This window comes from Parasteatoda tepidariorum, chromosome 8, assembly GCF_982258835.1.
Source record: "Parasteatoda tepidariorum strain Cologne lab strain chromosome 8, Ptep-v5.0, whole genome shotgun sequence".
Taxonomy (NCBI): domain Eukaryota; kingdom Metazoa; phylum Arthropoda; class Arachnida; order Araneae; family Theridiidae; genus Parasteatoda; species Parasteatoda tepidariorum.
Window position 1 is genome coordinate 12394290 of NC_141762.1, and position 144179 is coordinate 12538468.

At 29.9% G+C, this 144179-nt stretch overlaps 2 protein-coding genes and 1 long non-coding RNA gene across 3 annotated transcripts; 2 read left to right on the top strand and 1 right to left on the bottom strand.

Moving 5' to 3' along the window:
- The first annotated feature begins 32072 nt into the window (after positions 1-32072).
- On the top strand, positions 32073-39324 carry LOC107439199 (uncharacterized). Its single transcript, XM_016051706.4, has 2 exons — positions 32073-32267; positions 35408-39324. The coding sequence occupies exons 1-2, from the start codon at positions 32189-32191 to the stop codon at positions 35893-35895; spliced, it is 567 nt and encodes a 188-aa protein (XP_015907192.1). The 5' UTR covers positions 32073-32188; the 3' UTR covers positions 35896-39324.
- A 15478-nt stretch (positions 39325-54802) lies between these two features.
- Positions 54803-71047, bottom strand: LOC107451223 (uncharacterized). Its single transcript, XM_016067249.3, has 2 exons — positions 70456-71047; positions 54803-61841 (listed from the first exon to the last, which is right to left on the bottom strand). Exons 1-2 carry the CDS (start codon positions 70664-70666, stop codon positions 60757-60759), a joined length of 1296 nt encoding a protein of 431 aa, XP_015922735.1. The 5' UTR covers positions 70667-71047; the 3' UTR covers positions 54803-60756.
- Positions 71048-72463: 1416 nt separating this feature from the next.
- LOC107451222 (uncharacterized) lies at positions 72464-112043 on the top strand. Its single transcript, XR_001585044.4, has 3 exons — positions 72464-72881; positions 78191-78380; positions 111642-112043. It is a non-coding gene; the product is annotated as an uncharacterized LOC107451222 (long non-coding RNA).
- Positions 112044-144179: the final 32136 nt, after the last annotated feature.

Here is a 144179-nt window from a genome sequence, read left to right on the forward strand (position 1 = left end):
GTCGACGCCAAATGATCTGGTGTGAGATTGGTACTGCGTATAGTAACAAGCATACATGAAAGGGACCAATATCTTACATGCAGCATTTTGATTAACGACCGTGACTCTATGAGCTTCAAACTGGGACTATGACTGACCAACGCTGCATTAAATATATTCTGTTGTCTCATGTTTGCTTGTCCCGTGGTGATGTCGGCGATGAATTTCTTTTTATGGACGACAAACCAACATATCATAGAACACTCGCTGTTGAGGAGTTAGCACAGAGCTAGGATATTCTGCTTCTCGTATGGTCAACACGTTCTCCAGATATGAATTCCATTGAAAATATGTGGTATGCTTTAGAGAGGAGTTTGTCTGATCTAGAATGCCTTGCAATAAGCAAGGACACCCTTATCCGTGCACTGACAGAGGATCGTGACAAATTGCCCCAACAGCTGCTGAATATTGTTGTGCCATGATGTCTGGAAATGTGCATCGCCCTCCCTAGTGCTCATATCCCCTATTGGCATCTTACTCCATGGTGCCTACAAATTGTATTCTAGCGTTCTTTTCTTTCACTTGGCATTTAATCACGCTTAATTAATTATGCTCTATGCAGCCATTTGTGGTCCGTCCTTTAGCAATTGTAAAGCAGTTTATATGGTGTATAATATGAAAATCTACACGTGGTTCTGACGTCACATAGCTATGTTTTTAAACTTTATTGGTAGCTAACTGAATAAAATTCCCACTTAATTAGAACCCAAATCTGCAATTTTTTTTTTTTTTTTGTCTTGAAAATTTTTCTCCTATTTCTGAAAAAAATGCTTTTTCGGGCAGGTAAAAAGTTAGTCTTCAAAAATCAACTTATATGTGCAATGCTCATTGTTTTTTTTTTAGAATGATGTGCTCGATAATATTCAACCCACACGAGAAAATGCAACAGTTTTGGATATCAAAAATAATAATAGTTGCATTATTCTAGTATATAAATTTTTAATCTTTTCTCCTATGAAAAAATAAGTGTTTCCTTACAAAACAATGTGTGTTTTCAGAAGCTTAATTGTCCTTGAATATAGTCTGGAAGTAGAATATACTCTAGGAACAGAATATAGTCTAGACTGGTTAGTTTTAACTCAAGGACAGCTGATGAAATAGATTTTACACCGTTTGGTAGTCTTCATTTGCATATTAAGTAGCTTTTCTTTTCACCGCACATTTTTCTTAATTAGAAATTTTCCTAATAATCTAATATTAAATAAAGAGTTATAGATAAAGATTTTTACTGAAATATTCTTTAAGCGTTTAGTGTTATATCACGCTTTCAGATATATCGCGGTTTTCTCTTGCGCTCTGCTAAGCGCTATATAGAAAAGGGTACTGTGGTATTATAAATTATTTAATGTTTGTCTTCGTTGCAAGCTTTGCAAAGTGTTTAAATAATGGTTTGTGTTGCTTGTGTGTATTATAACATCTTTTCATTTGGTTAGTGCTGCAAAATTTTTGATTTATGATTTGTGTTTCTAGTGTATTAAAAAGTCTTTATCCCCTTCAGCACTGTGATAACATACACGTGATCGTGCAATTCTACCTTCACGACCAACGACATCATTTATAAAACGGGCCTTTCTGACTCTAGCTGCTAAAGGTCACACTGACGTGATTTCAATACTGTGCTCTCGTATTATTACATATACGTATAAACACGGAGCTTGCCGGCTTGAAGAAGCACTTCTTTCTTCTTCTTCTATTGGTCCTTAAGTGATTAATGTCTGATTTCTATTGCAAGTACGAAATTTCAATTTTAAACAGCTGACCGAATTCTGAGTTTACTACTATCAACGTTCAACTCGGTAGCCTTGTAATTCTGAACCCAATCCAGAGGACAAGGAATCTCCTGAATCTAGTATTGGGAGGAAGTAGCATTCGCGAAGAACTTTCTGGTGGAACTAATCCGCATTTGCGTTACATGGAAGGAAAAAAACCACGAAAACCTCCCACGGTTAGCCCGACAGCAAGCCCCATGATCCGTCTCCCACTGGGAATATTAAACGTCAGCCGTGTGGCCGGTGCGAGTCGGGTTCAGAATTCATATCGACTAGCCGTCTCTGGGATTCGAACCTGGGCCAACTCATTGGAATGCGAGTACAACCAGGGCTCTGTTGCTAGTATTGCAGTATCTTTAATTTATGATCTATGTTGCGAGTATTGTGAAATATTTGTTTTAATGCTAAAAAAATAAGCAAACAATATATTTTTGAAAATATCGAGAGCGTGATTAAAGAACAGTTTGTGTTTGATAATCATACACCGTTGCTTTTGGTTTCATTTGTGTTTCGTATTTTTTTTTCCTTTTTTTTAATAAGACAGTTCCATTATTATTATTGTGGTGAAGAAAAAGAACAAAATGAAAGACATCGACAAATTCGTACGCAACCGGCGATTTGCGTCCTAATTTATGGCTACTGATTCTGTCACTTTTTTTCCGCCTTCATATTGCATTGTGAACCTAGTTAATAAACGAGGCATATCTTATACTTTCTCTTTGCTTGTCTTTTAATAAACATTAATAATGGTGAACGCCGATGTACAAGAACATCGATAGTATTTATACTTATGCAACGCAAAATATTTGGCATCTTTACTGCTCCAGACCCCAACCTAATAAAATTATTTGCTTCCCTTAATTATTACTACTGAAATCATTTTATTTACTAAATTTTGAAATTATTTAGTGGTACTGAAATTATTTTGTAATTACTCCCTACGGAGTAAATTTTATTCCGTAGGGAGCGTTTCGTGTTGACGCTCCATCTCATACTGCAGGTGCCATCCTGAAAGTGATCAATTTCTGGGTGAAAAAGCACACTGGGTGAAAAAGTACAGCGGAAAAGCTTCTAAGGAAGGTCCAGCCCTACAAAGGACTGTCGTGCCAATGCTGATGACGATGAAAATGTAACGTAAAGCAGAAATTAAAATCGAAAGTTAGTAATCATTACGTGAGAACATTAAAAATGAAATATGCGACCATAGTTCATATTTTCCTCTGTAAAGTATTCTCTTGTAGTAGTTTTCATTTTATTTCAAATGTTATCAATAATCTGTTTATATCAACATCTTCCTTAAACATTTCTCACTACACAAAAAAATCGTAAGTTGTCGTAATCGTAAGCTCTATATTCAGTATTCAACTTCCCATTACATTTTGTTCTGATGTTCAAATGTTATAAGATTTAACTTGAAATTACGAGAGTGAGTAGAAAAATTTGCAGGGAGTATAATGAAATAAACAAAAATTTAACTTTCGAGAGTTAGTTTCAAGTAAAAAATGCTCTTCGGGCCGCTGTACAGTGTGCTGGAAAGCAACTGGAGTTGAAATTTGACGTGTTGAAATGGTGTGTTGACATGTTTTTATTTATAAACTTGACATAAATTTGTTTCTTTCTTTCTTTTTTATCTGTTTATTTACTTTTATTCATTTATTATTTTATTTTATTTTATTTTATTATTGAAATTCCAATTTGTTTGAAAGTTATTGAAATTTTACGTACTTTTTTTGCTTTATATAATGACTATATTCAGTGCTGTAGAAAATTTTATTCATCGTTTTCGAGTTCCTTAATTTCCATGCTCGGGCTTGAGTTGATACCTAAAGTAAGAATAAAACAAAATAATAAACCGGTCAAAATTAATAATATCCAGTTCTTTTGGTCAAAGTGAGAAATATCATAAATTATTCACTTTAATCGGTATTTATTATTAATACCGATAATAACCAATGAAGTTTGGTTGGTAATAACTAGAGCCCGGATTTTGATGACCTAAAAAATCTCAACTAATGCCCTTAAAAAGTGCAAAAAATGCCCAAAAAGGCAAAAAATGCCCTTAAAAATGCAAAAATTGCGCAAAAAATGCCTTAAATAAAGTAAAAATATTGAATTAAAAAATTTTTTTGCTCTTTAAAATTATTATGAGTCATTTAAAAAATATATAGCAATGCAATACCTGTTCTACGTTCATTAAAGTTTGAAAAATATGTTTTATATCCTAAAATAACAAAAAAAGGAAAATATATTGACACCAAAATATTTTTATTTTGTATAGAAACTTTAATGGATATAACAACTTCCATCTCATAATATTACTAAATATCAGAATTACATTGGATTATTAAATGTTTTTTGATAATTTGAAATGTAAACGAGCTTCTCTTGTCTGAAAGTAAATTTTCATTCCTGAAGAAGCTTCTTTCAACGTCTACTGATGTTATAGGTGCGTACTTGAAAAAGACGGTCTCACTTACTGACAATTCTTCTTCAATTTGAAAAGATTTTGCTTCACCTGTTAATATCCTACAGATTTTCTTCATTGTTTGGAAGCCAGTGTAATAATGAAAATTGATAAAAAAAATAATAATAATCGGAAAAAATTAACAAAAAACTTTAAAAAATGCATTAAAATACAAAATACGCCCCAAAATTTAAAGAAAAATGTCCTATAAATCTAATAAAATGCTCTAAAAGACAAACAATGTCCAAAAATGCAAGAAATGCAAAAAAATACAAATGTCATCAAAATCCGGACCTTACAGTAATAACCATCGAAGTTGATTAAGCGGTTTATATAGCGTTAGGACATGACCGTGCCTCTTTCTATATGTGTTACGGTTAAAGTGATAAAATCCGGTTATTATTAAAACTAACCGGTTTAAATTAATAATTACATCTTCTTTTGGTTAAGTGAGAAATAAAAAGGGGAGATTTCCGTATCGTGATATGTGGCATTCCGTATCGTGATTCCAGGCAGCGGCCAGCGAGAAATTTTTTAGGGACCAACTCGGGTATAACTCGTGACCATTTTTGGGCAACAACTACTAAATTTTTTTTATTTTTTATTTTAAATTTTTTTTTATTTTTTAGGTTGGCGTGAAAGATTACGATACGGAAATATCCCCAATAAAAACACGAAAGAATGACATTGACCAAACTTGATTGGTTATTATTAATAATAACCGGTCAATGCGAAAATTCGTTTACATTATTCATTTTAACCGGCTTATTTGGTTATTATTAATATTGATTAGTTAGTATTAATAATAACTGACTATTCATATCAACCGTAACGTATACAAATTTTTAAATAAAATTAAAAGTTGTATATTAGAACAACCAGTTTGAGTGTGGAGTCCACGAAGCATGAATGAAATTATTTGCGGCTTCGGTATTGTAGCCGAACAATTATTGAACAGACAAGAAAGAGCAAAGAATGGCTTAAATAGCGTCGATTAAGTAGGAAACATATTGGTATGTGTTCCCGCCATGCGTGGCAATTGAAAGGTCAATAACACCCGAAGACATGATAGAAACAACCGAAATTCAGCAACTTCTCTTAACAGCTGTTTCTGAAATGTAATTTTCAAAGTCACATAAATTATTATTGGTATTATTGTTCGTGAAGGAATCGAATAAAACAAATTCTGTTGTCGAAATTAGAACTTCCGATTAATTTCGACTCAGAAATCGTTTTGCAATATAAATATTCTAAGGCTGTTTTTCGAAAGCTCTTTCGGAAATAATAGGCTATTTTTATAACTGCTTTGAGTTTGCAACTGTTACTCATTATTGTTAGGGTCAAGTTTAGCCTATCTTTAGCCTGCGCTCTGTATGCTCATTGTGAAAATGGCGCAAAACGTCAATATGGAGAAAAGCCACAGTTTTGATAAAATGAAAAGTTTCGTGGTCTAATTTTTTAATATTCCAACTAAATCCAATGTTGCATTATTTGGGATCATAAAAACTTGCAAAAAATGAGAATAAGGCATTGTATTTTGATAATTTTAATCCAGTGGGGTATTGTCGCTAAATTGGCGATTTTTAAAACATTTAATAACTTCTAAAATTAATAATAATTTTTAATACCTTTTAAGTTATTTATCTGTTGTAAAGCCCAGATGCTTCTTCACAGCAAGATGTCATATATAGTTTAAAATTATAGTTTTGCTTTAAGTGTACGGCACTTAAACTGTGGCATTTTTATTTTCCTTTATGCAAGAACTTTGGAAAAGCCATGCTAAGGCTGCTTTTCGAAGGCTGTGTGATCGCATAAAATATTGTTTTTACCTGAGTAATATGCAGTTTTCATAACTGCTGAGAGTTTGCAACAGAGTTATTCATAACTGTGAGGTCGAATTCGGCGTATCTTCAGACAGCGCCCTCTATTCTAATTCTTAAAATAACGCCAAATGTCAAGATAAAGAAAAGCTAGTTTTGAGAAATTGAAAAGCACATAAAAAATAATAATAATTAAAAAATAAGCACATATTTTTTAATAGATAAAAATATTTTTAATAGATATTTTTATCTATTAAAAAATATGTGCTTATTTTTTAATAGATAAAAAAATAGCTTCAACGCTGCATTATCTGGGATTTAAAAAAACTGCAAAAGCTGATCTTTGCATCTAGGTGGAAAAATCTCACCAAATTGGCAAGATTTTTCCACCTTAATGAAAAAATTTTCTACCATTTTTCCATTATGAAGTCTAGATAATTCTTTAAAAATGAGATGGTTCATATTAGTTTAAAAATACAGCTTTTGCTCAGCTGCTAGCTATTTAGCCAGCTACTTTTTATTTTCCTTGGCAAAAAAGCAACGAAAAATATTGGTAACAGCTATTTGGCATGAACGTATTGTTGGTCGACTGTGAAATTTTAAAGTTTGAGTATTTATGCTACATATTGATCGAAGCTCTGTCTCCAAGGAAAATAAAAGAGCCACAGTTTAATAGCCTTCCACTTGAAGCTAAGCAATAATTTTAAACTATGTGTATAATCTTGCAGCGAAGAATTATCTAGGCTTTAGAACGGATAAAAAACTTATTAAATATTTTAAAATTTATTAAACTTTTTTTTTAAAAAAAAATCGTCTTTTTGTCGATTTTTTTCCACCCAGAAAAAAAAGTTACTAAAATCATTGCATTCTTCTTAGTTTTTGAAAAAATGTTTTAGCCCAGCTAATGCAGCATCGGAGTAAGTTTTGAAATATTAAAAAATTAGACCACAAACCCTTTTCATTTTCACAAAACTATGGCTTCTCTCCATATTAACGTTTTGCGCCAGTGTCAGAATAAGCATCGGCACTGGAGTAAGATAGGCTAAACTTGACCTAATAGTAGTCATGAGTAACTGCAACAAACTCATAGCAGTTATGAAAATAGCATATTATTTACAAAAAGAAAAGTAGAAGAATTGATGTGACGAGGGAGAATTCGAAAAACAGCCTTAAATTAAGGAGGAATCATAATCGATCCCGAATTCTTTTCCTCACTTTTAAATGAAACTAGTTTACCAAAGTGCGAAAAGGCATCAAGGGGTGAAAAAGCTTCAACAAAAGAATCCGTCAAAAAAAAAAAAATTCATCAACCGGTCGAAAACCTTTGTTGGCTATCCTTGGATCCCCCTCTTCAATGAAGTAAACAAAAAAAGAAATTCGACCATTGACTCGAAGCAGCAGTAGTTGTTCACCTAACTTATAAACATCATTTTCAAGAGAGATTGTGTGTGCACTCGATCTAATATCCGCCCAAGTTAAAATGTTTCCAAGTTTTCATGAAAATAAAAATGGCGCTTCTTCCATCCGGGGTCAGGAAAGGTATCGCTTAAACGCAACAGTTAATCAGTGGAGCGTGTGGGAAGTCAGTGTCGTTGTCTGTGAGCTGCTCTGAATAATGTCTGAATAAAAGGGAACTTCAGATCCCTTTTGCTCAGAAGGTTGACAGTGTTTTTCGAAATGAAAAAGCCACGGTTTAAATGTCTAACACTTGAGACAAACCTGTAATTTGAAACTAAATACACCGTCTTGCCATACAGAGTTAATTATTTGAGCATTAGAACGGACAAATGTCTTAACTATTTTAAAAGCTATTCGATTTTAAAAATGGCTAATTGAACGAGATTTTACATCCTAGATTAGAATTATTAAAACCAATGAATGATTCTCCAGTTTTTGCATATTTTTATAAGCTCACGTAATCACAATCGCTTTTCATTTACTATTAGCTATGATTTTCCTTCCTATTGACGTTTTGCGCCATTTTCAAAATTAGCATAGAGAGCACTTCCTGAAGACTGACTTAAGTTGGCCTTAACAGTCTTGAATAACTGTTACAAACGTAAAGCAGTTGTGAAAATAACATATTATTACCAAAAAAGTGTTATTTCATACGACGGCAAAGCCTTTAAAAAACAGGCGTGGATTAATTGCGTGGATTTTTTTTTTTGATGATATGCCAATTCTGTTTTTAATGATACTTTCGAGTATGTGATTGCTGTTATGGAACAATTTGTAACAGTACTTTTAATTGGCTTAGGAGTGATTCAGTGTCGCAGTTTTCCTGGTAGTCGCGCAGCTTAAAACAGGTATTACTATTGGCTTTGCGCAATTTTGATCAAAGTCATTAGTTATGGAGCAGTTCTTGGAGACTATTTTTATTGACCTTTAAGAAATTCAGATTAAAATGTTTTATTAGTTTTGGAACAGTTCAGATGAAAAGGAATCAATTCATATCAAGTTTTGTAGCAGTTCAGTAAAACATGGGGCATTTCAAATCATAATGTTTTATATGTTTTGGAGCATCTCAGTGGAAATATTATTGTTGATTTTGGAGCATTTCGAAGCCGCAATTTTCCTGGTTTTTGGAACAGTTCTGAGAAACAATTTTTTTAACTTGGGAGAAATTTGAACAATCTTCATTGGATTTGGTGCAATTCAGAGAAGTTACGCTTTATTGGCTTTTTACTATTTTGATAAACTAATTCCGTTGGCGATGGTGCTGTCCAGATTTGTTATTGGTTTTCACGAAGCTATTTTCATTGGATTTGTGGAAACTTGAGACATTTTTCTTCGGTTCGTGAAATATTTGGATAAACTAATATTCTCATAGGCATTGTTTAATTCAAAGCATCAATTTTCAAAGGTACTGGATTAGTTTAGAACAGTGGTTCCCAACCTGGGGGCGATAGAGTTTCTCAAGGGGGCGATAATCCTTAGGGGGGCGATTAGGGGGCGACGAGTATTCAGAAGATAAAAATTGCTAATAATATTAATAAAAAAAGCTATTTGAGATTGAAATTGAAAATATGTATGAAACTTATGGTTCTGGCGTAGACAAAGAATTATGATAGTTAAAAGTTTCAAAAAAAAAATCAAGTGCAGGATCGTTTTCGTCATACGTTTTGGTATCGCAGGCGGAAATTTGATAAGCCACCCTGTTCCTCTGAGCAATAATACTGTTTCCAGGCGTATTGACGAGATGGCCGCCGACATTGAATCAAAACTCATCAAATTTCGAAAGAAGGTAAATTTGCGTTGCAGATTCATGAATCAACTGTGATAGATAACAAAAATGTTTTAGTTTACGTGAGATTCATAAATGAGAGTAAGGAGATTAACGAGGAAATGTTGTTTACAAGAACTTTGAACACAGATATAAAAGGATCGTCGATTTTTGAATTGGTCAAAGATTATTTTGAGGAAAACGAAATTCCCCTCACAAATGTAAGTGCCTGTGCAACCAGATGGTGCTCCAACCATGTCTGGTTGTCATACTGGGTTTCTGGGTCACCTTAAAAAAGAAGTACCGGAAGTTATCTCACCATTCATTATGTCATTCATCGTCAACTTTTGGCTGCGAAAAATTGGTTATTTCTGGCATCAATAAAATAAAAGCTAATTCTCCTAATAACCGTTTGTTCTAAGAACTTTGCCATGAAAATGATGAAGATTTCGAATTCCTGCTCCTACATACAGCTGTGAGATGGCTTTCAAAAGGAAACTGAGCCGTTTCTTCGAATTGCTGGATTCGGTTACTGAGTTTCTCGACACCACTGATCCTGTTTTAAGTGAGAGTTTGAAGCAACGCAAGTTGGAAACTGCGTACCTCACTGATAGTTTTGAAAAAATGAAGGAAATCAACGTAAAACTTCAAGGAAATAAAATGAACATTATCAAGGTTAAGGGAATCATATCTTCATTCATCGCCAAGTTTGATATCTACAAGTCAAATACTGATCGCAAAGAGCTAATGCAATTTCCAACTCTTAAAAAGTGTTCAATGGCAGATATCGAGATTCTCGAAAATAAAATCTTAATTTTTACTGATTACCTTGATCAGTGATGGAATCAGATTTAAAGATTTTATGAAATTAGAAATTCCGGATTGAATTTTCGATCCTTTCTCTTTTGAAGTTGTGGATAAGCTCAGTTCCTCTTTGTAGACTGAGTTTTTAGTTTTGAAGTATGACTGTGAGGCTAAAGTCGTCTTTAAAAAATACGGTTACGAGTTAGTTTGGATAAAGCTTATGGACACTTATCCACAATTGTGGAAACAAACTGAGCCACTTCTCATCTCGTTCCCATCAACATATTTAGTGGAGAGAGGATTTAGTTCTGTCTTCCAGCTGCTCACAAAGCAAAGAGATAGGTTGAACATTTGCTTCAAAGGAGACCCTCGTTTAAATCTGACGAGCATAAAACCTGACGTTCAAGCTTTAACTTGAAATACATCAAGCACAGGGCAGTCATTGAAGTGATGAAAATGTACTTTCTCACTCTTCATTTTTTTTTCTCAAATTTTAGTTGTTAACGTTTTAACTTTCTCTTGACTACATTAAAATATGAATTTAAAAAAAATGTACTTTTGTTTTGATTATTCCCTTTTAAATATCATTTCTTTTTGATAAAAGAAGACGCACATTTTTTTTTTAATTAATAAAAATGACAGTATAAGTGTGCCTCCTTATTTGCATCACTATTTAAATTAAAATCAAATAACTTAGCATATTTTCAGTGTTTGGTTGCTCACAAACAACAATGAATGGTTTTTAGAGCAAAAAGAGAAAGGGGCGATATGTGTCAGCCAACCCCAAGAGGGGGGCGATGGTCCACAAAAGGTTGGGAACCACTGGTTTAGAACATCAAAATTCATTAGTTTTGAACGATTTAGAATATCAGTTTCTCTTGGTTTGTAACAATTAAAAAAGTAATTTTTATTGGCTTTCGGACAATTTGGAGTTTCTATTTTCATTTACTTTGGAGGAATGAAGAGTTCCAATTTTCATTGAGCGTGGAGGAATTAAGAACACCAGGGTTCAAAAGTTTTATCATTTAGGTTTTTGACAATTTTTTATATATACCCTAAATAGCCAATATATCATCCGTAAGGGATTATTCTAATTTTGAATTTCTTGATTAAATTTGAATTTCTTGATTAAATTTGAATTTCTTGATTTCTATTTGAGTTTCTTTACCTTGGCAGTTTCTGACAAGGTGTAAGGAGTGGGTAACAAGAAGTCAAGAAGTGTGCAAATCAAGAACTTTTCTTCAATATTTCTAGACCCTCTTTTTAATATTTCACCCGGTCGTGACTACCCTCTGTAATAGAATGCGATAAATCCAAGTGCTGTCACTTATCAAATATAATTTTGAAAGAAACATCTAAACTCAACATCTAGAAGCTGAACAACAGAAGGTTCAAGCAATGAACAACTCAACTCACGCTTCTGGCCTATTCCATTTTCTCCCTCACTGTCGTCTACCTGGCTGAATCCGTACCATTTTGGGTCGATAACAAATAAAACACACTTCATTCGCTTACTGTACCAGAGAATATACAACACAGAATCTGACAAAATGTGAGAGAGGGAGAGAAAAATAATCATTTTAAGTCCACCTTTTTTTCTTCTTTTTTTTTAACACCGGATCATTTATCAAAACAGGGAGAACTCTGCTGTTTCAAGTCATGAAAGCAGTCGATCGGAGGTGAAACGACGTTTCACATGAGACGGGGAAAGTTCGTAAATAATAAAAAAAAAATGAGTTAACGTATAATAATAATAATAACGATATAAAAAAAATGTTAAGAAAGAAGTGAAAGAATTTGTAACTGCTTCTTAACCTCGATTCAGTTATTTTGGTCGATATGGTTCCCGTTCGCGGAAATAAAACATGGCTGGAATGAATATCGAGGTCGAGTTGTGAGGGAATTTCCTTCTATCGTTAAGGTTTTCTTTCTCTATTGCTATGCTCTTTCCACGTGAAAAATATTCTTAACATTTAACTTCGTTTTAATTAATTATTTATATCAATAAATAGAGGTGCCTTCATTAGGAGGAAATAGGTTTCTGGATGGAAAATTACTTTTGGGAATCAAGCACTGATTGCGTAATAAAGTCCATTTTTAACTTTGGTGGGTGCTGTTTGGATGTTACAAGAAAATAATATGGAGTCAAAACAATATTGGTAGATGGCGCTCATTTTATTAAATGTAAAATCTTTGATATCAAAATCACGCTTCGTACGAAAGTTAAAAATTTATTTATTTATTTATTTTCTTTATTTTTCATTTATTTATTTTCCTTATTTTATTTAATTATTTATTTGTATTTGTATTTATGGTGTATTTTTTTCTTCACCTTGACAGAGAGAAATTTCGTCAAAATAATATTCATTCATGTAGTATGAAAAATAAAATATTTAAAAGTAAATCATGTTGAGGAGATAGTAAAAGTTTATTTTTATTTGTGTAGTGCATTTTTACATTAATTTAAAAAAGATAACTTGCGTCAAAATAACGTTGGTAGGTGTATTAAGGAGATTAAAATCTATGAAATTTAAACTCATGATGCGAAAGAAAGTGAAAGTTTATTTTTAATCTTGTGTGGTGCATGTTTTTCTTTAATTAAAAAAAGAAAAATTAAGTTATAATAACATTGATTGGTGTATTATTAAGAGTAATATCTATGGAATTTATACTTATGGTGCATAAGAAAGTCAAATTTACTTTTATTCCTGTGTGATGGGTGCGCTTTTCCTTCACCTTGAAAAAGAAATATTACTTCAAAATAATATTGATTCGGGTAACATAAAAAATAAATTACTTAGAAATATAACCTATGTTGCGGAGAGAGTATAAGTTTATTTTTAATCTTGTGTGGTGCACTTTTTCTTCACCTTGAATAATATTGATTTGGTAATCGCCCTTATAAAGAGTGAGACCGATGTTAAAATTTCAATGCATGGCATTGAAAAGGCACACTTTGTGCTATATTCAGCTTCTTTAACTCTCATTTTGAGCTATATTCATTTTTACACAAGCGTGTTTCAGGCTATATCCATTTCATTAAATACACATTTTGAACTTTATCCATTTTCCTAAATACGCGTTTTGAGTTATGCCCATTTTCTTAAGTATGCATTTTAGGCTTATGTCCATTTACTTTAATGCGCATTTTGAACTATGTCCATTTTCTTATCCGATTGAGCGGAGAGCTACCTACCAGTAAATTAGACAGAAAGCGTTATGAATGTACGTCATCCGATTACTTTTAGCAGAATTTCAGAATGAGTGTGCAACGCTGAATCGGTTAAATGCACGTTTTGAGCTATGCCCACTTTTTGAAATCCGCGTTTTGAGCAATGGCCATTTTCTTAAATATTTATTTCGAGCTATAAGTCAATTTTCTGAAGCATGTGTTTCGAGTTATGACCATTTTCGAACTAGTAAATAAAACAATGTTCATTTTCTTAAGTATGCCTTTTGAGCCGAATTCATTGTTTCTAACAGCGCTTTTAAAGCACTGTTGGAAACAACTATTTTCCTCAAAGAACACTAGGTTTACGGACGTTTCTTATACACCTATCTCTACGGTCACACGTCAATTTGACGTATGAAAGAATTGTGATTCTTAATTTAATAAATTCAATTTAGTAGATTTTTATCCACCACTATTTCTAAATAATTCGTAGGCCTATATAATTCACCACTTCATATTTCAACATTTACTTTTGTTATTTACCATTTTTTTAAAATTATTTTCGCGTGTCCGGAGCAGTTGGCATCTCTGCACTTAGAAACCAATGTACATGTATACTATAAGAAAAAAAAATGAAGATATGAGATATATATTTATGAAATATTTTAGTATTTTATGTTTCAATTCTCGAACTAAGCAACTGAAACCTTCAAAATTTGACATCAATTGACATTCTGCGTTTGTTCTTTCTATTATTGCTTATCGGCAACAGTTGTTTATCACTTGTTTTATTTGAGATTACGAATCGAAGTTGTGTCGGTACATTCCTATTTATTATTGATGTGATAATTGCTTGTTTACTTAAACTTTTGTCTAAATTATGATCGCGTCAAATTGACGCATATCCGTAGAAATAGGTATACCACATAGAGAATTTCAATATTTCAACGCTTTTGAGGTAAATAGCATTTAATATATATTTACTTCGATCAATGGTTAAAAGTCATTACAAGAGATAAAATAAAAATCCAAACGGGTTTTATAATTTTCCTTACAAAAGTCGAAATCCGTCAAAATGACGTGTCCCGTAAACCTAGTGTTAAACTTGATCAACAATTAGGATTCGAATTCGTTCAGGAAAATATCCTAGAACAGTTGGGGGGTCTGCCAAAATCTTATTTAGTATTTAAAATGAAAATTTTCAAAGATCCTTTCCATTCTCCGTTTTAAAATAAATTTTCCTGGTAATTAAATCGATTTATTAGATTTCTTCCTTTTACAACTCATTTAAATTCTTAGTTACACTCTTTAGAAATAAAATGATTTCCTGGAGGTTTAATTGGGTTCTTCACTACAAAAGAAAATAAATCCTCCGCCCATTTGCAAGTCCTTTTGTCATTGCTGATTGCAGGAAGGTTTTGTGGAACAAAATGATCTCTCTAACCTTGGCTTCCCGAAGGACAAAAAACAAATCATTAATTAAGCCTTCTCTGTTTGTTTTAATGAAGAGTGACTTTTTTTTTCATTCTTAAATTGAGAGCAGAAAGTAATTCCTTAAAATACGAAATTGTGTTCGATAATATTACTCATAGGCTGGTTGGCAACTGGAGCATGACGACTGGAAAAAATACGATAAAGAAAAGTTTTATTTCGAAAGAAAGAATTTTTTTATTGAATGTTTATGGGTTTTTTCGTGCATTGAATAAACTTTAAATTCAGAAGACATATGGCACATTTTCCTTTAAGAAAAAATTAAACGGAAGAACAATTGAAACAAATCCTATAACAATCAATAGAAATCGAAAAAAAAAACTTTTTTGTTCAAAGCTTAGGGGGCTTGTTTACACGTAAAATAAATTTTTAGCTGAAAGAGAGCGTGTGGTACATTTTTCCTATTTTTTATTTTTAATTATTTATTTGATTGCAAACTCAGAAATGATTTATAGAACAGTTACATAAAATAGAAGTAAAAACAAAAACAAAGCTCTTTTTGAATATTTATTCTTTTCTTTGTACATAAAATAAGCATATAATAATTATGAAGACGTGTAGTACATTTTTCCTATAAATTCATTTTCCAAATAAAAATAGACATAGTGTATACAATAAAACATTAAACAATAAAAGAAAAAAAAACAATAAAAGAAGCAATACTTTCAGATAATAATGCTGAAAAAGTATTTGTACTATCAATGTACCAATACTTTTCATTCATACTATCTTTTCTTTAGTTCAATAGTTCTAAAAAACACTTTTCATACAGACCAATATAATAGTATTATAATGTACCAATGAGTTATACATCATTTTTGGAGAGGTCTGGCAATGAGGATGACGGCATGGAGAAATATTCTACAAAACCCCCACCCTTGGCGATCTTGCTCGATGATGATGTTAAAATTCATTTACATTTACTACTTCTGTTCTTTTTACGATTCATCGGGCATATCAAACACCAGATTGCATTGTAGCTTAAAAACTTGAATAAATTTTTAAAAAAAAAATTAGAACGACGGGTTCAAACCAATTCAACATTAAAACTATTAAAATGTTCTTATTTACAATCTACTGCATTGCCAAGTAAATTATGAATGGGGGGAATTTTTTTTTTCTCTGCACGAATGCTAGTTTATCCGAATAACAATAATCGAAATTCAACTTCTTTAGAAAATGCTATATATATATATAGAAATATATATATATAAACTGCTGTTTGTAGAAAATGCAACACCATGAAGGAATCATCAGAATCAAATGAAATTCGCAGCAAATGTCAATTATAGGATATTATGCAAATTAATAAAGTTTCAGAGCCATCGCGCGTGCGTGGCGCGCGCAGCGCCCTCTGAATTGATGCTGAAAGCGTATAAATAAAGTGCTGTAGCGGGACGTTGAAAATAGTCTATGATTATTTGTTAGTGGCAAACGTTTAGTGAGACCTGAGTATGCCTCCACGACGGAAGAATAAGAAATTCAAGCAACTTACGGAGTTTGAACGAGGGAGGATAATCGGCCTTCGAGAAGGAGGATTTTCCTATCGCGCAATAGCAGCTCGTATGCAGCGGAACAGTTCCACAGTGATGCGAGTTTGGAAGCAGTGGACCGACGAGCACCGAACAACTCGAAAAACAGGCACTGGACGACAGAAGGTGACGTCAGAGCGCGATGATCGACACCTGCTCCGCATGGCGGTGAATGATCGCACAGCTTCCTCCAGGCAGCTGGCAGCACATTGGTCTACTGCTACAGGTGTACAATTGTCGGCTTCGTCAATTCGTCGTCGTCTGCTGCGCCGTGGATTGCGTGCAAGGGTGCCATTATACAGGATTCCCCTCACGGCGGATCATCGACGGCTGCGTCGGCAGTGGGCTCTTGAGCACAGAGACTGGCGAGCTGATTGGCACCAAGTTGTCTTTTCAGATGAATCACGCTTCAATTTGTGGACCCATGATGGCCGTGTTCGTGTTAGACGTTATGCCGGTCAACGCTGCCTTCCTGAGTGTATTATTGAACGACATAGTGGTCGAACACCCGGAGTTATGGTCTGGGGTGCGATTTCGTATCATGGACGATCCAATTTGATACGAATTGAGGGTAATCTCAATAGCAACAGATACGTCCGTGAAGTGCTACAGCCCGAAGTCGTTCCTTTCCTTCAAGGCATCCCTGGAGCTATCTTTCAGCAGGATAAACCACGCCCACATGTTGCGCGGACTGTTAGAGACTTCTGTTCAGCACAACGCATGCAACTTCTTCCTTGGCCTGCTTATTCGCCGGATATGTCGCCTATTGAGCACGTGTGGGATATGGTTGGTCGGCGTCTCACTCGTGATCCGCGTCCTGCAGTTTCCAAAGACGAACTTTGGTTGCGCATACAAGCGATATGGAATTCTCTTCCTCAAGCAGATATTCAACATCTGTTTGACTCCATGCCACGTCGTATAGCAGCACTTATTGCAGCGCGTGGTGGCTGCACCAAATACTGATTTCGGACGCTTAATTTGTTTCTTTTGTTTTGAAAATTTCATCATTTATTTGTATCAGTACAAGTCGTTTCTGCATTAAATTTCATTTGATTCTGATGATTCTTTCATGGTGTTGCATTTTCTACAAACAGCAGTTTATATATATATATATATATATATATATATATATATATATATATATATATATATATATATATATATATATATATATATATATATATATATATATATATATATATATATATATATATATATATATATATATATATATATATATATATATATATATATATATAACTTGCAGCTTATATATATAACTTGCTAATGCAGCTTACTAAAGTACAAATCAATATCGATAATAACATATACTATCGATAATAATAAGCTAAAACAGTCGAAATCATGCTATGAAGTTGAAGGGCCAAGTATAGTGTGAAACAATTTTAAATAATCTAAGAGTTAAGGTACAATTTTCTCCGAATGAATTCAATAATAAATATGATGAGCGGAAAAAATTAGAATTTCGATTCGCTAATTTTTAACCGTCAAATCTTTATTTTCATAATGGAAGGCATTCGAGTGCAAACGATTTTCTTTCAACAACCGAACAGCAACAAAGGATGAAAAATGTCCGCGAAAAAGGTTGTCTGACAAGAACTGAACCGGGAAGTTTACAGACACAATTGCTTGCTACGATCGGAAAAAGTAAATAAATAAAATTTAAAAAAAATGACAGGCTGATTTGAAGCAGGGTGCCAAAGAAACTGGTAGTTTATTGAGGGCAAAAACCGACTTGCGACTTATAGAGAGTATTTTTATTTTACAACAATTTGTTGTTTTTTAATGCTTTAGAAAGTTCAACTCGCGTGTTGTGAAGGTCTACTGCTTTCTCATTTTTTTTTCTCTCTTTTTTTCAGACGATTAAAATGACCTCCTTTACAATATTATTGAAAACATTGTTTACACTCTAATTCTGTTTGAACATAGCATTTTTATTTTAATAGTTGCTACAGACATGGAAGCTGTAACATTGACTAATGGCTTCCAATTAAATGCTGATTTTTAAAAAAATGCAAAAAGTACGAAAAGGTAGGTTTATTTATTAAACCTAACTTTTTCGTATTTTTTAATAAATGCTATAATTCCAACAAAAATAAATGCGCCATTTTATCGTAGTTCCATAACTTCCAGTTTTAAATGGAATTTTTATATTAATTCTCAATAAACCATGAAAATATTACTATCGTCTTACCATTTCTGGCTTTCTCATTGAAGAGAAAACTCACATGATTTGGTCATTATTAAACAAAGAAGATATCTGAGGAAAAATTGCGCACGTGTACCCTTTTTATTCTCACACGTGATCTATCTTTTTAAACCACAACTGAAGTGAAGAGATCAGTTGCACTAATGGAACAACCACAAATATATAAAAAATTTCCACTCTAATGCTAAAACATTTAAAAAGACGACACTTTTTTTTCAAAATCAAAATAGCAACAGTCTGACCTAAACAGTTTTATGGCCGTGCTACGGCAAAAAACTTAACTATCAAATCGATGATGAGTTTATCGTTTTCTTTTATTATTTTTAATTGAATTTATAAATTTCTTTAAAATCGTTTGGACATTTGTTTTATATTAATTGGGTACTTGCATCTCGAGATGAAGTGAAGTCATTATGCCTAATTCTATGATTTGAATCAGGCTTAATTTACGGCTCCTAAAGTATGGAAAAAGTTCGAAGAGAAATACTGGATGCAGTTTTCAATAAATTATTCTTTTTTTAATGGCATTTTGCTATAATTTCATAAAAATAACCAAACTATCAAATGAATTATGATTTATTGATTTGATGTACAGATAATTGCAAGTTTCAAAAATTATAACTGATTTAAACAATATAAACTCTTGTCACTCCTTTGGCCCTTCCTCTTAGCCCCTGGGCTCCGTGGAACACCATTTGGTAAGCACTGCAGTAGAGTGTTAATTATATACATCTGCTGAATTTCCGTTAAATGTTACTAGATGGCGCTATATGCAGTTGGGCCAGGAGAACACAACGCGATAACGTCAGAATAGATTTATTTACAAGTACGAATTTTTCTCTCTTTTATAAAATTTATACCCAGTTCAGGTATGATTTTAATCTAATTTATTGCCTACAAGAAAGAATGAAAAAGAATCATTCAGCATTTCATGATAAGTCTAAACCTGGTTTTTTCTTTCTCGAACTTATAAAAATAGTTTACTCGAGTGACCAAGAAAATAAATAGGTACTGGTGTAAAATATTTATTACTAGCTATAGTTCGATCAGGCATTGCACCCGTAGGAAAATACATTTTTTAAATACATAATTATTTCAATAATATGAATAAAAGTTAGTAATATATTTTTAAATGAACGGTTTAAAACTAGAAGTTGTGTTATTATAAAGTAATTTCTTAATATTACCTTATTTAGTGACATTTTATGATGCACAAACTTGGTTACCGTCATAACTTTTAATCATTTTTCCGTTTCACAATTATTAAACGTAATATTTGATTTTATAATAAGTTTTTATCAAATATATATCAAATTAAATAATGTATATTATCAAATATACATCAAATCTAATGTGTCAAATAATATCAAACACATAAATAATCAAATAATAGTTTGTAACAAATTAAATGTAATTTTATAAATTTTATATTTGATTTTAAAATAAGTTTTATGAATACAAAATAGCTATTTAGTTTTTGTAGTTTTATATTTATTTTTATAGCGAGTTTTTAAAGCCACCAAAAAATTTAATACGAATTTTTTTAAAAAAAACTACTTTGTGGATGGTGTTACAATAGTAATAATAAGAAAAATAATTTGGTTTAAATTCTATGAGTGAATTCAAAGTGTTAACAAAATTAAAATAAAAAAATTATCTTTTAATTGAATAAATATCATAAAAATCAGGAATTTCTCACACAAAGCAGCTTACGAACGACGCTATACAGTTACAAACAGAATTTCAATCAGTTGAAACTAGTTCTTCTGCTTTAGTTAAGGTTAAAAATAACAAAAACGAACTGAACGAAATGGAATTCATTGAACCAGATATTCCAGATTAATATCCACTTTCATTTTGATCTACTTATTTCGCGTAAACCATTGTCCATCAGTCATAATTTACCTTGTCTTCGTATCGTCTATTTATCAAATCTAAATATTTTGCTTTTGTCTGCAAATAAAATTAATTACTAAGATTAGTTCTGCTTATAATTAGAATGTATATATTTTTAATTCATCAAAGTTAAAATATCAATCTTTAGATATTAAAAAATTGGCCAATCACATTACGTAACAAACTAAAATACGTAATACATTTTGAATTTTCTTCTCAAATGCACATTTTACATATATACGTCATTTTTACTTTTAACGAATATATGTTATATCGATGTCTTACACACATTTCATATATTACAATCATTCTATAACATTCCGAACATTTTGTAACATGCTCTCAGAAATATATGGTCCTAGCAATTTTCATAAGAATTAATACACTTATGCATAGAGCATGCACTAAATACATTTCCCTGTTGTAACACTGATAGACAAATATAATAATTTCATAATATTTATAATAATTTTACATGCGTAATATTTTTAGGTTTTTCTCACATAATGTGAATTATGTGAGCCGTTTTTGACATTTTTACACACACACATATTATGTACATAAGATACTTAAAAGTGTTTTCGCACAAGAATTACAGATATAAAATTTATAATATTTTCACAGCCGTAACATTTTTTAGCACATGTAGAACATTTGCAAAAGCTTGGCGAATGTACATTACGAATATAATATTTATAATAATCATACATAAAAGTTTTTATATATTAACACATCTTACTTAGAATCTTTAAAAATTTTTACACTCGAACACAAGTAACGCTGTGTAAAATTTTACAAGCATACACTACAGACATAACATTAATAATAATTTATACGCATAACATTTTAATGTTTTATGAGCATAATATTTTTTGACATTTTTATTACTCACTTTACATACATAAAATTTTGCAAAATTTTCGACATATACGGAAGATATATCATCAATATTATTTTACATGTATAACATTTTAAAGTTTTGCACACATATATTGTGTAACATATTATTGCAAGCACAATGTTTACAAAATATTTTTGCCATTTTACACTCATGCATTACTGTTGTAATATTTTTACATTTCACACCTTTCAAAACTTCACAAGTTTTAATGAATTAATTAGATTTTTGACGTTGGAGGACAATACTTCTTTATGAATTGTGTTCGAGCCATTATCATAATGCATAGACTTAAATGTCCCCGAATGAAGGAATAACCTGTAATTATATTTATTTCCAGCGAAAATTAATAATGTAAAAATTGGGGGAAAAGGACAAAATGTAATAAATAATTATGCGTTTCCGTAATAATTTTTTTCACAGTTTTAAAATTTACATTGCCATTTGAAGAGTGGAAGAAGCAGGTAAGTGACATTTTAGTGAATTTGCGTAAATGAGCTTCAATAAAGTTTATAAATTCCTCGTATTTGCTTAATCTTTATGTTTTTAGTATATTTATGAAGGCATATCTCATAAAAGTTTTGGGGTTATATTTATTTCACCCAAACTCTTTTAATGATTTTCGCGCGTAGCATTTGCTTATTTTCATGAAGGATTTTTTATGTTTTTCAAAGAATAGAATTTTGTTTGAAAAGTTAAAATAAATATACGTATATTTAGGTTTAATATTCACGAAAAGAAACTTTAGCAATCTCAATTTGAAACTAACTGGCATCGAGTTTTATCTAGCCTTGTTTGGCTGATAATTGACAAAAAACGATTCAGAGGTCAATTTTTAATTTCTGCATTTATCTCTTTATTTGGGGAGAATTCAACAGTTATTGATTTCAAAAAGCGCCGATTGTAGTCAAAATATTGCACCATTTCGGGGAATGCTTGCCTTCTCCAGGTTGGAATCCCAGCGGTGGCTGTTTTATACGAATTCTGCTCCCGGCTCGCACCGACCACAGAGCTAGCGTAATATGGAGGATAACGTTACGGAGTAGATGGATCATGGGTTAGAATTCCCTTGCCGTCCGGCTAGCCGAGGGAGGTTTTTGTGGTTTTCCTCTCTGTGTAACGCAAATGCAGGATTAGTTCAATCAAAAAGTCCTCCACGAAGGCTAGTTTGTTCTTATGCTTGATCCAGGAGTTCCTTTGTATTCGTGGTTGAGTTCAAGTTATAAGAATACGGAGTTGAACTTTAAAAGTCGTAAACTCTGAATTGGGTTGACTGTTCAACACCAGTTATAAAATAAAATAAAGATGTGTCTAAGAGAGAATAAAAATACTTTCAATTTTGATACAAAAAATATTTATAACTCTTGCAATGCATAAATTATTTTAATTTCTTTCATTAAATATTAGCAGTTTCATTTTTGATATATTTTTAATTCATAAAAATTTTGATAAAATTATTTTTGATATTTTTTTTATCGTGGTAATGAAGGCGATAATAATTAGTTACATTAGTTCAGTTAATAATTAGTCATTTTTCCTCATAATTTATATTACCACGTCACATACTTCTGGCGTTGAACAGTCAATCCACTCAGTGAATAGGCAGATTTTTTTTAATTTAAACTTCTTAGCCTTGAATCTATAAGACAAGAGAATCAAGTCACATTCACCTTCGATAAGAATATTTTTAAGAGAAACTAGTCATCATTTGAGCGAAATGCTGATGAAAACCTCGAAAACTTCTCATGGTTTGCCCGAAGCTAATGGAGTTCTCACCTGTCTTTACCAAAGTACAATTCACATCAGCACGGGCAAGTAGCAAAATAAAATTTTACCATCTATCTCTGTGATTCGTTCATACATAAACTTTATCTGTCACAGCTTAAAAAGCTACCATTTGTTTTGTCATATATATATGTTACATTGAATGACCTAAATTAGTGGTTTTCGACTTCCACCGGTTAATGTAGACAATCACATAGTCGTTTCTGAAAATGATAGAAATTGCCCGGTATGCCCTACATCACTGTCTTTTTAAGGTCAAGTGTAACTGTCCAGTAAGCGTTTAAACGATACTCCGAACATTGAAGTTTCTCTTAATCAGCAGACATTTAAATATCGAATAAGTATAATAATATCATCGAATAAATTCATATCAAATCGGATATAACGAATATTTCGGACATTCACCAAAGCGACTACAGTTTGTCTATGGTCAGAACTCCCCCAAGTCACAAAGTCAGAGGCTGTCTTCTGCTATGGAAACAAGAATAGCGCTTTTCAGGGAGGGTAACTTCTCTAAGGCTAACACAATAAATCGAAGAAAAAGATTCCCTTTCTTCTGCCGACCAGATCGAGTCAAAACCTGTCCTAAACAATGACTCTACTCCCCTACTTGAAATAGTTTTATCTCGTTACCATAGTCACCGCCATGGGTTCAGACGAATGACTAGGGGAGTTCTAACTTTAGACAAACTATGTGTGATTGTCGGCATTCTCTTGATTTCGGTATTTCACTGTAACCTATATAACACTTAATATTTTAAAAGCATGCATGCATCTGAAAGATTGCTGATTGCCTTGTTATTTTCATTCTTAAAATAATTGCTGATATATATTATGTTAATTAGTGCTGCTTTAATCTGTGCTATATACACTAATATAGGCACCACGATACCTATCATGGGTTTTTAAAGGTCCACCAAATGGGATGAGTATCGGAGAAAATTATTTATTATGGTCATTTTTGACTATCAGATGTGGGCCTCAATATTTATTTTGATGGATGAACTTTTAAACGCTTGTTATGATTAATCTAATAACATAAAGGCATGAGAAAAACACAACAAATATCAATTAAAAAAAATATGAAATTGTTTTAACTTAATTGATATCTTTTTCAATTTTGCACACGATTTTGATCGTTACCGATTAATTTATTATTTAGTTACCCCCCCCCCCCAATCCGTATGAATGAAATATTCAACTGGTAGCAATGATATACTGAAAAAGTTGGATAGGCACAAAATAATATTTATTTTCAATGCGGCATTGCTCAGAAAGAAAAAAAAATTAATTGATTAACAGGGCAGTGTGTCTGAAACATAAGCTATTGTGAACCAGAAACTATAAAGTTATTTGCTGAAATTATTGAAAGGCATTTTTTTAATTTATTTTTAATTTTTGATTCTTAAAAGAATCTGCATTCCGCCTTAATCTATGAAAGTTGCTGTTTCAAGTTTTCATTTTCTTCCCGTGTCTTAGTGTTCAATCCTAAAAGAGTGATTATCTAGGGCTTTTTTTTTTTTAAGAATTATTTGTTGCCAATCGCACTTACCTTATTCTTCCACTTGAAAAATACTCAAATAATGTCACTTACCTCCTTCTTCCACTGCGTATATTCGGAATCAATAGATTTATTTAGCTACATAAAAGAAATTTATGTATTTAAATAAGAACTTTCTCAACGAAATCTTAATTGTTTTTTTTTAAATGTCATTTACCTACTTCTTCCACTTAGATATTTAAAAGTAAACAATAATGTATCGGATAAATTTTTTCTGTAATTCATTGAAGTGGTTTGTATATTGGAATAAATCACACTTTTTCCATACGTGACATTTTTACCCCTATCTGTTCCTTAGTATTTTTCCAGATAAGTGCGTTAACAATTAATTTGTCCACTAAATAACACCACATTATTCATAAATATGTTATAGTAATACTCGATAATTATGGTGTTTTTCACTAAAAAATCTCCTTTAAACAAATTGGAAACGTGCCAAATTATATTGCCTCAGGCCTTCAAATTATTCTACACGAACAGTGTGTTAATTTTAAGTGAAAAGTTTGACTTATTTTGTATCCTAAAAAAAGCAATAAACTATATATTCTCCAAGATCAAAATTTATATAGAAAACAATGTAAAATTTTATTTATTTTCTGAAACTTATTTACAAAATTTTTCTGGATTCACTTATACACTAGTCGAGAAAAAAAAAAATTAGATTTTGAATCAGACAACACATGTCGCGAGGAACGAAGACAGAAAAATCCAACCAGAAAACACATAACCGTACATCACGTGATGGTTTTACCAAGCCAATGTGGCATTCATGCAAATTACAAAAAAACAAACTCAAATTTTCAAACAAAAAAATTGTTAACTCTAGACTTTCACTGGAAAAAAAAATCACTGAGATTCGAAAATTGAGCAAAAAAAAAAGGAATGCTGCTAAAACGAGATACATCCCAACCATTCGCAATCATGACGAAGAAGCAATCCCCCCTTTCCCCCCTGATAAGATCCCCCCCCCTACCGCTATCTCCTTATACACTTTTATTTAGATCATTTTTCTCTGGAGCCTATCTCTTTCCCTTGACATCTTCTCTTCCCATTTTGTTTTATTCTTTTTATTTAATTCTTTCTTAGGTTTAGGAGTCTTTCCTGTTTTTTTTCCCCTCCTATGTGAGCAGATATTTTTTTCCGTTTTTTTTCTTTTTTTCTATCCATGCAGGGCTTTTTTTATATCACCAGATGCACAATCGGTCAAAGATGTTAGTTGAGGCCCTAGCGTTAACGTTTTATAGTCTAATACAGAGATGGGATTTTCACGTTCTGCTCAAATAGCTGGTATCGTTCCAAAATTATTTTGATTATCTTTTTTTTTTATTTCATTGTTAGAAAAGGCTACAAATCACTAAGAATGTAAAATACGCTTACCATAATAATCATTTTGAATAAGTCCCGCACTGGACTGACCGTAAAGACGTGGTTCCCAGTAGAACACCGAGTATCACTGGCTGCGGTTATTTAAGTGAGTCGGTGAACCCTTTGATCAGTTTGCGTAGGGAACGAGGATATGCGGTATCGGTCGTCGTTAAACTGTTCTACCGTACAGGGGAAAGAGCGTTCGCCTTCCAATGAGGTGAACCGGGTTCAAATCCCAGCGATGGCTGGTCGATACAAATTTCGCATCCGGCTTACACAGACAACAGTGCTGACGTAAAATATCCTCAGTGATAGACGGATAATGGGTTAAAGTCTTAAAGTCCCCTTGCTGCCAGGCTGACCGTGGGAGGTTTTCGTGGTTTCCCTCTCCATATAATGCAAATGTGGGTTAGTTCCACCAAAAAGCCCTCCATGAAGGCAAATTTCTCCCAATACACGATCTAGTAGTTGTCTTGTCTTTTGGATTGGGTTCAAAATTACAAGGCTACGGAGTTGAACATTAGTAGTCGTAAATTCAAAAAATTAGGTCGGTTGTTCAACGGCGGTTATAAAATAAAATTATTCCGTTGATCGCGAAAATGTGGTTCCTTAAATTCCATGACACGCTCCGCTGTGGCAATGCTTTACATTGAGCCGCGATGGCTCAGGCAATAGAGCGTTCGCCTTCCAATGAGGCGAACCGGGTTCGAATCCAAGTCGATACGAATTCCGCATCCGACTTTCACCGATCACAGTGCTGACGTGAAATATCCTCAGTGGTAGACGGATCATCGGTTAGAGTCCCCTTGCCGTTAAGCTAACCGTGGGAGGTTCTCGTGATCTCCCGCTCCAAGTAACGCAAATGTGGGTTAGCTCCATCAAAAAGTCCTCCACGAAGGCAAAGTTCTCCCAATGCTCGATCCAGAAGGTTCCTTGTCTTCTGGATTAGGTTCCAAATTACAAGGCTCGGAGTTGAACATTAGTAGTCATAAGCCGTTGTTTCCCAAAGTTGGTACGCGTACCACCAGGGGTACAGGAGCATTTTAGGGGGGGTAGGCGTTCTTATGCGAAATATCTTGCAACAAACGAAAATTTCGAGAAATTTTGTTTGAAAACAAAGCAAACCATGAAAATTTACGATTACGTATTTTTCTATTGGCTATTTTTGCATAGTTAACAGTTAATAAACTGCTGTTTGTAGAAAATGCAACACCATGAAAGAATCATCAGAATCAAATGAAATTTAATGCAGAAACGACTTGTACTGATACAAATAAATGATGAAATTTTCAAAACAAAAGAAACAAATTAAGCGTCCGAAATCAGTATTTGGTGCAGCCACCACGCGCTGCAATAAGTGCTGCTATACGACGTGGCATGGAGTCAAACAGATGTTGAATATCTGCTTGAGGAAGAGAATTCCATATCGCTTGTATGCGCAACCAAAGTTCGTCTTTGGAAACTGCAGGACGCGGATCACGAGTGAGACGCCGACCAACCATATCCCACACGTGCTCAATAGGCGACATATCCGGCGAATAAGCAGGCCAAGGAAGAAGTTGCATGCGTTGTGCTGAACAGAAGTCTCTAACAGTCCGCGCAACATGTGGGCGTGCATTATCCTGCTGAAAGATAGCTCCAGGGATGCCTTGAAGGAAAGGAACGACTTCGGGCTGTAGCACTTCACGGACGTATCTGTTGCTATTGAGATTACCCTCAATTCGTATCAAATTGGATCGTCCATGATACGAAATCGCACCCCAGACCATAACTCCGGGTGTTCGACCACTATGTCGTTCAATAATACACTCAGGAAGGCAGCGTTGACCGGCATAACGTCTAACACGAACACGGCCATCATGGGTCCACAAATTGAAGCGTGATTCATCTGAAAAGACAACTTGGTGCCAATCAGCTCGCCAGTCTCTGTGCTCAAGAGCCCACTGCCGACGCAGCCGTCGATGATCCGCCGTGAGGGGAATCCTGTATAATGGCACCCTTTGCACGCAATCCACGGCGCAGCAGACAACGACGAATTGACGAAGCCGACAATTGTACACCTGTAGCAGTAGACCAATGTGCTGCCAGCTGCCTGGAGGAAGCTGTGCGATCATTCACCGCCATGCGGAGCAGGTGTCGATCATCGCGCTCTGACGTCACCTTCTGTCGTCCAGTGCCTGTTTTTCGAGTTGTTCGGTGCTCGTCGGTCCACTGCTTCCAAACTCGCATCACTGTGGAACTGTTCCGCTGCATACGAGCTGCTATTGCGCGATAGGAAAATCCTCCTTCTCGAAGGCCGATTATCCTCCCTCGTTCAAACTCCGTAAGTTGCTTGAATTTCTTATTCTTCCGTCGTGGAGGCATACTCAGGTCTCACTAAACGTTTGCCACTAACAAATAATCATAGACTATTTTCAACGTCCCGCTACAGCACTTTATTTATACGCTTTCAGCATCAATTCAGAGGGCGCTGCGCGCGCCACGCACGCGCGATGGCTCTGAAACTTTATTAATTTGCATAATATCCTATAATTGACATTTGCTGCGAATTTCATTTGATTCTGATGATTCCTTCATGGTGTTGCATTTTCTACAAACAGCAGTTTAATTAGTGGTGTCAAAAGCCAGTTGTGATTTTTAACTTTAGCGCAATTTTTTTATCACAGCAACCAAAAAAGAAAATTTTAATTGAACTTTGTACCCAAAAAGAAAAATGTATATATTTTTAAGAAAACACAATTTTTTAATTAGTGGTACACAGCGTTACGAAAAATTTAGAAAGGGTACACAGAAGTCATAAGTTTGGGAAACACTGCCGTAAACCAATAAAATTGGGTCGGCTGTTCAACGACGGTTATAAAATAAAATAAAATGCTTTACCTTTCCTTTATTTTTATTAACTTTTTTAACAGTTGTCTCAACTTTTTAATTTCTTCCGGGCTACGGCTACCCTGTAATATTTAATGAATATTAACTAACTAGTACTTCTAAAATAAATCTTAGGAGTCACGTTTCATCAGATATCACGTTTATTTTTAAAATTTCAAAGTGATAAATTGCATGGGATTTAAGTTTGTCTGTGCCTCAAGTCATACTTAAAAATATGACGTGAAGAATTTTTTTTTTCGTCTTAAATTGTGTCTTGTTAGGCAAGAGTGGGGGAAAAATCTGATTTAAAAGTGTTTATTTTGGTCTGAAATACATGCAATAAATTCTACAAGAATCATAAATTTTTCTGCATTACCGTGTCCCTCTGTTTCTTATGTTATTTCAACACATTCATCTTCTCATCTCTTAACGCGGCCACAATTTGTCAAGATTATTGCGACACCTTATCTGCCAGCTTCTACAGTCGTTTGGAAATATTTTACGAAATGGTAGTTAAATAATATTCAGAACAAAAAGTTTAAGAAAGTGGCAGTAAAATAGAAAATTTTACAAACTGTCAGTAAAATAATAGTTAAATCAGAAAGTTTCACAAAATGGTAGTAAAAAAATTAGAACAGAAAGTATTTCAAAGTGGTTGTAAAAAAATAATTAAAACAGAAAGTTTTACAAATGGCAGTCAAATAATAATTAAAACCGAAAGTTTTATTGAGTGGCAGTAAAATAATAATTAAAGCAGAAGGTTTTACAAAGTGGCAGTTAAATAATAATTAAAACAGAAAGTATTACTAAGTGGTAAAATAATAATTAAAACAGAAAGTTTGACAAATGGCAGTTAAATAATAATTAAAACAGAAAGTTTGACAAATGGCAGTTAAATAATAATTAAAACAGAAAGTTTTATTGAGTGACAGTAAAATAATAATTAAAACAGAAGGTTTTACGAAGTGGCAGTTAAATAATAATTGAAACAGAAAGTATTACTAAGTGGTAAAATAATAATTAAAACAGAAAGTTTGACAAATGGCAGTTAAATAATAATTAAAACAGAAAGTTTTATTGAGTGGCAGTAAAATAATAATTAAAGCAGAAAGTTTTATTGAGTGGCAGTAAAATAATAATTAAAGCAGAAGGTTTTACAAAGTGGTAGTTAAATAATAATTGAAACAGAAAGTATTACAAAGCAGCAATAAAAATTATGCACCTTGGCCTAAATAATAAAGTTACTGTGAACACTTAAAATAATATCTTCCTAACTAATCAATCTGAAAGAAACTTCTTCGAATTATTCATTCGCTTCAATAGGAATGTAAAAATATTGTTTGCTTATTTATATGAAATTTAAATAATCAAGATTTATTCGATAAAACGGAAATATAGTTACCATTATCACTAAAAAAAATTATTATTTGAAGATTGTACAAGTTAGTAATTATGCAACACTTTCAAAAACTAACAAAAACTATTCTTATTTTGCAATTTTAATAAAAATAACTATTAACATGTTCTTTTAGTTGGGTTAAGTTTTTTAGGTTAGGTAAGAATACTTTCTTAGAATTTTTTCTCTCTTTCCTAATTCTAGAATTATTTTTCTTTTTTCTGGATAATTATAATTATTTTATTACTATTTTAATCTATATTTCGTCCAAAAAAAGTTGTATAAATAGTTTTTTTAAATATTTTTTTTAAAAAACCCTTAGATTTTTGTTATTTTAGCTGCATTATCGAATTTTTTCAATATGAATGCATCTTGTATTTTTTATTTAAATTTCTTTAATGACCTATTATAGTCCAAGCAATAAAGGATTTTACCTGAAAAAATTGCCGGAAGTGTTTTACATTTTTTTTCCTGGAAAAATGCTTTTTTTTTCAAGAAAAAACTGTAAAAATCCAATTATTATACAACTTTTAATACTATATAACGCTTATAACTTTTTTAAAGACAGAAAATTGCTGATGACATATTTGAAAACTTTCTATAAATTCTGTCTCTACTATGTATCTCTAAGATAATAAATCAATCGAAATGTTATAAGTATTAAAATAGTTACTAAGCCATTAGAATGTTGTCTCGCTTAATACTTTAACGAAGAAAAATAGAAGAAATTAATCAATAGAAGTTTAAATTTTATAAAAAAAATTTGGGGGTATGCATAGTAATAAATAAAAAAAATGTTTCCGTCCCCTTACGGGATAATTCCCACACTTCTCTCTCCCAAATAACTATAAATTTTTCTAAACTCTCCCTAAAATCATAGTCTGTAGGATCTTTTCAATTTTAATTTCTTTTCAATTTTCTTGAATTTTTACTCATTTCCAACTTCTAACAATACTCAGAGGAGTTTTCGAATCCCGTTCCCTTCCCTGCTCCTGAGAAAAGGATTTTCCCTATACACCGAATAACCATAATTTTCCTAAAACCACGATTTTCGGTCTCTCCTTTTTTAAATTTTGATTCAAATAAAGATTGGACAGAGAGTTTTTCCCCTATTTTGTTTTATAACCATAACTTCCAAATTACCATCATTTTCTTAAAAACATTCCTAAAACCATGATTGTCGGTCTCTCTTTTTTTAATTCTCATGCATATGAAAATTGAACTGTGAGTTTTTCCCCAATTTTACATTTGTTTTGTAACCATAGCTTCTAAATTTCATTAGTTAGTTGTCATAATACTTTATACATATTATGTGAATTTTAGTTACATAATTAGTGTCTTTATCAGCACCGTTTCATTGCTGAATTTTTAAAATCAAGAAATCTATTGCATGGATTAAATTTTGAAGTCATTTTAATTATTTAGTGTAGCCATTTGAATTTATTTATCATTTAAATATTTATAAATTTTCAAAGAAAAAAAAATTGAGAAAAAGGAAATTCCAATAATTTTTTTTTTTAATTCCTTAGTTTTCTCTTCAAGAATTCTTTTACCCTTTTTTTCATAATAAATAATATTACATCTCTTTGTTCCTTTGGTTTATATTTAGGTCGTGCGGGGGTGTTTATCAACTTCCCCAAATAGATAATAATAAAGAAAATATATTTTATGGGTAGTGTCCTTAAAGCAGAAATTTATCAGTGAGTGAGAACGTTAAAAGTAAATTTCCTTTTTCAGATTAGTCTTATCTTTCATAATAGCTCATTTTTCAGAAAAGAATGAGAACAGTTAAATGCATTGCCCAGTCGTAGGTGTGGTAAACAGAATCAGACAATAATAGCTGCACAAATTTCATATTCTATAGTTTTAAAGGAAATGTTCACAAGATTCTTTTGGGGTGTCCTTCTGTTTTCGACAATCACATGCGGTGTCAGTTTTGAAGAGACTGTACCAGGTAATTATAGTTTTATCATTCCATTTCTATACGACAAGGCTTTACTCCTAATTTCGTTAGTATCTCAATAGTTGTAATACAGTTATTTTTAGTACTCAATAGTACTTTAGTATTTTTAGTACTCAGATTCTCAATTTTTTTAGAATTGTAATCTCTTATGGTAATGTAGATTCTTAATTTTGTTCGCATAGCAATCACTTTTGGTAATGTAGATTCTCAATTTTGTTAGTATTGTAATCTCTTGAGGAAATGCAGATTCTCAATTTGTTAATATTGTAATCATTTTGGGTAATGTAGATTCTCAATTTTTTTTCTCTGTATTGTAATATTTTTTGGTAAATTAGATTCTCAATTTTGTGAGCATTGTGATCTTTTTTGGTAATGTAGATTCTCAATTCTTTTTAGTATTGTAATCTCCTTTGGTAATGTAGATTTTCAATTTTTTTAGTATTGTAATTTCTTTTGGTAATGTAGATTCTCAATTTTTTTAGTATTGTAATCTCTTTTGGTAATGTAATTTCTCAATTTTTTTTAGTATTGTAATCACTCTTCGTAATATAGATTCACAATTTTATTAGTATTGTAATCTCTTTTGGTAATGGATGGTAATGTAATTTCTCAATTTTCTTAGTATTGTAATCACTCTTCGTAATATAGATTCTCAATTTTATTAGTATTGCAATCTCTTTTGGTAATGGAGATTCTTAATTTTGTTAGTATTGTAATCACTTTTGATAATGTAGAGTCTCAATTTTATTAGTCTTGTATTCTCTTTTGGTAATGTAGTTTTTTTTAATTTTTTTAGTATTGTAATCACTTTTTGTAATATAGATTCTCAATTTTGTTAGTATTGTAATCTCTTTTGGTAGTGTAGATTCTCAATTTTATTAGTATTCTTATATCTCTTGGTAATGTAGATTCTCAATTTTATTAGTGTTAAATGCGTTAAGTAGTGAATATGGTCATTTTTGTTTGTACTGGTATTGTTGTACAATTTTGATACAAATTTCTTGGCATTGTAATTGTTTTTAGTACTGTAGACCAGCGGATTTTCCGAGGAACCCCAGAGTACCTGGTGTAATTTAAAAAATTTTTAATCAGTTGAAAATTTTCAAACTTATAATTATATTTACATCAAAACAATAAACCATAATTTCTTCGACACCGAACATAATCAATCAAACCCTGCATAATCAATATATTGTTCCTTTGATAATATACCATATAAAAAATGTTATATCCCTTTGTAATACAAAATAGATAATGGCCTAAAATTAGTTTTATTATAAAATCATTCAAATAGATAATGGTCTAAAGAAACTCTCCTCCATATTCTTGAGGAAGCGTTCAATATCATCAATCATCGACTGGTATCGATACTTTTGCTTGATTATATCGAATATATTGTTCCTTTGATAATATACCATATAAAAAATTTTATATCCCTTTGTTATATAAAATAGATAATGGTTTAAAACCGTTTTTCACTGTTGTCAGCCCCTTTTTGGCAACCAATTAATTATATGACAGGATCCTTAATTAACAAAGAACATCCGATAATCTTTGGCTGTCATCAAAAAAGTTATAAAACTATTTGCTCCTAAATTATTTACTTATCCTTTATTTAATAATATATACTTGTAAATTATTTTCTCACTGGGGGGGGGGGCTAAGATCCCTGTTCGCTGCCGCTTTCCAACCCCGATGATTGCTTCGCAATAATTGTTGTTTCTTGGCAGAAAACTGTTTTTACAAAAGTTAAAATCATTCACTTAACATACAAGTATTAAAAGGAATTCTGTTTGCTTACGCTTCTTCCTCCACTTCTCACGTCCATCCCCCCATGGGCCACTTTACAAATCAATACCTCTGGGGGTACCGATCCAGGAGTTTCCTTGTCTTCTGGATTGGTTCAAAATTACAAGGCTACGGCGTTGAACATTTGTAGTCGTAAACCCAAAAATTGGGTCGACTGTTCAACGGCGGTCATAAAATAAAATAAAAACTTCTCACGTCCAAAGATTTTTATCTATCAGTATTATAAATATTTGGATCTATTGTTGGCAGAAGAAATTTTTCTAAGCAATAATTTTTTTTAAAAATATTTACTTTGTTATTGCATTATATTGTTCAAACAAATTTGATGAATTCACAACCACAATTTAATATTTCCGCTTACCAAACGTGCAAATATGTTAAAGACTGTTTTTGCTTGCATCTCATTGTGGATGAAGCTGATCGTTAAGTTCTGAAGCATTCCACAGATCACTTTAACTGTAATATATAACAGTATATTTATATTATTTGCACAAAAATAATAATTTTAAAATAGTTAATAACATTAGACCACCTTTTTAAATATTGTTGACTTTAAAATCTAGAGCAGAATTACCTTATTTTAATAGGCATACCTTATTTTAATAATTACCTTATTATATTACATAATAGGCAGGGGGGAAACAATTATCTTAGTTTTAAACCTTTGAATTACAAGAGTAACAATTGCAGAACAGGAAAATAACTTTGAAATACTGGATCCCACCACGTGATTTTTTGGCCAATAAAAATGCACGAACAACAATACTTGTTTTGAAAAAAATAATCTATCAAACTTAATTTACCTTTTTTAGTTATTCTTAACTATTGCATAAAAGTGATAAATTTTAACTTTTGGTATTTTATCGCATATTGTAGAATATATTTATTGTATATTTCTTCATTGGACATGAAAACGAAATCCACTAATTTCAAATAATAATAATATATTTATATGCTGTAAAACTGTCCAAGAGGAATCAAGGGAACAACAAGATCCTTAAATCGAATTTCTAACTTATCCTAAAATTTTTCATTGTAATTAAAATCTATGAAGAAACAGGATAAATCTAGTTATATTTTCACATAAACAATCGCCTTGCAACGACTTACAAACATAAAAATAAATAAATAAAACACTCAGAATGTTATTTTTTAAGTATCTTTGATGCTTAAAAATATGATCGTTAATTCAAATAATTAATTTAAATGATTCATAATTAATTTAAATAATTAATAATTAAATTTAGTAATTCAAGTGTGATAAGAGTGCAAAATAATTACGAGTAAAAACATTAATTTACGAAATTTATGTATCTTTACAGATGACGATTACGATGAAGGAATCATCCTTCAAGTATTCCACTCAGATATGTCAGACGATAACTGGACATCGTCACCGGACATTTGGGACAAAAAATCTCCACCATTGTCCATGGTGATATGGATTTCTGTAGTGCTCGGAATCTTCGTTTTCATGGTCATCGCCGTTTGTTTCGCCCTCTTCTGCAAATACTCAGGCATGCTCTCTTCGAATCGTGAAGTTGAAATAAGATGTCCTATACCAATCATCATCACCCCACCCTCCAGAAGACAAACTTTGGCATCTGGGGAACAGAACCCTGAACTCGGTTTCTCCAATCATGGATACTACGGAGTATTCGAAAATTCGACTCCAGAAAGCCCGACGCGTGAACTGCCTCCTCAGTACGTGGACGTGCACGTGAACAACACAACATATTCACACGTTAGTGTGAACGGAAAATCTGAGACACCTCCACCTGAGTACATGACAGTGGCTCCATTCAAATAAGTGTTACCATATTCAACAAAAGAAAGAGTAATATTTTGTGCTATGCAAGCTAAACGACGCGAATAAAGCACAAAGAATTGACATACTATAGTTTCAGTTCAATAAACAACAAGCTTAGTAGTGGAAAGCGAGATCTAAGGGACGGAAGTGACGTCATCATGGAAAGTCAAATGGAGCTTTTTTCTGCCCGAGTGAAATACCTAAATATGTCGTAAACCGTAAGCCAGCTTATTTCTGCCCGCCTGAGTTATATGTTCGTTTTCCGAATGGGCAGAAATAAGCAACCTTAGATTTTTCCATGATGACGTCATTTCCGTCCCTTAGATCTCGCTTTCTTCTACTTATCTTCCTCAGTGTCTAAACGTCAACATCGATTTTGACGTTCAGACACTAAAGAAGGTCCCTGCTTATAGAACTGAAACTATAGTATACCAATTTAGTTATTTTAATTTGTGCTTTATTCGCATTGTTTTTTTGCTTATGCGTTGCCATGTCTGGGATTCCCGACCAAACGAAAAACAACAACACTTAGGAATCCAGGAGTGTTCCGTAATAACTACCCTTAATTTATGCATTTGTAAACCTTTTCAACATTGAGAACTCATCTCGTAATACCCAGACAGTACTTGGTAGTTAGCAACGACTTGTGAAAGTGTTTTGTAACACTTTGAAAGAAGGTGAATTGATAGCTTATCGTTTGCAACAAAATTCTGAAAGTGTTTTGCAACACCTTGAAGTGAAACGAACTGATGACTTATGGTTTACATCGAAATTGAGTAAGTGTTTTGCAGCACTTAGAAATGAAAAGAACTGATGACTTATAGTAGGTTGGGAGAAAACTGAAGTCTATAGGCAGATCTTACGGATCGTTTTATACAAGTTCTGTAATGACTGCCTTTAATATACAGGAGTGTTCTTTAATAATCACCCTTAATGTATGCGTTTCGATTCATTGTCAAAAAAAATTATGCACTTAGGAATTACAGAGTGAAAAGGGGTCGTACAAATATTGCGTATACATGTTTTTGGCTATTTGGGACAGTCCCTTCCCCTTGGCAGTAAAAACCACAAACTTCCTCCCATGCTAATATCTTCTTGTTTCGGGGCTTGACTTTTATTGGAATAATCTAATTTTAAGATTAGATTTAAATAAACGATATAACTTCGCAAAAAAAAAAAAATCGTGTTTCAGTTCAATTCATTTTCATAAAATTTCAAGTAAAATATATTTTTTAGGAATTTCTTTCTCTTAATAATATATTTCAATAAATATTTTTAGGAAATTGCTTTCAGTTTAAGAATTTCTCACAGTTGATGCAATTCCTAGAAGAAATATTCGTCCAAATTGTTTTTTCTCTCAAATTTAACTTTTAATTCCAGTTAATTTAATAAATGTAATTTTTAACAAAATTTTTTATTACGATTTTTTTTTCTTTTTAAGAAGCTTAAATGTACTTCTTACGTAAGCATTGCTCTTATCCTTTCTTCCTCCTTGTCAGCAAAAACAAACAAATCAAAGACCCTTTTTCCCGTTAAGTGCTTACGTAATATTCGAGCGGACCCTAATATTTAAGCAAGGAAAAAACACAACGCCGCTATCAAAATCTAAACGATTACTTCTGATAAAATAGAATTCGAAACAACTGAACTTGTTTGATTTCTGAAGAAAACAGAAGTTGGAAGATGAGCTAATCTCTTCTAAAACTTAATCAGTATGGGATTAGTTGTGGTGTGCCGCTAGAAATGAGTTAAGTAGAGGTAGTGGTTAGATATTGAATCGATCCCAAATTTCAGCATGATTTCATTCCAGAAGAAAGTGATAAGTGACCAGTGTGGAGATGAAAGGTTATCGTTCAAAGTCTTTGGATTGGCTCTTGCTGTTTTTTAACTGTCCATAACTTGGCTCGTGTCACTATAACTCTTTTGGTGACTGTTCAGGGCCAAGAAATCAAACTGGTTTTGATTTTCCGTCTTGCCTTCCTCACTGACGATTCAACTGATTTCGATAGCTTTTTTTCTCTTCTTCGCTTACATACTAATTTATGACCCCTAATGTGCACAATGTTTTAATTCATTTTGGACAAGAATTCTTCAAGCATATTGACTGCGTGAAAAAATGTATGGTTACTTGTACAATTTTTGATAAATTATGCAATTTTTGTAACATGATTTAAAGATTCCAAGTGCAAAAACAACTCACTATTGCAAGTGCAACAAGTGCTTACGAAACAACCTGATTATTTCAGATTGCTAAAAAAATTAAATTTTGTAACTCTTAGCAATGTGGATCGCAAATTTTTTTTTATATAAATAGAAACATAAATGTTCCAGATTGCAAAGCAACATTATTGAAGTCAGGAAGAACAAAGAAAGATATTAAGACCATCTGAATTGAGTTTTACTAGTTTAATGAGCCTGTATTGCGCTATTCTTTCTCTAAGAGCCTTCGCTAAGCTTAATTCTTAAACAAACTGATTTTAGATTATTTTAGTCATTCCTTTGCACATAGTTATCTCTATGTTACTGCTTATGCTTGATATCCGTTCATCTGCACTTTACCTAGCTGATTTTAAGAATCCGAACTGTTTCTCCTAATCTATCCTAAGCAGATATTAAAATATCGAATAAATATAATAATATCAACGAATAAATTAATATCAAATCTGATATAACAAATATTTCGAACACTTCCTAAAGCGACTATGTGATTATAAGCGACATTCACCGGTGAAAGTCGACATTCTCTTGATTTCGGTTCTTCATGGTAACAAATATACTATTTCGAAACGAAGTTTTGTTTATCATGTGCATTTATTTTTTTTTTCATTCATTTTTTCTTAATTTAATATTATTTTAATATTATTTTAAACGAAATATTTATGGATGTATGTTTGACTTTTTTAAGTCATTTGTTGGCCATTTATGTTCCTGTATTTCAAAAAGGAAAAAAAAAGAAAAAAGAACAAACAAATGATTTTAACAAATTTAGAAAAGAAAAAAAACATTTTTCACGCTTTTTAAAAGAAAAAAACAAATGAAACCGTAAAAATGTATATCCCATGGTCAACTTTTAAACTTTTTACTAAAGATTTTTTTTCCTTCCAAGGTATAACTGTACATATAATTTTTGTATATAAATATTAAAGTTATGTATATGTAAGTTTGTCGAAATATTTTTAAATCATAATCGAGTATTAACGAGTATATTTTACATTGACATAAAAAAGAAATCCTTTAGAAAAAATTAGAAAGAGTGTGTTATGTAATTTATTTTTTTTTTTATTTGTGCGATATTGAAAAAACTGATTTTTGAAATGAAAGATTTATCAGATTGTTGTTATTTTATTTTTCGATAAATCTATTCTATATTCTATGTATACATTTCTTCCAGCATTTTAAAAAACATTAATGTCACTGTTCTAAAAATTAAAATTGTTTTCTGTATACAAAATAGAATTACAGCATTTTTTTGCTTTTGTTTTTTCTGTTTAACAAAATCTTTTCACAGTTACGTAATCAGACATGAAAACATACTTTTTTTTGAATAAACATACCTTTTTTCCGATGGATTTTTGATCCCCAAAATAAAAGGTTAGTCGCAATTTTAAATAATAGTCAAAACACTTTTAAATAGTAAGGAATACAATTTTTTACATCAATTTAAAGATTCTAATTAACATGACACGACAAAATACAAAATTTGAGCTAAATCGGTCTAATAGTTCCTGAGAAATTGAATTTTCAAAAGAGTCAGATGCTTATATAATTCGATTTCCCAGGAACTCTCCAACCGATTGTTGGTCACATTTTGTGTTTTGTCATTTAAAATTGCATTCTTTAAAATGATGTCGAAAATTTTATACCTTACAATTGAAACATTTTTCAACTATTATTAAATAAAATAATAAAAATTAATAAATGTATACTGAAATTTTTTTTTACATGGAATTAATTTTGAATAAATGAATTTTGTAATGGTGTGCAAAAAATTTTCAATTCGCTTAAGTTCTCAATAATACGGCGAAATACGCAAAAAGTAAAATTAACGTTAAGGGGTTCAAACTTTGGAGCGCTCTCCTGGCCAAACCATAGGGATCCCCAAATTGTTACTACCCCCTATTTTATGGGGATCCGAATCCGTCGACAAAAAGGTATGTTCATTAAGAGAAAGTTCGTTCATGTGTCTCATTTCGTAACTTAAAATATTGTCTGTACCTATTAATTAAGCATATTTGAGGTCATCCCCTCGAGCCATTAAGATTGAGTCCTAGAACGTGAAGATCCGATCTTTAGATAAAAAGTTATTCAGGGTGGTTCGTTTTTTTACTTTGCGCACTCTACACTACAAATGTTGCATACATTTGTCATGCAACTAACAATTTAAATATTTCTTACATGCTCAGTTATCAATACACACTTACAGAACATGGAAACACAACTAGAAATTTTAACCATCCACCAAAGAAAAATTATATATATATTTTTATATATATATATATATATATATATATATATATATATATATATATATAAAAATAACAATGGAATAGTTAGCAACTGCTCTTTCGATTCTATTTTTTCGATTATTCTACTAACCCGAAAATCTGAAGTCTATATGCGATCTTCAAAATCGATTATCGTATCGATCGATAATCTCGAAACTAAAGAATTTTCGTAAATTAATTATAAAGGTACTTTGTATTTCGCAAAACAAAAGATATGAGCTATTATTTTTTCCTTTATTAATGAAAATATCCGACATAAAAAATCCTTATAGTTGTGATGTTAACACGCCATTTTGTTTCTGAAGAACCAGCTGGCGCAGAAGTTACAGGTCGGGTGGTTATGCATCAGCGGTCTTCTTCTTCTCGAGTTGAGAGTATTGCATTATAAAAAAGCACATGTTTGCTAAAAAAGAATTAACATGACTGAAGCTAGATTTCACCATACATAAGGTTGGAAATGTAATTAAAAAGGCAAATGCCGCACTACAAAGTTTTTAATATTTTGGCGTAATGTTAATATTCGTCGAAAATTTACTGACAGTTAAATTAATTAAAGGCAAATTTACTTCAAGGTCAACTAATAATTCAATAACCTTATCTTGGATTGTCAATGATTTTAATTTGGGCAAAAAGTGGTGGTATAATCCATTCAGGAATATCCTTTATCGAATTACGGAACTCCAGGTCATAATCGATATCAGTATCTCCAAAGCGTCATTTAAAATCAATACTTAAATTTTAAAATATTTACGATTGAACAGCATCGGTGTTTATTCACTGACCCCCTAAATCGAATTGACCATTAATTATACAATATCGACCCACAGGGGTCGATATTGATCACCATAGCTACCCTTGGGTTAGACTTTGTTCCTTTTTTCTTCCGGTTAATCGTGGGAGGTTTTTGTGGTTTACCTCTCCGTATAACGCCAATGTTTGTTAGTATCTTCAAAAAGTCCTCCACGAAGGCAAAATTTCCCCCACTATTTGGTTCAGGAGTTTCCATGTCTCCTGGACTGGGTTCAAAATTACAAGCCCACTGAGTTAAATATTGGTAGCCATAAATTCAAAATTGGGTCGCCTGTTCAACGGCGGTTATGAAATAAAATAGTTTCCTTTAACTAAACCGCCAAAAAAAGAAAGAGACACTATTCAGCAGACGGTGGAGAAAACAGACCTTTGCTTCGCGAGCAGAATAAGTTCTATTTATAGAATACTAAGGCACATAATAAAAATAGCACACTTGATTAAATAAAACGTTAATCATTCGTCGAGTTAATGCCATCACGATAATAGGTATAAAGATGAAGTGTAATTGATGCCTATGAGAGGTAATGATTGCTTAGCTTTCAATTTAGGATCTCGGTTTTTATGACTTAGGATGATGGGAGAAAAAAAGAGCAATAATGTATATTTATGATATACAGAGATGTCCAGGAGGGATATGGCATCTTGTTATTATAAAAGTATTAAATCTAACTATTACTATATGTAAATAGGTGGGATATTTGAAAATTATAAGCGAAAAGCATTCATAAAGAAGTTTTGAAAAAAAAATTGGTATAAAGGTTGTTTAATTAATTTATCCCTAGAATGGATCAATTTTGACATATGGAACATTCTCTTGGATCAATTTTAACTTATGTTACATTTTCTGGATCAATTTTAACCTATGGAACATTTCCTGGATCAATTTTAACCCATGTAACTTTTCCTGAATTAATTTTAACTTATGGAGCATTTCCTGGATCAATTTTAACCTATGGAACATTAGCTCTTGCAAATTTGTAAAGCTTAATCAAATATATATGTATATATATAGAGAGAGAGAAAGAAAAAAAAATTCCTATTATCCTAACAGCTGACAACATAGTTATATTATAGAAAAAATATGCATCCGTTACGAAAATACTTGCCATTCTGAGCTATCTTTCAAATAAAAAAAAATTTTAAAATGTTTTCTTAAGACCTGTTATTTTGGACCAGGTACTATTTTGTATTATAACCTCTAATCTGGAAATGCCTGTTATTACACATCACCAATATGAGCTAAACACTAAGCTTTTTCCTACATTCCAATTAGTTCAAAAGTTATTGCAATTTTGGAAGCTTATTTTAGAATTTTGCTTCTATTATTTTTATTTTTTTTTAAATTCTTTATTATTATAATTTTTTATTTATTTATTTATTTTTCTTTTTGCTTTAAGCTACTGTTTATTTTACTGCTCGAAATCTATAAGACGTAGAAACTTGAAATTACGAAAGCGCGTAAAAAAAAATGGAATAAAAAAAAACTTACGATTCGATTATTAACTGTTAAACTTGTAGTAAATAAAACCATGTTGATAGATCTACTATCCTCTAAAATGTAATTACGGAGTTAACATTTAACGTGCTGATATTTGCACCTTGTGCTATAAATTTAACAATAATTTTTTTTTTTTTCATAACTTCTATTTGCTCGAAAATTATCACACATTTAAGCAGAGCTCGAAAAAACTCCGAAATTTTACCCGTCCCCGAGGACGGCTTGTCCAACAATGTACCCGTCCTCCTTGGAAACTAACCCGTCGCTTCTAAATAAATAAAAAAAATTTATATACTTATTACTAACAATTATATAAATTGCACAATGAATTAGTAGTTACTAGGATTACAAATACTAGGATAACATTATACGGTAATAAAAGAAATACTAGGTTACTAATAATAAAATCTAGTATTTCGTTAATGGAATAATTTATTTCTTTAATGAAATAATTTAAATAACAAAGGTCAAGTTATCTGTCAATTATGTCAATTTATCCGATGGTACTGCGTTTTTTTAAATGAATCAAATACGACGTTTGCCAGTTCCACAATCAAGCCAATGATTTACAGAGGTTTCTGCACAGAAATCTGAAAGAGGTTTTTCATTTAGGTAGATGTTCATAATTGCGGTTGATGCTTCTTGTTTAAGACCAGTACGTAATGTTTTTTTTTTTTTTTTTTTTTTTTTTTGTAAGTTTATTGCTGAAAAGCTCCTTTCAACTGCTGCAGTACTCCCAGAGAGAGAAAACATCAATTCCACCATGCGCAGTATGTTGCTGTATTTCGAGATTAGAGGGTCATTTTAAAAGTGAGGCGCTAGACTCTTGTAAGATAACAAAAATTGAAAATATATCACGAACATTAACGGGAAAATGGCCGTCCTCGCGGACGTTTGATTCGAGAAATTTGTTGTCCGCGGGGGGAATTTTTGACCGCCGAGGACGGGCGGTTTTTCGAGCCCTGCATTTAAGTGCTTTATTGCGATTCCCCCCCCCCCAGCTTTTTGCTTTAAATATCGACAATTCATTCCCTGTTGTAGGAAGCTTATTTTTCCCACAAGAGATCTTTACTTCGTTATTTTATTAGCTTGTTTTTCAGTAGTTGTTTAACTAATAAAATAATTAATTTAACTGATTTATCAATACAAAACCATTTTTAATTATTTTGTATTGAAATAAAACATTTCAAATTTTCACTTCAGCCCTAAAGCATAATCATGGTGACAAGATTGAGTAATTTTCGAAAATCCATAATACAAATTCACAATTTTCCAAAACAATAATCTAGTGCCAATTAAACTTCTTCCTTTTCATCTTCCTCATCTGAATCAGACAAGATTCGTGAGTTCGTTCGCCTTCATCAACCCACAAAACGTTGTCTGGTCGTTTAAATAGATCGCATTGCGTCAAGGCAACTACAACTGAGTAGAGGATTAATTTAAGTCAATTAATTTTTCACAAAAGTACAATTTATTAGCTAAAAAAATCCATTTCATTGTTATTATGTAAGATATTTAAATGTGTTATGTCCAACAAAATAATAATAGTTAAACAAATAAGCGCACTCTATAGAAGAATGTCTGCAAATTTGTTGAATCATCAAAAATTCCTCAAGCAAATTCACAACTTGTCCAATAGAATAATCTTAATTTTACAGATAAGAACCCACATTAAAGGATAGTCTGCAAATTTATTGAATCAGCAAAAATTCCTAAAGCAAATTCACACAGCTTGCCTAATAGTATAATCATAGCTCTACAAATAAGAGCACCCTTTAGAAGAATCTGAGCAAAGTATATATATATATATATATATATATATATATATATATATATATATATGAAAGGGTAGCAGTCATGGTGAGTGATGTTAGGCCACGCAGATAGCAGTTGGAAGGCAAAAAATATTTTATTAGCTTCACATAGTATATTTAAGACATTTTCTAGCAAAGGCGGAGCTCCAAATCGCACTCAAAAACTGTGTGCTTAAGTTTTTATCCTAGGGAAAGTAGCAAAGGAATTTCCCTCTATTTTGTTATATTTGAGGGGAAAAGGGAAGTGATAAGGATTACTATTGGTTTATGAAAGAAAACTAGCTTTTCCCACACAGAGTATAGGGAGATATGTCCTGCTCTTAATTAAATGCATAGTTGAGCCAAAAATAGATTTAAGAACAGGATGTGGCTTTTAAAAGTGTGAGAAAGTATTTCGTTTAGAATAATTAATTAGGATGAAGTTTTATAGCAAAGAAACTAACGTAAAAAGATTAATAGAAGCTTTTTATGTTACATCCCCCCTCTCCGAAAAATTTTAACTAACATCAAAAAAAATTTTAAAATTATCCCTTTGCAAAACTTTCCTTATGATGACACAATTAAAATAATAATAATAATATTTGTAAAATCAACAAGATATAAAGTAACATGAATTATAAAAAAAACACACTTGCACACTATGTAAAAAAAAGTTTCATACTGAGTTAGAGGAAGAAAAAAAATTTTGAAGTGGCGCTACTATTGAAATGAAGTGTTAGATCCATTTTCAAACATTTTTTGTGATTAAGTTTTTTCAGTCCTTCTTTATAATCACAGTAAATAAAGTTATTCCTCATACTAACACAATTAAAATAAACTTTTCACTTAAGACAAGAAAATCTATAAAAATTTCCTAAAAGATGTAAATATTCATATTCAATAACAAGAAAGATACAAAAATATGAAAATGCAAGTGATATGAGATATAAAAATACAAATTGACACTTTTTATCAAAAAAATTTTCAATATAAAATGAAAAAAAACATTTGACACAATGGTCTTTAATCTGAAGTTTAAGACTTCAATATTTTTATTTCAATGAGATAATAAAAAGTTTGACACTTGGTCTTTAATCTGAAGTTTAAGACTTCAGTGATATTAGGGGAAATTGTTTTGTTGGATTAGGGGCTGTATTCCCCAAAAGGAGGAAAACAATCCCTATTCTCAACAATAATGTGCTGGAAGATCCTAGATTCAACAAGGTGCATAAATATTTATTTTTTTGGTTTTCACCAGAGACAAAACTACCATCGCCCCATATCCTACTAGATTTGGGTAAACGTTGAACTTGAAGAAACTTTGAAAGGTCGGATCTTCCAGAAAAAGGGGACCGCATGTTATATTGAACTATGCGTATTGTCGTCATATTCGGTGTTCTTTAATTTTATTTCAACAATGAAAAATCATTAAATTCAATATAAAATATAATCAATTCCATTTAAATAATTACATGTTTTTTATTCGTGACATAATTTCAGTTTGTCAGGTGGGTGGTACCTTCGCAATTTTGATGTATGAACTATTTCTGAATTTTCTTTATTATGAATATTCTTTTTATTTATTTTGTAATTAACATCAGAAATTTTTTCAAGAATTATATATGGACCGGAAAAAGTTGGGGTAAGTTTCCTAGTATTGGGATATTTAAAATCTTCATACATTACAGTATCATTAGGGGAAAATTCAATATGAGTAAATCTTGCATCATAATAAATTTTATTTTTCTCATGATATTGTTTAGTTCTTTCAACTGCAATTTTTCTTGCTTCTTCTACTGGTGGATAAATTTCTTCGGATAAAGGATGATTAAATGGGACTGTGCCAAACATTAAAAAAGCTGGTGGGAATTTAGTTACTGAATGTGGAGTTAAATTGTATTCTTCGGTTACTTCTTTTAATAATTTAGGCCAAGGAACTTTTTTAGAAGAATCATTAATTTTGCATTTTAATCGTGTTACAATGGTTTGTCCTAAACGTTCAACTTTTCCATTAGTTTCGGGTCTATGGGCTGTAGTTAACAATTGTTTGATTTTGCTATGTTTAAGAAATTTTTTAAAGTGGGAAGAAGTAAACGCGGCATTTCTATCACTCAAAATACTTTTAGGGGTTTGAATTTGAAAAATTTGGTGCAAAAAATTAACATAAGTTTCCGTAGTTATTGATTTAGATGCAAAAGACCACATATATCGAGTGTGATGATCAATTACTAAAGTTAAATATTTTTTTGTAGAATTGTAATAATTAAAACCACCTACACTATCGATTGCAATTATTTCAAAAGGTTTGTCAACTGGGGGCATTTCCTGAAGTAACCCAAATCTTTTCTGTCTAGGTTTTTTATTAATTTGACAAGTATGACAATGTTTGTTAAAATTTGTAATGTCCAAAGTAATATTTTCCCAATAGTAAACAGGAGTAAGCAAATTAATAGTTTTTTGAATTCCCGGATGGCCAAATTTTTTATGAGTAATTTCAAGTAATTTATGCCTTAAAGAAAATGGAACAACAATTTTGGTAAAACCCTTTTTACGTATACACAAAACATTATCTATTTTAATAAAATTTCCAGTTAAATTATCATTTTGTTGGGCTTCGCGAATTTCGTCTAATTGCAAAAGATGTGAAAAATGGCTTACATTATTTAAATCAACATTACTATTGTGTTCACTATTGTCAGGAATATCTCGGGATAACATGTCAGCTTCAAAGTTTAAGGTGCCTTTTGTGTATTTTATATCATAATCATACATACTCAATAGTAAAGACCAGCGGAACAATCTACCTTTCAGATTTTTAACATTTTTTAACCAAACTAAAGCCGCATGATCTGTATGTATGGTAAATTTATTTCCAAATAAATAGTGATAAAATTTGTTTAATGCATCAACAATAGCAAGACATTCCAGTTCTGTGATTGCATAATTTTTCTCATAGTCTCTAAGAGAACGAGAATGGAATGCTATTGGATGTAAGACACCTGAAACATCTGGCTGTTTCAAAATTGCTCCAACACCACTTTGACTTGCATCAACAAAAATATGACATGGTAATTTAGGGTTAAATATTTTCAAAATTGGTTTACAAACTAAAGCATTCTTTAAAATTTCGAATGCCTCTTGACATTTGGGAGTCCAACACCAGGTTGTATTTTTCTTTAAGAGATTATTTAAAGGTGCTCTAATTTTAGCATAATTGTTTATAAATTTGTTATACACATTTATTGAACCTAAAAATCGTTGAAGAGACTTAACATTAGTTGGAGGTTTCAAGTTTTTAATTGCTTCAATGTTGTTGTTATCAGGAGTTACTACACCATGACATATTTCATAACCCAAAAATTGAATTTTAGTTTGCAAAAAAGAACATTTAGAAGGTTTTAATTTTAAATTTTCAAATCTACATATTTCAAAAATTTCCTTTACATGATTTAAATGTTCTTCAAAACTATTAGAATAAATTATGATATCATCAAAATAATTAGCTGCAAATGAAACTTTATGTTTAGTGAGTATTCTACGTATTGTTCTTTGAAAAATACTAGGGGCGTTCTTCCACCCAAATGGCAATCTTAACCATTCATATAACCCACTATTGGTGACAAAAGCAAGTTTTTCAGTGTCTTCAGGGTTGATTGGAATTTGCCAATAACCACTTACCATATCAAGTCTACTAAAATAAACATTGTTCCCTAATTTATCTATAAGAGTTTCTATAAGAGGTAATGGTTCTGCATCCGATTTAGTGATTTGATTTAATTTTCTAAAGTCTATACACAATCTACTTTTTTTATTTTCATCTTTTTTATAAACTAAAGTTACTGGAGCAGAATAGGGAGAAGAGCTTTCTTTAATAATATTATGCTTTAACAATTCCTCAATTTGTTTATCTATTTCCTCTTGTTGTTTTGGGGAAGTTTTGTATGCTCGTAAGGATACTGGTAAGTCTGATGTTAATCTTACCCTTTGAGGTTCAATTCTTATTGTCCCTACATCATATTTATCTTTAGCAAAAATATCTGAAAAATCTTCTAAAATTTCCTGAAGTTGGAAACTTTTTTCATCATCTTGAATTTGCATAATTCCGTCAACATGATTTTGACAATGTTGCGCACCATTATCACATTTAGTCTCAAGAACATTTGAAAACTCAAGATTATTTTCAGTTTTGCTATTTAAATCTTTATTTTTAAGTCTATTTTTTATTTTATTCTTCTTTAAATTCTCTTTGTTTACATTTTTATTTTTGTTTACTTTTATATCCAAAATTTTATTTTCCATAATCATTTCATTTTGTTTACTTTTAATTGATTTAACATTCATTCTTTTGTTTTTACATTCCTTATTTTTATACTTAGCTTTATTTTCTTTATTGGTATTTTTGTTGCAATCATTAACCTGGATTTCAGGAGAAATGTGTAAAGACAAGTTGCTTTTATAATCCGAAAAAACTATCAGCTTCCTCTGATTTTGCATTACAACTCGTTCAACACAATCTATCACTAATTTAAACCCATTACATTCCTTTAAACCCAGTATGGCATAAGGTAGATCAGTATTTAAAATATAAAATTCCACTGACCTAGCTATATCTCCAATTTTTAAATTTAAAGTACAAGAGTGGTTAAGTTGCAAAATACCTTTTGTTTGTTTTACATTAACAAAGTCTTTTCTTTCTTTTAGGACATTAAGTTTTTCAAAAAGCTTAGCCGGAATTATATTTAAAGTACTTCCTGTATCAATGTTTAACAGGATAGTTTTATTTGTCAAAATTGGGTTTTTGTCACTTATATTGTTTTCATTTTTATTTTGTAAATATCCAGTTACTATTAATTGACAATTTTGTTGTTGGTCACTTTCCTGTTTAGGCTGAGTTTGATTCTCAGCCGTAAAATTATTAGGTTTGTTTATACAATTTTGGCCCCAATGATAAGCATTGGTTATACCAAGCTTATCACAGTATTTACATGGCTTAGGAGGCAACTCCTGGGAAGCCTGGGCGAAATGACTTGTTTGTTGTTCATTTCTTTGAAACTTTTCATTTTGAATTTTAGGTCTAAATTGGGATTGTTGGTTATAACTTTGACTAGGCCGGGAAAAATTTTGATTTTGTTGAGGATTATAATTTGGATTACCCGAGTTGTTAAAGAATGGCCGCCTTGGTACCCAGCCTTGATATTGTGGTCCATACCCATTAAATTTGGATTCTGGTAATTTTTGTTTAGTTTCAGTTTGGGGTAAGACCGTAGGTACATCATGAATTATTTTCGAAACAATTGTGAGCCATTCAATCGGGGTTTTGGGTTCCTTTAAAACCAAAAGTGTCCTAATTTGGGGAGGCAAATCTATAGATAGACCCTCAATTATATGTTCATTACTTAAACCTATCTTTCTACCTAACTCTACCTTTTCAGTAAAATATGAGTTAAGGTCTTTAGCTTGGCCAGAAAATTTTAAATTTTGAAAATCGTTTAAGCCAAAGAGAGGTGAAAAATAATGCTCTCTAAAAATTTCAACTATTTCTTGATATGAATTACAATTAAGACAGTTATTAATATATAATTTCAAAGCTGAACCTTTAATGAATTTTTGAAAATTTCTAACTTTCCATTCGTCATTACATTTAGCATCTAGAGTTTGTTTTTCGAAATGTTTGAGCCAGGATGTGAATTGAACACCAATGTCAGGCTCAAAGACTAGTATGTCTGGTTTATCCTCTAGATTTTGATGCATATTTGTAATTTTTGCCACTCCGTAAGGGCATTAAAATAACCAAAATAAATTTCAATAATTAAATATAGCATTTAGAAGTAAATTAAATCTCATAGTTGCTTATTTATCGTTACCTTACGATAAACACTAAAGCAAAATTTAAAAAAAAATATTCAATTGATCATATATTACAACACATAATATAATTAAAACGAAACTAAATATCCTTTAACATTTTTATGCTAATAATATTAAATCAATTTAATAATATAATATTCCTCGAAGAATAAGTAAATTTCAATAATTATAAGTTTTTGAAAATGCATAAATAAACAATCAAAATAAGAACAATGAATAAAAATTAATAATCATGAAAAATTCATAATCATAAAAATTAATGATCATCACAATGAAATATCAAGAATGAGAAAAAAAATTTCCGAATATAACCAAAATCTATTATTATTTTCGCTGTTCAAACACCACTTATTTTGATAATCAAAAAATATTTGTAAATTATTATAAGCACGGATCGAAGTAAAAGCACGGATCGAAGTAAATTTTCATTATATGAATACCATTGAAGAATTTTCCATCGAGGATTATCACTAAACACTGGGAATCACTGTATTATCACTAAACTGTACACGCGAACAGAATCGTAGCCATTAAGATGAACTTCTGGAAATGTAGAATCGCTGTCACTTTGAAATAAGCAGGAACTCACAAATATGGAACAGATGGTCTTTAGAGGCATGGAGTTCTCGAAAAGGGTAAACGAAACATTTTTTTTTTTTTTTTTTCTTTCTTAATGTTTTCTCCATAGTCGCACCATTCCAAGAGTAAACACGAGAAGAGTTAGTTGAAAAGGGGAATAACCAATCTTCTTCGTTAAGATGAGTCACTGACTAACGCCGAAATTGATAAATTTGCAGACTATGCTTTCAAGGTTCATCCAAATCCAATTAATTTCGCAGCATTGGCAATGAACTGCTAAGCATTCTCTGTGAAGTCTTCGATCCGTTCGTTAATAGGCTCAAATCTTCTAACATAGTAGAAGTGTGTTCTTTTAGTTATTTTTTTTTTTTTTTTTTTTTTTTTTATGTTTTGAAGAAGCATTTAATATTATCCTGCGCCCGCTTCATCAGTTCTTAAAATCCTGCTCGGCTTGAAAGGGTAGCAGTCATGGTGAGTGATGTTAGGCCACGCAGATAGCAGTTGGAAGGCAAAAAATATTTTATTAGCTTCACATAGTATATTTAAGACATTTTCTAGCAAAGGCGGAGCTCCAAATCGCACTCAAAAACTGTGTGCTTAAGTTTTTATCCTAGGGAAAGTAGCAAAGGAATTTCCCTCTATTTTGTTATATTTGAGGGGAAAAGGGAAGTGATAAGGATTACTATTGGTTTATGAAAGAAAACTAGCTTTTCCCACACAGAGTATAGGGAGATATGTCCTGCTCTTAATTAAATGCATAGTTGAGCCAAAAATAGATTTAAGAACAGGATGTGGCTTTTAAAAGTGTGAGAAAGTATTTCGTTTAGAATAATTAATTAGGATGAAGTTTTATAGCAAAGAAACTAACGTAAAAAGATTAATAGAAGCTTTTTATGTTACATATATATATATATATATATATATATATATATATATATATATATATATATATACGTGTGTGGAGATCGTATATAATGAAAGGATCAATAAGTATAATCGGAATATTGACATCCTCCCTACCACTCCTCCGAGATGTTCTTCCATGAAATGGAATCAGTCAGGTGAATCGCGGAATGCGATCGGCCAAAATGCGGAAGGGGATTTCGGTCCACATTCATAATTTATTTACCCAGCATCATCTCTTCATTAAATATGTTCCTTCTTTTTTCTTTTTTTTTTCCTGTCAGCTGAACAAGTTGTGAAATCATCAAGGGAAAAAATTTTTACCACTTCCGCTTAATTTCCTTTTTATTTCCCCTTTTAATGCGAACTCAATCTCACGTGAATTTAATATTTGATATTTAGAAAAATGTTTTTTACCTATTTCGCGTTTAAGGCAGAAATCGCATCTAAAATAAATTATTTATTTTCAATTAATTTATTTATTTAATTTTCGTGGCATAAAATCATTTTAATATATTTTCGATCAAGAGCAAACGCAACAGCTCAAGTATTATAGCCGTAACTGTACAGGGCGGCCATAATTTTATGCCGAAAGCAAGAAAACTGCGGGACAAAACTTAACGTAATTTGCAGTATAGATACTAGTAAGACCGCGGGAAAAATAGTTCGATTTTGGCCACCTGAAACCAAAATGGCGTGGTTAGGCAGTTTTATTTATTTATTTTTTTTTCTAAAATCGATCTAGTATTAGTAGTACTTTATTTACGACGTATTAGAGCTACAAAATGGTCTATTGGCGACGATCTAGGAGACATCTTTGAGGATGATCTAAAGATTTGCCATCACAATTTTGATCCTCTGAAGAGAGGGGATGGCTCCCCTGCTTTGATAGCATGCGAAGTCGAGCAGTTTAACGAGGATCCTCAGTCCCTACACAGGCTGATCAAGTGGTCCCCCACTCGCTTACTGACCGCAACCAGCGATGCTTGACTTCGGTGTTCTAATGGCAACCGTGTCTTTGTGATCAGTCCACTGCGTGACTTGTTTAGGTTCATCAGGATTTATTAAGAATCATTTTCAGTCAGTCTTAACTAAAGTGATAGTTTAAGCGTGATGAATAGTTAGTTATACGTTAATTATTTACTTAGAATGATTATGTACTTTTATAGAAATAAAAACTTAATTAAAAAGTTATTACTTAGACTTGTTTTTTTAATCATTCTGAAATGATTGCAAATTTTTCAAGAATAAACGGTGCTATGGTGCCGCATACTGCCATACTAATTATTGAGGATGGAGCTTACCTTTTTCAGGCAATAGCATAAATATATCATACGACACTCAACTTACGAATCGAGAGGTGTGTGAGGAGGTAGGTACTTTATTTACATCGCACAAGAAATCCACAATGGGTTATAGGCGACGGTCTGGGAAACATCCCTGAGGATGATCCGAAGACATGCCATCGCAATTTCGATCCTCTGCATGCGGATGGCTCCCATAGTTTAGTAGCCCGACGACCTGCGCTCGAAGTCGAGCACTTTACGGTAGAACAGTTTAATGAGGTCCAATACCGTGCACCTTCGGTTCCTACGCAGGCTGATCAAAGTGGTCACACATCCGCTTACTGACCGCAGCTAGTGATGCTTGACTTCGGTGTTCTACTGGGAACTGTGTCCTTATGACCAGTTCACTGTGAGACCAGGTGTGTGAGGAAGTAGTACAGAACGCATTGGAGCATTGGGATGAATTTTCAATTTATCTCACGTCAGAGATGGAAATAATTTTAATATTTCTGCAACCAACTATATTGAAATATTCCAACTGTGGTTTGTGTGATTTTAATGGCTGTTGAACAGATTCTAAATTATTACCTAAATTTAATACTTAGAGAACTTAGACAATATTGCAGTATTTCTTGGGTCCTGCACTTCTCATATGGGTGCATTATATTATTTTCAAACGACTTTTTACAAAAAAATAAAGAAGTGTATATTATATTATAAAGATTTATTTTGTAGAAACAAGGCAGTTCTGCCTGTCATAATGCATCGATAATATAGAAGTTTACATGCGGATTTGGAGTCATGATATACTACATCTTCAAAGAGCTTAACTGACCAAGAAGGAACGGAGCGCGATTTTCCGATCCAGCAGCCTTTAACGATCCGCTCTTCTGTAAAGCAATTTATTGAACGAAAAATAAAACTTGATTCATGACTTTTCAGTTCGGGTAACAAACTTTAAAAGAAATAAAAGCTTGCATTGTTATTAGGACCAACTACAGCTAAGAGAAAAATTTTCAAAAAAGATAGTGAGTCGTTATAGGCCGCTGGATTGTAAATTAGCCCAGTCAAAATTCTCCAAAATTACGTTTAGAAGACTCCGTCGTAATACGAAATGCTTTTTTGCAAGCAGTATGCTATTTTTATAACTGTTGTGAGTTTAAAACTATTACCCATGACTATTAGATCAAGTTTAGCCTATCTAAAGTCAGTGTTGTCTACTCTTACTTTGCAAATGGCCCAAAACGTCAATAAGGTGAAAAGCCACAGTTTTGTGAAAATTAAAAGCATTTGTGGTCAATTTTTTTTTTTAATTTTAAAACTTACCTTAAAGAATTACTTGGGCTCATAAAAATTTGCAAAAACTGTGATTAAAGTAGTGATCTTGATAGTTTTCAACTGGGTGGAAAAAATTCACCGAATTGGCGATTTTTAAAATAGTTTATAACTTTTAAAATATTTAAGTTATTTGTCTGTTCAGAAGCTCAAATAATTCTTCACGGCAAGATAACATATATAGTTTAAAATCATCGCATTGCTTTAAGCGTAAAGCACTTAAAAGTATGGCATTATTTTCCTTGGCGACAGAGCTTCGGAAAACAGCGTTAAGTAAACGAGCATTTGTGTAAACATAAAGACATGTAAGACAACAAAAACATAAGACAATTGTTTGTTTTTATAATATGCATTTATTATATAGTATTGCAGCTCAATGTACAGCTTTTATCATAAACTGACTGCGAGTGATTCGCATATTTGGCATCAAGTACAAAATTTCAAATCATGAGCGTTTTTGTAAACCATTTTTTTTCCCCAAACACTTGCAGTCATCGTTGTAATATGCGATAAGAAAACACCAAAGGAAATTAAAAAAACCTCAATCCATTACACAGTACGAGACTTCAAAGATTTCTATTCAATAAGAATTACTTTTAAAAAATACAAAATCCGTAAATAAGATTTTCATAACTCAAATTCAGTAAATTTGGATTGTTTGAATCAATAAATTCGATTTGAACTAATATGGCAGTACTAATAATACAATTTTACAAGTAGATTGATACTTTTTGGAAATAATTGAAACATTAGAAATAAATATAAATTCGAATTAAAATCCATACACTTAATCAATTCAACTGAAATGAGATTTGAATCAACGATTTGATTCGAATTTGTAGATTGGAATCTAATTAATAATTATTATTGATATAATATATTGACTCAAATATTTTTATCAGTTATCGAATTACCGTTTTGATTTTTGAATCGATTAAAAAGAACTGGTATAATCTCAAACTGACAATTCGTATCAACGTATAACCCAGCTCGGGACAATACGTTGATATGAACATGTCAAGTCCGTTTGAGATAACGTATTATCTATGTATTATTTTCATTTAAGTATCATTCTCAATTAAGTATCAGTATTAATAAGCATTAAGTATCAATTCAGCTTTTTAAATTCCAGGTATCATTCTCACTGTTTTTATTTTAAGCAGATTACATAGCTTTTTAATAACTGAAGTCAGTTGTAAAGATTAGGGTTGGGAAAAAAAATTATCTGTCATTTTCTTCATTAAAGAACATACGAATTTATCATAAAAGAACTTCCATTTTTGAATAGAAATCTTTAAAAGAGTCTCGCACATTTAAGTAAAAGGGAACTAAATAAACACAACAAAGGATTGATACGTACAATATAAACATAATTAACGACCACTGGTCTCAAGCAAAGAATGTTTCTCCGTTTCTCTCATGGCAAAGAGTATCACAGTGTTTCTTTTCAGCAATTGATACAATGTAATGAATTATACAACCAGTAAATGTGACTTGCAACATTATAACTGCTTAACCAGCATAACACAAGTTTCAGAATTGACAAAAAATGATACTAAACATTGGAGGTGGGGGGGGGCGGGATTTAAGAAATTAGCTTATTCTAAATAATTAGTAGTTATTCTAAATATTTATGATTTTTTTTAAAAATTATATTCTCTTCAATTTAAATATCTATAAATTATATCATCGTAAATTTAAATGTCTATAAACAATTGCAAAATTTCTAATGTCATTATGAACCTAAATTATTATTTTGTTTCAGTAATTAGTGTTTAAGGTTGATGTTTCCTAATGATGAAGTATGAACAAATTGCTATTAACGACATATTTTAAAATCAGGGATTCTAAATTTAACTTAACTTATCGTTATAAAAGAATATGTAGATAAAAAAAGTGTCGATATATGCCTTCATTTTTCTTAATAGTTAAAGTTAAAACTGAACTTTTTAAAATAAAATATTTATCGTGTCATTTTCACCAACTAGCAAAACATTTTTATAAGTTTAAAATGGTATTTTTTTAATATAATAACCAAGAAAGTTTTTTTTGAACTATGTTTATGAACGGAAATAATGTGTTAATTACGTAAAGGTTGAAGGCTAATAACCAGAAAAAGTCTAACTTATTTTTACAAAGAGAAAGATGCAAAGTTATCATATCTTTGCTTGCGATCTCCGAGATCTGTGGACACAGTGACGTCATGAGGAGGGAAATCGTAGCATCAGCTCTAAGAGCGGAGTGAACTAGCCCTTGTATTCTCTTTAGCCCTGATATAAACAAGAACCTTCCACACAAAATAAATTTTTTGTTTATCGAAGTGTTTTATTCGCGCCTTTTTGCTTTATTCATGTATCAGTATCATTTGAATTTTATTTAAAATCTCTAGAGAAAGTCTTGCAGTTTGAAATGCGTCAAATCACATTTACTTCACAACACATCTGAACAATCAATTTCATCAATCAACATTTTTCTCCAACATTCTGAATGACTAATTTTTGATAAAGTTAGGACCCTTATACCAATTTACCGACAGAATATTTTATATAAATGTAGTAGCCAATTCTGTTTGCATAGGGGATAGGGTATTTTGCATAGATAATAATATTAAGAAACATTTAACTCTAAACATTTTGTTCGTTACATAACAGCATTTAAACTGAGATAATGCACACCAGAGGGCGTTATCTAACTTGTGCAATTCTGATTGTCCATGAGTTTCAAATCATGTTCGTGTAAAAGCAATTATCCAACAATAAAATGATTCAATATAAACTAAATGGGCTTCTTTTTTAAAACAAAACAAAAAAATTTATGAATGAATCAAAAATATTTTATGAAATAAAATAATGCAAAATATCGTAACAATTTGTTCAAGGCATCTTTGGAAGAAATTTTGCAGCAATTTAAAAACGTTTTAGAATTTTTGATCTAATTTTGTTAATTGAAACCTATTGTTTACAAAGTTAATGGTTACTAAGTCTCTGATAAATTAAAATGTAAAATTTAATTTACATTTACTTTTTGATCCATTGTTGTATTAGATTCAAAAATCTAAGTATACCTCCTTCGCCCTTTATTTAAACGTTTCCACATGCACAAATTTTAATTCATTCATAATTTATATCCGTTGAATTCATAAAATAATTTTCGCAAGTTGAATTGATTTAATTTATAGTCAGAATTTTTATTAAACATTTAAAAAGCACGCAATTTTAAAAAAAATAACAATAATAAGTTATATTAATTTATTATATTAAATAACTATAAATATTGATCAGACTAGATAGATATCTATTTTAAATAAGAATTTAAAAAAAATTATAATCTTGCTTTCAAATTAGAAAATTGCACTGAAGTACAATGCATCGCAATTAAAATATGCAACTATAAATAAAATTTCTCTTAAATAAAAAATACTTCTTATAATTTAGACTATCTTAAAATGGCATTCATAAATAAAATATATTTGATATAAATCAAGACACTTTACATATATTAAATTATAATTTTAAAATTGCTACATTTTTAAACGAAGAATTGAGCAAAGAAATGGAGCATTTTTTGTTTTGATTGCTATAATTATCTCAATCTGTCAAATAAACAACATTCAACTCTTTAATCTGATTTTAAAGAATGCACTCTGGTCGTTGTTAGCTTTCAAACAATTTAATACCTTTTGATAACTTTGTATGCATTTTATGACACAAATTGGCGTATCTGATTTCTGAAAACCAGAGTAAATTTTAAAATATATATTAGCCAAATATATTACAGATATATTACAAAAAAATGAAGTTTCATGGCTTCAAACCTCATTTATTTATCAGTATAAAACTCTTAAAAACGAAGACCTATATGTCAGTTGGTCCGATATATTATTTATAAATGTACATATTTAAAACATTGCTAGATTCTTAATTTTAATATATAGCTCAGATAATTAACTAGCACTCTAGACAAATGATAAATTTATGCAATTAAAATGTACACCATAATTGAGATCAGTCTTAGCCTATATTCTTAAAAGTATTTAAGAACAATAAAATAAAAATATTAGTAAATAAAAATTGTATTACTCTGTTGCATAATATGAAATAGCAATTATAAATAGAAATGATGCCACATTTTGGCAATGTAAGTAATAGTAACATGCATAATTATACTATTTTTTTTATCCATGAAACAGTATTCTTTGCATTCTAAAATGTTCAGTGTTTTATTTTTAAAGAATAAAACCTGTTAACGATGTTTGATTCGAGAATATGCTTGCAATTTAAATATAAAATCAAAATAACTTATTAGTTTAAATAGCTTTGCAACGAGAATAAAAATTACTATCGTACGATAGCGATACAATTTTGATTAATAAGCCTATTTATGATATTTCTTTAGGCATTTTAGAGAAATTCTGAACAAATAATTAGCAAAATTATGAAGCTATTTAATCTTTATATCATGAGCTCTTATGGAAAAATATATATTGCATCGGGTAAAGTCTACAGTTATATGATTGAGATTTGTTATAGAGTACATTTTCATACACACTGTATTTTCATACACACTGTAACTCATTTTTCTTCCTATAGCTTATAGTGGCAAGTCTGAACAAATAAGTGGCAACTTATAACAGCTTAATATTTATATCATGCAAACATATTAAAGTAAGTGACTTTAATTAAGTGATTTACTGTTTAATTTTTACTCATTTTTATATTTGTTTTCTCTGCCATTTTTAGTAGCGATTCTGAACAAATAAGTGGCAACTAATGGCAAAGATTAATGCTTGCATGTTTTTTAAAATATAGTCAAATAAATAGCAACTATGAAGTTGTTTAATTTTCACATCACCTTGGGGAAAATAAGTTTTTTTTTGAAAAAATTTATTCTTATTTAATAAACTTGCAACAGAGTATACAAAATAATTAAGATTATCTGTCCTGAAAAAAAAAAATTATTACATGATTAACTATATTACTTCACATTTTTTTTCTATTTAAAAATAATTTAATTCAATTTAAAATGCAATAAAAATCAGGATAAAAACTAAACAATGTTGTTTCATTCTTAAACTCCATAGAAAATACTATTCATTTGCATCAAACCAGGGAAGTAAAGAGAATAAAAAAATGACTAATAAGTTCATAAAGCACATAACAATTGAAGCAATACTCTATATACATGTTTTACAATTAACAGTCATAATCCATAATTCGAACCTTTTGTCATCTTTCTCCATTATGAGCACACAAACACATTAACCAATTAAATTGTCCAATTTTAACAAAATGTTTTGACATAGCTCGCACTTGGTCCCCGACATATCTGTCACCTGTTTTTGTTTATCATTTTATAAAACTTTAGACACTTTAATGCTCTCTCAAATAATGCATAATCTACTGAAGAAAAAAAATACTGAATATAGGTTTAATACCCAATTATTTTTTTTCAGAATTTGCTAAATTAAGAATTGAATTATAAATCAAATTCATTAAGTATGAAAGTCTTAATCACTGAATAGAGCTGGACGATATCAGAATTTGACTATCAATATTTCACAATTGTTTACGATATTTTATTTAATTAATATAATATATATGTTCAGGAATATTAATAATTTCACTTGTATTGATGTACAAAATGTGCCCAAGTTTAAAGTTAGCTAACTTTTACATACAGAATTACGAAAGAGAAACAGGCGATGAAATATTAACAGAACAGAATTACGATAATAGATATGATTTTCCATCAATGAGAAATTATAATTTTATAAACATTTATACTAGGGCTTTACTTTTCATAAGAAATGAATTATAAACTGAAGTTATTTGAATCCAGTCTATAATTTTTCATATTTGCTGACAGTTCATACTTAATGATTTACTATAAACTTGGTAAAGATATTACCCAAATAATTACAAAAAATAATTAATAATTATTTTGGTAAATAAAAATTAATTAATAATTTTCAAAACATATTTAAATAATAATGAACTTAATTCTCAAGGAAATACAAATGGCGAAAATATTAATATAATAATTATAAATTATACGATAATAATATTTATAAATTACATATTGCAATTTTTCTCTCTTCAATAATCAATTGCAAATTTTTAAAAAAAGGTACTCAATAAATAATAAATAAATAAATAACAATGTAAAAGCAATGCTTTATATTGATTAAAGGTCCAAAACATTCTTTTTTTAGTGTGTATTGTGTGCCTTAAAGCAGAAGAGGAGAAAGAGGGGAAGGGCAGTTGCAGTTAAGGAATGATTGATGTTCAGGAAGATTCTAAGGACGCCAAAAGGCTGTGATAAACAACTGAGTCTAGGATGGGAACTCTTGGAGGAAAAGAAACCTCCCCGACCCCCAAATCTCGATTAGTTCTATATTGCATTGCACACTGGCTGCCACTGCTGGAGAGGGGCGCTCGTCTGTTGCTGTGGGGCGGCGACGTCACTGTTGTTGCCTGGGGGTAGGAAGGAGGCGTCGTCGCGGTGCCAACTGTTTGAGAATTGTTTTGCGTTGATTGGAAAGAGCCACGATTTGTATCACAGCAAGAGTTTGTTGAATCACTAGCCGATGAGGAGTCTCTAGGTTCGGTCCTGCGGTTCTCAGAGCTAGTTGGAATCGGGCTGGACACACGTCTGTCAGGAATGGGCACACGTAAAAAGTCATCGTTGATACCAAACATCTCATCACACGAGCTATCATCATGGAAATCGGCACTGTTTGAGTTGCTTGGCGCTGAGTTTTGTTTGGCGTTACTGTTATACGTATTAGTGTTACTGCCATTGCTGAAGTCGATTGTGAAGCAATCAGAAATGGCGTTATTGTCTTCGTTTTGAGTACTAGCAAATGGAGAGTATCGTTCAGAGAAAAAGTCTATTCTTTGTTGTCTTTGCCGCAACTTGGCTTGCCTTTCATTCCTGATGTCCAGGTGCAATTTCTTGATGGTGTTGTTGATGAGAACCGATCTGAGGAGACAAAGCTCAGGATCTTCAATGTCTGCCAGTTTGTTGATGGACATTTTGAGTACTTTCTTCCGCTCGTCCTTCCATCTTTGCCGTGAGTTCCACATTTGAGGACCCCGTCGACGTGGCAGGTAGTCCTCGTCGTCCACAGACATTTCATCGTCTTGACCACCTTCTGACGATGATGAAGATGATGAGCTGCTACTGGACTGCAAGGAAGAAGGTTCGAACTGGGAAGATGGAACCGGAGAGACATCATTGGAACTAGATGAAGATGACACTATTTCAGACTGAATGGGTGATACCTCGTCGGTAACAGTCACTCGGAGCTTTTTAGAAGGTTGTTGCTCGGTTTCAACATCTGAAGACTTCCTTTTTAAATCATTGGAACCTACAAAAAAAATACGACCATTAGAGCTTTGTTTAATTTGAAAATACATTTTATAACTTCTGAAAAAGGTTTAACAGGAGAGTTAGAATATGAAAGTTCGCACAAACGAGGTTTGGGGAGATTCTAGCATTCAGTTTTGTGAATTCAGTTTTGTGTTACTTAACATTTTACTACGTTAAGAACTGAAATTTAAAAAGGATATATCTCGTCATGTTTCGAAAGAATCGAGCCATTCAGTAAACATGGATAATGTGTGAGCAAACTTCGTCCTAATGACAATAAAATGCTAAAAGTAATGAAATTGTTTGTTCTTTTATGCAAAGTTATATTAATATTCGATGAGACACATTACTGTAACTATGGCTTGCTAATCAATAAAACAATGCATCACACTCTTTTAAATATTCCTGACAAAAACAACTGTAAATATACACTAACTTCATAAAAAATGTATAAGTCTATAACCAAAATATTCAACGAAGATTTTTAAAAACTAACACTTTAAAAAAATTTTTTGATGATAGTTCAAATACAGAACATTTTAAAAGTAGATAATATTCTTTATTGAAAAATAACTTAAGAAAATATAAATTTACAAGATTTAACTGAGTTTTATGAAAATTTAGCACACCAGTTACAATAACATTTTAACGATGAAGGCTTTTTAAAATTAATTTAGAATCTTTATATGTATAGAATTGATTAATAAAAACTAAAAGACTATAAAAATGTTAGCGAAAAAAATGACCGTTTATGGAATATTACTTAACAATAAAATTTTTGTAAGTAAGATAATTTTTCCAACACTTTTAAATCATTTCATGATGTTAAGAACTGGAATTAATGCTATTTGAAAAAATTGTTAAAGTACGATTATTATATTTTTCAAAACTTATTTAACAATTTAAGAAAACGAGGTAATTGTCTCTAAAAATTTGATAGCGAGACCACAGATTTGTAATGCAAATCTGCAGCTGGAATTTAACATTTTAAAAACAATGCAATGACCATTCAAAAATTTCTCTGAAATTTTTCTGTTAGAATTTAACATTTTAAAAATATGATATTTCAACATTTTGTAGCAAGAACAAAAATATTTTTGCAAATCAACTGGAATAAAATCTGCATTAATAAATAATACGACACTTAATATGGATTGGATTCTTTGGTGCAGATTCAAATTAGGCTTAACGCTTAAAACATACTTTTGATAAAAACACGAACACGTTCTTTACACTTTGGAATGAAGCTAATCATTTGCTTTTCAAAAACTTGACACTATCCTAGATGGAACGATTTTTAATGTTCGACACTAACAAACTATCGTTTTCACTAGTATGGTTTTAATCACTAATTTGATGACAGCAGCAAGAGCATGACACCTAAAGGGCAAGTGAGAAGAAACGGGGACAATGTCAACTTCAGCAAAGTGGGTTTCGTTCGGAATCAGGGCATTGTGTCAAACGACTTTTTGAATGGGGTCGACTAGGAAGGTGAAGCTAGGCAACCTCACGTTCCTCCTCTTCTACCTTTGGTGATAGCGGATTTACGGTGAAAACGAAAGCAGGAAAATTCTTGTGTAAGTAAAATAAACACAGTTGCGGTTAACGCCTCCCTTAAATAACAGCTAATTGCACCTTCACTCAAGTGGAAAGCAATGCATTTCGGAGATTTATTAGAGCCACATAAAAACGTCTCGTTCGGAAAATGACATTATCTCACTTGTTCTAGTTTAATCTTCAAACTTAAATATTTTAGCCCAAACTGCAGAAATAAATCATAATGCACCTGTAAATAGAACACGAATGAGTAATGTAAGGATGGATGAGTTATTAAAGATTAATCTTTAATTATGTTCTAGAATTTAGGGTTATATTTTTGTCTGACATACCTTCAGAGTTTTATTATTATTATTATCCCAACCCACCCCCTTTTTAAAATGCTGATAACGTTGAACGTATTTTTGAAGTGAAACCGTTGTTTCATGAAGAATATTTACGGTAAAATTGTGGAAGAACTCCAACATAACTAGAGCAAGTTCAGTTATGGTTATTGTTTTCAACCGAAAAGAACGAAGATAAACATGAGTTAGGTTTAAGCCCAAAATCACTCTATATACTTACAACAGTATGCTTTTTTAAAAATAAAAAAAATTTTAAAAAAATCCACCGCATGTACAAGGAGTTATCAAAGAAGAAATTGCCCCATTTTATAGAAGAAAATAGCCTATCAGTACCACTGCCTTCTTCTGAAAATAACAATTACTTCCGTTCTATCGAGAAAAATGATACATAATAATATCATTGCCGTGATATAAAAAGGAAAAAAAATTTCTAATCCAATTAAAGGAGGAAAATAACACTTAAAAATATCAGTGGTTTTTGTCTTAAAACTAGAAATACAATCACAATTATAATTATTAACATTACCAAAAGACGACAAACTAAAGACTTAACTTATCACTCTCAGTGAATAAAGAAATAAAAAAAAAATCCAATTACAATTCAAAATCGTGTAAAAGAACTAACTACAAACACGTCATTAAAATAAAATTTTTAAAAAGACAACTTTTATGTTATTAATGCTGAACAAAAGCAGAAAGCGTAAATAAAACAGATTTACGCTTATATCAATAAATCTTTTGTTTGAGAAAATAAACAAAACAAAAAAATAGCTTTTTTTTTCCCCTTTTTGTTTTTGGCCCTTCTCCCTTATTATTTTTTAAACTTTCCATTGTTTTTGTTTTTCTTCCACTCAAATTGCAACAATCTACAAATTAAACTAAATTTGTGTGTTGGGTCAACACTGAAAAATTCACACTTTGCTTAAAGTAATCACAGGCAATCAATAAAAAAAAGTCTTTTATAATTTTATGTTTCATTTTTTTGCACTACCTATTTTTTCGTTTTATCCCACTTTCCACTTATTTTTATTTACATTTGCCATTTGCATCGTTAACCTAAAAAAAAAATTAATAATAATAAATAAATCAGTCCACAACTATACGTGTGAGCTTTACTTCTAAAACCACAGAAAAATTCACGTTTTTGGTTTACATAAAATAAAGCAGTAATATAGGGCAATCAATGAAAAAAGAAAAAAACTATGTCCTATACTTTTTTTAACTTATACTTTCACTTTCCAATGTTTCCGTTCTTTTCTTTAAAAAAAATTTCACTTACAAATCAAACTAAATCTGTGAAAAGCTCATCTGTATTTCAATTAAACAGGTATCATACTTTTCATAACAGGTATCATAATACTTTTCGTTACAAAACACAGCAATAATAATTTCTAAATTATATTGTTACTATAATGAATTACTAACAAATATCAAAGCGATTATAATCATATGTATCTCTCGCACGTGGCACCATAGACTCGAGTATTTATTTTTCAATTGGCAACACTCTAGTTATTATTCATTTTGTTTCACGTAATAAATTTTGATTCACGATGTTCGAAGGTGGCTAATATCATTTATTCCCCTATACGCATTCAAAAGAAAAAAAGATTCAAATAAAAATAATTTAAATAATTCTCAGGCGGCGATAAGCAATAAATTGGTTTACGTTCAACACGTGCAGACCTTTATTGCATAACAACACAAAAAAAAAATGTCAAAGCGTGGGAGATAAGCTTTAAATCCTCTACAGTCAGCTGAGAACTTACAGTCGTCCTTTACGCAGCTCCAGTGACGTCAAACTATCAAGGCAGGATCCCGGTGTGACGTCGATATCATAAACATGTCGTCACATCTCTCAACTGTGTCGGAGTTAAAATGGAGGACAGTTAAACGTGCGAATGTGCATACATACGTGCGATTATTTTGACAATTGAGCCGAGACTTAGAATAAACAAAACACAATAGCATTGAATAGAATATTCAAATGGCTCAAATGAAAATTACTGTAAAAACATATCTGGATTTATTTCACACGATATGTAAATTATTACAGTTATGCTGCACTACACAAATAGTGTAAAATGGTGCAAAAAAAAAAACTATCATTTGAACTTTTAAAAAAAGAGCCAGAAAAATAGGGATGCGAGACATTAATTTTAACACCATCTTGCAGATAATTCCACACTGCCCGAAAAACACGCAAAACAAAACATGCAATTAAATCATGCAAATAAAAGGGTACCTAATTCAAGAAAATTCACAATTAGTTAACGTCATTTAAATTTAATGCAACTATTCACCTGTGAGTGAAAGGGTTATACGCGGATCTTCAAAATGCAAGTTATGTTTTTGCTTTTTAATTGTATTAATTATGTCATTAACTATAAGGAACATCTAATAAATTTACGATACCCAAGTAATATATACATTAAATTCGACACTAACAAATAGCTACAAATTTACTTAAGAAATCAAAATACTTATACATACTAAGTTTGTATACCTAATGTAAAACTATAACAGTTATAGATATTGAAACAACTCCTAATTCTTAGTTCAATTTGAGTACGAGCCCTTCCCTTTAAAAAATCGATTAAGTTTTTTTTTATTTCCCCTTTCAGAGCAAGTACAATTACTATTGCGTGAACAAGGTTCTCTTTATTTTATCTATTTACAAGATGATTATATTGTGTATCCAGTTAAATTGTGAACACTTTTGTGCACGCATTTAATTTAATGCTTACAATTCAAAGTTTCACGTTTAAATTAATATAAAATTATTATTAACAATCAATAAAATATTTTAACACCTCGTACAACGTGTCATTTTTATTAAATACTTCTGATAGAATATAATATATGTTCACAAATTATTTCAACCCTTTAAGCATGTTAAGAAAGAAATGTTTTATCAATATAATATGTCTTTATATAGTACTTATATTCTAACACTTCATTAAAACAAATTAGCATTTATCCTTAGCATTTAAGGATAAAATTTCACCCGATTTACAAAATGATTTCAAATTATATTATTACTTAAAAATATTACTAATTTATATAAAATAATTGAAATTATAAAGCTAAAAATGAGAAAAAGTGTGTACAGTGTTTTTAAAACTGCTTTATATATTTTAATTTCGGCGAAAAAAATTTATCATACGAAAAATACGAACAGAAATTATTAAATCAAAAATATAATAATATAAGAAACGCAGACATTTAGTTACTTTCTTCGCAATTTAGACAACTCGTTCTGCAAATTTTAGCATTTTTATTTTATTAAATGTCCAATACATTAAAAAGAAAGAGAAATGAAGAAAAAAAAGACAGAGATTCAAATTCTATAAATAAATTAAAAACAAAAAAGCATAAAATAGTCACACAAAAAATACAAACACAACGAAAACATATAACTAGTTCAGTATTCACTTTATAAATATGAGTGCCAAACCAAGTAAAGTACCAATCAAATTAATAAATACTGACTTTTTCCTACCAGTTACATAATTAAAAGAAAGAAATACTGAAACTAAATGTAATAAAAAAGAATAAAATTAAAAATATTTCGAATAATGAAAAAAAAGAAGAAAGAAAATGGAAACTAGGAAAGGGGAAATGCAGGAAGCAAACGATTGTGAAAGGGAGTTGCATTGTAAATTCCCAACAAATTACAGATCAGCGACCTTGAAATGACCTAGATTCAGGTAGAAAAAATACATGGATTACACGGAACGACCTTATTCTTTGTCTTGAAGATGTATTCAAGCGGTTCGGAACGCTGGCTACTTGATAAATAAGTCATGAACGGTATTGAACCAGAGAAAGCAACTTACTTAATCTCATTTTCTTTATTATTTATTGAATGGTATTACTTTTTACTTCATTATAAACTATGTACCTACTTTTCTAGGTATCCATGACCTCTAATTCATAATATAACGCACTTCAAATATGACTTAAAATGTATAGCCGGACCATTAACAAACAGGAACTATAAAATTGAATCCTACCTAAATACTCTGAAGGGATTCTAGATGCGCGTTGCGAAAGTATATATATTTCATGAAAATATATGAATGTTAATATATATATTTGACAAAAAAATATAAAATTGTACTCTAATTAAATATTCCACATTCAGGCACAATTTTATAGGAAATGTAAAATTGCATCCTAATTCAACTAAGTTTGCCAATTTGTTGTAAGCATAAATTTATTCTGAAAATAGAACAAATTAAAATAAGTCAACATTTCACTGTCATTTCTTTTCTAAATTAGGGACTAAATCAGCGAACTCATTAGTATCAAATTGCCGCAATATTTTGAACACTATTTGCAAGCCTTACACAATGTATACAAATGTATAAGAACAAAGTAAATTCTTACAGATTATCGATAACGCAATTAAATCTTAAAATATCATCAACGAGAAACCTGCTTCTAACACTTCTGCGCAAAAAAGCATTTAAAACTGATGTTTATAGCGTATAACCTACACAAACATGAATATAATACATATTTAAATGGTTACACCAATAAGATTCTCTCTAGCGTTACTAAAAGCAGACAATCAAAATATTAAAACTCTGAAGCAAAAATTTTGGTCAAATGTGTCGTATTATCAATTTTTAATAAAATTAACTTCAATTTTATATAGCGATGAAAAATAAACGCAAATAAGACATATCATATGTAAATCTATCAACGTTAACTTTTCCGTCTGCTGTCAAAGCATCTTCAAGCGCTTCCTACCTCTCTCGGAAGTAGTGACACCTAGGGGCCAATAACTGTAATTTTTTTAAACTGCCCAACAAATTGCTCGAGCAAGATATGATCTGACTCCGGTTTTTACAGGAAAGGATTCTTATCTTTTAATGTTATATTTCATAACAATAATCATTATTTCTGAAATGTTTTACAGATGAAGAAAAAGAATAAAAAATTAATGATGTAAAATTTTCTCTACCAAGTGTTACAATGGCAATTTAAAGGTTTTCATTAAACACAATTTTGACAACAAACAACTTTATTCAACAACAATCGATTTAAACAATTTTAAAAAAGAAATAGAACCACAATATGATTGCTTAAGTTTGAAGCAAACACAAACTGTAAAAATAGCTGAAAAATATTAAATGCGTGTTAAAACTATTCAATATGGAAAACCAAATACCCTTAATATAAAATGTGAATAAATATAACATTAACAAATTACACGTTATTAGTATTAATGCACCAAAATTGAAACAAAACCATTAACTAAAAATTTCCAATCATCAAAAAATAAATTGATGATTAATTAAGCAAAAAAAGAAATTATCGACCTAAGTTATACATATAAAATAAAAATAATTAAAACAAAAAAATCCTGACCTTCATTTTATTCATGAATTACTAAAATTATGTTAAAACTTCTAGCACCCTGTTATGCATGGAAAAAGGAATTAAAAAAAGAGAACGAAAATCAATACGGGAGTTAAATATGGACGCGCTCCCCCAACTTATGACATGACAGAAGGTAGGAAGGGAGAATGGATCTGATTTGACAAGCTCAAGAAACGTGATGAATCGCGAGTAACTCAGTGACTCTGAAAGGAAAACAAATAACGGAAATAAGTGAATTGAAAAAACTTTTCTGAGTGTGTCGCGCAAGAAGGATCCCCGCCCCCTATAAGACACGTACAAAACAAAAAGGTTAACATTATAGAAAGCTTCATTACACGAGCAAATTATAAGATAGTTAAATGTATTAAATTACTAATAGAATCAGGGTTGACATTTCCGCATACGACTTTTAAATAAGTGACAATTTGAAATACTTTAACTTCCATTACAATTGATATGATCAACTACTAATATTTATTATTTTGACAACTCTTTCTAACTCGATGTTTTATTTTTAAAAAAAAATCTGGATGTTTGCATTTCAGAGCACAATAACTGAAATTCACAAAAAATATAACATTTTACGTTAATGTAATTAACTCAACAATTGAAATCAGAAATTTTTTAATTACTATTACAGTTAAAATTACTAACTGAAAAAAAATATACTTCAGTAATAATTTGCAATTAATTATAACAACGATTGTGAACAATTATAAAATAAATTTTACTAATGCACGAAACTAAAATGTTTCATTAAAACTACAGTATGTATTTTATATACAACTTTTAACATATTACCAAACGCATTACGAAATTTTTAGATAACTATTACATTATAATATGTATTGAATAGTTAAAGTAGTTATAATAATTACATAAAATAATCAATTGAACTATTATTTGCTCATTTGATTATATTATTGAAAATTTTTATTAAAAAATATTTATAATCAAAGCTACACAAAATAGTTACATAAGTTTATACAATAAACAGCAATGTCTACATTTAAAATAATTAATAAAGGTACAATCGAGATTTAAACATATATTAAAACAAAACTTTTACTAAAAAAAACAATAGAAATATTTCTCAAAAAAATGCATGAATAAATTCTCAATTAAATATTAAAAATGTGTAAAATAATTACTAACACCCTTATTAATAAAGCGCAGCAATAAAGAAATACATTATAAAACAATTAAAACATTATTAGCTTTGATTGATTTGTTAAAAATCAATTAAGAAAAGAGCTACTCCATTAAATAAAAGGTAAATAATCAACTCAATGGAAAAGAAATAATGTTTTAGAAACTCACCAGATGGCGTTTTGATAGGTGAATCTGCCGATGGCATATCATAATCAGTAATATCCGATGTCCAATCTGTCATCAAAGCAGATTCCAAGTCCCGATCAAATGCTTCGCTATCGAACACACAGGGCATGTTGGAATTTGGATTACTGTTTGACCCCGAAAATAAAGAATTGTTAGATATTTGATCACAGCCAAATGGCAACACCAAAGTCATCTTCGTATAATCTCATCGGGAAAAAATAACCAAAAAAATTTCTTCGCACCACACAGACGATAAATAAAAAAGTCAAACAATAAAAAAAAAATTGGTTAATCCACAAAAGCACTAGTTGCACCACTATTCTTGAAGTTAATCCAGTATGCACAATAAACACTTAAAATAAATAATAAGAAATAATAGCGCAAATATTTTTTTCGGTTTCCCAACTTCTCAAGTAGGGGGTGAAAAAAATCACACGAATAATCCAAGAGCGAAACGAATAACGATCCTCACACGAGTACGTCACAAACTAAACTGACGACGGCCTTCCTGCAGTCGCACGAGCAGAGCAGCTGGTCGAGTACAATTACTTGCGTAGGAGCTCCTGCGCAAGTAACTGTAAAGGAGCGCCATCTAGTAGACACTTTAATCTAAACTACAGGTTGCTGGGTGTTTAGTTGGCTAATGGTCGGTGATTTATTTGTTTTTTCTACTCGGACGGCTGCATGCAACACAGATGAAGTATTTCGTCCAATAAACGAACAACTGATTAAGCAACAAACGTTTTTTTTCTCTTCTCGAACTTTTTGCGCAAGTAAAGTTAGACGCACTTTTAGTGCCTCTCTCCCTTTGTTAAAATTTACATTTAGAACGGGCGGAAAGGCTGCAAACGATTTCTTTATTCTAAACATAAATAAAAATTATACTTATAAAATTCTTGTAAAACATTTATTTGAAACAAATGGCAATAACTAAAGGAAACCTGCAGTTTCGAACTTTATACGAATTAAATTATTGCGTGTCCCAATACCTCTTGGTCTTTGTAGTAATTTATTACCTTTTTTTACGTTCTATAATTTGTAAAACTATTTCATCATTGTTTGAGTTTTTTGCTTAATTTAATTTAAATTTTGGATAAATATTCCATTATTGTTCAATTTTCTTATTGTATTAATATATTGTTTTAATTGCCCATGAAAGTTTATTCTTTGTATTAACTTCCTGAAAAATAGATTTTTCTATGATGACTGTATTTATTTAAGGATCAAGCGACTATTTCTATTTTAAGTAATACGAATTATCTGTGCGAGTCATAACTCAGATTTGTTCCGACAAGTGTGCAGATTTAAAGAAAAATTCTAAAGACGTTAACTATATGACTACGTACAATTTTATAAATTAGTGAATTATTTTAAGTCGAAAAACTATATTAATTTGAAACACTCTCTTAAAGCCACTGAAATTAAATCACTTATCATTCATTTTTCCTCATTTGACTATAATATTGTTCAAGATTCAATCGACAATGCTATCTTACAAAATTTACTCTACGCAACGTGATGAAAGTATTTTAAAAATTATTTTCACAAAATATATTCACATACCATGTCTTAAGATAAATAGTGAATCTATGATTATTAACGGCAACGTTAATGTCGCTATCATTATCGACATAGATAATTATAGAATACGATAATATCTGAAGCATTATCGATTACGACATAATCATGAGTTATGATGAATTTCATTCGAATTTCTGGTTCTAACAGTTGTAAAAATAAAGTTAAATTAGAAAAATATAGTGAACTATTGTTATTCCTTTTAAATTCTGATATCACTATAAGAACTTCATAAAAAAACTGTTATTCTGCCTATATTTTCTTTTAATTAAACACGTGTTTTCTTGATTTAGAGCAACCCTAACCCTGTGACCTTGTACATTAGTAGACAAGACTTGTAGTTGTATCCATTTTATCTTTACTTGTCCGAACACAATGGAATTTCAGTCCCTTCTTGCTCAAAATGGAACAAGTTGTCAGGAATTTGAAGCTTTCCCCGGGTGAGTGAAGGCCATTCAGGTATCTTCCCACGAAAAATAGGAGGAAGTAATGGAATGCAGCACACCTGCATGAATATACAAGAACGAGACCGTTTTGGTTTTACTTTCGCTGGTGTGAAGAAGTTCCCTGGCTTTCTTCCTTTTATCTGTCTTTTCCCTTCTGTCGCCAAATACACCAGAAAAGCAATCATCCGTCACGATTTCAACCTAAAATAGAGCAATGCGATGCAATAAAATGTCTGTGGAATTATTAAAGAACATACGAATGAAAAATACATAATAATTGCATATTTGTTTAAAAAATGTATAGTGCGAAACGGACCACCCTGAATAACTTTCGATATAATGACCGGATCTTCACTTTCTAGGACTCCATCTCAGTGATTCAAGGTAATGACCTCAAATATTTTAATTAGTGCAGACGATATTTTAAGTTAAGAAATCAAGCGCAAAAACTTACATTCTCTGAATAAACATATATTTTTACAGACGTCTTCGTATTTTTAACCCCAAAATAACCGCAATCTGGGAAATAGGGTACCAATAGTTTGATCAGGAGAGCAGTCCAAAGTTTGGATCCCTTAATCTTCATTTTATTTTTTACGTATCTTTAGAACTTTTTAAATCTTTAATAATCTTTAGAACTTTAAAAATCTTTAGAACTTTTTAAGCGAATTGAAAAATTTTTGATGACAATTATAAATATATATATATTTTTTTTTTTTATCTTATGATAATTCCATGGAAAAAGTAACTTTTAGTAAATATTTATTGTTATTTTATTTAATGATAGTGGAAAAAAAATTTTTACATTATTTTTAAAGAATGTAGTTTTACAAAAAGAATACATTATTTTAGCGGAATAGGTAAAATAGTCCCTGAGACATTGAATTTTAAAAATACTTTTGCACTCTTTAAAATGTTGTAAAAAAGTATATCTTACAATTCAAATTTTTTTTTGACTATTATTAAATGAGTCCTAGAACGTGAAGATCCGGTTATCATTAGATTATTAAAAGTTATTCAGGGTAGTCCATTTTTTTAAAATTTTTTTATTTATTTATTTTGTGCTCTGTACATACGAAAAAAGTGCATGAAAAATACATTTAGGAGTATCGAATAGGAAATATATATAAGTTTGACGATAACTTGAAATTTCGTTTTAAAGCCGTTTGCTATTTATGGCCACGATAACCTTTTAAATGAGCACCCGATTTACTTAAAAGTATAACAGAATATGCATAAAGTTATTGCTGCTAGTAGAATTTTTATGTTGAAATTATATTGACGGAATAAACTAATCGAACGACAAACGGAATGTAAATCATGTTGATGATATTTAAATCATATTAATGACATGTTAGAATGGAAGAAATTGTATCTCTATCTTATATGTTCTTGCAGCTTATACGCAGTAAATAAAACTTATTATTTTTCTTAATTTCCTTCGTTTTTCTCTCTTTAGGCAAGTTTTAGGGCAGAAAAAGAAATAAAATTAAAACCTATTTCCCCGTTGCAGTTGACTTCCGTTTTCAAAAACCATTTCAAAAGGCCTCCTAAATTTGATCAAATATCGAAGAAAACGGACAACATCAAGAAGAAAATCAGATCCAAATATTATTTTTAACTTCGAAGCAATTAATACAAATGCAATAAAAAAAGAAAAACTGTGAGTTTAATTTAGATGCGAATATTATGTTCCGCCATTTTCTCTCACCTGCTCGAAAAGCATCACTTAATCTCGAGTTCACCAAATAACCCATTCATCCCACATTTTCTAAGCAAACCCAGAAAGCGGAATGATTAAATGAGGTCACCTTTGCCTAAAGGAAGAGGCTAAAAGATTTCGAAAGAAGAAAAAGAAAACCGAATCAAGAGGAAGGGGTGAAAAATATATAATTGTACATACTACAGTTTAAAAAGTTGCCCTTGGTATATTGAAATATGCACACCTTTAATACTTTACACTTAGATGCATAATAATCTGATTGATTACAATGAATTTGATGTAAATGTAATCGATGTTCAGTAATAATGCTAAAATGAAAGCTCAACTTTTAAGGTTGTTTTTCGAAGCCTCTGTTGTAATATGAAATAATGCTTTTCTGCGACTAATGTGCTATTTTTATAATTGATGCGAGTTTACAACTGTTACTGTTGAGTTTGCAACTGTTACTGTTAGGTCAAGTTTAGCCTATTTAAAGTCAGAGCTGTCTACGATTATTTTAAAAATGGCACAAAACGTCAATATGGAGAAAAGCCACAGTTTTGTGAAAATGGAAAGTGTTTGTCGTTCAATTTTTCAATATTTAAAAACCTTCTCCAATACTGCATTACCTGGGCTCATAAAAGTTTGCAAACATTGAAAATACGGCAGTGATTTTAATAATTTTCATCTAGATGGACAAATTTAATAAATCTATAATAATTTTCTAATAAATCTATTAAATTTAAACTTGGTAATTAGTTCAAGTACAGCATGTTGCTTAAATTCATTCTAGCTCTAAAATATTGGTTTATTTTATATATTTTTTCGATCAGAAAAAATCTTTTTTCTATATTAAAAGGTTATTATAATTTTTTTTAGTTAAAAATTTTTTTTATTTTTCAATTTTTTTGAGCTAGTATGGTTTGAAAACGAGCATGTTTGACCATATTTGAGTGACTATTAAAAGTTATTTCAAGTTATCAGCCTTATTTTTATACTTTTTATCATGCGCACAAGATATTTTTTTTTCTTCAAATTTTAGCTCGGAAGAAAATTAAATTATAAAAGTTCATAGCCTTATCACAAAAGTGTTTGCATTTAAATAATGCATGTGCTTTTATCAAACTATTGAAAAAGTTAGAGTCCCAAGTTCAACTTTAGATAAATTTTAGAAAGTTTTAAAAAAAAAATTTCTTTTAAAAACCAGCCTAGACTCCTTCCTTCAAGCGGAAAAATATATATTTCAAAATGAGAAAATATCTATTTTGTTGTGGGAAATTATGAAAAACATTCGTTTCAGAATGGAAAAACAGACATTCTTAATTTGAACTATAATTTGCAAATTATAAATTATTGCTTTACGTCACTTATGCTATTGCACGCAAATGTGGTAAATTGATTTTGAATTCATTCTCAATGTAAAAATATCGGTTTCTTTGAAGAAAAAAAAAATTATTTTATAGTGGAAAAATATTTATTTTTTAGTTAAACTTGATAAATATCTACTAGAAAATATCCGTTTTACAATGGGAAATTTTTCGTTTTACAGAAAGGAGGGGATACTTACAAAAGAGTTCGAATTACAAATTTGTGATGAATAAATTATTGCCATACGACATGCGAATGTGGCAAATTGAAATTGCTTTTCAATTTATTCTCAATATCCGTTATATAGGGAAAAGTATTTATTTTGCTGCAAAATTTGAAAAATATCTGTTTTGTAGTGGTAAAATATCCGATACCGTTATGCTGTAACAATAGAAGTATTTTACACGCAGTTTGAACTGTTGATTTAGCATGAAGCAGGTGTTATATCTGTTCCGACACTCATGCTCTGTTTTGCGAGATGATGATGAATTGAAACTGTTGATGATTTCATTGTCAAATTGAAAGAAACGTATCCATTTTATAAAGGAAAAATATCAATTTTTTTAATACAAAAGTAACTATCTTATAGTAAGAAAATATCCATTTTATAGTAAGAAAATATCCATTTTATAGTAAGAAAATATCCATTTTATAGTGGAAAAATATCCTTTTTTTAATATGAAAATAACCATTTTGTTAAAAATGATTAAGGTTTCTTTATTAAGGTGGCTAGAACATGCATTTCGATAAAGCGATGAAAATCCTGTTCAAAAAATAACCTTCTAAACCCATGAGGGAAAAAGAAAAAGAGGAAGACCTAGAACAAGAGGGTTAGATAAAATAGAGAAGTGATTAAAGAATTTGAGAGTTAATAGATGGAAAAATATAGCATCAAATAGATCTAAATGGGGCAAACTGACTGAGACGGCTTCGGCCGGTAATCGGCTGTAGTGCCTAGGAAGAAGAATTATTTTGTTGTTAAAAAGTATCCATTTTAGTGCAAAAATAATGCCTACAGTATTATAGATTTACACGATTTATTGCTGTAAAACACTTTGTTGAATTTTGCCTTACGATGCTAAATGAAAATATCCAAAAAACGTCCGTTTTACGATGGAAAAAATATCCATTTTATAGTAAAACATGTAATTTATTCGCATCAGTTTTAAAGTAAAGAATTATTAATTCAAGTGATAAATTTTATCTCATGTCGTCATGTTCGCTTCTTTCCTATGTGAAAATATTTATTTTTACGTAAAATAAATTTGCTTACAGCAAAATAATTTATTTTATCACCCAAAATATTTTTTTAAATAAAAACAAAATGCTTTTATCAAATTGAATATGACTATAAAAAATACTAATATTTAATCTTTTACCCCTTCACGAAAGAAAAAAAAAATCAATAACTTCAGATACAAGAAGTAAGTAACAAAAATAGAAACAACAGGGTCACGAGGAGACACAAGGAATAAGTGCACAAGTCTGTTTAAATTACTCTAGTTGAAATGAAAAGAACATAATCAGACATAAAAAAGGTGACCTTGACTTTTTGAGATATGATAATAGCGAGAAATTTAACCTTATCTAAGCTGATTTCAAAATTCTACCCAGCTGGTGTGAGATTAGTCAAACAACTTGAAAAGAAGCTGTCAAATACGAAACAATTTCAATAATGAAGTAAAAATAACAATTATAATGTAATGGAATGTAGAAAAGGATTATATTTATAGGGCTGGAAATTTATCATACACTAGGAGGATCAGGTCACCAACGTGATTCCTTCTCATTTTTTTTTTTTTTTTTTTTAAGTTGGTTTCGTTCAAAAGAGAAAAAGCAAAGATCATTTTCTTAATAAAATATATTATTATTACCATTTGATGTAAGCACGTTTTGTAATTCGGTTAATAACGAAATTAAATGATTACCTGGATTAACAAAATAATCAACTGAACCGGGACAAAAAATTATAATTAGAAATACAGAATGTGACTCAATAGGAAATAAAAAGCAAAGAAAGAAACCTACTTATTAACGTATAAAACGATAAACTTGTCACTATATAAACTTTTATTTGTTGTTAGTTTTGACATTTACTCAAGCGTGAGTAAATAAACAAGAATAAATAATAATTTTCTACAAACATTTATTTATTTATTACGCAGTACTTACCTAAACACAAGAACCTATTTGTTTTTTTAGTTTTTATTATTTGTTGTTTTATTAACCATGCGATACCCAAATTTTTCACACTGTTCGTTTCGAACGTGCAAAAGATAACTAAACTTGTAAGTGTATTCGCATCATAAAGTACGAATTGAAAAGAGGAAATTTTCACGTTTAATTTATTTTGAACAAATTAGAACTTCAACACCATAATCATAAATAAAGAATTTTAACAGTCAAAAAATCTGGTTAACATAAGCATTAATAAAAAATTAGCCCAACGAGATCAAATAATAAGGAAAGCAGACGATCATTTTGGAACTTCTTGGAGTTGATAGTTTTCCATGACGAGTTTATTCTGAGGCTGAGATTTCTTTTTATTTCACATATTATTGATTTAAAGTATTTTTATGTTCTTTTTATGAAGAATATCTTATTCATAATTATTGTTTTGCAGTGATTTTAATATTAATATGAATGCTAAGAAGTAAAAGAATGTGGCGTCTTAAGAAACGTTCATGTGTTGGAGTAGAAAACCAAACCAGTCCATTGGACGAAAAGAGCCCATGGATGCAGTTTTTGCCACCCAGAACTTGAAATACTGTGGCGTTTATGAAAGTCTATACAGAAAATTAAATGACTCACAGGTAATCAGTGATCGCAATAATTTTCTCCCTCTTTTAATTACTTACCATATTCTTGCATTAACTTTTTGTGTGCCATTTTATTTTCTTCAGAAAATGAAGTTATTATTCATATTTAATCAACCTCGAAATAGGAGCAGGTATTTTAGAATGAGGTCTTAAAATATCCATTTTTGTGATGTTATTTTTCTAATATTCGAACGTCTGATGAACCGGAAACTTGCTGATATTTCAGAACTTGTGCTTCCATTCTTAAAATAGATAAAGCAATATCAATAAAAATCGTAAGATATTTGGCGAAAACAGTTTTAAAAGTGGAAAAACAGATACATTTCAGATAAACACTTATAGGCTTTTGATTTTACTAAGTTTTTTTTTTTTTTTTTAAAGAGAGTTGAAACGAAAGAAAATATTTACGCTATTTTATGGCGACCAAGATTCCTTTTCCTTAAAAATAAATGTTTTTAAAATATAATTTTAAAAATGATTACAATTGTTTTTTTATTTTATTTATTTATTTATTTTATTTTGGAGTTGTGGATAACCAATAAGAAATAGCAAATGTTTTGTCTACATCAATTCTTATCAATCAGCACAATTATTTAAATGTGAACCAGATATAAGTACAACTAACAAAGTTCCAATATCTTCTGCTTGTTAAAAAAATAAAAATTTTGCTTAACCTTGCTGTCCTTACTTACGCATGCAGGTGAATAAGTATTTAAACAACGCCAAGCTTAAGTAAGGCATACTGAGAATAAAATTTGTGTTTAATGTTGATAAGATATAGTACATATGCAGTCATCATCAATCATTAAACTTATCAATCAACAAAGTTATTAAATCGCATACCAATAATAACAAAAAACCTACAAGATTCTAAAGCTAGTAGTTTGTAAAATCTTTGCTCAGTTTGCGCATACAGGTATAAATTAATTACATTAAATAAAAATTAGTATTTAACTCGAATTCGCGAAAAGGATCTCCTCGAAGGCTAGTTTACCCCCGTTTTTTGAGATAGCAGTTCTCAAGGCTTTAGGGCAGGGCTCAAAAATACAAATATACAGAGTTAAACATTCGTAGCCGCCAACGCGTTATGGATTGATTAACAGTTAAAACAAAGTTATAAAACAAAAACAATAAGGCCGTTTTATGAATTTAAACTTTTTTTACATTTATGTCATATTGCATTACACAACAAAAACGAATGTTATAGCGAATGTGTTAACCGACCTTTTTATAGCACAATCATTGTTAATTATTTATTTATTCGCAAAGCTGAGATTATTTAAATGTTAAAGAGAATGAGTGTTCATCTGGAACAGTATTTTTTTCCCCCTTTCTTTTTTGTTTCGTTTTTCATTAGGCTCTAAGAGGGAGTCCCAGACAAACGACCTTGAGTTATTTTTGTAGCGTTTGGTTTTTAAATAGCCTGGAAAAGAACTACAGTTAACGCAATCGATTAGACTCTTCCTAACTATTTATTTCTGCACACTAATTTTTCGTCTGCTTAAAAGATTAATAGGTCCCCGGAGAAATTTATTTCCGATGCGCTATTAATTTCATCATCTTTATTTTTTATTTTCTAATGTTTCAATAAAAGCGATCATTTTTCAAATAAATGATTCTCCTTTGTTTTTATTATCATCACTATGCAGGCGATAAGTTGAGGAACAAAATCATATATATAATTTTTTTTTTTTTTTGGTATTCTGTTAGAACATTTATGAAAGTCGCTTTCCTTTTGGCGACAGTGTTTTATCGACTTACTTCGTCGAAATATCATTTCATCTACTGCAGTGTTTCCCAAACTTATGATTTTTCTGTACCCTTTCTAAATTTTTCGTAACGCTGTGTACCACTAAAAGAAATTAATGTATTTTTTACTATAAAAAATTAACTCTGCAAAAAATAGCCAATTGAAAAATACGTAATCGTAAATTTTCATGGCTAGCTTTGTTTTTAGATAAAATTTTTTGAAATTTTCGTTTGTTGCAAGATATTTCGCATAAGAACGCGTACCAATGCTAAACTGTTCCCGTAGATCCTGAAAAATGCACTTTGTATGGCAAAAATATACTTAACTTTCCAGCACTTTTTTTTTTTTTTTAATTTTGTCATCAGTTGAATGAACAGCCTATCAACATGATACATGTTAAATGCATGCTAAATGATCATCCTGCCACCTGTGAACCTAGCCTTGGAAATAGGAGAACACCCGAGACATAAATATAGGGGGGGGGGGGAATTTTCACTAACTTTTCACTGAGAAATTTTTCCTCGCCATCTTTTCATGTTTTTAAATTTATCTGTCTTTGTAATTATTTGGACAAGGATGTCTATAAAAACGTATAAGAAGGTCCTTTCAAGAAGCATTTAAGCATCTAAGAGAAAGAAAGTTGGTGGTTTGCTTACTTGGGGGGATGTCCAGTACACAAAATAAAAAACGGACCATCCTGAAAAATTTTTGATCTGAAGATCGAATCTGCACGTTCTTCTCAATCTAACTGGGAGGGGGTGTCCTCTAACATGCTAATTTATTAGTGCTGGCAATATTTTCAACTATGAAATCAGACCCAAAAATGTACTTTCTCTGAATAAACATACCTTTTTTTTCAACGGATTCGGATTTCTGATCCCCAAAATATAGGGGATAGCCACAATCTGGAAAATATGGTCCCCATAGTTTGGCCAGGAGGGGGGTACAAAGTTTGGACCCCTTCATGTTAATTTTTTCGTATTTTCGCTATATCTCGAGACCTTTTTAAGCGAATGGAATTTTACTGTGCTTCGAGAAGCTCTTAGTGCTTCTTAAAACATTTCCCTGTGATACGCGAAGAAGTAGGACATGTTTAAAATATATAATGTAAAACAAATTTTGAAGTCTTAAAAATAAAAATATTTCCTACGTAAAAACTTTTTTTTTTTTTTAAAATATTTTAGTAAAATGATTTTTGGAGTTTTCGGTGAGTAAGAAAAAAAAAAATCAAGTATCAATTGCTTATTACCATTCTGGCGAGATATAGATTGTATACGAAAGAAGTCAGAATTATTGTTTCTCGTTATGCGACTGTCAAAGCAAATTCCGGCCGAAAGACAACACTATCCGAATTTTATTGTAACCGTGATATGTTTTTGTTTTGTGTACCTGGCAACTTCGATGCATAATTAGTTTGTTTATTTTCTACATGGCTCCTTGCCTGTCTTAAGTAAGAAATATATAGTGAAATAATTGAAATATTTGTGAAAGAATCATCATTGTGAACGAATATAGATTGAGTCACTTACAAGAATGGATACTTGACGGGCTCGGTTTACTTGAAATAGAATGGAAAGAACAGTTGCTAACGTAAGCGAATCACACGCTTCAACAACCAATCAGGATTGAGATACCCACACTGCATCACTTGCAGGTATCCCATTGCTATAAACGTTGAAAATGAACATTAGGAAAACACATTTCTTTATTAAAAATTTTTTTGATTTTACTTTCACTTGAAAAGCGCGGTAGGAAATATTAATGAACGATTTTATAAATGCTTTTTCTTTTCTTAATTGCTCAATATATTGCTATTAGAAATATTACATTTTCTTTTAAAAAATGCAATTTCTACTTCATTTACAATTTCACAAAGGCAACCGAAAGATTAAATAAATTATGAATTATAGGTCGGATCTAAATATAATCGAAGGTTTCAAAACTAATCAGTGGTAATCAGAAGTGCTAACTCGCGGAACTCTTTCAATTCATCCGTGGAACCTTAGGGTTCCGCAGAACACCGTTGGGCAACCGATGCTGTAGGCGCTGAATGCACAAGGTAAAAACATTATTTTTCGTAGCTCTGTTAACGAGAGAATTAGTTTTATGCATTTGAATAAAAACTAACATAATTTAAAAGATATTCTTTTTTTTTTCTTGTATTTTACTGGAAAGTTTTAACACTGCACCATGTCATCTGACATAATATACATATATATATATATATATAATTGAAAAAAATACTATCATATAAGCTCCTGTCATGCTAGTTAAAAGATATAAAGTTATGAAAAAAAGAAAGAAAAAAAAGCTAAGTGCATGATTGCGTGTGTTGTAATAGATTAGAACCAGAAAAATGTTTCACTATTTTTTTTTTCTAAGGCAAAATAGCAAAGCCATGAACACCTAAAATTTATTCGCATCGGAATAACCATAACTTCTTCTGAATAACAAATTTACACTTCTTCGGTAAGCTTGTTAAATCTTTCGTTTAAAAAAAATAAAAACTAATGACACCATAACTTCGTAATTTGAAGAGTCATCCTCTGTTAGCAAACAATTTCCGAGGGAAAAAAAAAAAAAAACTTGAAAGCAGCAGGGTGTATACACAGATGTGTTTCCAAGGTATGATCGCGTCTAGAAAGAAACAGGGCTGCAGTGAATCACAAAAAGGGAAGAAGCAGAAATTAGGAGAATGACTAGAATAGTTCTTGAGAATAAATTTCGAGCACGCTGTTTACTTTCGGATTCAGAAATTCCTCAACTCAGATGCTATTTCTAGAACCGACTAAGACCGTTCGTAATGTCATAGCAAGCCTTTCCAGTTCGAGGCCACTTAGATTAAATAACTGCTTGGGTTTGATTTTGGATTCTCTCTCAGGGTTAAAAATTATGTTCTCATTAATTCAAACATGTAAATGTAGCATTGGTCTGACTAGCGCAGGAGCGGATCAACTTGGAATCGCGCCTCCGACCTCAAAAGAATAAATAAATAAACGAATTGCGTTAGCTTGGGTTTCGAAAAATTAAAAAAAGAGGCTACTAAAACTGAGAACATATTAAAAATATTCAACTTTTTTGTGATTTGTTTTAATAGCATATAATAAAAACTGTGAATTAGAAACCTTTCAAAACAAATGTTTAAGATTTATTTTTAAAATTTTCTGGCCTTACAAAGTATCAAATCAAAATCTATTAACGAAAGCTAAAATAAATACAATTGGAGATGAAATTACAAAACGAAGATGGAGCTGGCTTGGACATATCCTTAGAATGCCCAAAGAAAATATTACATCTGTTGCTCTTACATGGGCCCCTGATGGTAAGAGAACAAGAGGAAGACCCAGACTTACCATCCAGCGCATGTTTTTGGGCGAATTAAAAGAATGTGGAATATCTGGATGGGAGGAAGCAGGATCTATTGCTAGAGACAGGAGGCGTTGGAAGGATATGCTAGAAGCCTTAAGTGCCCAAAGGCACGTAGAGGATAAGTAAGTAAGTAATAAAAACTGTGACACAATAGTTTACAAAGTACAATCCCGCAGTGGACTGATCGTTAAGACACTGTTCCCAGCAGATCACCGAAGTCAAGCATCACTGGCTGGAGGTCAGTGTGCGGGTGGGTGACCACTTAAATCAGTCTGCATAGGGACCGAGGGTGTGCGGTATGGGTCCTCGTTATACTGTTCTACCTTAAAATGCTTGATTTCGCGTGTAGATCGTCGAGCTACCGAAGCGGGGGTGGCATTTCCTCTGCAGAGTACCTAAATTGTGATGGCATATCTTCGGATCATCCTCAGGGATGTTTCCCAGACCGTCGCCAATAGCCCATTGTGCAGCTCTAGTGCGACGTATATAAACTACAACAACAATAAAGTACAGCGGTGGCTGTGGGTATAGACTTTACCCAGGTTCGACGGCTGGTCGTTTCGAATTGTGCTCCCGGTTTAGCAAAGTGACGTAAGATATCTTCAGCGGTAGACGGATCGTGAGTTAGAAACACCTTTTCGTGGTTTTCCTCTCTCTGTAACACGAATGCGAGTTAGTTCCATTAGAAAATTCCCCACGAATTCTAGTTTATTCCAATGCTTGATCCAGGAGTTCTTAATTGGGCTCGAAATTACAAGTTCAATCAGAAGTTGAACATTGATAGTCGTGGATCAAATAATAGGTCGGCTATTCAACACTGGTAATAAAATAAAGTATTTTGCAAAGAATTTCCATAAAATATGGTTGCTAAGATTTTTACAGTTGTGAAGCTTCCTTGTTTCTTCAATTTTGAAGCTAATTTTTATCGGAATTTTTAAGCTACTTTTGATTAATTTCGTCTTTAAAAATTATCAATAAACAAGTTTATTAAATTAATCAAATTTACACGCTAACAAGTACCTAGAAAAACTGATAAACAGTAACTCATTAAAACAAACAAAAACAAATAAATAATAAGTTCAATTTAAAATACGAAAAATGTATAGTCTGGTCAACACGAGATGTAAAATTGCTTTTAGTAAGATCGGGGCACGTCTCAAAATTGCCAAACAGTAGAATCAGCTTTCGCAGATAGCTTTAATCCATTGAAATTCAAAAGAGTGATGAATTTTTAATATTTTTTTTTAAACAAAATGAATTTTAATGCATTAGTTTACTAAAAAAAATTAATTACCTTTGTTCAAAATAAAAAAATACAGCATTATACTGCAAAAAATAAACTACTTTAAACGCGGAGATTAAATTTTTTATATTTCTTTTAATAAAAAGTCATTTACAATATGAAAAATTTAACTATGTAGTGAAAATGTATCAGTTTTTTAGTGCCAAACGATGTCAAAATTTTTCTTTTAAATTAAAATAAATTAAATTTTTTTAATGCATTTTAAGAAATCTGTTTACAATGCTAATTTAATTATCACCTTAAGAAATAGCTATAAGTTTTTTTTTTTTTTAATTTCTTTTTTTTTAATTTCTTTTTATGAAAACGTCTTTCTTTCAACGCATTGTTATGCAAACTGTAAAATTAATAAACAATGCAGTGAAAAAACAAAAGTATTTTCGCAACATAATTAGAGCAATAAACAACAATAAAATTCAGTGAGAAAAAAAAAATCATTTTAACGAAACAGGAAAAATATACTATCAGTATGAAACATAGTTTTTCAATACAAAAAAGAAAAGAAAAGAGAAAAAGATCAAGAAAAAAAAATATTTTAAACTCTCGTTTTTGAAAATTATTGCATTCTCTTTTTCCTCTTAAATTCAAAAAATTAAAATATGCATTTAACTATGTCCATTTAATTGAGAAATATTCTTTTAACTATAAAATTATTTTCCTTTCAACAGTCAAATAAATAGATAGAGAATCGAAACAAGAAATGGTTGAAAATAGATTTTTTAAAATTCTTTCTCGTATTCAATTTATTCTTGTATCTCTTATCTCCTTATTCATGGATTTCCTTCCAGACTTGTTATCGAATCGTCTCACCTTTTCTTAGCGGAATCGATAATGTGATAAAGAGGAATATTTTCCCATGCTCTGAATTTTGATAAGATGACTTTTGAATTAGCACAACTTTTCTTTGTTACTACACTAAACTAAGCTAATGAATAATAATGACATGACAGAATGAAAAAAATATCATTTTCATTAATGAACTGTAATTGAGCAAACTTGAAAATACACAAATTTCCCGATTTAAGAACAAGTATCTGTAACTATAGGACAGAAACATTTAATGAATGACTCAAGAACCGCGACAGCTCAGGAGATGGAGCGTTCTCCTTCCAATGAGGTGAACCGGGTTCGAAACCCAGCGAGGGCTGGCCGGATGCGAATCCGCGTCCGGTTTGCACCGACCACAGTGCTGACGTGAAATATCCTCAGTAGTAGATGAATCATGGGCTAGAGTGCATATGCCATCAAGCTAACCGTGGGAGGTTCTCGTGGTCTTCCTCTCCATGTAACGCAAATACGGGTTAGTCCCATCAAAAAATTATTACATGAAGGCAAATTTCTCCCAATACTTGATCCAGGAGTTTCCTTGTCTTATGGATTGGTCCAAAATTACAAGGCTACGGAGTAGAACATTAGTAGTCGTAAACCCAAAAATTGGATCGGCTGTTCAACGACGGTTATAAAATTAAAATAAAATGAATCACACTAAAAATTGTAATCATTTTCATTTCAAAATGGTGGCTTATAATTAAATGGTAGCGTATTTAATAAAATTAAGTGTATAACACCTAAAATAATATTAATAATTAGATTCAACAAAGAGATTAAAATGGTGAGATCAAATAAATAAATAAATGATGAAAACAGAGAAAATAAGAACTAACAAAATATTACATTAAAAATTATAAATAAAATCAATTTTAAAAGACCAAACTACATTATTTTATACTACGGACAATTATACTCTCAGTACATAAATACAAAGCACAGCACAGCATGTAAATATAAAATTTCACCGTTTGAAATTAAAATTTTTTGAATCAGAGACTTCCTGTTATTCCATTTGAATTCCATACCAGGCGTAGAACAATAAAACTAATAATACAACATTATTTTTATTATTATTATTTTTTTAATGAGTGGAATTCGATGCAAAACAAACTATTTTTCGTTACTATTTTATAAATTCTAAGCATGTTTCAAGGCGACAAATATGTCTCCTATGCGTATGATATTAGCGACAGTTGCAGAATATTACGCGATGATTGTCTCCATACTGGTAATGAACCCTACTTATAATTGAGGACGTTAATGGTAAAGCTAAGTTGATCAACGTCATGGAAAAACACAAATTTATTAAATTAAGAACACGTAGCAGAGAACAGTAACTTTTAATAGATCAAACACACACTCAAAATAGTTTTGATTATTAAATGGTGGTTATAATTGACGAGGTTAACAGCAAAATTGATCACAATCTTGAAAAAAACTCAAAATTTTATGATTTAAGAACATGTATTTGTCAGCTGTAATTGTAATAAAACAGTATACAATGAATAAACAAGTAACTATTAAAGAATCACACGCACAAATTATCATTTTCATTTACAAATGGTGGCTAAAATTGAGTAACATCTTGAAAATTTTCTGTTTTATTTGGAACATTTTAAATGTTCGTCTGCGACAAAGTTTTAAAACAAGATTGTCTCAGTGGAAAGAGATGTTTTCCATTTTAAAACCATGTCCAAGAATAATAGGGTCGCTCAGTTGCCATACCGTAAGAAAAATAGTTCTTGGCTTCGAATATTTTTGGTACATTTTAATTTGTTTTTTTAAACACAAAATACGGAATATTTTATTGTAAAGATAAGAAAAATGCAATCGTTTTCAACTTGGTTTCGTATTTGCGTCAGTCTGTTTAATTTATAACACCCTTAAAAAATTCTTAAATGCAGAAAAGCGATGCTGCACGAACAAATAAATTATTAACTACTAAATGTTAATTCTAACAATCGTAAATGTATCATCTCATGCACTGGTTGAGATACGGAGAAGGAATTAAATGTAAAATATACAGTAATTTCCAAATTTCAACTAATTCTTCTTCGAAATTCCCCCAATTCCAATAGCCAACCATCTCCCTCACTTGAATTTTAAAATATTTAAAAGAGCATGAAAAATTTATCACACTCATAAAACGTGTTAGTGCCAAAAATACAATTAAAAATCCCATGGTACATTATTTGCAATATGAACACCCGAAGTTATATGATTTGTGATTAAAATTTCCCAAAATAGTGGCCATAAAATTGTTGTTACAAATAATAAAATTTATACTCTTAATGATTAATTATTATTTTTTTTCTTGAGAGTATTTAGCGACCCAGCTTTAAAAATCTGAGGCGCTAATTTGGGTCGCAATCCTACTTATAAGTTTTATCCCTGTAGTCAGCTTTATTTACCAGTAATCGAAAACAAGTTCCAACTGCGCTGGCTACAACAACTTCCCATGCTTATTTTATATTTATTGCTATAAACAAACATTTAATTCGCATCAAAAAGTAAACAAACTCAAAAACAGTTGCTTATCTGTTGAAAAACACTCATCTACAACGCAGTTAGTAGATAAAGACATTTTAAGCAGAGCCCCATACCATGACCGGATCATTTTCCACTGTGGTCCTTGCTTTGTTTGTGGTGCCTGATTGACAAGGAAGAAAAGAAAAGGATGTAGTATAGCCACCCCTCCCGCAGGAAAAGTTCTTTCACCAAACATCATTGCCATATCTTCTTCCCTATACCCCCCAACTATCACCTATTGCTCACTCCCCTACCGAAGCCAGTCAACCAGTTCACAGGTCGATACGGAAAACTAAGGCAAAAGCATAGTCGACTCTGGCGAAGGATGTATACCACATTTGGCTTATTATCGTCCGTTTCTTACGCTTTTTTTCCCCTCTCTCTTTTTAAGTTGCGTGACGGTTTTACGCGAGGAGGGGTTGGGTAGGGAAAAAAAAGAAAGAAAACCGAGAACAATCAATAGAAAGCTAGGCGGCCTAAATAACACCCCCTTCAATTTTCAGAGAACAGTTTTGGGGAAATTGGGTTTTAAAATTTTGTTCTTTGTTTGTGTTTTCTGTTAAAAGCTGACGATAAAAATTATATCTTAGTTTTTCGATTTAATTAGTTAAAAGGTCGTTTGCTATAATTAGATATGCTTTCATAGAAAAGATTATATTAGAATTGAATGAATTGAATTTCCCGCGAATATTTCGATTATGATTCTATAAGTCTACGGACTCAGGTTTCCGTCTGTTGCCATGGAAAGTCAACAAGATGAGCTTTTAGGCAAACAACATCTTAGATTGTGTTTTCTTAAAAAAGCTGACGATAAAAATTATAACTTAGTTGTTCGATTTAATTAGTTAAAAGATCGTTTGTTATAATTAGAAATGCTTTCAGAGAAGAAATAGATAATATGTGAGCCGAATCGAATTAAATTGTATTTTTCCTGCGATTATTTATGTTAATATTTAAATATGGTTGTACTAGGGGGCTCCACCCCCTGCTCGCTACCGCTCGCCAACCCCCGAGAATTGCTACGCAATTCTTTTTTGTTTGCTTCGCAAACAAATTTTAATACATTTATATAAGGATATAAATGCGCGGCAGAGCATAAGTACGACTGTACGATTCTCCCAAATACTGATTTTCATCTATTTCTCGAAGACGATTAGCTGCCCTACTTCGATTTTCTCTTTAGCAGGCATTAGTAAGCTCTCGATTATTTTGTCGATTTATTCTTCGACGCTCTTGTTCATTTTGACGAAACGTGGGATCCAATCTCCGCTGTCTGCAATATTCTCGATCGCGATCTGTCCTGTCAGACATTATACTGAAATTCCAAATGATTGAAATGAGTTGAATAAATAAATGTGATTTAAAATTTAACTATTTTAAGGTAAGCAAGCCTCAGTAAGCTTTATAAAAGCAAACAACAAAAATGTAAACATTAAAAGATATCAATCACTGGATAGGCATAAGAATGATAAGATAAGATGAGATGTAATCAGCAAAAACCCACTCAAAGTAAATCAACAAAAAGCTTTGACGCGAATGCGTTCTCTTTTCTGATTGGCTTAAAACTGCATCCTCGCTTGGATTGGCTACTTCTTTCATACTGTCACGTGATACCTTAGATTTCATTGGCTGGTGCGACACCATCATTGGATTTTTATATATGGTTGTATAAGTCTAAAGACTGAGGTTTCTGTCTGTTGCCATGGAAAGTCAACATGATGAGCTTACAAGCAGACAACAGCTTCTTAGATTATTAGGGGGGGGGGAATGACCAATATTGTTTTTATTTACATTGTAATAATAATCTTCAACAACATACGAAAACCAAAGCCTTTCACTGTTTACTGTTTTGATAAGAAGTTATCACTGCAACGAAGAAATATTGAGTAATTTGATCCCTAAAAAATTTCTAGATGTGTTTTATTTTGATTACAGTTTACAATTGAAACTTATAAACAACGATTAACAATTCTGAAATCAGCATAGATTTCTGGTAAAAATGTGTTTTTTTTTTCTTCAAAAATTTCGAATAAAAAATATTGTAAAATTAGCTTTTATATTTATCAACCTAGAAATAAAAAATAATCTTAGGAAAAATTATCTCCTTAACAAAGAAGCATGGAAAAATACGAAGTAAAGTGATAATTTGATACTCCAAAAATGTCTAAATACATTTGTTTCATTAGTTAACCGTAGGTAAGATAACTTATCACTCTGATAATTATTTGCCTAAAAATATACTGTTCTTCTTTATTTACTCTTAAATATTCTTTTTTTTTTTTTTTTTTTTTAATATAAAAAGACGAATCAAGAGTATTTTTTTGGGGGGATAATAAAATGTTTTTTTTTTTTTTTTTTTTTTTTTTGTAAAGTTTTTTTTGATTATTACTATTTATTCCTTTCATACTCATCTTGTATTCGCTGAAGTAAGCAATGATTATTCTATTTAAGCGAAAGACACACTGTGCACTAGAGTTTTAGGTATTTGAAACTTTTCTTATCAAAGCTCATAGCTCACCATAAGTCTTCTCTGCGAAATAAATCATTCTGTACTTGATCACATTCTAAATGACGAGTTAGTGAAGTAATTCAGAGAGGGGTAAAACCCTTCTTCATTCACTCCAATGTATAACTGCCAGCAAAATTTTATTAATTCTTAACTACACTCCTAACACCTGTTCAGATATACACATGAGCAGTAAGTCCCTATTGAAGTGACCACCTATTGTATTCATAACTGAAAATTTCATTCTAGCTGGTGAAACATTTCTTAAAAATAAACAGATTCTTTCATTTTAGTACCTCTTCTTTCTGCAATTAAACCATAACTGGAAACTACAAAATATCCATTTAAACGAAGAAAAATTTAACATTACTTTCAAAAAAATGATTTGGTTCCATTAAATTTTATTCGTATAAGCGGGTTATTCGATTATCCGATATGCAATTAAGTGGGGACGACTGTAAATGAAAAAAATGAATAGAGAACTTTTCTGTACTTTTCAAATCGAGAAAGATAACCTTCGGTAAATCAAGAGATTACAACGGAAAATAAATCATGTACAAGTCTAGACAGGTCAGTCAACTTAAAAAGACGCCAATTTCTCAATAAGTCACATTTGGCGGCTGCAAGGGAAGAGGAATGTGAAAAAAGTATCACCATACATATATATTTTTTTTCGATGATACCCACCACATAGACATTCCTGGTGATACCTAGACTGGAAAATAGTGGGTCAACAAAAATAAACACAATAGACAGTCCCTCTCTCTCTTTACTATCTCTCTAAACTTCTTCCTCTTAGTTTTATTGCTCACTTTCTCTTTCCCAGATAATATTTATCGTTTGCGTTCGTAAAAACAATTACAGTTTTATAATTGTACTACTATGAGAAATATATTCTAATTATTTAAATTTTACATATTTTATAAAATTTGTCGTAAAACGTAAGTCAATATTAGCTTTATAATTTTATGCAACTTAGCACATAAATGTATGAAATATCTATGATAAAATAAGCTGGAATATTTTACACAACTCACAACAATTGCTAAGAGTATAATAAAATTATCTATCAAATGTTACGTAACTTACTTTATTTACAATGAGAAATTTTTACGTTTGAATTAGCTATCAAATATTACGCAACTTACTACATTTACTATGAGATATGTCTACTTTCGAATTAGCTATCAAATATTACGCAACTTACTACATTTACTATGAGAAATGTTTACGTTAGAATTAGCTATCAAATTTTACGCAATTTACTTTATTTACAATAAGAAATATTTACGTCAGAATTAGTAATCAAATATTACGCAGCTTATTATATTTATTATAAGAAACGTGTATGTCAAAATTAGCTATCGAATTTTTCGCAACTTGCTAAATTTGCTACAAAAAATTAGATGTTATTATTAGATATCAAATTTTACGCTACTCGTATTTGCAGTAAAAGAAATTATAAAATGAGTGAAAGGAAATACGAATTCTCGGGCAAACGTCTTTATAAATTTATAAATCATTTTTTTTTTCTTCATCTAAATAATTTCGAATTTATGCATAAATAAAAAGTTCTTTTCGATGTTTTTTCGTGGGAAATTTAGATAAAAAAAAATTTTTTTGTGGGGAATTTAAATGAAAAAATTATCTTTTTCAGTCTTTTTTTTTAATTAACTAAAAATAATCTAATAAAAACTAAAATTAAACTTTAACTGAGGAAAACATAAATTAATTTGCTAGTGTAAAATATGGATAGAAACCCATTGGAAGCGGGTCACGTAAAGATACATTTTTGAAATTTCTGCTGTCCGAACTATTTAAAAGTGGAAGAAAAGCTACTTCGTTTCCGTTCTGTTTTTCAAAGAAATTATCCATTTGTTATTACTACAAGCATAAATGATTCAGTATAGTATATGTAATCAGAACTACAATCGTTTGTCGTAATTTTTTCTTTTTTAAATGAAGTTGTAACTATTGTGACAAGTTAGTTACATCTTTGATGAAATCTTGCCTGCCTCTTTCTTTTAAATTTTTATCTATAACAGTTGTAATACATTTCTTTAGAAAAGTTGACCGCATGCAATATGTTTAGCAAAAAATTATATTTTATAAAATAAAATAAATAAATAAAAATTAGGTCAAGGATAAAAAATAAATCTTATTTGAATAATTTTGCACCGACAAAAATCATACCAGAAAAATTCTCTCCACGTGATTAAAATATAGTGTACGTGGTTGATCCATATAGGAATACTACGTGATAGAAATTCAAAATTCAATTCAATCTGAAAAGAAACTAAACATGCAATTTGTAGTTTCTGATTTTCTTGGACTATAGAACATTCTTAGCAATAGGCACGTTCTAATCATATTAATTTTGTGTCCGTTCTGAAAGATAACGGTCATGATTAAGGCTGTTATCTTTTATGGTGAACTATACGAAAAATCTATATTCATATTTTCTAAAGAAAAAAAAAAAATTCTATAAATTAACACGCAACATTTCAACTAATAAGTCGGAAACGTGAAGACATCTTCAATATTCGTTACTTTTCTGTTAAATCGGTAAAGCGATTTTACGAAAAATTCGAAGCAGTTATCGTGTGCTATTTCTAAACATGCTTAATAATTTTTGACGATCTTTCGGACGATAGTTCTTGCTTAAAATTATTTAAAAAAAACTTAAGAAGAAGTGAAGTGCTTATACCCAACCATGTAATTTAAATCAGATTTAATTGGATGCCTGTAAGCGACGTCATGCGTGAGCAACGAACCTGATTGGCTTCTGAATCGACAAATACTACGGTGACGCATACAATTGATAACAAAAAGTTATTTTGACCTGATTTTAAGATAATGATACGGCAGAGGTCCTGTTGTACTGCTGTTTTTTTTTTTTTTTTTTTTTTTTTTTTTTTTGTAGCAACGCAAATCATTAGGCACTATCAAAGATAATTTTTGATTAACATTTATCAAATAATCTGAAGTTGCCTTACTTTTACTTAAGTTTCCCTATTTGAATTTTATTGTAGGCTATATAATTTTTCTCTCTATTTAAAGGGGAAAAAATTCAAAATATTTCTATTCGTAATTTTTTTTTAATCTTTTCCTTTTTTATTAAAAATCAGTTAACAATATATAGTAGCTAACAAATTTATGATTTATTTATCAATAAAACTTATACATTGATCAGTCACACTACCAATGAACGTCTATTAAGAAATAAAATATCATAATCACAGCTCAAAAATTAATATATCGAGTCGTTAAGATGGCTAATTTCGTAATTGAACTAATCGTCTTAACCCTTTGATGGGACACCAGTGTTCTTTTTATATATTTTTTTTTCTGACGATCAAATTACAAGAAAAAATATATTTTGGTATTTTTTAATTTTAAAAACAGTTTGATAGTTACTAAAAAATATCTATTAGGTTATCGGAATTATATTTGCGCTAAAATATAAATTCAAAAAAAAAATATTAAAATTAGAAGTTTTTTCTCTCATCAATATTCAAAAATTTTAACAACTTTTTTTTTTTGAAGAAGAAGAAAAAACAATTTATCAAAAAAAATTTTTTTTTCCCTTCGTATTCAAAAGTTTATCAATAATTGATTTTGTTAAATCAATGGTTTTTTTACTTATTTTTTTTAAATTTATTTATTGAAAGATTTTATCTTTAACGCTGAAGAAAAAACCAGTGTTTCATGCTGCAATTAATAATCATAAATTTTTATAAGGCTAAATAAAAGAAATTCACTTATTTTTACCTTAATCAATACTAAGTAATGAAAAAAAGTTCGAAAAATATATAAAATAAAAAAAAAATTATAATAAATGCGCCTTTAAAAAAGTTATGCTATAAGTAAGCATAATTCTTTTCAAATTTAACATAAGCAAAGTTAGCCTTCAATTTTATTATTTGAGGGTTTGTTTGCGAGCAGATTATACTAAATCATTTTTTTAAATAATTAAAAAAATTTTAGTACTAAAACTCCTCATTAATAAAAAAAAACTTATTAAAAAAAAGAACAAGTTTAGGCAATTATTAAACAAAATAGAAGCAGACAAGTACCGATTAAAACTGATATACACTAACTTCTTAAAACAAATGGAATTTAAAACTCGATAATTTAGATCTGAAACAGTAATTTTCTATTTTTTACTATTTTACTTTTTTTAATTTATTTACTTTGACTTTTCATTCTTGACTTCCGAACTAAAAGTCTTATGATATTATAAAATATTTAATGAAACAATAATACAAAATTTCCTCTAGCACTCAATTTCTTCAAAAACAAAGAGTATTCACATCTCAATGGTAAATAATTGCGAAATTTCTTCGAATTTCAGCTATTCTTGTTCAGCTAGGAAAGGAAAATTCTTGATCGTTTGCCGTTCATCGTTATAGCTCACTTTGACCTTAGAAAACTAAAATTTCCAATTCATAACTCTATGTGCTGAATTCTGTATTTTAACAAAAGGGTAAGAAGGGGGAAAATGTGGCGTGTGCTGCATGGTTGGGCCACCCAAGTTACGGCTCTTGTAGAGGGTTGGAGAGAGGAAGAAAAAAAACACCTTCTATTAGGGAAAAAGGGGTCGACGGCACATTTTACCCACAAGTACCCCCTCTGACTACTTGACTGTGGCACAATTCACTCTCAATCTGATTCACTTTCAATCTGAATAGAAAATTGAATGAACGAATTGATGTTTATTAAATTTTTGAATTTAAGTTATATTTTATTTATTTTTTATTTTTTGCCTTAGCATTTGCATTTAATTTAATCTTTTTCTCTTTTTTTTTTTTTGAATAGAACTTATGGAAGATTTGTATAAGATTGTTTTTTAAAGTCTCTGTCATTATATAATATAACTCTTTTTTTTGCGAATAATATACTGTTTTTATCCCTGTTTTAAGTTCGCAAAAGTCTTGATGAATAAATTTGTAAAACTCTGGTTGAAAAATAGGTGTTCAAACGATACATCAAAGGATAGTACAAATATATGTATATTATCTCTATGTAAAGAAATGAAAATTGTTATTCACTAAAACAACAAAGAACTAGCAAAATAATTAAATAAATAATGGAGTTTAAATATATTGTTATTCGTGCAAAATACTTTAATTTCTCAATACTTACAACAACAAAAGAATTCTAATTCTTTGAAAACTGTGATTTCTCTGTAATAATATGTATAGTCTCTATTTTACACGGACAATTCGCGAACACAATGGAATAAAGAAAATAAAACTTTTTTTTAAATGTGGTTTACCTCTGTTACGTGACACCTAAATGAATTTATTATTTCCGCACTAAATGTCAATGAATATATTTACATTTATAAATTCTTTTGACTATAGCATTTGACTTATTTATTTTATAATTTTCTTTTTATAGTAAAAAAGTACACTTCGGAGTCATTGAGATATTGCGCATGCACATTGAGGGAGCAAAAAGTCTAAGCAATGCTAAAATCTCTCAAAAATTGCAAAAATAATTGAATTTAGTGAAATATTTAACATTCGAAAAAAAAAATGATAATTCAAGGATAAAACCTTTTTAAATTTGGAAAAAGGAAAAGAAAAACATTTTACAAGCACTAATTCATTAATAAGGTATCTAATTCATCAATAAGATATCTAAAAACCATAAACCTTCCGTAAGCAGATGGAGTTTTGTAATTTGATTATTTTTGCTTACAAAAAGGTAGAATTAAAAAATCATCAAAATTATTATCACGCAATTTTTTAACGGCCCCTATATAGCAACTTATATTATGATATTTTTTAATCTAATTAACAATATAAATCTATTTTTAGCATTTGAGAACCGGAGAATGTGCCATAATGTTAAAGTATATGAAAACTACGCAGTCACATTAACATGAAAAAAGGGTTTAATTAACAAGTCAAATTACAAACTATTGCTATAAAATAATTTGTTTAAAAAAGTGTTTTGCGGTGTTATTATTTTGAAAAGTAACAATGTTTAAAAAAATAACACGATTTGCGGAAAACGATGCGAAAAATTGCGTCTTTCCGAAATCATGTTCAAATTTTAATTTTCTTTTCTTTCTTTCATTCTTTTTTTTTTCTTAAAAAAATAAAAATCAAAATTTATGATTCAGTAAGACACTCTTTGAGTAGTAAATTGGTTACTCCATAGTAACAGTTAGTAAATTTTGAAAAATTTAAAAGATAATATCATTATTTTACAATTATCTATTGAGATAATTTCACAATGAACAATTGACTCTTTTAACTGTAAAATTAGTGTTAATCGATTATCAATTATTATGTTTCATCCTGTGGGGGATTTTTATAAAGAAAATAGTCGTTAAGGAAAAATTTGCTAGGGAATTTCACTATATTGCAATTACATAGATATTCCACTGAAGATAATTGACTATTTCAATTGACAAAATTAGATTTAATGAGTTATTGATTATTATTCCAGTGCAATAGTTGTAAGTAGTAAAAAAATTGCAAGATGATTTGATTGTTTTACAATTATCCATAAAGATAATTGCACAATGAACAACTGACTTTTAACTGAAAAAATAGTCTTGGTTATCAATTATTATTCCCCACCCATTGGGGATTTTTTTAGGGGAAAAATTCGCAAGATGATTTTACTATTTTCCAATTTCATAGATAATTCCAGGAAAGATAATTGACTATTATATATTATTATGACTTATTAATTATTATTCCAGAGCAACAGTGGAAAGTAGAACAAAAATTGCAAGATAATTTCATTATTTTACAAATATCTATAAAGATATTTGCATGATGAACAATTGACTTTTAGCTGAAAAATTAGACTTGGTTAATTATTCTTTATTCTCCACAAATTGGGGGATTTTTAGGGAAAACAGTCGTTAGGGAAAAAATTCACAAGGTGATTTCACTATTTTGCTATTACATTTGTAATTCCACGAAAGATGATTGTCTATTGTAGTTGACAAAATTTGGGTTAATGAGTTATTGATTATTATTCCGTAGCAACAGTTGTAGGACGTGAAAAATTTACTTATTATACGCGATAATTTCTCAAAATTTCGTGAACCTAGTTTAAATATTTAAGGAGATGCTGACATTTTTATAAATTAGAAGAAAAAAAAAATTTTTTTCTTACTTTTTGCTATAATTTTAAAAATATACAATAGAGATTTTAAAAAAATTTCGAGCAATTAAAAATTTATTACAAAATTATTGCTTTTAATTTGAGACAAAATTTGTTTGAAACTGCGTTCTTTTAACTAAGTTTTTCTTTTATACTGTGAAAGCACGAGAAAAATTTAAATTTGCTTTTTTCTTAATATTTTAGTGAATTGTACTTGTCAACTAAATAAAAAAAGTCTGATTTGAATATCTTAAAAATTTTAAAAGTTTCAAACAATTTTCTAAGGTGTTTTCGTTCTTTTTTTAAAAATAGCTCAATGATTTTTCTACAAATTTTAGTTTATATTATCAAACCAGATTTATTAAAAAATGACACCGGCATTGATCATCCAACATAAAAGTATCTTTTCTTTCGCATGTTTTCTTTCCTTATGTAATCATGCTTCAGTTTGTGACAGTTTGTTGCAAGGTATTATCATTTGTTATTTAATTTTGTCTTATGATACAAAATACTATTTATAGAAAACCCCTTATCATCTTGAGTTTCTTTTAAAAAGTAGATGGAAAATTACTTGAAACTCTTTACATTTTTAAGATAGTCACATCGGACTTTTTTCATTAGTTGCAAAATGCGATTCACTACAAAATTATAGAGAAAAAAAAAATTGCTAAATTTTTTCCGCGGATGCGCAGTATTAAAGAACTTGTTTAATTACTTATTTATTGCACAGTTTTCAACGAATTGTTTTTAAATTTTTAAAGCAAAAATTTTTTAATTAATTTTAAATTGCTCTAAAATTTCTGTCTAATTTTATTGAGTATTTTTAAAGTTATAGCAAAAAAACTGAGGACAAAAAAAAAATGCTTTTATAAAAATTTCCAAACGTCCATAAATATTTAGACTAGGCTTACGAAATTTTGAGAAATTATTTAAACGAAATAATTGTTACAAGTTACAAATTTATTGATTCATTTTTTTTGGCATAGGGTGTTTAAAAACACTATTTTCCGTTTCTAATTTTATTGTCAGTACTAACGTTTCTTAAGGGCTCTAAAATCTTTAAACTTCAATTAATTTGCATGAGAAATCGCATGCTCTAAACATTTCTGAAGATATTGTTATAAAAAGCAATAGTATAGAAGTGTTTACATTATTTTGTCCATTCCCCTTTAAATTAGAACAAAAATTAAGACGATAGTTGTAAGCCATCATGTTCCCCAAGTTCAACTCCAGTGAAATTCAGTTATATTTTGCACCGCTGCATAGTCACCGCAACCCCCCTCACCCCCACGTCCCCCATAACTAACCTTTCTCCTTTCAAAGTCGGCTTAGCTGGTTGCACGGGCTGCCTCACACGTTCCTTCTCTGTTTTTTTTTTTTTTTTTTTTTTTTTTTTTTTCACCCTCAACCTTGTTCTATTATTCGAATATTATTTAAAAAAAGGAAAATCGAATCATAGTTTGAATAACTACCCCATTTCTCCCTCACGTAAGGCATCCTTGAAAGAAGAAATCAGTGGCAGGGGGAATTCTCCAAAACCAGGTGAATGACACCTTTTCCCATCCGTTGGGGAGGGTGCAGAAAAGTACTAGTTGTCCCCAGGTGCAGACGATCTTTGTTGTCTACTTTAGATAATAGATATTCAATAATAGTTTTTTTCTTTTTTCTTCTTTTGGAACAAGCAGTGTTATCTTGTTATAATATGTGTCTCTATTTGAGGAGGGTAAAATTTTTCTAACGGAATTTTTCTGAAATTCCTAAACTGTGACTTGGAGAGTAGTTTTTTTTTTAATAGTTTATATGCAGAAGTATAGTACAAAATTTACTATTATTTTTTTATGAACGATAAGAAAGTCCACTCAATGCTCGCGATTGCTCGCCAAGCCCGAGTTTTAATAAAATTTAAAATTTTGAATTTACTGAAATTTAACAAATTTAAAGTCCGAGATTTCCTCCCCCCCCCCTTTATTAGGTCTGTAAGGATGTTGCTAAAAAAATTAGAATTTCACAGCAATAAATTTTTGTTTCGCAGTTAATTTTCAGCACTGTTTTTCTTTAGCAATATATGTATATTTTTTTTCAAAACTGTAAGAACTAAAAAACGTGTGTTCGTATATTTAATCACCTGAAAACTAAATCGAAGTTTAAATAGAGTGAGATGGAATTCTTATCTAAACAAAAGAATACGTCACGGCAAAATATTTTACATTTCCAACTATGAGAGTTTGTTTATCTAAATTATGTAGTGTGAAAAAAAAAAATAATAATCTAACTTTATGCAAACTTATGCTCATAGCAAAATTTTACATGATTTCATCCAATTGTTTTTGCGTTATAAGAATTTTAATAAACAATAGACGCGACGAAAATTTTCTGAAACGACGGTGGAAATGGTTAAAACTTTCTTTCTTATTTTTTTTCCTTTTTTCCCCCTCAGAAACAGAAAGACTAGCTGTAGTTCCTACGTAAAAACGAAGTGATAAGTAAAGTTATCATTTAAAATAATTTTATTTAAGACATCAAAGTTTATAAAGTTTTTATTTAAAATGGTTGTCGGATTCCGGAATTTTTTAGACAGCAAAGACTAAGCTGTTTGCTTATGCAAGTTATTGGCTTTATGTAAGTTGTGTGAATTATACAAATTTTATTTGCCTTTCTTACTTCCTGCCTTTCATTCTTTTTATTTTCTCTTTTTTTAGTCACAATCAATTTTACAATAAAAACTCTCCATACGCGCGAAAACATTATTTTTTCAGATTATTACTTTTTGGTAAAGGATTAAGTATTTAACTCTTACTTTAAATGGTGTTTACAGAAAACAGATTTCGCAAAAGGCAAGCAATTAGAAGCAATGAAATCAATTCCACAAACAAGTTGTTCTAAGCACTTAAAAATCAATAAAACACAATCCAAGTAGCTATCAAGGTCAATGATTATTTATAGTGCTGTTTTCTTGTCAATCAATTTCTCTCTGGTTTGTTGTTTGTAAGTAAAAGGGATAGATTAAACTATTCGATTAAGAATAATATTCGAACTTTGTTTAACTTGTTGTCTTCTCATCCTTCTGTAAGTTCTCATTGCGATGATTTGATTATTGATTTATGATTAAGAAAAATAAATAACAACAATAAATAAGGGGAAAAATAAACTTTCAAGGTTGATTTATGTTGTTGTAGTGCTATGATGAAAGATTATGATGTTGTAAAAATATTAAAAGCTATTAAAATATCGCAAAACGGTTCATACCCCGAAAAGATGCGAAAATTAAATAAAACTCATTTTTTTAATTAATGAAATTTTGGCCAAAAATTTGTCGTGTCCCTAAATTTCAGAATAATTTTCCAAACTATCATAGTTTGAGATGACAACTAAATTTAAAAAAAAGAAATGAGTTATTAATTAGTTAAATATGTTAGCCATTTATTTCGCCTGGGAAATTTCCTTTAATTGAAAATCAAATTATTTTATGACAATTATAGGTTCTAATAAATGAATTAAATGCGTTTTTATTTAATTAAAATTTTGAATCAATTTATTATGGCTGATAAAAATGAGGATCTTTTAATGCAAGAATTGTTTGTCAAACTATAATAACAGTTAAGCTTCCAAAAATACAACATATTTTCAATCTAAGTATTTAGGATCCTTAAATGATTGCGTGGTTTGCCAAACTAAAAGAGTTTAAGTTTTTCTTGCAATACGACATTCTTTAATGAATAAAATAACCCTTTAATAAATTTGTTATCACAGGAGAAAAATAAGAAGAATCTTTAAGAAATAGTCTGTAATAGGTTATAACATTCACAATTACCTTCAACTTAATTAAGTCGGGGTTCCGCCGAAAGAAGGTAGATTAATTAGGGTTCCGCAGCCGGGAAAAAAATTGGGAACAGCTCATCTAAGGAAACAAAATTAATGCAATTAAGAAATTGATTGATAGAATCAGACTTTGCATCGTTAAATTTTAGAACTTAAACGATACGGAACTGCACATTACCTGAGTAAATTACTGAAAACTGACGAATCTGCTTATTAGCACATTAACGGCTTCGAAGTTTATCGGTAACATGCACATATAAACAATTGAGCAAACATGAGAAGCTTGTGGTCCCCCCACTATCATGCTAAAGATTGGTAAATAATCCGAATGCTCCAGACTTGTGACCAATCCATCGTAATAAAATAATGCCTCGTCAACTAATGTTAGCTTCAGCTCTTCTACCCAAATCTCTCGCAAGTTAGCGAAAGGGCAGCTTTAATTTATATAAACGGCTTCACCCAAATTTCGTCCCCCTCGTATACATTCCTCTCTGTCATATAGTACTTCAGTGGGGACTCTCCAACAAAACAAAACAAAAAAAAATTAACCCTCCCATGAGTCACGGTGATAGGTTCGGTGAGTATGGGTGAGGGGTTCGGAAGCTCTCTTTTGTCTTTTTTTTGGTTGGGGGGAGGGGAGGGAAGAAGAGGTTCTCCGTCGTTTGATGGGATTTATCATTTCAGAGTGGGGGAAAGTGTACGACTCATGGCCGTATAATAGGCGCCGTGGAGTTTTTATTTACTGCTCAGGGGGTAGCCTAATGGATTTAAGGTAATTTATTGAACCCAAAAGGATATCCTAGGATATAAAAATATGTGTCTTGGTGTTGGGGCAACATGGAAAAATTTATTCAATTATGATATCCAGTGTTTGAGTATTCTATTCGAATTCCGCAGCGCCCTCCAAGAATGTTCCAAAGTGCCCTTGAAATAGATAAACAGTTTTGAAGTTGAGCATTGGGTAACAGGTCAGAATTTTACATTGTTCTATATTTAGTTTAAGTGAGGGGTATCTAAGTTCGAAACCCTTCATGTCCACAGGTGCAGAGGCAAAAACCATACAAAACCTCTTGTAGTTCTTTTAATCATCCGCTTTTAATTTTCACTAGTGATTTCCACTGATGATCACCAATTTAACCTGTTTGATCTTTATCGTCGATGATGATAATCAAGATATTACCGTATTCGATAATTATAGTCGGAAATGAACGCGATACTATCATTTTCGATAATGATCATGACATTGTGGTTGTCGATAATTATCGTGGACTCCGTATTTTACGTAAGTCATAGTATTCACGATATGCATTGAGAATAATTTGCAAAATGGAGTTATCGCGATGTTTAAAAAAATATCGATATTTCTTGATGCATCACCTCGCTATAAATTTTTGTGTGTAGAAGTCGGATGCTGAACTTACCACTACATCGAACATAAAAAGCATCTTATTGATATTGGTCGTTTGTGGTTTAACCCACAGATTTATTTATATTTTTTATCACAAATTTATTTATTTATAATATACTTTTTTCCTTTATGTTTTTAAATTCTTTTCTACCTTATCTTTTGCTCAGTTTGGAATCAGAGAATTCGTATCTGATTTATTTGTTGCTCTTTTTTTTAACATTGCATTTACAAATGCAAAGCGCAAAAAATGTGTAACTTGTATTTTTGGTTAGATATTTTAATATTGATAGTTTTATTTATGTTAATTTTTACGTGTGTATTTATATTTATTTTATTTATTCATTTATATTTATTTATTCACGTCAATTTATTTATTTTGAGTTGCATTTGAAAAAAAAATTGTTTGGGGCAATTAATTTAAAGACATCGAATTCAATTTAAATTTAAAGACATAATTTTTTTAATCTTTTGCTTTTTCAAAAAAAAAAAAAAACTTTTTTATAGATTAATCAGAGAAACTAAGTCATACTTGAAAGTGTAAAGTATATCAAACATACAGTGTCAAATGGGATAAAAAATATTAATTGCATATTTGTTTTGTTTTCATTTGCGAAGACAATTGATTTTTTAACAAAAAGTCTACATTTGTTATAAAAAAAGTCTGCCAAATTTTCCTTTTTAGTTGCTAATAGTACGTAACATTTTCAATTCTACATTGCAATATTCACAATAAAAAAAAAGCGAGAGGAATATCAAAATTTACAAAAACTTTTTTAGCTTTATCATAATCGAAATATTACTCATCCATCTTTAAAAGAAATGGCTATTTTCATACAGGTGTGAATCAACTCTCGAAATTAAATCAACATCTGGAAAATTGATTAATTTGTGAGAAATGATTTTTCGCCGATGTTTTTATTCTTTTTAACCTTACTTTTTACTTTGTTTAGAATCTGAGAATTTGTTTCTGTTTCATATATTTTTGAATTAGTTTAAATTTTTTTTTTTCCAATTTATTTTCAATTTTCATCAACACCTTGAACATCCAAAATAACATCATTCTGAAGATAATATGTTGATAAAAGTTTGCATCATAATAGGTGATGGCAAAAGAAGTAAAGCCTCTTCTTGTAATTTTCTTTGTACGTAATAGGATTTTGTAAGTAATGAAAGCAAAATTAATGTCGAAAAACAAGTAGCAAATATTTTTAATTCTGCTTAATTGTTTTGATATTATAAAATTTTTTTTAGCTTATTTACTTTCTTACACTATAATTATTTAACTGCCCTAAATTTCTTCGACTTTGCAAGGTCGCTCTTTGTTAATCGTACCACACCCTAAGCGCAACTCTAAAAACAAATTTCGTAAGTAAATAAATAAATAAAAAAATAAATAAACTCCTGACGAAAAAAAAATTTTCATATTCGATACAAATGTAAAAAAGGTTCAACTATTTTTAAATTTAATGAAGAAAAAAAAGAACTAAAGAAATTAAGTAAACGAAAATGATAATGTTAAAAAAAATTAGAAAAGAAACAAATTTCATTATATAATTTAAATTGAAAGAAAAAACTATTTGATTAAATTAGAGGTTAAATATGAATTTTTCCTTTCAGGAATTGATTTTAAAACCCGAATTCATAGAGCGATTCAGCTTCCATTTTCTTGCATTAAAGTGTTCTTCCATTAAGCGAAGGAGCAATTTTTTTCCTGTTCCTACTGTCAACTTCCTCTTCTTCGTAGAAATAAAAAAACTAAATAAAACTTAAAATAAAAAAGTAAAAGTTATGCGCACCCCGATTTCTTCGCTCTCCCATTATGCAGGAGGAAATGTGCGTTATGACTTCTTTTTCATTCTTTATTTGATAACTTTTTTTTTATCGTTTGCTTGTCCTTGTTGCTTGGCGTAAGTGAGCGATGCGCGCGACGTGCGGAACGCGAAAAGACGTTTGGACCAGATATTTTGATTTAGGTCATTTGTTGCTGCTGAAAGAAAGGAAGAAATTGCATCTTTGGTCGTTGGCCCTCATTTCGGATTTAACCCTGGGGATATGTTTCTTGTTAGATTTATTCTGTGACATTCGGATTTAAGAAATTAATTATAAACATTTCGGTTGTAGTTACTTCCAATCTAAATTATAATAAAGAATTCGAGGAAATACTATTCAAGATAACTATCCCTTTCAGGTCGCACGCTTTCAAAGTAATGATTACTATTTTTTGTTAGTTACTTTATGATAGTCGCGATTAACAATAGTCTATTATTCTTAAGGAAAAGAAAAGTAGAACAACTGTAATAAACTGTTCGTTATTAACTTGCTTCGAAAACTAGAAAAAAAATATTAAAATTTCTTAATGTTTGATGCAGCTGCTAGAAAATAAACATGAAAATATTTAACAGTAACGCAGGCCAATAAAAATAACTCTATGTATTACGTTGAACGATATTGGAATTTGATTATCACGGTATATTGTCAAAAAATATTAATATTACCCAATAATTTCCTAATTAAATAAATTTTTACATACGTCAATATTTTCGTTCCATAAATGAAACTCATCAATTGTTCTCGGGAAACCTCGCGTTTGTTATTACTTTGGTAATTATTATTATCAATAATAGTGATTAATTATAGAAATAAAATAAATTGTCACGGAATGACGAGATTGGTGATTATCGCCTGAGTTAGATAAAACGAAAAACTTAACTCTCAATTAAAAAACTTTCTATACGCATAGATTAACTCTTGTAACTAGTTTCAATTGAAACTAGTTTCTTTGAAACTGACGGATTTTCTTATTAAAATTTTTTTCATTTTTATAGAACTCTATTTTGATTCATACTACAGGGATGAATTAGGTAAAGAAACCAAAAGCTGAAAATAGAAATACAAACACGTTATATGCAAAAACACTTCTTAAATAATTGAAAAAAATACCTGAAATTTAAACTAGAAAAAAGAGCATTTGAGAGACAGTAGAATGTTATACATAGAATGTTATCAACTATTTAATAAAAATATTGATCGGAGATTTTATTAAAATTGTGTGAATTTCAATCTCAATGAGTGATTTTTAAATCACGTGAATACGAATCTCGACATTTAATTTTAAAATCGAGTAAATACGAATCTCAATGTTTAATTTCAAAATCGCGTTTATTAAGAATATCGATGTTAGATGTTAAAATCGCGTAAATACGTATTTCGATGTATAATTTTTAAGGCACCTGAACACGAATCATAATAGTGGCTTTTAAATCACATGGATACGAAAAGCGATATTTAATATGAAATCGGGAAAATACAAAACACGATGCACGCTCTTAAATAGGGTAAATAGAAATCGCGATGTGTGATTAAATCATGTGAATGTAATTTTAAATCGTGTTTACATTTTGGTAGGAAAAAGTGTAAAAACGAATATTTTTTTCTTCTTCTCGGGAATTCGAAAAGAGGCGGATTATTATTTAATTCATTTTAGTAATGGTAAAAAATTTTCAGCGATGATGGGAAATTTCCCGCTAATGGCGTTCGTGTATATTATACGGGTCTGCGCGATGTTGCCTTATTTAATAATAATCATTGTCGACATTTATAATAAATTAAACCTGCTTTAATTTAATCGTTGATGATAATCATAAAATATTATCGTACTCGATAATTATAGTTGTTAATTAATGCGATGTTATCGTCTTCGATAAAGATCATGACATTATGGCTGTCAATCAATATCGTCGATTCCATATTTTTCATGCGTCATAGTCATGATGTATATTGGGAATAATTTTTCAAATAGTGATATCGCGATGTTCATAAATATATCGATATTTCATGATGTATCATCTCTTATGTCGATGTATCGGGATGTTAGTTTGTATAAGCCAGATGCTGAATTTACCTCTACAATGAACATAAAAATGATCTTATTGTTTACGTTCGTGTTTTAAGCCACAGATTTATTTATGCTTCTTAGTAAATAAATCATAAATGTATCTCTTAAAATAAATTAGAAAATTCAATCCCGATTTGGTAAGAGATTTGTGATTTTTGTTTTGATAATTTGATTAATATGCTATTGAGTTAAATTTAAAAAAAGTAATACATTGCTTTAAAAATAATAATGTAATCTAATTTATTTTATAAATAAAAATTTTTGCGTTTAATTTATTTTCAGTTCAGGGTGAAAATATTGCAACAGTGATGAAACATGGAAATAGTGACGCAATCATTTTCTGGCAATATCTGATCTTGATAGTTTCCGTTCAGTTAGGTTCCTTAAAACTTATTTTCGATTAAATTCCTCTTTTTTTTAGTGACGTTTGTTCATATCCTTATCTCTTCACGTACTTAAATAATGATGAGATATCTACGTCACGAGATAATTTGAAATAACTTTTCTATTCAAAATGAGATAATATATTGTTTTAATTGATAAATGGTTATTGCTCTTAATCTGTATAATATTTGCAACTAATTCTTTTATTCAGGGATTTGGAATGCAAACACAAACTAGAAAGAAAAAAAAGATTTTTCTCCAAAAAAATTAAACTTTAAAAGCCACGTGTTTTTAATTAGTCTAAAAAAGAGAAAATAATTATATTTTTGTGAAGTGTAAAACAATAAACAGCGTATCACTTTCGAAAGTCATGACGGAAATTTTTCGTGGTGATAGAAATATATTTCGAAGGTGATTGTCCTTGCATTTTTCGTTTAGGTTCGATTGAAATAAAATAACCTTTTTCCTTAACAGTCAAATCGAAGAACATAGCATTGAAAATATTAAATTAAGTTTATTTTATGTGGGAACTTAATGGGAGCATCTTTTTTTTAAACATACTTAATAAGCAATGTAAATTTTTTAAATTGCTATCGTTCTTTTTAATAACACTTTAATAGACTGTAATAGTTTCAATAACCAAAATTGTTTAATCACAATTTTGCTATTTGTTACAATAACTGTTTAAAATATGGTAATTGTTCCAATAACAATTTGAACAATTGTAATTGTTTTAGTAACAATTTAATATAAAGCAATTGTTCCAATGGATGTAACAGCTTCAATAACAATTTAAAATGTTGTATAATTATTTCACATAACCATTTATAATATTGTAATTGTTTAAATAATAATAATTGTTTAAGAAAACAATTGTTTAACAAAAAACAATTTATAATATTGAAACTCTTTAAATAATTATAATTGTTTCAATGACAATTTAAACTATAATAATTACTTCAATAATTATAAATTGTGCATCGGACCCTTAGGAATTGAGAAGGAGAAAAGTGGGAGAAAACACGCTGAAAAAAATATCACCACCATATATAAATAAAACACTTTATTAGCAGTGCTAACACTTGAGAAAAAAAATTGAGATGTTGACTCCAAAATAAATAAAATAGTAGGTTGGCTGTCCAGTTGTTTGAAAAAAAGGAAACTAGAGCTTTGATAATAAATAACTTAACAAATAAACCTTTCTGCTGCGACGACAGGGAGGAAATCCCATATATTTGAGAGATGCATGCAGCTTTCAGCGCACGCAAGTAGTGACATAACAATCTATGGCACGAACGATTCGGTTACACTGAACCTTTAAAAAGATCTCTTTTACATTTATAATTTCAGAAAAATCAACAAATAAGGATTATTACGTAACATTAATTTACAAATTTTCAACATTTAAAAAAAGAAATTTTTATTTATAATTACAATAATTGTTTCAATAACAAATTAAAATATTGTAATTGTTACAATAACAATTTAAAATATTGTAATTATTTCTATAATTATAATTCTTTCAATAACAATTTATAATATTGCATTTGTTTCATTAATTTATTTACATCACAATTTATAATATTACATTTGTTTTATTAATTTGTTTACATCTCAATTTAAAATATTTTAATTGTTTAAATCATTATAATTATTTAAATGACAAATTTAAATATAATAATTGTTTCAATAATTATAAATTGAGCATTGGACCCTAAGAAATAAAAGCGAAAGCTAAGAAAATAAAATCGAATCACCAATCAATAAAATCTTTTCGAAATTTCGATAATTTATTGAAATTTTCAGTAAAGGTTGGGAAATAAATTAAGCCTCATCATTTAATAGGCATCATAGATAAGTCATAAATGAAACCGCGAAAACATTCTATTTTTTCTTTAAGGGATAAATTAAAGTCACTTATCATTGGAAGTCAGGAAGTGAATCAAACTAATTCCATTAATTTTTAAAATTTCAATAAAATTGTGAGATTATAGCTTCTAAAATTAATTTAAATAAGTCTTTAATTATTTAATGTCTGCAAGTGTTTCAGATTAATTTCGCATATTTTTAAAAATTTCATTAAACTTGTGAGATTAAAACAAATAAGATTGCATGACAAATACGATTATAGAATGTCAGCAAAAAGCGTAATACCGTTATTATAAAACTTTTCATGTAACCATTGCGATTAAATTTTGCATGATCATGTAATAAATAAGAGCTTTTTCTAATTTAATAACTGCAATTGTTTTTAAAATTAAATACGATTGACGTTTAAAATGACATAGAAATTAAAAGCCTTTCATTTTTCAATATCTGCTAATGTATCAAGAAAAGTTGGATAAAAAATTTTTATTAATTATTATGATTAACATTTTCAAGTTTGAGTCTGTTCCAGAGGTGTTGGAGCCCGCTCCAAATTTCTTCAACTTTTAAAAAATTTATCGTTTTATGGTTAATGGGTGTATAACAGTTTGATATTATTAATTTTATCAACATTTTAAATATTTCTTTCAGAAAACTAAACTACAATATAAAAGTTAATATCTTGTAGAATAATAAAATAAAATTTACGATTTCTACAAACTTAGAGATCATTTCTACTAAATGTGGTTTGATCGCTCTACTTTAAATACGCCAATCAAAATCTCAATTTCTAAATGTATATTTTATATAAATTTTTATTTTGAAGTAAAAGTGAGAAAAAAATATTGTTGCTGCAGCTTTGAAAAATACTTTGAATTAATATGAAAAGTTTGCTTTCAAGTTTCCAAGACATTCGAATTGTACACAGAATCGTTCATTTATAACAAAAAAAGAAAGACAGAATATCCCCACTCTTTTCTTAACCTTTTGATGCAAAATTTTTATTAAACACATTCTTCAAAATTTTTCTATATTTTTCATTAATACAGGTAAAAATTAGTGGAAAATATTCCACTTAGCATTTTTAATAATTTATAATTTTGAAATACAGTATGAAACATCAGAGTTTTTTTCTGCATTAAAGATAAAAACTTCCAATCACGGCTCAATGGGATACCTGCAAGTGACGTAGTGTGAAGTTCCGTCAAGTAACAATTCTCTTACGTGACTCCTTCTATATTCTTTCACAAAGATTTCAATTCTTTCGCTCCACAAATTTCTTACTTAACAGAAAGACAGGCATGAAACTATGTAGAACATAAACAAACTAATTATGCATCGAAGATGCCAGGAACACAAAACAAATATACATCACAGTTACAACAAAATACATAAACAAATAATATCTCTAATTTAAGTAAAAGACGCAGACGAGAATGAATTATAACAAATTAATTCAACGAATATTTCAACAAATTCGATGAGAGAGACGGAGCTGTAATTACTTAACTTCACGTTAATTAAACACATAGAAATTGGAAGGGTGTTGTCATGGAGAAGCTGGCATTTGTCAGCTGTTGAGGCAGTCAAGGCCTGCAAGTGGCTGTTGCGCTGACTAAGAAGAAGAAGAAGTAACATTCTAACTTATGTGAAGAAACTTAGCTCAACTTTAACATGCCATTTTACTTATAAATGATCAGCTGGCTCTGATTTCATGGGTCACATGCGTGGGTATCGGTGATCTTCTTCTTGAACTGCAAGTACCCGATTCCAAACAATAACTTTTCATATTTGTTCTTATTTGCAGCTACTTAGATCTAAAGGATAACAGTTACCCATCATCGAAATTTCTATAATTTATGAAATCAACTGTCCATAAGTTTTTGAATATGAAAGAAAAAAAACTCGAGCAACTTTTTTTATTATTATTTATTTTAGTACAAATATAATTATGATAATTTAATAGATTGCTTTAGTAATTCTCAGACTGTTTTAAAAAATTGAAAAATACCGAAATAAATATATTTTTGCTTGTAATTAGAGCGTCAGAATATATATATATATATATATATATATATATATATATATATATATATATATATATATATATATATATATATATATATATATATATATATATATATATATATATATATATATATATATATATATATATATATATATATAAAGGGACACCCTGCATCAAATGGTTAAGATGAAAACCGATTCAACTTTTCAGTTAGTTTTCGAACGCAATTGTCAGAACAGTTAGATGAGGGCTCCTAAACACTCCTTGTCGGGGAACTTGCCCATTTTTCCTAACTACTTCTTGTTCCATTTGCGATGTATTAGCATGATTAAAACTTTCAAGATTGTATGACAAATAATAATAAAAAAAAATCCTCATCATTTAATTTTGTCATATACGCGAAAGAAGGTATTTTAGACTCATTGTTTTTATTTTTAGGGCATATTTGAAGGAAAGCTGTTCCTACGAAGAAAAGAATTGAACGTGCAGTATTTTCTTCCAATAAGAACCCGCAATTGGAGTTCCCGATTAAACAGCTGTCGCTTCAATCAGTATTTGCACCTGGCCAAGGATATTTGAGGCACACGATCAAGCGAAAGGTGAAAAGAAAAAAAATGAAATAAAATAACTGGTCTACCATCTGCGACAAAAGCGACTGGAAAAGTGTAGCAGCTACTGATTACACCACAAACAGCTTGTTGCTGTCTGGTATCAGAGCGTTCGCAAAGTATAGAAAGTAGTTTGTATTTAAAAGAAGAAAAAAAATCTGGTAAAATTACAACACTCTATGGTAATGGCACTTCTAGTAAAGAGAACCAGAATTCTGGTAACAAAAACCAAAATATGCGTTATTTAAAACATTCATTTGATATTTTTTCCGTTCATGTGGTAACGGTTTACCGGATTGCTCTAATGCAGTGTTTCCCAAAGTGTGGTACCCGTAACCCCAGGTTAGAGTGCTCTCTACCCCAGGTGTACGGGATCAGTTTAGCGGGAGTACGCGTTTTTATGCGATGCATCAAACGAAAATTGCAAAATATTTTGTTTAAAAACAAAACTAACCATGAAAATTTACGATTACGTACTTTTCTATTGGCTATTTTTTGCAGAGTTAACAGTTAATAATTAGTGGTGTCAACAGCCAGTTGTGATTTTTAACTTTCGTAAAAAAATTTTATAGTAAAAAATACATTCATTTTTTTATTAGTGGTACACAGCGTTACGAAAAATTTAGAAAGGGTACACAAGTCATAAGTTTGGGAAGCACTGCATAGTAAGTTTGTCACATAATACAAGACCATATTTAATTGTTCATTTTACCGAAATCATTATCAAAGCGCATCGGTAAAAAACACGGTAAATTTTACCATATTCTGGAAGTTTTGACCATACTATTTTTTCTCAGAGTAGAAACAAATTGAATTCAGAAGGGTAGATTTTTTAACAAAAATCTAATGAATAACTAATAAACATTCGCTAATAAATTTATTGTTTACAATAATGATCGTTTTCCGTTATTGCACGAACAATAACAACTTTAAGCTGCATGTTGGAAAAGTTGACATCTATTTACGGAATCAAAAGAGAACTACACGATGAAATTTCGAAAAGTATATTTTAACACTAAATGTATAACTAAATGTAATGATTACTAAATGTATAACTTTAGTGTTAATTCAGAAGGGGTGAGCTTTAAAAGTCCATAACTAATAAAAAAAAATTATTAATTATAAATAAAAAACAGTCAATTAATAAATTTATTGTTTACAATAATTATAATTTAAACAACAAAAGAAAATGGCTAAGACGTTTCAGCACGAAGTTAAACAAATAATAACTTTAATCTGCATATTGGAAAAATGGACATCTATTTACGGAATTCGGAGTAGAACTACACGGTGGAATTTTGAAAAACCTATATTAATACAATAGTTATTACATTTATTACTTTGTTAATAATAATGATATTTTTAACATTGACATGACAACAGGTGTATTTTGCTATTGAATGAAGCTAACCAACATAATAACTTTGAGCTAAATGTTATTATGTTGCTAAATGTTATAATTACATCGTTCAAGTCATTTAGAAGAAAATAACGCAGTGAACATTTGAAAAGTCTATTTCAGTAATTAATAAATTAAATTACTTCAGTGTTAGTAATAATTATAATTTTGCTAATAAAACAGATAACAGGCATTTCTTTTCTTATCATGAAATTTAGTTAACTATAAGCAGAATGTGAGAAAAATGGAAATCTCTTTAAATCACAGTCTACGGTAAAAAAAAATCCTTAAATTAGCATTGAGGACAAATATTTGAATAGTCATAAAGCAATATTATTTTATAATAATATAAATCATGCATTTCAAAGCTTGTTAAAATTAAAAAAGATCTTTCATTACAAATTAAATTTTAATTTTATTATTATTTTTCGAAATTTATAAAATTTGCATTAATTCTTTAATCTGAACGTTATCTGATTTTCAATAAGATCTGATAGGCTGGGCCTAGAGCCTCCTAATTTACAGGGACCCGTTAAATTTACCAAGTAATTTTAATTTACTGAAAACAATTTATAAAAAAAACACGCTATTGTAGACATTTACTTTTTTAAAAAAATATTTTATAATCAAAATGAAGCATTAGAAAACACTATGCTTCGCAAGTTATTTACATCAACTCACAGCTGCACTGTTACATCATTTCGTTGGTACATTAATTACGTAATTTCTAATTATTTAATTTATTACAATTTATAAGAATCGACCACATTTTAGAAAATTTTTCTGTAAAATGAATAACCAAACTGGGAAAAAAAAGAACAATTAAAAATGTAGCCGAACAAAGGGTAGAGTATACGATGTGCTACGTACAGCAAAACAACTTGAATCAAGCACAAATAAAAGCACAGAAATTGAAGATATGTAGCATTGCGTGTAACGGATTAACGCTCTAAATGGTAAATCCGCCCCCCCCCCCTCACAGTGAAAATATTCTCTGAGCAGTCAATAAAATGCTTTACAATAAAACCTTTAAACCTCCCCCCAACCATAACCTATATTATCCTATTGTCCGTGTAATACTTCTAATCTGTGCAAACGATTTCATTTTAAACATTTCAGATATTATTAAACACATCATCCACTTAATAGTGGTGGAAATTAAGTAAATATGAATGAACTTCATCATTAACAATGACATTAGCCAGGAGACATTGGGGGTGGGGGTTGCCCTCAGGTATTAAAAATTCGTAGGTGGGGTAGAACAAGAAAAATTCCTGTTTAAAATAAAAAAAAATTTCTTTAGGTTTTGTGAGCTTAAACAATCCAATAGCCGCCAAGATCTACCGCCAGAGGTGACAGAATGGAGTCTAACTTCCTCTTCCATTGTTTTTCACCACGAGATTTATCGCTTATCATTTCTAACAGGACTGTCAACCAATGCTCTGTCAACATCCGCTACTTACAGCAATCAATGGACCCTCTCTGTTACCCTCACCACCGTATCCCCCCCTTTTATATTTTACGCATCATAGGTGAAGGGGAATGACTAATATGATTGGATTCTGCTCTTCCCATTTAATGTGATCTAACCCCTGTTGTTACGCTCTGAGGGCAGGGAATTAAGGATAATAAGCATTGTAATTTTGTTCGATTCTCTAATTTAACATATTTATTTGGATATTGATAAGTACATAAGTATAGAAAAAACGTACTCAAAAATCTTTTTCAATTTTGAAATTAAATGAGATACATATAAAAATAAAGTACGGGAGAAAGAAAGAGAATGAAATAATATGAGCTGTAATTTTGTTCGTTTTTCTAATTTAACACACTGATTCGAAAATTGACAAGATAACGATATGTATGGATAAAAAATACACGTAAAAAAGCTACAATGAAAATTAAATTAAGGAAATATAAAATTTTACAATTTAAATAAAAAGCAAAAAAGGGAACTAAAAAATTATGTGTCGTAATTTTGTTCGATTCTCTAACTCGCAAAAAAACTGTATTGGTTAAAAAAAAGTACTCTAAAAATCACAGGAATGGGAACAAAGTATTCTGAAATCTAATTATAATATTTATTAAAGATCTAATTTTTTTTTTTAAAAAAAAAGATTAAAAATATTAAATATTGAAATAACGTTAGATTTTCTAATTTAGTATATAAATTCTAAAGTTGAGAAGAAGATTTATGTACCCTAATAAACTAAGCGAAATGCATAATAAATCAAACTAAAGAAAGTAGAAAGAGAGTTAAAAATTATAAGGGCTGTAATTTTGTTCGATTCTGAAATTTAACAAATTACATTCAAATTTTAAAATAAAACTTTAAAAAAAAAGGGAGGGGGTGTACTCTATTAAGAGCAGGAAAAAGAAAAAATTCAATAAGATTATTGATTTAATTTAAAATAAGAAAGGGAACTGTTAATTGTAAGCGTTGTAACTTTTTTCGATTCTCTGATTTACAAAACGACGATTAAAAAATTTCGGCACGAGTAAAAATGCACTAAAAAAAACAAGGCAAATAATAGCGATAATAAAGAGCTCGAAAAAAAAATCAGATAAAAAGTACAACTCAGAAAAAATAGGAACGTGTTGAAAAAAATTTACTCTGAATATGGCACGTAAAATATCAGTGACATACTGAAAGTGTTTAGCTTTCCTTCCCACCTATAGGAAGTGACAAAATTTTCAAGTACACTGTAAAAATGTTTAGAATTTTGAAATATATTTGTAGTTAATAATATATTTATCGTAAAATAAATTAAGTAAAACTGCGAGTATTATTATTGAAACTATTTTAATTTTCTAGTTAAAAATTATTAATTTTGATTTCGTTGATTACAATTCGAACTTAACGGTAAATTAGTTCGAACAATGTAAACAATGACGACATACTGGAACTACGCCCGTCATTGTCATACGCTATTTAAAAGTGATAGTCATCAATGACATCAGTCATCATGTCAAAAATGACAGGAGTTATCCTATTATTACAATTTTAGGAACACTATCTTGCTATCTACTATCTTACTTTTTCAAGTAAAATAAAGCGAACGCATTTCAGCCAGTGAAAAAGAAGTGTTATTCCCTTTTATGACGTCATTTGTTGTCGTCATCATGATCTCATTTCCTCGTAATGTGCGTCGCGAACTTCAATGGATATTTTACGTTGGGGAAATTCTGATCAAGATAATTTACTGCTGATTGTTTTTTTTCTTCTTCTGAAGTTTAAAACGATATTTGATAGAAGACTGATGTATTTATTTATTTTATATTGGAATTAAGGCAATTTTTCTGGAAAAATGTGGAAGGATTAGTTATGTGATACTTTTATTTATTTATCGATGCTTAATACATATGTATGCAGGCAATAATATAGTAAAGGCTTAAATGTTCTGTGTGAAAATTGAACATGGTCTTGAAATATTGTTTGTTTTTCAAACTTGGCTTTAAAATAGTTAGAAAAAAAATACAATTTTTTCACGACATAATGACGCCATTAAATTGTTGCAGTCAAAAATATAATATACAATTTTCTAAATAAAAAAAAAGGAATTTTTACTTTCATTGATTTTTTTTTAATAGTTACTGAGCCTAATTGAATTAAAAAATAGAACTTGGAACCAAAATTTGTTTTTCTAAGTAGATTTAAGTATCTAATAGAAATTAAAATATCGAATTTTAAAAATAATTTTTAGACACAATAAGGCTTTCTAATTATTTTAAAATTTTTTTATACGAGTGAAAAATGTGAACTTAAGTAATGTATGGATGCGAAATTAAATTTTAAACAATAAAAGCTGACATTTTAATCGTGTAAGAAAATTTTTTAGTAATTCAAATAATTAAATAAATATAAACAAACTATTTAATGTAGGCAGAAATGATGTCTAAATTATAAACAAAATGAAAGTAAAAAAAAATAGTAATAATAATAATAAGTTCCAATAAATAATTCTGAAAAAAAATTCAAAAAGTAAAACATTATTTTTTTTGTTGTTGTATTTATTTACTTTTACTTTGTAGGAAGCTATAATGAACCTAACATATTTATTTAAAAAGGATAGCATTGTATTAACAGATAGTAGAAGAAATGAATCAAATCAAATCACATAAATATAAACAAACTTTCTAACGCAAAAAAGTTAATTAGTTTTATGGAAAATAAATTAACCTAACATCTTTATGATAAATGTATTAATTTATAATCCACTGGTGCTAGGCAGCTATTGTATCATAACAGGTCATAATAATAATAATTAGTGACGAGATAACAACTGAAATCGTCAGTAAATAACAGTTTACTAGTTCAACATGAATATGTATAATTATTGCAACATTTATTTTTATGTTCAGTTAACATTAAGTGGTTGAATTCGTAATTTGTACATTTTTTAAAAAGAAAGGGGGAAATTAAAAGAGAATTTATCAGTTTTGAACAGTTAAATAAAATTAAAAATAAATTAATAAATAAAAAATAGTCAAATTTGCGTGTGCCAGAGACGCTGAACAAGAACTACTTTACTTTTATGTCAGAATTTGACTTATTGAAAATTGATTCTAATCTGTATTTTCTACTTTAAATGAATTTATTTATAATTATTTCTATATAAGGGATAGTTTAAATTTTACGTAAGCATTAAACAAGAGAAAGTTGTTATAATTTGCTTATTGACATTGCAAAATTAATTAAATTTAATTAGAAATCTTTCACTTAAAAAATATCTTACGTAAATATAAACGGAAGAATTAATTTTTGATAGATATACGGTTCAAAAATATGCTTACGCAATATTTGAATAGCTTCAAAGAGTAAGTCATTAAATATTAAAACATCAATTCGTTACATATCATCACCAATTTATGTATTGCAACCTTTACAAATTTAGTATTCCTAACTTATCCCAATCAATTTATGTATGACAACCTTTGAAAATTTAGTTATTCGTAAGATGTCATCGCCAATTTATGTATTGCAACTTACAAATTTAGACATTCGCAACATAGCAAATCCATCTAAATTTAAATAACGTAACATCGCTATTTAAATTTATATATTGAAACATATATAAATTAATTTCTACATACATAGCAACGTATCAAAATTTAAAATATAGTTGGATCATACATATTATTGTATCACATATAAATTTAGTTCCTTAATGTCTCATGTATAAATTTAGTTACAGGTTGCGTTATACACAGAGTTAATTTTATGTTATACTGCATATAAATATAGTTAAATATTCCGAAGAGAAAATTATCTGCAAAAAGTCAGAGACCTGTTAAAAAGCAGTAGATTGCAACCTATGCAAAATTTAAAAACTCATTTTACTTTTTTTTCCACCAAAATTATGAATAAAGTTTTTTTTATACCTTAACATACGTTAAAAACCTTTACCTAAGAAAAAAAAAACTTCAAGTTGTTTAATATTGCGCACGAAGTCTTGAATGACACGAGTTCTGTTTTTTATTTGCTTCATTGAAAATGAATTGTTTGTTATGATTATAGCTGATGGCTTCTCTAAAAATAAACAAGGAACAATTGGTGTAATATTTCTTAAAATTGCTGTTATTTAAAAATAAAAATTACAACTGGAGAGTTCACCCCAGCCCCCTTCGAGCGATTAAACCAGAGCATTGTTCGTAGCCTATCATTTTTAAACGCACACAATCTAAATATCATTCTAAGCGAGTTAAAAGGAAACGCTTGTCGGTTATCCACAACATCATTGAAAGTTGGGGGGGGGGCAAAAAAATATTAAACTGATTTTCCTCGTATCCGAACCATAGAGGTTAGAACTTCGAACGAAAAAAAAGAGAGAGAGAGAGTGGTTTCGATCAAGAACAGTGGCGTCTCCATAAAGTTGCTCTCTGAACTAGAATGACGGGGAGGGGAGGGAGGGAGCAGTTTAGATAGCAGGAGTTTCTAAAAATTTAGAAGGAAGCATTCGGGAAGTGTGCTCGCTCGTGCTAAGAAAACCCTTCACTCTACAAATGCGCAACTTTTTTTAAGGGGACAGTCACAAATTGAATAGATTAGTTACCTGATACAATTCCACCCCGTTGAAGAATTCAGTTCTTTTTGAAATGTCGCAGGTAGTTATGCAATGCGAAGAATGGAAGAGTCCGCAGCATTTTTTTAATCTGCCTAATATTTGTTAGGTTTATTACAATCGGCCCATGTGCCTTTAGGCTAATTAGGAATATGCCTAGAATTACTTTATCAGACTGAATTCATAGACTTACAGTCGGAAACCAGCAATCCCACGCGACTCGTTGATCGGTTCACTTTCTTAGCTAAACCGTTATTTCCTTAATATATAATCAGACAATTAAACAAAAAGTTAAGTTTTTATTTGTAAAATCAGTTCAAATTATACGATCAAAACATAACAATTGTTTATAACCAACGAATTACGCAAGTAATAAAATAGGGTGTGATTTATTGTAGTTTCTTAAGTTTGCAGTGGCAATCTGAGTTTATTCAACAAATATTCAACTTAAAATTATTCATCATATTTTGTTTATGTTATAACAGATTGAGATAACTAAATTCATTAACTGCAATTATAAGCAAAATAAAAAAAAAGAAATTCCTAAGGACATTGTTGCTCAGTTAAGAAATACAAATATGTAATGAATGCAATATAAATACATTTATTTACTGAATTTACAAATAATTTAAAGTTTTGATTTAATTAGACTTGTAATTTATGAACTGTTTCGAAAAAGCATTATCTGAGTGTATATTATTAAATAATTATGCATATTTTATGTGAACATATTTGTAAGTAACAAATTCTTGAACTAATCAATTGCAAAATATTTCTCAATAAAAAAATTGTGTTCAGAATTAAAAGACGCGAATTAAAATATAAATAAATTTATTTATTCGAATAACGCGTACTTCAAAGTTAGATTTAATTTTTAAATTATGAATTGTTCATTAGAAATCATTAAACTTAGCCCAAAATATTCTAAACTTTTGCCCAACTTGTTAAATGCTAGTGATAAAATATACGAATGAAGGCAGAAAAATTGATGTTAGAAATATTTATTCTACTTTTAAATTTTTTTAAGAAAGTAATTTCGTCATTAAGGGTAGTCAAGGTTTGTCTTAAATTTCGCCGAGTTGAGAAAAATACAAAAGGAAAAACTAGAAACTAAAACTAGAGGAAAAGGCGAACTAAAATTTTTTTTATTTATTTAAATTTTAAGAAAAGTAATAAAACTAGAATTAAAAAAAGAAGCAACATATTTTATAATTGAATCTAACGGCAATTAATAATAATTGAAATTTAAAAAAAGTATTGAATTGAATTTTACAACAAGTAATACTAGCTAAGAAATCCTAGATTGTATTTAATTCTAGGAAGAAAAAAAAATTAAATTTTTAATAAAGTAAAAATACTGAAAATAAAAAGATTTATATATAATTTTTAATGTTTTATTTAAATTTTGAATACAGAACACTAGTAATAAAATTATATAATTGAATTTTGTGACAAATATAACGGTAAAAACAAATGAAAAAAATGTTTTTAATTGGATTTTATGACAAGTAATAATGGAAAAAATTAGTTAATAGAATTATCACAAACAATTAGTGAAAAATTTTTTTATTTAAAAATGAAACGTGTTTCTGAACTTAAACACGCGTAAACTGCAAAACCATTGGACGCAATCGATCAAAATCGAGAAAAGATCGAATATCTTTTAGACAATGAGGTATGTAAAGGTATTGTCAAGTCAATAGAACGGATTTATTCTTATCCAATAAACGAAATCAACTCAACTCAAAACCGTTCTAAAGCACTTCATTTCTAAGCTAAATACACAAAAAGATTCTATTCAGATACAATATCTTTCGCCAAATCGTCCAATGTTTCTTGATCCAGTTCATGCGCTGGAGATAAAAATCGAATGTCAACGTCCTCCGGCACCACCCCACCTCACCCACATCTCCTCACCTTCTCCCCGATTTTTATGAAGAAAAGAAGTTACAAAGAAAAGAAAATATCGGAGAAATGAGGAGAACAAGGAAGGTCACTTCTTCCATCTTCTTTGCTCTCATTATTTAGGACTGGAAGCAACTGGTTCTGGAATTATTTTTTTTTCTTCTCTTGGCGCACTTTCGCTACACTCTTCCTTCCTACGTCGCCCGATAAACGGGGCTCATAATTCCCTTTTTGTACCCCCCTCATAGAGTTCAGAGGTTCAGTTTTGTAAACAAGTTTTTCTTCTACACTTCCTCTTTTTCTTTTCTTTGTATTTTAAAAAAACCCCGCAGATCGAATGACACAGTGTTTGTTGTTGGCTGCCTATTTGGCGTCAATTAGGAATTACATAAAGTCACACGTGTTTTATTATTCCTTTGTTCCTAGTACGGCCTGATTCACGCTAATTTGTGATTATTAGTTTGTCGTGTGGACTTGGTAAACGCTTCCAATTAAATCGCTTTTTTTAGAAGCAAGTGAAGAGTTACATTTTTTAAAAAAAAAAATTAGCACAATAATTGAGGTATTTAAGGGGAAATGAGGAAAAAAATAATTTGAATTTGTTAAATTATACAAGATTTGAGACCGTTCAAATGCTATAATAGTATGTTTGTATCAATTTTGGACCCCCTTCCCAACAAAACAAACAATTTGCTTATTTTCAACAGAAATAAGTATATCCCAACAACAAAATAAGCAACAACAAAATGGCTGCAATTTGCAAAATCACAACCCCTTCCTATGCTTACGTGAGTAAGTCATGACTCGCCTTTCCTTATCCTTTGCTCTAACTTTGATTTCACTGTCTTATCTAATTTTCAATATCTTATTTAATGTAATGATAAAAATTTGTAAAATAAGTAACGCTTACGTAAGACAAGAACGCAAAATAAATGTTGTAAAATAATTTAGAAAAAAAAAATTACAGTGAAATTTAAAATCAGAAATGAAATTTTAATTTGGGAACAAGAAAAGTTAAAAAAAAAAATTCTTCAATTTGTTCTAAAATTTTATAGAATAATTTTTTGTAACAAATTTTTTAAAGTATATATTTTTTTATACCATGTTCCAACTTTCATTTGAATTTAATCCTAAAATTTTTAAAATTAAATTGCTACAGTAAAAGTAAAAGTTAAAAACAGGGTAGGGGCTGTGATTTTCTTAAGTAAGTTTGAAAGAATATGCTTATTCTTTCTGAGAAGTTAGAGGGGAAGGGGGAGCTATGCAGCCCTGAAGGAGTCATGTTTGGGCAGTACAGTACTCCTCTATGAAATTTTATTCGTTAAAAAATTTTACAACTAGGCACTGGCCACTTGTAACATTTTTAACGGTAACCACTTTTTCAAAAATTGAAAATTTTAATCGATTAAAAAAAACTGTTAATATTAATAATGTAAGGCATTTCTATTAAAGCATTTCGATATATATGTAAATATTATCAGGTTTATTTCTGAAGTAAAAATAATAATAAAATAATTTTGCATTTTTATTTCACTTATTTTTATTTATTAACAAAACTATCAAAGTAAAAAAAAAAAAAAATTTCATATTCTACAGTATTTGATTTTAAAAAAAACATTCTACAGTATTTGATTAAAAAATCATTCCACAGCATTTCTATTTCACTTATTCTTATTTTTAACAAAACTATTAATTATTAAAAAAAAAAAAAAAAACTTTGCATATTTTACTGTATTGGATTAAAAAATCATTCTACATCATTTTTATTTCATTTATTTTTATTTTAAACACAACTATTAATTATCAAAAAGGATAATCATTTTCTTATTCCACAGTATTTGATAAAAAAAAAAATCATTCTACAGTATTTCTATTCAATTTAATTTCCTTTTTTTAAATTTTTCTTTGATCAGAAACAGAAATCGATGACAGGGCGACGGTAATTGAATAAATTACCAAATTTTCATACAAATAAATAAATAAAACAAAAGTAAGCGTCGCCAATGCAGTGAAGTGAAACGCGTGAAAGTAGGGTAGTTTACATTGCGCTTGTGCAAGCCTCACACCTCAGCAAAACATTTTTTTCCAGTTATTTTAATTCCGAACAGAACCGAAAAAATTAAAAAAGACTTTTTTTTAAATCAAAAAATAAGAGGCGAAAATAATAAGCTTTGATGACAGAAAAATAACTTTTTCTTCGAAGCATCACTCATCAGTTGAATCAAATTTAAAGCCGAATCTCATTGGAGTAAGAACAGTAAAAGTTAGGTTTCTTACTAAAAAAGGATTTAACGGATTGATTTCGCTTCCCCCCCCCCTAATGATAATTTCTTCACACTGCTAAAACAAAACGGGATGAATATTGATGAAGGTGTGAGGTCACCATTCGAATGAAAAGGAAGGACTAGTTTGCCTTTTACAATGGAGATTGTGAAAGAAAAAGTGAGCTCTTTTTCTCTCCTTGACAATTGCAAAATAATCTTGACTCGTACACCTTGAAATTCATCACTACTTTTCAAGGAACGGGAAAATATCTTATTGCGCTCGATTAACGAGTTCTTAATTCTCGTAAAGAAGGATTAATTTTATTTACTTTTGGAAATCACCAGTAGTTTAGATTTTGTATTATAACGAACGGGTGTATATTTTAAATGCAATTTTTGCCTTTATCAATTTGTGCAGGAACCTGAAAGTTCAGTTCTAAATCATATAACGAATGCCTTTAACGTTTAACCGTAATTCCTAATAGTATATTAATGTAATTTACACCAGAAGTAATATTTGTAAAATGGTTATAATAAGATCAGACAACGATTTAAATAACTTTATCTTAAAATTTAACTTAGAACTATGTTAATCTAATAATAATATTAATAAAATCCTCTTAAACTCTTAATTTGGAAAACAAATGAAATCAAAGACGTAATAATAACAGTAGAGGTCAATACCTTTTCTGGCCAATAAAAATGCACGGACAGCAAAGAAAAACTGCGATGCCATCATCAGATTTTTAAATGTAGTTGAGACACTCGAGCTCGAACATCCATCAAAAGTAGCTCTCGTCAAAACTGATTCGGAGTATCTTAATCAATCAGTCAATCAAGCAAGAGATTACCTGTTGCCAGATACAAATCCAAACATTTAAGTGACACTTTTGAAAATAGAAGTAAAACTTCATGAACAGGGAAAAAATCCATTCCCTATTTGAATGGTTATAAGTACAGCCCGGATGTTGATAACCGAAAAAATCTCTACTAATGCCCTTAAAAGGTGCAAAAAATGCCTTATGACATGTCTTAAATAAAGTAAAAATATTGAACTGAAACAATGTTTTATACTTTAAAATTATTATGAGTCATTATAAAAAAATATAAAGCAATGCAATACTTGTTCTACGCTCATTAAAGCTTGAAAAATATGTTTTATATCCTAAAATAACAAAACAAAAAAAAAAAAAAAAAAAAGGAAAGCTGTAACAAAGAATTACTTCTAAAGATTTTATATCAAAATGGAAAAATGTAATGGCATGCAGGTGGTATTGAGAGTTACAATATGAAATGTAAAATTATAAGACAAATCTTGCATTTCAATGGCCCAAAAAATAATAAAAATTGGAAAAAATTAACTGAAAACTTAAAAAATGGTTTAAAATGCAAAATACGCCCCAAAATTTAAGAAAAAATGTTCTATAAGTCTAAAAAATGCTCTAAAGGACAAAAAATGTCCAAAAATGCAAATGTCATCAAAATCCGGGCCTTAGTTATAAGTCTCGTAAACGAGTAAAATTACTTCTCATATATTTCTTATTATTGAATAACACAATCTTGATTCTTTAGTTTAAAACTTTTTTTACAGATGATTCTTTTTTAAAACATGACGCAGATATCTGATAATATTCGGTATCTTCTCGCATCAGTGACCCTAGTAAAAATATTCAGTATTATGCAACAAAAATGAAAATTAAGGAAAAAACACAACAAAAGAAGTGACCAATTCCTAGTGACCTTTCACTTCAGGTACATTTCTTTCATCATTACCTGAAAAACGATGGGAAAGGGAGGGTGAAGTGCTTAGCTGCGCAATGGTTTTTTCAAACGAGATTATTTTCACAAAAAAAAAAAAAAAATAATAATAATAATCTCGAATTACGATGAAAACCGACTGTATTTACAAATGAATAGTGTTCTTAGATTTGCTGATGAAAAGTCCTTGAATCCTCCTCTCCCTCCCTCCTTTGCTCATTGTCATTGGATTGACAAACAGGTGAATGTGACGTACAGTTTCAGTTTTACATTCTGTTTCTTTTACGTTTTTAGTTTCTTTCGTTCGTCTTTTTTTTTTTCTTCTTCTTTTCCCCCCCTTCTTCTTTTGTCATCGAGAGTGTTCTTCTCCCATGCTCTATTTATTTTCAAAATGAAACGTATCATTTATTGACTTTTTTTAAAAAACTATATTTACTAAATAATAAACAATGTCAATAAGATAAAAATAAATTATTATTATCGAATTCAGGTTCTGAGCCACAATGGTTCAAGGGTAGCTCCAAATCACGTTCGCCTCTCGATAATGGGACCCTGGCTGGGACTCCAGCGATGGTGGGTTGATACGAATTCTGCTTCTAGCTCGCTCCGGCCACAATGCTGACGTAAAATATCCTCAATGGTGGATCATGGCTTAGTGTCCCCTTGCAGTCGGATTAATCCTGGGAGGTTTTCGAATGCGAGTTAGTTCCATCATAAAATTCCTCACGAAGTCTAGTTTGTCTCAATGCCTGATCCAGGAGTTTTCCTGTCTCCTGGGTTGGGTTCAAAATTATAGATCTTCGGAGCTGAATATTAATAGTCATGAACTCAAAATTGGGTAGGCTGTTCAACCCTGGTTGTAAAATAAAATTTCGTTACAAAATTGATTAAGATATTACTTAAAGGTTGTATAAACTTTATTCTAGAGACAGATTTCTTACTATGTTTGCAAGTCTGTTAAAGGAAAAGATAAACAAATGATGGAAAAAAAAATTGCATGAACATAAATAAAGGAAAAAAATAAGTATACGCAATAATAATATGTTAATCTGTTGCAATAGTTATTTTCGTAGTCTTAATTATTCTAACTTAATCTCTACATTGCTGATTAATTAGAGTTATTTCACGATCTTTCATAATTGATGATTTTGATTAATAATTGAAAAACGTTTTCAGACTTGAATTACTGTATCGTGATAAGGTAGCATGAATTTTTATTCTTGAAACAAATTTCTTTCAAAAATATTTTATTTGCTTTTTTATTTTTTTACTATTGCATAAAAAGTCGTGGGACTTTTAAAATAACAAAATTTCTAGTTTAAAATTTCGAAAACTCATCAATGAGGGATAATTTGTCTCAGTGCTCGACTCTGGATTTCCTTGTCGTCTGGGTGAGGCTGAAAATTAAAGGGCTTCGAAATGGAACAGCAATAGGTGTTTATCCATTATATAAGTCTCGGTAGTTCAATGTTATTAACTAATAAAATAATATACTGGGTGCGCACTAATCACCGTCCTTAACATATATTTTTAGAATCCCGGTCAAAAATAAAGTTAAAAATTTTTTTTTAGGGTTTGCAAAATTATCTGTGAATGTGAAAATTATGTTAACGAAAATTATTTATGATAAAATTAAAAAGAAAAGTATAAATAAATTCGCGCTATGGATATCTAACAAATCCCTATTAAAAAACCGATAGTTAGAGAAAACAGAGAGGAGTTGAAAAATAAATATTTGAAACACTCTGATTAAACATTTTAATGTTTGATACAATCGCTTTCCTCAATAGTGATTTGTCTGATTTTGATACCTTTTACTTCTTTTTTTTGCAATTAATTTGCGACCCAAAATGCTTAGATCTTTTTTTATCTTTGATTTTTATAAAAGTTGTTAAAATACATACTTAGGGGCACTAATATATACTTAACATAAATCTGTAAAACTCTTTGTACCAATAGAATTTTCATATGTTTTAAAAAATTTCCTTCAAACGGAGGAAAAGATAAAAAATTTTTTTTGCCATAGTATTAGCAATTTCAGCACCAGCAGTGTCTGAAATAAAATCATTCGCTGCATTTGAAAGAAAACCATCGTCCCACAATCTCATAGTTTCCTTTTGAGCAAAATATTTATTTATGCATCTCTAAACAAAATAATTATAACTCCCATTTTATTAATATTGACATCAACAAAGTTTTAAAACTTTTAACAGCATTTAAATAGTTGCAAAATACATAATAATGTTTATTCCATTCAGGATATTTGAAAAAAAAAAAGAAAAAATAAATAAAACTCTGTTTATAACACTCATAGTAAACCGCATCTGTGGTCAATGAAGCTTTAAAAACCAACCCTAGTTGTTTATGTGTGCGCAAAATGAAGTTGTGGATGAGGATAAGTAGTATCACCTCTATCACCATGGCAACCGACACAGCATCTTCCCTTTTATGACGTCTCGCATTCAACCAAGGGCAGAAATTTATTTTTCTCTTCTTCAATATGTGTGTGTGCGCGACTCCCATTTAACTGCGGGAGCGATAAAAACTAATAACACGCATCGCATCCCATTTTTAAAACCTTTTGGCGAGTTTGTCTATTTCCGTAGTTGGAAAACTTGTTTTTCAAATGACTTAAATCGACTCATGTTTGATTCATAATAATTAACAATTTCCCGATGAATTTACGTTTTGTTTTTACAGCATGGAGATGGAGAAATATTTTGGAGAGAAATATTTCAAAATTGATTAGTGATAAATGTGCATGTATTGCGCTTGTTGTACGTAGGAAAAGTTTTGATTTAGATAAAGCCGGATAAAATGTTTTGATGCTGAGTCTTGTTTATGTATAGTGAGTCTTGTTTATGTGTAGTGTTCATTGTACGTAGTAAAAATTTATCATAAATGAGGCCAAATAAAATATTTTTGGATTATGAATCATTTTTACTGTGCACGTACAGTGTTTATAGGGAAAATCTGATTGAATCTTTTAATACTGAGTCGTGTTTATGTATAGTGTTTATAGTACGCAGTAAAATTTTTGCCTTAAATGAGATCGAATAAAATATTTTGATTATAAATCTTTTTTAATGTGCACGTAAATTGCTTATAGTACGTAGGGAAAGTGTTGATTTACATAAGGCCGGATAAAATATTTTGATGTTGAGTCATGTTTAATGTACCAATTTGTATGTATAAGGTTTATAGTAAGTAGGAAAAGATTTGCTTTAGACAAAGTCTGATTAAATCTTTCAATGCTGAGTCGTGTTTATGTGTAGTGTTTATAGTACGCAGTAAAATTTTTGTCTTAGATGAGATCGAATAAAATATTTTGATTATAAATCTTGTTTACTGTGCATGTAAATCGCTTATAGTACGTAGGAAAAGTTTTGATTTACATAAGGCCGGATAAAATATTTTGATGCTGAGTCTTGTTTAATGTGCAAATTTGCATATATAGGGTTTAAAGTACGTAGGAAAAGTTCTGCTTTAGATAAAGTTTGATTGAATCTTTTAATGCTGAGTCTTGTTTATGTATAGTATTTATAGTACGTAGTAAAAATTTTGCCTTTGATGAGGTCGAATAAAATATTTTGATTATAAATCTTGTTTAATGTGCATGTAAATTGTTTATACTTAGGAAAAGTTTTGATTTACATAAAGACGGATAAAATATTTTGAAGTCGAATCTTGTTTAATAAGCGAATGAGCATATAAGGGGTTTATAGTACGTAGGAAAAGTTTCGGTTTGTATAAAATCTAAAAAGATTTTTTGATTCTGAATCTTATTTAATGTTTATAAGCACGTTTATAGTAAGCATTAAAAGTTTTGATTTGCATAAAATCGGAAAATATTTTTTGATATTAAATCTTGTTTAATATTTATGTCTTGTGTTTATAGTACGATTTGAAAGTCTTGATTTATCTAAAGATGATTAAATTATTTTGATGTTAAATTTAACGTGCATGTTTATGTTACATAGGAAAAATTTTAGTTCATGCTAAAGTCAGAGTAAGTCTAAAGCATAAATAAATATCACTTCTCATTTTTTTTAATCAAGATACGAGTATTTAAGAGTAATTTATGTCTAAAAATAATTCCCGTCAATGTAACTTATCTTTTTAAAATTGTCCATAAAAGAAAAAAAAAAAAACCTTGGGCACTAATCAAAGGTTAACTGCTTTATTATAATATCGAATGTATTTGTTATATTAATTCTCACTCACAAAACTACACCTGACCACAAAAACCTTCTAATATAGCGGAAAATCGAAACACGTGGTATCTCTCTACCTCTAAAAATTATAATTTTTTAATTTCAACATTGAGGTCAATGCAATTGAAAAGAACTTTCGATTTAAGCATTTTCAAATGTTTTTTTTATTAGAAAAAGGAAGAAAAAAATTGGCCCTAAAATAATTTATATGCAGAATACAATAACAATAAAATGCTGCAAGAGCAGATTTTAGTAAATTATAATTACGTTTGGAATTTGAAACTAATTAGAAGCCATCGTATACCTTCTAGCTAATTTTTTTTAGCGAATTAAAAGAAAAGAGACTCTTGCACGATTTAATTTTATAAATAAAGAAATAGTGTTAAATCGAACTCAATATTCCAATTTTAATTTCGAGAAGGTTTTTTTGTACTTTTTTTATTCACTAAACTAATCAATTGAATAATCAAACATCGAGTGTATAAAAGTCAGTGAAAAACATTGATATCGTTCACTTTTGATGTTAGTTATTAAACTAGAATTATGACATTTCGAACGGGAAAAAGTAGAACAATAAAAATATGTAGTTAAATGTCGAATAAACAGAGCATGACGCATCACGAATGACTTATGATTTTTTTTTATTTTTTATATAACCTAAGATTTTATTGAATCATTTTCTTTCATAATATAAATTCACATTTATTCATTATTTAATAGTTTGGCAGCTTTATTTTCGAATGCTTTCACTTACGACTTAAAATTTCAACATATTGCAGATATTTTTCCATCTGTAACATCTTAATAAAACAAATCAATCGTCCCTTGGTCCATTTACCAGTTACGTCGTATATCACGTGACCAACAAACGCATAACAGATATTTCATTGGCGATTGTTTATAACTTCCGCGTTAGATTAAAGACAAAATATTTTTGTGAATATTTAAATGAACGATCCAATTTAGATTTTTGGTATAAGGAATCAGGAAGAGACAGTTGCTTAGGAAAAAGAGGTAAAAGAATCGGTAACATTCTTAAAATGACATAATTATTTCGTTAAAAATAGACACGGAGGAAACAAGTTGGCGAAAAGACGGAAAAAAAGAAGATGCCAGCACTTTCAGGAAGGAAAAAAGAATAAGAAAAAGAAAATATTTCTGGTAAAAAGGCCGTACAAAATTGTTATCAGATTCTTTTTTTTCTTCTCTCTTACCTAAATGCATCGTTCCATAAAAAATCACTTTATCAGCTATTTTATTACATATTTCTGGAGAGTACTTGGCGAAATGTTGGCGCATACCGCTGGCGTCATCTATCAGGGCAGCTATCTTTATTCAATCCATTATGCCGCCAGCTACTGAATAATATTTTCTTCTTTTTATTCGTTAATATTCTTGAACAATGCACCTCAAAGAAAAGAAAATATAATTATTGGTGAAAATATTGTGAAAGCGATCATGAAGCTATGCATTGGTTTAAAGAAAATCATAATGCAAATGAAAAAAAAAAGTTTATTTGCATTGATGGTTTTTATGCATAAGACGTTAACCTTTGTTTTTGAAAGTGTCCTTGTTGGCTTATTTCGCAGGCCATGACATGTAATGTATGTCAAAGTCGCACTATCGCTTTTATTCCAATGATAAAAGAACGACCGGCCGTGACTTTTAATCATCAAACGTATTTGTGAAAACAAAATTATGTATTTTTATATTTAGTGAATCGCTTTCATCATCATGATTACAAGGATAGTGAACTTAAAGGCTGTTGTCCTTTAATGTTAAAATATAGGCGATAGGCAGACTGAGAATTAACGTGGGTGGTTGCTCCACAATTGTGATAGAATACAGTTATTTAGCTAAATATGAGCTATATAAGAAATGTGTGCACTTAAAACTAATTATATGGATATAATTAGTTTTAAGTGCACACATTTCTTTCTGCATTCTCATTGCATTTTTTTCTTGAAATTTACATAATTTTTTGCCAGTTCCACTTGTTATTTAATGTTTGCAATCAAAAATAGTCTTTTTCTTTCTTTCTTTTATTTTTTTTTAAAGAAAAAAATAACTCTTTGTAAATTGTTTAAATTTTTAATATATTGACAAGCGTTCAAATATATTTTTTTAATTGAATAAAATTAATAAATCAAAAACTTTCAAAATACAATTTCTGTTGTAAAATTTAAAAAAAAGTACTCAAAAGCGTAAAATAATTTTTTTAAACAGAAACTTTAATTAGTTATCATCTTTTAATGTCGATATTATTTAAAAATCGTGATAACAATATTTTTAAAAGTATTTTCACTATATATTTTGAATACTATATCCTACAGTAAAAATAAAATGAAGAATGATAATCATCGGAGTCATTTTTGTTAATAATATGATCATTACCGAGAACGAGGAATACTTAATTATCGATAACGGAAGTTATCGAATATTATATTCTCGTGATAAATAATTCGATTTTTGATAATATAGTGTGCAATATCAATGATGATATTATCAAATATACTGTCGAATTAGATAACTATTGATGTCGACAATAATCACGATATTGTTATATGCGATATTTATCGTTTTCGACAACTATTGTAAATTCGATACTTATCGTGTATTGGATACTTATCTTATCTTTGATATAAAAATTATTGATTCTATATAACGCGAGAATATTTTTTTAAAAATATCTTTATCACGACAGTTGGGGAAAGAATGTCGGTGTTTAGTAATATGTCGTCGTGTTATACTGAATTCGAATATTTTTAGATTGTGGAATCTTCTATTTACGTTCATCAAGTGATGTGGATTTTCCTATCTTGGTAAAATATACCTTCTTAGAATGTCATAAATATCTTCCACGAGGGGTGAATAAGGTTAATAACACATTAGTTTCCATGCTTCCTTTTTGAGAATGGTTCTAAAAATGTTTCAGTATTTTTATTCAACTTAAATTTTGCAAAAATTTTATATTATTCTAAACAGATACTTAAAAAAATAAAAGCCGTTTCAGCCATTGTGAAGTTTGACTATGGTTTGTCTAAATAAAACATTATGTTGTGAATTATTTGTTGTATTATGTTGTAAATTGTTTGTTGCAGCAATTTTCAAAGTATACTTTTGCTAACTTGTCAATCATTGTTATTTTTAGTCTAACTAAAACTTTCACATAATGGTTCTAAAAATGCTTCAGAATTTTTATTAAACTTGAAGTTTATCGAATTCATTACGTAATTCTAAGCAATACTTACAAAAGGATGAAATCGATTTCAGTCAATGTGAATTTTGACATTTTTCTTCCTGCCTAAAACAGTAATATATTGTAAATTATTAGTAGTAACAAATTTCTAAGTCTCCTTTAAATGTTAACTTGTCAAACGTTGTTTTCTGCTTAACCAAACTATTAATAAATTGCGAATTATTCGTAGTAAAATTTTTCAAAGTATCCTTCAAATGCTAACTTGTCAAACGTGTTCTTATTTCTGATTTTGATTCTTTTGATCTTATATGCTAAGTATTTTATTTTTTCGATTTTAATGAAGCACTAAACAGGCTAACTTTTCTATAGTTTTATAAACATTATTATTTGCATATACACCTCCAGTAATTAACAAAAATAATCGTTACTTTTCTGTCGTTTTTGTTTTCGTGTTAAACTATTATTTTAAATTGGATGAGATAATACATGGGACTACTAAAATTCAGGCTGCTAATTGTGGCTCGCTGGACTAGTTGAAGATTGCTAGTTTAAGTCAAATGTTACTTTCAATGTGTTTAAAACAATATAGTGCTGGCAAAATAATAATAATAACAATAAAATGAAAGGAGACGGGATCAGTAAAACTACGGTCACAAATACAACTCAGAACCAGTACCAGATTAAATGAGTTCGAAAATTGACAGTGCCTGTAAGAAGATAAAAACGAAAACAGGTCAATACAACTACGATTGTTAAAGATTTTTATTTCGTTTATTTATATATTTATTTTCTACCTAATTAAACAACATGCTTTAACTGATTTCATTATACTTGTTAAATACGAAAAACGAAGAAGTTCATGAAAATCCTTCATCCACTAGTTTTAAAACGAACTCCCTTTAGTTCAAAGCGTAGTTTCCGTATTGTTACTAATATAGCAGAACCGTTCCATCATCTTAATAACAGGTTGATCGTAAGAGATCAACTTGTTCACGACATAATAACTCAGAAAATATTACATCAAGATCGCGATGCAATCTGCTAAAAACAAAAGGATGATCGGGCGATCTGTCACACACCCTCTGCCTTCCTTCTTTCTTTTCTCTTTCCATCTGTCAGATAAGTATCGATTGATCGAATCTACTTTCCTCTCGATGAAAATGAACAGAATAACCAGTTTAAAAATCGTTTTCATTCTGTTCTGATCGTTTTAATGGTGTTTTGTAAAGTTATGAGAGTTACTTTAGTTTCTGTTCTTTTATTGACTATGCGTTAGTAACAGTCAATCCATAATGTAATTAAAATAAATGAATAAATAAGAAATCTCTGGTTATAATCCCGGTAGCAGATATCCTTCAGCACGCCAGCGGGCGCTGCTTCAGATTATTTATCGTCTAGTTTTTCTTTTTGTTTTTTAAAAAACAAACAATTGCTGAGGCTATTTTTTTCTTCTTTTTTAACATCTCAGAACTTGCCTCTAAAAAAAGTTAAAAAGCTGAATTGAGAGATCACAGTAAAGAAGAGAATTTTTTTTTTTTTTCCTTCTGTTGTTTGTACTCGTTAAAGAGGGATTTATTCTATTTTTAATGAAGTTAAACAGCACTAAGTTTTAATGCACAGCTTTTAAGAACCTCATCATTGTAAATTTTACAACATATATATCAGATTAGAGGCGAATTTTTATTATAACTCTGTCTGCTTCCTAATGAGGTGAGCCAGGTTCGAATCCCAGCGATCTCTGGTCTGCACCCGTCTCGCACCGACCACAGTGTGAACATAAAATATCCGCAGTGGTAGACGAATCATCGGTTACCCTTTGCTGTCGGGCTAACCGTGAGAAGTTTTCGCGGCTTTATTCACCATGTAACGCAAATGTGGGTCAGCTCCGTCGCAGAGTCCTCCATGAAGGCTAGTTTCTACTAATGCCTGATTTAGAAGTTATCTTGTTTTCTGTGTTGGGTTCAAAATTACAAGGCTATGGGGTTGAACACTGATGGTCGTAGACTAAGGTCGTAGACCGTTCGACGTCCGTCATAAAATAAAATTTAACTCTGCCTGACTCCTTATAGGTCATAGACAAATTTGGATTTATGATCCAACTTTGTCTGGAAGGTTTTTTTAGTAGCTCTGCAGATTCACACCGTAGATTCTGCTACCGGATTTATAAATTGAAGTAAAAGCAGTTGCCCTAATATTACTCAAATAAATATAGTTATAAGCCTATATAGTAATAAGTCTATAGTTATAAGCCTATATTATATGCATATTTTAGGACTAATCTTGTTTTAATGTCTTTCCTTTTCCCTTGAAATTTTGAGTTGTTTAATTACGTTTAAAAAAATTTTTATAGCACCCTGTAATATATGTATTAATTAAGTTATTTATTCTACTACTTTTTGAAAAACTACTGAATTGTTTTTTAAAAACCTTTAATTTTATCTTCACTTATTACTGCTTATTTAAGCTAGTTGTTTTTTAATATTTTGAGTTGGATTTCTTAAAATTAATTTTATTAGCTCTCTCTAACGTAGTTTGCTTAATAGATTGAATCAGATTTTAGTTTTTTAATTTTTTTTCTCTTTTTTAAAGGATTGGTATTATTGTGGCATTATAGCATATCTTTTTTTTTGAAATTTAATTAATTAATTTTAACTTCTTAAATTTATTTTATTTTCAAATACTTTATTATATTATTATTGATATTGCTTTACTCTTTTTATAATGTTTCAATCAATTTTATGTCTACTATTAACGCAGTTTATCCTAAAAATACAATAAATAAGTAAAAGAATCGAATTTTTGAAAATATTTTTTGATTCTTATTATGGTGCATATTTCAGTCTAATTTTTTTTCTTTCAGCAGACGATTTTTTTAAATTTTTTATTTATTTATTTATTTTTTTATTTATTTAATTTTTTTTGCATCGTCTAATGTAATTTTTGTAAAAAAAAAAAAAAAAAAAAAAAAAAAAAAAAAAAAGAGAACAATGTGCTTCTTTAGTCCAGTTTTCTTTCTTTTGTTATTTTTTATATTTATTATTTTTATTTTTTTTAAAAAGGACTTAGATGAATTATATAGCTTCTTTTGTTCCTTTGTAGCTGTACACATTTTGGCCAGTTTTTTTTCAAAATTTTTTCTGCTTGATATTTTTTAAAACTGCTGTATTTTTTCTTTTTTTTCTAAACCTATTTTCTTAAAATTAGTTTCAATAGCATTTTTTAATGTAATTTTTCTAGAAGATATTAAAAATTTTTTTTTTTATCCCTCTTCATGTTATGCAAATTGTGCTCTTTTTTTTGTAGCATTTTGGTGCATTTTTGTTTTTAATTTTTTTCCCTAAAACTTTTTGTCATTGATTTCTTATTTATATTTGAAGACAATTTTTGTAACATCGCTAAATATAGTCTTTCTTGTAAACTACTGAATATATTTTCGATTATTTTTTTATTTATTTTAAATATTTGTGCTAATTTACCGTAGTTGATTTTAAATTTTATCGAATTAAAGTCAAATTTTATCTTGCAAATGTAGTTTTCTGAAAAAGACTACTTTAGCGAATTTATAAAACTTTTTTTAAATATATTTTTCTTTGTCCTTGAGTTTCTATTTTTTTATCATTAAAAGTTAATTATTTTACGAAATATTTTTACAATTTTAAATTTTAATTTAGATGCTAATTTTTAAAAAAAACATTTTCTGCTATTTAAATGGAAAAAAATCCTAGTAAAATATTTTACATGGATTTGAAAAAAAAAGCAGCTTTTGAAAATTGTTTTAGTATTTTCTGAGAAAAAATACGTAAATTCTTTTTAGCATGGTTTTTGGGAAAGAATATTATTGATAAAAAATATTTATTTGATTAACTTATTTACAGCGATTGTCTTCCTGAATTATTTAATGTTGCTCTTCAAGAGCATAAAAAAAAACAAAAAAAAACCAACAGTATTTGAAGACAAAAAAAATTGCAATGTTTATTCGCGTAAGAAAGATATTTTCCGGTGTCTGCTATTGAACGAATAGACAAATAAGGCATTGAAAGGCTTATTTTCTTTTGTTATTTTATTAATCCATCCATATATTTATTTATCTTTTGAACCATAGAAATAAAATATCAATGAAGCATTAATTAGGAAGCTCTAGTTGTCTTCCGATTTAAATTTAAAGAAATGATTTAATATCCTGTAAGAAAGTTTTATTATTATAAAGGAAACTAAAATTTGTAAGTACCAGTTTAATAGCCATTGTGAGTAAATGTTAATTAAGGAATGAAGGAGGGGAAGTTTGAAGAATAACGAGGCATTTAGCTTTTCTTGCGTAGGTAAAAATGCTGTTTTGATAAAAAATTATTTTTATAGCTGGATTTTGTAAAACTACTTTGTAAATGTAAATGTAAGTTTGCTGATTTTTTTTTAAATGTAAATAAATAAAACGTTGAACTTTTTATTAATATGTTAGGAAGCAAAAAATAATTAAATATGCATATAAAAGTATCGAATTTTTTTTAAAAGGAAGATACCATAGAGAAGTTTTTAAATAAGTAAATAAATAGAAACAAATCTTTTAATCATTTATTTTGAGCAAGCAGATTTCTTGTTGTTGTTTCTAATGCTACTTGCCAATACCAGCAAGCCTGTTTGGTGAATTTATGGCAGAGAGTGAGTTTCTTGTTTTTCAGTGGCACCATCTATGGCCAAGAATACGATTCTAGCCACGCACCCTCGTTACTGTCCGTTTATCGGATGGGCCCATTCATTCATCCATAGATCGTAATTTTGACCTGAACCAGAGAACGATCGATCTCCAATTCAGTACTTCCAGAATAGACGATTTGTTATGGGAACATGGAGGACCTGGAGACCCGACAGATTTAACGTGCACCAGTCAGCATTTACTACTCGGGGAGTCTTCGTCCGGGGGGGATGGAAACTCCTGACCTCTTGAACATGGGCCCAACGCCCTATCAACCAGGTTACTTATGCCCCAAGCAGATTTGTATTTAGTAATTACGCGCATTAGGAATTAAATATACTTTTTCAAACTTTAAAAAGCGTTTTACTAAAATAACGTTTTCTAAATCTTGAGCTAGCTAACTTGTTCCTATTTTTTTTTAGAATTTATATTACTAATGTTCTAATAAACATTATGTTTCGTAATTACTGTTCTTAACATTCAGCTAGGAATTTTTTTTAAACTTTTTTTTTAATCAAAAATATAGATTTGAAAATAAGATTTGAAAATTAATTTTGAACTAGAAAAACATGAAAAATCGACGGAATCCCTACTCTGAAAAACGGACTTAAAAATATCAAAACCTGTTTGATATACTTTATTGATTTCATTTTTGTCAATGATTCTAAATATTTATACGAAAGGGGAGGAGTGTTCTGTAGATTGAATTCCATATTAAAATTTTCTCCGTTGCTTTTTTTTTAAACGTGACTTTCCTATATATTGCTATTTTCTAAAAAAAATATTTATAGTAACGATAATAATAATAATAACGGCAACAAATTTACTAGTAGTAGAAATTTTGTAGTTTCTTTTGATTTTTCTCTGCATTTATTTCACTGAATTTCATAAAAAATTATTGACATAATTGAAAATAATTTTACAATAAATAATTTATTTAAATATTATTTAGGTATCAAAAGGTAATTAATAAATTTACATCGAAAAATATTTTTTTGAAGTTTTAGTGGTGTTACTTTTAATCATTTTAGGGCACAAAAATTTGTTACCAAAATTTTATCGTAAGTAATCATAACTTTCAAAAAAATTTTATTGCCGACCGAAATTTTATTTATAAAATAAATAAAATTTTATTTTATGCCGACTATAATATCAATTTGCTTATGAAAATTTGTTTACTTACAAAACACAATTTTTACATTTAAAAATTTATAAACTTGTCCACAAAAAAGAAATCAAATTTTAGTTTTGTTTGACAAAATAAAAACTTAACCAAGACAAAACAGAAATTGGTAATAATATATTATCGCATGACATTACCGTATTGGAGGTTTAGTTTAATTTCACAGTTTAATTATATATTATTCATAATTTGTTATACTTCACAGAAAAATATTACATTGTCTATTATATTATTCATATTTACAGTAAAATCTTACAATTTCATTTTAATGAAAACGCTTTTTAAGTCGGCAAGTTAGAGTTACAAATTTAAAAATTATAAATATGTCTTGCTCCCTGTTAAATTTACTGGATTCTGATATTAATAATTTTATAGAGATTTTATTTTATACACATTTACAAAATTGGTAAAGATGCAAAAGATTACCCTTTTAAAGGCCAAGAAAAACTCGGTGATTTTACAAGAGTAAACTCTTGCAAATTGAGATGAACTTGGATCTGTAAAGTTGGTTTTACTGCTTTTGTAGTGACGTGGTCGTAAAAAAAAGTTTTACGAACTTCTTGTGTTGCAGTAAAAGCTTTCGTGCCGTTTAGTTTGTTTATCGTTTTTACTCCACAGATAGGAAAAGGTCTTTGAATATGAGCTAAATTGCCAAGTGACATGTTTTTTAGTGGAAGAACAGGTATGTTCTTAGGGGAAGGACTTGCTAAGTGACATTTTATTTAATTTTAAAAAAAGGAACTTCAAATGTAGAAACGTTATAGCTATTAACTAATCATCTTTTTCCATTGAAAACCACAGAATCTATGAGCAAGTTAGCATTCTATGTGTTTACAGACAACAATAAAGCGTTTTAAACTCATTAATTTAAACCTTTTAGGAGTGGTATCTAACATAATCTGCAACTAAACTCGTCAAATGTATTGGCTTCACATGAATTTCGATCTTTTCGAAATTAAGAACATAGTGGAAGAACATGTTAAATGACATTTTAATTAATTTGGAAAAAAAAATCTTTAAAATGTAGAAGTACTTTTGTTAATTGCAAAATATTCATATCCGTTTGACACCGCAGAAGTTACGAACAATTGAGAATTCTATGTTTGTAGATGAAAATAGCATGGCCTTGAACTCATTAGTTTGAATATTTTCAAAATGATACTTAGCATAGTCTTTCATTAAACTTTTTAAATGCGTTGGCTTCACATGCCTCTTCAAATTCTTAGTGGAAAAGCATGTTAGGTGCATGATTTTCCATTAAGAATTAGGTAAATATGAGCATGTTCCTTTTTTTTCTTCACTTTAGTGGTAGAGAAGATGTTACTTTAAACTTAATATACCATCCTGCCATAAAGATTATCTGTGCTTTAGAACGGACAATTAACTTAAATATTTTCAAAGCTATTAAACTTTTATAAAAATCACCAAGAGGTTTTTCCCACGGTGTCAAAAGATAGTCAAAATTAATGATGGATTCTCATTTTTTGCTAATTGTTATTATGAAAATTAAATCACAAAATGTAGCTATTGACATTTTGCGCCATTTACGGGATTATCATTGATGGCTTTGGCTAAACTTGAACTAACAGTCATAAATAACTGTTGTAAATTCACAACAGTTAAGAAAATTTCATATTATTTGCCGTAAAAGCCTTGTTACGTATGACCCATTGGGCATTCGAAAAATCGCTTTAAATGTGAAACCACCAGGAAGCTATTCGCGAAATGTAACCTTCAAATTGAAAACTCCTTAACTGAATACTTGCTTGTGTACTATATTTATCCATTATTCTTTGCTCTTTAACCAGAACCTAGTTATTTGACGTTTAACATGTTTCTCCACTAAGCTCTTCAATTATATTTGATTCCCATGTCGAAATTTTCAAGTCTTCCAATTTGCCAAAGGAAGAGCTTCTGCTAAATTAAGAATATGTTTATATACCTAATGGCATGCTCTTAAACCTAATGATCGGTTGTTTCCAAAATAAAAATAGATATTAAAAATAATTTTTGAATAAAATTAATTGTAAAATTGTTTTTCCTTTACATTTCTGATTATTTTTTTAAAAATTTTAATCTATGTAGGTATACTTGATATAGTACCAATATCATTATAGTACTTTCTTCATAATGCAAACTTTTTAATTATATAAAATTAAATAATAAAAATAATAATTAGTTATGATAATTTATTCTTTGCATAAACTAATCTTTGTACATATAATTGAAGAGTTAATGATAAGGGCGTAGATAAACATAAACCAAAAGAACGCCTTCTTCTTTTGATGACGTAGGAAAAACGGGTGAAAAACACCCCAACTTTCAAGTGTCACTTAAAAGTTGTGGTATTTCTTTTACCAAAAATCCTCTCCTTACCCATTTGGAAATATGGGTGATTGCTTCAAGACCTTCAATTACATTTTCAGATTTCCTTAAAGTTTCAAAATTGTTATAAAAACTAAAAAGTTGTGGTATTTCTTTTACCAAAAATCCTCCTTACCCATTTGGAAATGTGGCTGATTGCTCCAAGACCTTCAATTACATTTTTAGATTTCCTGAAAGTTTCAAAATTGTTATAAAAAACGTAAAAATAAAAACATTGTTTAGAATTGTCAATTATCATCCTATTCAGATACTCTTTAATTCATTTAGTTGACCGTACAAATATTACGTAAGCAAATAACGGGGGGGGGGGAGCAACATTAAAAATTCCCTTAATTTCAAAACTTTCTAAGCAAAATAAAAAAAAGTCACAAAAAATTACTCGGGGAAAAATTTCAAATTTTAAACAATTGCTGAATTTGAGAAAGAAAAAAAGGGGAAAAAAAAATTCTTTCAAGAGTTTTATCGAGGTCAACAGTTATGAACATGAAAGATTCCTAAAAACTATTCAACTCAAAATTTTATAAAATGAGTTAAAACGTAAATTTTATTTCATGCAATTTTCACATTAAGTGGAATTTTATCTTAAAATAAGATTAATACAATGAAAGTCAAAAGCGAAAGACAGGGGGGGGGGGAAGGGGTGTTTCGTTTGTCTAACTTGATCATAGGGGGGGATTGTGATCTGCTTATTTGTGCTGACGAGGGGGGAGGAACTTAATACGCTTAAAATATGCTGACGTAATATACGCATGCAACCTCAGGCAGCAATTCTCAATATTTTGCTGCTACAGTACCCTAATTGATCGACCTTCTTGTTGCGGAACCCCGAGACTTCGAAGAAATTTTATTAGTAATCGCCTAAAATATTTATTCAACCAACGACCATTATTTATTTTGAAAGTATTTTATAAATTAGAGTTTTATTAATTATTTTGAAACTATTCAATGCTGTTGTTGTTACTAATGCTACTTGCCAATATCTGCATGCCTGCTATTTGAAACCAAGCGATTTTAAGGCAGAGGGTGCAATTCTTGTTTTTCAGTTTTGCCCTTTACGGCCAAGAATATGACTTCAGACGCACATACACGTCACTGCGTGCCTAAAGTAATATCTAGTCTAGTATATCTAGTATGCATATCTAGTATGTCTAGTATGCATAAACTGAAAATAAATTAGTCAAAGTGCGATTTCTGCATATATAAAAATGAAAAAAGAAGAAAATAAGCATTGCGAAGAGTTATCAAATCAATATTAAATAACAAATGAAAAATTTATAAGATATAAATTTTATTACAGACTTGCGTAACTGTTAATGCTGTCCTAATTCTAAGAACCCCTATGAGCTCTCCACGGAACTCGAGGGTTCCGCGGAACACTAACTGTGAACCGCGACCCTAAGGATCGTAAATTATCAACCTCTTCTCATAGTCAATTATGGGATTAATTATGGAAAGAAAATTTTTAGAGAAATTATTTTTCTCAAAATTTTTTCTCTAAAATAAATTTTTATTTAGAGAACATAAGTTTTTTTAAACGTTAATTAATTAGCAGATCAAAAGTCAGGCAGGAGGAGGGGTTCATTTTTTCTATACAGGCTGGCTTTAATCTCGAATCCTTTATCTTTCATTGATTCCAAATATTATTTCAGATTATAGTCGCTATAAATTATGTCATTATTTCTGTTAAATAAAAATAAAATATGAAAATACAGGTGTTAGAAAACCGGACGAAGTGGGGGAAAACCTGTTGTAGCCGGTGCCTTTAGTTGTCGCAGCTGTTCCCAGAGCAAGCAGAGTCGGATATCATTTTTTCCAAATGACGTCTTCATCAGAAAGGAAACTGATCAGAAAAAAATACAGGTGTTTAATAAATCAGCTGCGTAAGAATTGGTTGAATTTTTTTAAAAATATATTTATGAAAAAAAAATTTAAAAATACTGATAATAAGAAAGTACCACTAAAACAATGATATTTTATAACCGTTGGTAAACAGCCGACCTAGTTCTTGGGTTTACGACTCCTAATGTTCTACTGCGTAGCCTTGTAATTTTGAACCCAATCCAGAAGACAAGGAGGCTCCTGGATCGAGTATTGGTGGAAATTTGCCTTCGTAGTGAACTTTTTGATGGAACTACCCCCATTTGCGTTACATGGAGAGGAAGACCTCGAGAACCTCCCACGGTTAGCCAAGGGATTCTAACCTATGGTCCGCCTACCACGTCAGAGGATATTTCATGTCAGTACTGCTGTCGGTGCAAACCGGATGCGAATTCGTATCGACCAGTCATTGCTGAGATTTGAACCCGGTTTGCCTCGTTAGAAGGCGAACACTCGATCCCCTGAGCCATCGCGGCTCAAAACAATGATATTGAGCAAATTTATATGAAGCATTAATGGATTAGACCAAATTTTTTAAACCATCTGCAGTTTATGAATTCCTCTTGTTTAATAAACGCGAAATTCACTAGTTCACAAAAGACTTAGAATTTCAAATGTAAGCATTTTTCCCTGACTTAAAATTTTTGGTCTATTATTTGGTCTTTTTTCGCATCGAGATGCATCATCGAGAAATATCGATATTTCATTATGTATCGCATGTTTTCTATTTTAACTAAACAATCAACACTCATCGAAATTTATCAATACTCACGATAATACATTCGAAAATTATCGCTATCGCCAATACTATCGAAACTATCGTACTTAAGATTTATCGTTGATAATAATGATCACAATATTTATGTAATAACATGGTATGCATGATATATCTTTAAAATACATTTTAATATACAGTTATCGCTAGGTTTGAAAAAATATCGATATTTCAGGATTTATTCCTAGTTGTGTTATAAATGAACCATTTTGTTACTTATTTTAAGGCACGGTATTCAAGATACATCGTTAAAATATCGTTGCCACGATGGATATCAATATTCACGATTTTTCTAAGCTGTACTATAAACAAACGATTTTGATATTTGTTAACATAATTGATGTTCACTATATATCGTGAGAATGTATTTTAAACATTGTCACCATGTTGTATATCAATGTTTTACTATGTATCTCTCCTTTTTACTACGACATATCGTTAAAATTTTGTTATCGGAATTTATTTCAATAATTTGTTTCCTTAGTAGTAATGAATTAAAAAAACTATTTTGATAGTTATTACAATACATGGAATTCATAATACATCGTGAGAATAAATTTTAAACATATTGTTATCGTATTACAATATCGATATTTCACGATATATCTCTCAGCTCTACGATAAACTGATTGGTGTGTGACCTGAAAGTGATATAG

Coding starts and splice junctions, on each gene's coding strand:
- LOC107439199 (XM_016051706.4), top strand. CDS start 32,189: ATGTTCACAAGATTCTTTTGGGGTGTCCTTCTGTTTTCGACAATCACA. Junction 32,268..35,407: donor TTTTGAAGAGACTGTACCAG/GTAATTATAGTT, acceptor GTATCTTTACAG/ATGACGATTACGATGAAGGA.
- LOC107451223 (XM_016067249.3), bottom strand. CDS start 70,666: ATGACTTTGGTGTTGCCATTTGGCTGTGATCAAATATCTAACAATTCT. Junction 61,842..70,455: donor ACCTATCAAAACGCCATCTG/GTGAGTTTCTAA, acceptor TTTTTTTTGTAG/GTTCCAATGATTTAAAAAGG.